The 144,179-nt window shown below is 38.3% G+C and overlaps 1 protein-coding gene across 1 annotated transcript; it reads left to right on the top strand.

Annotated features, from left to right (window-relative positions):
* Positions 1-49,853: 49,853 nt before the first annotated feature.
* LOC121969780 (TOM1-like protein 4) lies at positions 49,854-111,249 on the top strand. The gene is made up of 10 exons (XM_042520025.1): positions 49,854-50,118; positions 50,323-50,440; positions 51,359-51,437; positions 62,470-62,568; positions 62,662-62,775; positions 66,264-66,415; positions 78,188-78,269; positions 88,658-88,743; positions 88,850-89,035; positions 110,413-111,249. The coding sequence occupies exons 2-10, from the start codon at positions 50,331-50,333 to the stop codon at positions 111,044-111,046; spliced, it is 1,542 nt and encodes a 513-aa protein (XP_042375959.1). The 5' UTR covers positions 49,854-50,118; positions 50,323-50,330; the 3' UTR covers positions 111,047-111,249.
* The last annotated feature ends 32,930 nt before the right edge of the window (positions 111,250-144,179 follow it).

Genomic DNA, 144,179 nt, shown 5'->3' on the forward strand with positions numbered 1-144,179 from the left:
TCCATGGTCCCTCGGATGCTCCATCCTTCACCGGACCCGAAGCTGTCAACCTGAGTCACATGTGTCACCTGCAGTCCTGCACAACTCAAGTACACATATCAAATAACAAGGGTAAACCTAACTTAAACCCTTTGCCCAAACATCAAAACACATGGTCCCACGAACCATTGGGATTGCTCCAACAATCTCCCCCTTTTTGGTGTTTGGCAATACGTTTAAGTTAGGGAAAACAAATAGCAAATAAACATGCTAATACAATGGACTTACGATGCCAAGGCTACACACTTGGACTTACTCCGCCGAATGGACTTACATTGCCAAGGCTACATACTTGGCAACCGCCGAAACAAGATGCAAACATGCATTGGAACCTATCACAAGGCTCCCCCTACACCTACGCTCCCAATTGAGCTAGGATTTTATCACAGGGCTTTTTAAGAACCTATCCCAAGGCTCCCCCTACGCAAAGGCACTAAAGGTTTTCCCAACTAAACCTTAATTCTCCCCCTTTGCCTAACATCCAAAAAGTTCTCCAACAATATCCCAATTGTTGAAAACTTCTCATCCAAACTGACCCTAAACTCATGTATTAATCCCTCTTGGATCCCATACATCTAAGTGAGTTGACATGGTCAAGAACAGCGCTGAAAAACACTTTCAGGCTGGTACCAGTCGACTGCCCCAAGTGCCAGTCGACTGCCCCCTTCGACAGAACCTTACAGAAACATTCTGTAGTCGAAATTTACTGTTACCAGTCGACTGGTGTTGGTACCAGTCGACTGGTGTCGTCAAAATGAGCTTACAGAAACATTCTGTGCTCAAAAACACTGTTACCAGTCGACTGGTATCTGTACCAGTCGACTGGTACCCTATTTCTGAAAAAATCAGCCTTTTCAGGCCAACTTCAGAAATGCACCAGAAATTCCCTAGACCTCCAAAAATTCCCAAATTTTGTGGAGAGGTCTATTGTACCAGTGTCCACCTGGGAAAAATATATTACAAAATATATCTATCACCAATCCCAAGATTGACACAAAATCCAAAACTAGCTAAATGGTTCAATTGAACCTTGACCTAAAGTCCTAGTTTTGGCTTCCTTTTGATGTATTTGCCCATACCAACCCACAATGCATCCCTAGCATTGGTTTATATGGCATCTATACATCCAAAACCAATTATCATGCAATATGACCCCAATTGTCATATTTCTTGCATGAAACATAATCCATGTGTGCCAAATCCCTAGGTTTGAGACTCAAATCCGTCTCTAAACCATTTGGCACACTCCATGGCTCCTCTAGACTCCCAAGTAGAACCCACCTGAGATCCATTGGCCATGGGTCCCAAATTGACTCTTGGAGCTCCCCCTAGAGCTCTTAACCTTAGCCACCTCCCTAGGTGACTCATCTATTGTGGCTATACCACAATGATGTCCCTTAGAAGATCTCCTTATCTTCTTGACCTTGGATACATCATCCTTGCCATAATCATATGCAACCCTAGCATATTTCTTTTTATTGGCCTTGGATGACTCTCCCTTGCCCTTATCATGTGCCACCCTAGCACATGGTCTCCTTTTGACCTTGGAGGGACTAGATCGGTATCCCAAGCCCGATCTATCATTGTTGGGTTTTTGGCTACCCAACACCATACTTAATCCCTTAGATCCAATAGTGAATCTCTTAAGGAATTTCTCTAAACCATCAAGCTTTGCCTTCAAAGCTTGATTCTCCCTTTCTAGGTTCCTAAACCTAGAGTCAACATGTCCACCTTGGACATTCCTAGACCTACCCTTCCTAGGCATGTGTCTCCCCTTCTTGGGATTAATGCCTTGGTTCTCCATTACCTTCTTCTCCTTAGGTAATGAGAATTTAACGTGTCTAGGTCTATCATGTATAGGTCTCCTAGGGTTATGATCTACATTTACCCTATTTCTATCATGATATTTAAAACCAAAATTTTGCATGGGCATATAATGATTAACATTATTTTTCCTAGCATGCATGGAGGAGTTTAAATTTGACTTCAAATTTAAATTAGGGTTTACCTTACCCTTTACCTTTGGAGCTCCCCCTTGACATGAGCCTCCATTCTTCCTCCACTTCTTCTCCCACATCTTCAAATGCGCCAATTTCTTGAGCTCTCCCTTCCTTGGGCATTTGGTGTGGTAGTGCCCTATTTCACCACAAGTGAAGCATCTAATGTGCTTCTTCTCCTTCTTCTTCTTGGCACCATCATTTCTACAACCCACATTAGTATTCAAATCAACTTGAATGGGTTTAGAATTTACCTCTTTCTTACCCATAGGACATCTACTCTTGTAGTGCCCTTTTTCATTGCAACCGAAGCAAATGATATGGTCCTTTGACTTGACTTCGGTGGAGGTGCTTGCTATGTTGGCCACTTCCAAGACCTCTTCTTCATCCTCTTCACTTGTCTTGGATTTTTCTTCACTTCTTGAGGATGTTGATGATGCCTCATCTTCCTCATCCACACTTGTGGATGGCCTTTCTTCATCCTCCTTCTCCTTGGATGTGACCGAATTCACTTCCTCTTCCTCTTTTGATGTTGAATTGGTCTCCACATCCAAATGGTCATTCTTCTCCTCTTGGACCACTTCATCACTTTCTTCGGATTTTCTTTCTTCTAGTGTAGGCATGAATTCCTCCCATGGAAATTTCTTCACTTTGCTCCACAACTCATGGGCATTCTCATATTTACCTACACCACTTATCACATTAGGAGGCAATAAAGCAATTAAAATTGATATTACCTTTGAATTTGCCTTTGATCGTGTGGTTTGCTCCTCCGTCCAACGTCGTGATCGGAGCTTCTTTCCTTTCTTGTCCTTCGGGACTTCAAACGGTTTCTTGATCACCATCATGATATCCCAATCTGTGTTGAAGAAAACCTCCATCCTCGTCATCCAATACGTGATGTCCCCAAGGCTTCCTCCTTCAAATTTTGGAGGGACAATAAACCCGGCCATCTTGTGCTTCCTTGGCGGTTAGTCCAACGAAGAGCGTCCTCGCTCTGATACCACTTGTTGGAGGATCTTGCGGCCGGCTTGAAGGGGGGTTGGATAGACGGCGCCCCCAAATCGTTAGCTTCCTACATATTCGTTAGTGCGCAAGCGGAAATACAAATACTAAAGCAATGAATACGAAAGCCAAAGAAGGAAAAGAACTAGCAAACCAATACACGTCGATTTAACGTAGTTCAGAGATGATGCTCCTACTCCACGGCTGTCCGTAAGGTGGACGATCCCGATCCTTCGGTGGATTAGCCCCCGGAAACTCCGGCTATCTCAAGTCGCTCCTTGTGGGTGGAGAAACCTCACCACAACACACCAAGACCTCTTGGATTCCACAAACACTTGAGCACTTGTAGACTACTAATTAGACCTTAACCAAGTCTAATTTCGTCGCCTTGACCGACCATACCAAGCTCCTTCTTATAGAGCTTGGAACAAATCAGAACCTGATTTGTCCGTTACCAGTCGACTGGTCCTTGCACCAGTCGACTGATGCCAGCCCAACGGCTCTCTCAACGGCTATCTGCTACAGTGCATCAGTCGACTGGTGCAGATACCAGTCGACTGCTACAGTATGCTACAGTACTGCTATAGTGCGCTACAGTAACTGCTACAGTGCTGCTACAGTAAAATCCTAAAACTAGGATTTTACTCCGAGTACAATCTCTCATGCACTCGTACTCTCACGACTCATTTGACTCTTCTTTGCAGCTTTGACTTCTTGCCTTCAAGCCTACTTCCTTTGGCTCTCGTCCCTCGGATGCATCCAAGCCCGCGGCTTGTCTCCAATGCCATCCTTCGCGTATGCCTCGAAGTCGCTTCCCTCGGCCATTGTCCTTGCTGCCTTGTCCATGGTCCCTCGGATGCTCCATCCTTCACCGGACCCGAAGCTGTCAACCTGAGTCACATGTGTCACCTGCAGTCCTGCACAACTCAAGTACACATATCAAATAACAAGGGTAAACCTAACTTAAACCCTTTGCCCAAACATTAAAACACATGGTCCCACGAACCATTGGGATTGCTCCAACAGTTAAGGCTATGGGATTTAACCTTGTGAATATGAAGAGGTTAAGGCTATGAGATTTAGCCTTGGTATAAAGAAGAGGTTAAGGCTATGAGATTTATCCTAAGTTAGAGGAATTGTCAAACATCAAAAAGGGGGAGATTGTTGGGGCAATTTCCCTAAGTCAAGTTTGACTAGTTTGACTAAGTTTGAGTTGAGTCAAGCTTGAGTCGGGATTTGAGTTTTGATGTTTGACAATATAAGGAGTTTGACAATATATGGAGATTGCGGGAGCAATTGTCTGATTTTGGAGATAGTTAAGGGATTGACCAGGTTGATGAGAAGACAAGTCAAGTGGGTCAGTGTTGACCGGGGACTTGACCGGGTAAGTTCTGACTGGAGTTTAGGCAATGGGAAAGTCCTAATTGGAAATTAGGCAAACATAAGTCCAACAGGAAGGTTGGCAAGAGTGAAAATCCAAGTAGGTCAGTGTTGACCAGACTTGGTGATGGAAGTCCTGATAAGTGAGATCAGGCAATTGGAAAGTCCAAGTGTGATCTTGGTAAAGGAGGAAATCCTGGTGAGGAGCCAGACAATTGGGAAGTCCTAGTGAGGAGCCAGACAACGGAAAGTCCAAGTGTGATCTTGGCAAAGGCTGTAAGTCCAAGCATGTGGTCTTGGCAAGGTAAGTCCTAGTGTGTTTTGGCAAGGAGAACTCGATAACTAGGATGAGGCTGAAGGAAGCTCCTGAAGGCAAGGCGTGAAGGATGGGTAGATATCTGAGGGACGCAAGGCTGATGGAGGAGGCTAGAAGGCTAGTTCGAGTTTGATCGAGTGTGGTGTGTAAACCGACAACTAGGATGAGGCCGAAGGAAGCTCCTGAAGGCAAGGCGTGAAGGATGGGAGATATCCGAGGGACGCAAGGCTGATGGAGGAGGCTAGAAGGCTAATTCAAGGTTGGTCGAGTGTGGCCAAATGCTAGGCATGGAAACCCAACAGGTCACGGTTGACCGGGAGTTGGGGTGGAGACTTTGGACATGAGTTTGACTCAAGTCTAGGATGTTCAATCGATCGGGCGATCGATTGAATCAGGCTCCAATCGATCGGTCGATTGATTGGAGTGTGCTGCGAGTGTTGGATGGCTCCAATCGATCGGCTGATCGATTGCGAGCATTACTCGCAAGCACAGAAGCCATCCCAAATCAATCGGCCGATCGATTGGGAGCTAACAATCGATCGGTCGATCGATTGGGGAGGAGAAGCTCTCGCGCGAACGCGAGAGCATATAATGGTTCTGAATCAATCGATCGATTGATTCAGATGGTCCCAATTGATCGGTCGATCAATTGGGAAGTGACTGTTGCGCAGGTTGCAGGCGATGGACGGCTGGGATTGCTGGTGCTGACGTGGTAATCGATTGGGGATTATTTGGATCGATTGGGAGCACTGTTTAAAGCCTGGGCGGAGTGTTTTCTCCGTAGATCTTTGCGATCTTTTGCGCGACTCTTCTTCGACATTCACAGCGATCTTCTCCAAGCTTGTAACGCCAGTTCTTAAAGGTTCTTAGAGGCACGTTAAAGTTAAGAGGCGAGTTACAATAAGAAGAAGAAGCTAGGGTTAGGGTTTAGTGTACAAATCTTGTAAAATTTCCCTTGTATCTGCTTCTCTTTGTATTTGTGTTGTATTGTGAGCTTGTAAGGCTTCTCCGCCTTCGGTAGTTACCGTAAAGGAGTGATTTCATAGTGGGAGGATGCGTGAGTGTGTAGATCCTTGGACTAGTCACCTCTTCTTGAGGTGGATACCAAGTAAATCCCTAGAGTTAGCGGTGTTTGTGTTTGTATTGTATTTTCCGCTGCATATCAAGACGAAGCAAGCACAAGCTCGCGACGAGACGCTATTCACCCCCCCCCCCTCTAGTGGACATTTCGGTCCCAACACAAATCACACCGCTTCCATTGTCGACAAGACTATATAAGCCTAACCATATATCTTCTATTGTCGACAAGGTTACATAAGCATGCTTCTTGCTATTTCATGAGATGACACCACCATTTAGTAAGAAGGTATAGCCAGATGTAGATTTTCTATCATCAAGGTCTTCTGCCTAATCTGTATCTATATATCCCTTCAGGCTCATCATAGATCCTTAGAAATAGAAATAATAATCTGTTGTCCTTTTTGATGTATTTTAGTATCATTTTCACCGCTTTCCAGTGTCTTAATCCTGAGTTTAACTAGAAACGACTAACTAAGCTACTAACATAATTTATAGCAGGATGTGTACACAACATAGTGCATATCAATCTACCAATAACATCGGCATATGTTTTTTTTTCCCGGCTATTTCTTCAGGAGTCTTGGAATATAATGTTGCAATTCGACATATTAAAGTATTGTAGCATCTTAGTGATATAAGTATCTTGAGACAAACCCAAAAGTATTTTTGATCGATCTTTCATGATTTTCACTCCTAAGATATATTCATCTTCTTTTTAAAAATAATGCTCTTCATTTGGGTATATCCTTTTGCAATTAGTCAAGTTTTGTATCGATTAATCGATCCATCTACTTTTCTCTTGATTTTGAGAATTAATTTATTCACAAGAGCCCTTTGGTCCAGAGGAAGATCGACTAAATCCCAAACTTGATTCTTTCTCATTGACTTCATTTCCTCATCCATTGCAACTTACTTTTTTTTCTAACTGAGCATCTTAGTGCTTCCTCAATCATTCGAGGTTTATTGTGTCAACTGAGAGTGGTATTAATGTCTTATTCTGAATATCAAACTATTTCCAATGTTTAATCTTACGAACACTTCTTCATAAGTTGGGTTGTTGAAAAGTCAACTTATGACTTGGTAAATCACTCCCACTCGGTTGACAAGATTCGGACATCTCTTTTGACATCTCTCTTGTTGATAATATCTCATCCTCCTAAAAAATGAAACACTTTTATTAACATCGCCTCTAGTTAAGTTATATCTCTCGAATTTATTTCAGAGACGGTTCTATCTAATTACTCACCTATAGAAACATAACCTCTAGAGGTCTCATAATATCTAATAAAGATATATTTCTTACTCTTAGGTCTCAGTTTTTCATACTTGTGAGAACTATCATGAACATAAGCAGCTGACCCTCAGGTCTCATATTACTTAATCTATTTTTCTACCTGTCTAACATTCATATGGGATAGATGAAACTAATTTTGAAGACACTTTGTTAAATATATAGGCTGCAACTAACAATGCATCTCCCCAATAGATCGGTAAATTATCTTGTGCCATTATAGACTTAACCATATCTAGAAGAGTTATATTTATTCTTTTAGCAACCTCATTTTGCTGTGGAGTTCCTGGGATTAGTGGTTGTCTAATAATCCCATAATTATTACACATCGTCTTGAACTAATCAAACAAATATTCTCCTCCATGGTTAGTACATAACGTTTTAGTCTTATATTTCAATTGATTCTTAACTTCATTCAAATAACAATTAAAGCAATCTAATGCTTCTGATTTATGAGAATTCAAATACATATGATTAAAATGAGAGAAATCATCAATAAATGTAATGAAATAGGAAGCTCTATGTCTAGCCTTCACATTCATTGGACTCCAAATATCCGAATAAATTAATTACAATGATGATTCAGCTCTTATAGCCTTACCGATTGGTTTCCTAGTTATTTTTCTAGCAAGACAATGCTCATATATAGATAAGTGAATCTTAACCTGAGTGCCCAATAGACCCTCTCTAGCCAACCGATTCATACGTTCTTGTCCTATGCTTCCTAATCTAACATGTCAAACCTTATTAGTTATATCTGCATTACTAGTTAGAACAATGTTTAAAAAATAACCCTCAATAGCACAATTGACATCTAGTTCTACATCAAAAACCATAAAATCATTTGATAAAAAAAAAACATATCTGATTGACACTGAGCCAATCTTAAGTTCAATACTCAAGCTATAAAAATTAATACAATATCCTAAATCAAGAAGACCTGTAATAGAAATAAGATTTCATCAAATTTCAAGAGAATATAGGGTATCATGTAGAAACAAAACACTACCACCACAGAGGTTGAGTTTGCAAGTGCAGATTCCTTTGACTTCAACTCTTGCATTATTTTCTACATAGATCCATTTGTTGTTAGCTAGTACCCGTCGGTACTCTACAAATGTAACTCACTCCCAAGTTATATGGTTGGTTGCTCCCAAATCTATAATCCACAAAGGATAAGAATCAGCTAACAACACTGAACTAACAATAAAATGCTCAGGAAAAGAAGACACACTTGCATTGTTTTAATCTAATCTTCTTTCCTTTCTTCTTGATTGGACCTTATCCCATAACAGCAACTTCTTTCTTCTTTCCCTTCCCCTTCTTGAACCATTTATTTTCTTAGATCCAGATGATTCAACAGAACCAATAGTCACATAGGCTAGTCCAGAAATCCTTGTAGATTCAACTCTCTCCACCTTCAATTCTATATGGCATGAAATGTCAATGAAAGTCTTAATGTTCTCACTGTGAGTTAGGGTCTGCTTCATGGTCTCTCAAGAATTTGGAAGGGAATGAATAACTGCTTGAACCTTTTGTTCATCGATCAACTCATGACTAATAATTTTAAGTTCCTGAATCATGTTCGATATCTCCCTAAGGTGTTGAACCATTGAAAGATTCAGACACTTCTTGTAGTTGTCAAACTTAATCACTAGCAGTCGAAGCTTGCTCAGACTTACTCCACTATATTTCTCCTTAAGGGCTACCTAGACTGTATGAGTCGTAAATATGACTTATATTCAAAAACTAGGTCATCCACCATTAAACTAATTAATAATCTCTTAGTAGTGGAGTCCTTCTTCCATGCCTTATAGGCATCAAGATCTCGTTTGTTCTGTGCAGGGGGACCATCTACAGGTTCTTCCATAACCTGTTTTATAGCCTCAAGAACTTCTTTTTCCTCAAGAATATATTGTATCTTGAGCTGTCAGATTTTGCAGTTATCCTCATATAATTTTTCTTTGTTATTAAGTCTAGCTATGATGTTCTTATTTGTCATGATCTAAAATAAATAAACATATTATTTAGTATTCAGTGTAATTTATATGCATGCAATTTATGATTGACTCATTGTTAATTTAAGTTGGTTTACAAAATCAAATGATAATTACGTTTCCACTCATCATTTGTATGATCCAATCAAATCAACAATGATCAATATTATTACATACATCCCAATAAATAAATTAGTCATCAAATAAACAAATCATTAAAGTAAGCATGAACTAATCATGAAATGAACTAATCATTGAATTGAACATGAACTAATCATGATCAAGTTTGTTAACACATAACTTAACTTTTCATAAAATAATTCTGTTCGTATATAACGACAGAAATTATTACATGACTCAAAACTAAATGGGCTAGTACTGTTCATACAAAACAACAGTAATAATAAAATAACTCTAATAAACTAGATATGTCACCACTGTTAGAGTGTATACTAAAAGCCTAGCTTTTGTAAACATTTATTTTTTTAAAATAAAGAATCACATTAGTCAAAAATATCTACATTTATGTTAAGTGTAGTTGTTTAACTAATTTATATCGTAGATAACATGGTGTGTGGTGTCACACACAGAAGATTATGTTATCAGTTCTTTATAAATTATAAACAGTTGCTTACGACTAAGATGAAAATGAACAAATCATTGAAATAGTCATAATGTAATTAGGTATTAGTTTATCTTGACTAATAAATTATACTAGTACACTCTGAGTATATTGAGTAGGACCATTTAAGATAAGTTCTTTTTATACTGACTTAATAAAAGAATATGACCTTAGTTATTATGGAAGTGTGTGCTCTTAATCCTAATATAATAACAAGCACATATATTTAGTATTTACTTCTTTAACTTATCAAAGGGTGAGATTTAGCTCGATAAATCAATAGGCCCGATAAGTTGGGAAATGATATTACTTATAGTGTGTGTTGTTGATTATAGAAGAAAACTGTGTCCTAGTAATCTAAGTTGAGAATGTCCCCAAGAGGAACTCATAAGGATTGTCATGTCAAACCCTATAGGTGGACTTAGTCCGACATGACGATAAGGTTGAGTGGTACTACTCTTGGACTAGATGTTAATTAAATGAGTTGTCAGTAACTTATTAAATTAATGGACATTCGATATCTTAAACACAGGGAGATTAACACACTCATGATAAGAAGGAGCCCATAATGTAATTTGGGATTGGTGCGGTAGTGCAATAATAACTCTCTAGTAGAATGAGTTATTATTGATGAACTTGAGTTGTGTGTTCGGGGCGAACACGGGATACTCAAGCTCGTCGGAAGGCTAAAACCAATTTCTCCTCTAGGTCCCTGTCGTAGCCTCATTAATAGGGATGACAATGAGGCGGGGCGGGGGCGGGTTTGTCATTCCCATCCCCGCCCCGTTCTAATTTTTTCGGGTTCGGGGATTCCCCGAACTCGAACCCACGGGTTCAGGGATTCCCCATCCCCGCCCCATTTCTAAATTTAATTTATATTATTATTATTATTATTTAATAATAATTATTAATGATAATATTAATATTAATATCAATATCAATAATATTATTATTAATAATATTTTCAAAAATTTTAATATTAATATTAACACTATTATTAATATTTTTTAAAAAATCATATTATTATTTATTAATATTAATAATAATAATATTCGAGGCGGATTCGGGGATGGGGATAGTATTCCCATACCCGCCCCAAACCCACCCCATCCCCGAAAAATCGGAGATCTCCATCCCCATTTCGGGTTTTCCCCGCGGGGCCCCAAACCCGCGAGGAAAATTGCCATCCCTACTCATTAATGCCTCATATCCACCTATGTAAAGCCCATCTTGGTGTCCAAGAGGGGGTCGGCCCAAGGCTTAGTGACCAAGCCAAGGGTCGGCCACTATTCTTTCTAAGGGGGTCGACCACAATTAGTTTTGAGGGGTCGGCCACCATTATTCAAATTAGGAGGGGTGTTTTGAATTTTTAAAATCTTCTCTTTGTAGATATCTACAAGTTTTAAAAGAGAGATTTTAAATTATAAAACTTTTCTTATTTGAATTAGGCCACATGGTTTAAAAGAAAGTTTAAAAGTTTTAAAACTTTCCTTTTTTAACCATCCTCATGGTTGTTGGAAAAAAAGGAAGAGAATTTTAAATTTGAAACTTTCTAATTTTGTAACCATGTTAAAAAAAGGAAATTTTAGAAGAGAAGTTTTAAATTTTAAAACTTGGTTTTAATTTTTAAAACTTTCCTTTTTTAACATCCATATTAGGAAATTAAAAGAGAGCTTGTAAAACTTTATAAGAGTTTTCCTTCTTTGCTTATAAAATTTTTTACAAGATTATTTTCTTCCTTTAAAGGGTCGGCCACCCTTGCTTGGTGCCCAAGCAAGGGGTTGGCCAATCAATAATTGAATCAAACTATCAATTAAAGGAGAAAAGGAAAAATAAAAGGGGAAAAGGAAAAATAAGAGGAAGATTTTAATTTTTGTAAAAAGCATTCCTTATTTGTCTTGGGCAAGTATTATAAAATAAGGGGAGGAAAGACCTCATGACACATCAATTCTTATTCTCTAGTTGGTGCTCCTTCTTGTGGCGGGCCCTCTCCTTCTTCTTTTCCCCTTGCTCTCTTTTATTTTGTGGTGGTGGTGGCCGGATTTTAGATGTAACGCCCCGCCTTCTACTGGCTAAGCTGTAAGGTCAGGGGTTACATTATGTTGTTACTAAACTATTCTTAATGTGTGGAAAAGTGTACTGATTAAATTCTTACTCTATTAATGACTATTACGACCTGTAAGATTAGGTTCAAAGACCTCTCCGTTGACATATATATACTAGGGAAGGAACCCACACTTCTATTTGCTCAAAAGACTGAAATGAGACCCTTCCAACTGAAATCAGACACTTCAATCGATCGGCTGATCGATTGGAGTCATCTGATCGATCCACTGGTCGATTCAGCGTGCTATTGTGCACAGAAGAACTTATGGATCGATCGGCTGATCGATCCAGCTATTCCAATCGATCCAATGATCGATTCAGAAGCTCTCTGTTCACGAGAGCAATTTCCTGATCGATCGGTTGATCGATCCAGTCTGGTCAATAGATTCCAGAGCTCTCTATTCGCGACAGAACGCTACCGGATCGATCGGCTGATCGATCCAGGAGCTTACTGTTCGCAGAACAAGCTGCCCAATCGATCAGCTGATCGATTGAGGAGCCTCCAATCGATCGGCTGATCAATTGGGGTTTCTGATTTCGTATCAGAAGTCTGATTTCAGCACTGTTTCGTGCTCAAATCACATATATCAACTCTATAAGCAAAAACAAAGCTACTAGACCTATCATTACTCATGGCTAGCTAACTAAGATCATGACAATTAGTAATCTAAGCATAACTATCGCAATTCAAGACACTTAATTAACTAAAAGTGCAGAAAAGTAATACTACAAGAAATACTAAGTTCTTAAGTTGCTAGTTTCTCCAAAGATCTTTATTCCAAGTTCCTATCCACACACATCTTCATTGCATTGTCATCCAGCCTCCGCTAATCCATCTTTCCTTTACCTTTATCTGCAATATAAGGAAAAGAAGTATCTGTAAGCTTGGGAGCTTAGTAAGAAACCATCTACCTCACAAAACATGCATACGATGTAATTTATGCTTTTAAAACATGCTATTTGAAATATATACTAAACATGTTGGAGCATGGCATGGCATATTATCATACAAAACATAGAAATCAAAAGCTGATCATGGCAATATCTTCTAGTATCAACAAGATAGAACTAAACTGATACAATAACTAACTAAACTAATGCTAAACTGATACAAATTCTGAACTGTAATCACATAACTAAATTGTGAAGCTTTGAAAACTATTTATCATAAATAGATGAAAATACTAATCATGCTGCTGATGGGCCCGACAACTGTACTTACTGTGCGCGCATCCTTAACTAGACTCGGGGTTGCAAATCCCAATTCTAGTAGGGCTACTAGGTTATCTAAACTTAGGGACGACTGTGGGAGCCCAACCCAAGGACAACTGAAGTCCAGTATAGTACCACTGATAAAGTAAAATACTCTTTATAGCTAGTTTATCATATCTTGCTTTTTACTAGGTTATCTGAACCTAGAGCTAGATTATCTGAACCTAGAGGCTACTATGGGAGCCCACCCATGGGACCGTAGTCCCATATAAGTTGTAGCAAGGCTAAGTATGCTATAAAATGCTCCTATTGCATTTATCTAAGCTATTAAAAATGCCTATGTTGCATTTAACTGAGCTAAATATTTTATCAAACATTTGGTGTGCACTAATTCACACCCTATGTACTGAAAATCTGTATACAACTAAACTAAGGCATAAAATCGTGAAAAGAGCTACTTATACTGCAGGTGAGGGGTTTCTTACATCTTGCGCTAGATTTCCTTACGATCTGGTCGCTAGATTTCCGGTGGAGAAGATCCCTTCGTCGATCTCCTCGCGTCTACGTGCTCTTCTCTCGGAGAGGAGCGTTCTCATGCCGGAGTTGTCGCCGGGAGGTGTTCCTACGACCCTAGGGATGGAACCCTAGGTTCCTTGGAGGTTGAGGTGCCGTGAGGTTTGGAAGAAGAGAGGGGTTCGGCGGAATTAGGGTGAGGAGAGGAAAAGCTTCCGATGAAAACTAATAACTCCTCACTTAATTTTTCCTATTTATATTAAGTGGTTTATTCAGCCAACTTAAATATAAATATAATTGTTTCCCTCTTCTTTCAGCACACCCCTGCTGGGGCCTCCTGGTTACTAGAGTTGTCTATAAGACATAGGGTCTCATAGGTCTCGGGTTCAATTCTCACTTAGGCTATTTTACGTTTCTATTTATTTTTGCTACTTCCGCTACTCTAAAAATTCCATAAAAATATCCTAAAATTCTAGAAAAATAATAGAATATTTCTAAAAGTATTTTGAGAATTTTCGGGCGTTACAATCCCTCATACCTTATAAAAAATTCATCCTCGAACTTAGAATAACTCTGGGTATTTCTGCCTCCTACTAGCTTCTGTTTCCCAAGTTGCATCTTCTGTTGTGTGATTTTGCCAAATGACTTTTACTAATGGTACCTCCTTATTCCGTAATTTCTTAATTGCTCGGTCTATTATCTGAATAGGCCGACTGTCATAGCTGAGGTCTTCGCGGACTTGTACCGACTGGGGTTCAATCACCTGGGTGGCATCTGGGATATGCTTCTTCAGCATAGAGACATGGAATACATTATGAATAGCTGACATCTCCTGGGGTAGCTCTAGCTCATACGCTACTTTGCCAACTCTTCTGGTAATAAGGAATGGTCCCACATATCTGGGACTTAATTTGGCCTTCTTCCCAAAACGCATCACTCCCTTCATAGGAGCTACTCTGAGGAATATTATATCTCCAACTGAAAACTCTAAGGGTTGACGCCGTGTATCAGCATAGCTCTTCTGGCGGCTCTGAGCTGTCTCTATCCTCTAGCGGATCTGCTGTATAGCTGCAGTGGTATCTGCGACCAGATCTGTCTGAAGTTCTAGTTCTTTCTGTTCACCACTTTCATACCAGCAGATTGGAGATCTACACCTCCTCCCATAGAGAGCCTCGTAGGGTGCCATGCCGATAGTAGCCTGATAGCTATTGTTGTATGCAAATTCTGCTAAACACAAATATTTGCACCAACTTCCCTTAAAGTCTAGGGCACATGCTTGGAGCATATCTTCAAGTACTTGATTTACCCGCTCCGTTTGACCATCTATTTGAGGATGGAAAGCTGTGCTAAATTTCAACTTGGTGCCCAACGCTGACTGTACACACTCCCAGAAGTGTGACGTGAATCTACTGTCTCTGTCTGAAATGATAGTCCGTGGAACTCCATGCAGTCTGACGATCTCCTTGAGATACAACTGAGCTAGCTGCTCCATGGAGTAGGATATTCTGATAGCTAAGAAGTGGGTTGACTTAGTCAATATGTCGACTATTACCCAGATGGCATCAAAACCATTCGTGGTTCTGGGTAGTCCCACTACAAAATCCATAGAGATATCCTCCCACTTCCATTCTGGGATCTGAATAGGCTGCAAAACTCCTCCTAGTATATGATGTTCTGCCTTGACCCTTTGACAGGTCAGACAGGTACTGACATATCTAGCGATGTCTCTTTTCATCCCTGACCACCAAAAATGTTTCTTTAGGTCTTGGTACATCTTGGTGGAGCCAGGATGCATCGCATAAGGAGTCCTGTGAGCCTCGTCTAGGATTTTCCTCCGTAGTTCCTCCTGATCCGGAACACATAGTCTGTCACCAAAATATAGTACCCCGCTATCAGATACTCTGAACTCTCCACTTTCTGATTCTGCTAACCCTTGCTTGATTTTCTGAATTTCAGGGTCCTGCTCCTGAGCTGTCTGGATGTCACCAAGTAGGGTAGATGCCAATGTCATAGTAGAGAGTTGGCCAACTATAAGTTCGAGACCGAAATCTGTAATCTCCTTTTGTAGAGGCGGTGACATGGCTGATAGGGACAGTAAGGTAGCACTAGACTTCCTGCTAAGTGCGTCTGCCACCTTATTGACTTTTCCTGGATGGTAGAGGATGTCTACGTCATAATCTTTGACCAGTTCGAGCCATCTGCGCTGTCGCATATTCAGATCCTTCTGAGTGAAGAAATATTTCAGACTCTGATGATCTGTATACACTCTACACTGAGCTCCATACAAGTAATGTCTCCAAATTTTGAGAGCGAACACAACTGCTGCAAGCTCAAGGTCGTGAGTAGGGTAGTTCCTCTCATAGTCCTTGAGTTGTCTGGAGGCATAGGCGATCACCTTGCCATTTTGCATCAGTACCGCTCCTAGTCCCAAATTAGAGGCATCACTATAAATATCAAAGTTGTTTGTGTTTTCTGGCAGAGTCAGAATAGGAGCACTGATCAATCTTCTTTTTAGCTCAATGAAATTGCTCTCACAGTCCTCTGGCCACTGAAATTTTCTATTCTTTCTGGTGAGAGCTATCAGTGGGGAGGCTATCCTGGAGAAATCCTCTACAAATTTTCTGTAATAGCCTGCTAGTCCCAAAAAGCTTCTGATTTCACTGGCGTTCTTAGGTCTTTTCCAGTTACTCACAGCTTCTATCTTACTGGGGTCTACCATGATACCCTCCTTGGAGATGATGTGACCCAGAAAGGATACCTGATCTAGCCAGAATTCACATTTCGTGAACTTGGTGTACAGCTGGTTCTGCTGAAGGGTCTGCAGTACTATTTTTAGGTGCTCTGCATGTTCTTCCTGAGTTTTGGAATAAATAAGAATGTCGTCGATGAACACGATAACAAACTTATCTAAGTATTCTCTGAATACTCTGTTCATGAGATCCATGAAGGTAGCTGGAGCATTTGTCACGCCAAAGGGCATGACTACGAACTCATAATGTCCGTATCGGGTCCTGAAAGTCGTCTTGGGTATATCACCTGCTCTAACTCTCACTTGGTGATATCCCGATTTGAGATCTATTTTAGAGAACATCGCTGCTCCCTTTAGCTGATCAAACAGGTCATCTATCCTGGGAAGAGGATACCTGTTCTTAATCGTGACTTGGTTCAATGCTGGTAGTCTATACACAGGCGCATGCTCCCGTCCTTCTTCTTCACGAACAATACAGGCGCTCCCCATGGTGAGTGACTAGAGCGTATGAAGCCCTTGTTAAGTAGCTCCTGTAGTTGCTCCTGAAGTTCCTTCAGTTCTGTCGGAGCCATGCGGTAGGGTGCTTTGGAGATGGGATTCGTACCGGGAACAAGTTCTATCTCAAATTTGATCTCCCTATCTAGTGCTAGGCTTTGTAACTCCTCAGGGAAGACAGTTGGATAGTCACGTACGACTCAAACCTCCTCTAGCTTTTAGTCCTTGTCTTGGCTGGTACTGACTACGTGTGCTAGGAATCCCGTACCTCCCGAATCCAGTTGTTTATGTGCCTTCAGAGCTGAGAGAAACTTCTTGGCCTTTCTCTTTGGTTCTCCGCTGTACTCAAATTGTACTCCTGCTTCAGGTTGGAATATGACTTTCTGTTTACGGCACTCGATAGAGGCACCGTATCTGATCAGGAAGTCCATTCCAAAAATGACATCGTAGTCGGTCATATCTAATACTATCAAATCACCAAAAAGCTCTCTGTTTGCTATAATGACCGGCACCGCTCGGAGCCAGTGTGTGGATGCCATAATCTCTCCTGAAGGTAGCGTCGTCAAAAATTGACCACTGAGTACCTCTGGGGGTATTGCTAGCTTTTCAGTGAATGCCCTGGATACATAAGAATGGGTTGCCCCAGTATCGAATAAGACAATTGCACTTTGCTGTAAAATACTAATCTGACCTGTAACAACTGTCGAGGCGTTCGCTGCGTCCTCTCTGGTGAGTGAGTAGATCCTCGCATTCGTCATGGCTGAGGGGGCTTCTAGTCTGCCTTGACTGATGTGTGGTCCATCTATTGCAGCCTGCATCTGATGTAACTGGGCTGGTTTGTCTTCGTACTGTATCTGTTAGCTAGAGCCCTAGAGCCAATCATTTGATGATTGTATTTTGGACTTATTGTATCATATTTTATATAAATAAAGGCATTTGGTTTTTGGTTATTATATTTACTTGTATTGGTGCCAAATAAACTAAGTATAATAACGTCCTAGAGTAGAAGGTTCTTACCTATATCAATCGATTGGTTGAATCGATAGTGAGATGATATGGGGAACACTACTCTAAATCATTCCTAGTCGAGTATTAACATTCAGGGACAATGTTAATGCAATAAGACTAGCATGTAGGTCAACTCGATGACTTGATCTCACAAGTCATGGATATGGAGATATCAAGTTGACACATGGGTATGCATTAGAGAATGCATACTGAATGACCCGCCATGAGAAAGTATCATGGATCGTTATATGAGTGTCATATACTTTCTCATATGGCTATTAGTATGACTACTAGTCCTTAGACCTGAAGTCACCATAGATCCCTACATAAGGAGTTATGTACTTTAGTTTCGTCAAACGTCACCCGTAACTGGGTGGACTATAAAGGCGATTACTGGGTATGTAACGAATTATGCAGAGGGATGTGAGTGATGTAGATGGGATCTATCCCTCCTATATGACGGGAGAGACATCGATATTCTTGATAGAGTGAGACCACGAAGTGCATGGCCATGCCCAAATGAGTCAATATGAGATATTGAGCTCATTTGATTTAGTGAGTCTACTTGGAGTTCAAGATTTAGATTGATTAGAGGATGACACGGTCTATGCCTCACATTGATCAATCTAGATGTCTAGGATAGAAGGACACTTGTCATATATTGTGAGGAGTCACAATTAGTAGTCACAAAGTGATGTTGGATCTCAACATTCTTGTAACTTGGGTAGTAATGATGTGTTGCTAGATACCGCTCATTACTTATGCTTCTAAATGGGTTTAGGAGCATTGCCAACGTTACAAGAACCTATAGGGTCACACACAAAGGGAAATTAGATGGAGATTAGGTTCATTTGATGAACCTAAAGGATTAGGTTCATTTGATGAACCAAATTGGATAAGAGTAATCCAAGGTAGGCTAATTGAGTTGGACTCAATTTGGTTCATGTGTTAAGTGAGTCTAATTTGGACTTAGACTCATTTAATTAATTTAATTCAATGAATAGAGATTCATTAAATTAAAATTGACTTGAACCAATGGTTAGATTAGATCAACCAAGGGAGAGAAGTGGTCAAGTTTGACTTGACATAAGTAGGAAGATGAAGAGTCAAGTTTTGACTTGACTTTGACTTGACCAATGCCACATCATCAAGGCTTCTTCATTTGGTCAAGTTTGACTTGACCAAATGCCACCTCATGGGAGTTACCAAGAGTGGTGACTCTTGATATTCCAAGGGAGTTACAAGCCAAAAATGTGGCCGGCCAGTTTTATTCATGAAAAAGGAGTTTCATTTTTCATGTGTAACTCTATCTTCTTCTTCCTTGGTTCTCTTCTCTCCCTCTCCTCCTCCACTACTGATCTCTAAGGTTGCTAGCATATCCTTAGAGGTTTTTCTCCATCTCTTGCTTGTGTGGATACACATAGAGAAGTGTCTACTTTGACACTTTCGAGATCCGGCGAACCGAGGACGAGCGGGATTGCGAAGGGCTTTGCTACAAAGGTATAAAAGGTTTATCCTTATGTAGATCTACTGTAGATCAATGTTTAAACTCGTACTCATATTTTTCGAATGTTTTTCTTCGCACGAGATCTAGTGGCTAGGGTGATTCGGGGTTTCCGCGACGCGAAAAAGAAGTTTTCGCGGCCCGAAAAACCCAACAGTATCGGCTGTGGTGGAGGAAGACTGGTCTTGTTCGGGCATTGCTTAGCCATATTCCCTTCTTGGCCACATTCGAAGCATCCTCATGTGCCCTTGCGACAAATTCCGGGATGGAATTTCCCACAAGTAGAGTACTTGGGGTAGCTAGGCTGTTTACTAGCTGGTCCTCCTTTTGGGTAACTCCCTGGCTTACGTTGGTTATTGGAGTTCCCTTTCCAGTTAGAACTGTGGCCCTGGTGTTTCTGAGTATTTGAGCCTCCTTGACCTTTCGACTCTAAGAGGACTTGCTTCTGCTGCTTGATGTTGTTCTGGTAATGTTCGGTAGTCAGAGCACTACTCACTAGTTCTTCTGTAGTTTGCGGCCTACGGACACCGCTGGCCACATTCATTGTTATTTTCGGCCTTAACATTTTGAGCATCAACCGGACTCGTTCTCTTTCAGTGCTGACCAGTTCGGGGCATAGACGAGCCAGTCTGTTGAATTTCCTCACGGCCTCCTCAACTGAAAGGTTGCCCTGACGGAATTCACTGAACTCGTCGTAGTAGCGGTTTGTGACCCGCATGTGGAAGAACTCCTCAAAGAATTCTCTTTCGAAGTCGGCCCATGTCATCTGATTCACTGGGCGCTTCGTTTTTATTTTCTCCCACCACATACGTGCGTCTCCTGTCATGCAGAAAGAGGCGCATTTCACCTTTTCATGTTCTGGCCAGTCCAGAAGCTCCATCGTACTCTCTAGTGTTTTGAACCAGGCTTGAGCATCCCATGGTTCACCGGTGCCTGAGAAATTCTCTGGCTTGATCTTCTGCCACTGGATCAGATAGGCTTCCCTCATTGTCCCTGCTGCTGGGGCTACTGGTGCTGCAGGTTGGACTGGTGGAACCTCTATCACTACTGGGGTTGCTAAGTTAGGTTTTGGAGTGACAATAGGAGTGTTCTGCTAGTTAGCCCTTAAAGTGGCTATCTCCTGTTGCTGTTCAGCTAGTTGCTTCTGTAACTGAGTCACTACCTCTGCAAGGTCTGGAGGAGGCACTGAGCTGCCTGCCTCATGCTGAGGCTCAGTAGCTGGTGTCTTTCTAGCTGGGCGTCCTCGTACCATTCTCTAAAGAAATAGGGGACATACATTACTAATAGGATCATATTGCATAACCATTGTTATCATGTTAGGTACTATCATACCTATATAAGCATGCTTTAGTTATCTAGGAACATGAAAACAAACAAAACATAATAAGGTGAGAGATGTTCTTACTTGGAAGTTGCAGGTTCAATGCTGATGTGTGTGTGAGGAAGTATGAAACTTGCTCTAATACCACTCTGTAACACCCCGCCTTCTACTGGCTAAGCTGTAAGGCCGGGGGTTACATTATGCTGTTGCTAAACTATTCTTAATGTGCGGAAAAGTGTACTGATTAAATTCTTACTCTATTAATGACTATTACGACCTGTAAGATTAGGTTCAAAGACCTCTCCGTTGACATACATATACTAGGGAAGGAACCCACACTTCTATTTGCTACAAAGACTGAAATGAGACCCTTCTAGCTGAAATCAGACACTCCAATCGATCGACTGATCGATTGGAGTCATCTGATCGATCCACTGGCCGATTCAACGTGCTACTGTGCACAAAAGAACTTATGGATCGATTGGCTGATCGATCCAGCTATTTCAATCGATCCAATGATCGATTCAGAAGCTCTTTGTTCGCGAGAGCAATTTCCTGATCGATCGGCTGATCGATCCAGTCTAGCCAATCGATCCAGTGATCGATTCCAGAGCTCTCTGTTCGCGACAGAACGCTACCGGATTGATCGGCTGATCGATCCAGGAGCTTACTGTTCACAGAACAAGCTGCCCAATCGATCAGCTGATCGATTGAGGAGCCTCCAATCGATCGGCTGATCGATTGGGGTTTTTGATTTCGTATCAGAAGTCTGATTTCAGCACTGTTTCGTGCTCAAATCACATATATCAACTCTATAAGCAAAAACAAAGCTACTAGACCTATCATTACTCATGGCTAGCTAACTAAGATCATGACAATTAGTAATCTAAGCATAACTATCGCAATTCAAGACACTTAATTAACTAAAAGTGCAGAAAAGTAACACTACAAGAAATACGAAGTTCTTAAGTTGCTAGTTTCTCCAAAGATCTTTATTCCAAGTTCCTATCCACACACATCTTCATTGCATTATCCTCCAGCCTCCGCTAATCCATTTTTCCTTTACCTTTATCTGCAGTATAAGGAAAAGTAGTATCTGTAAGCTTGGGAGCTTAGTAAGAAACCATCTACCTCACAAAACATGCATACGATGCAATTTATGCTTTTAAAACATGCTATTTGAAATATATACTGAACATGTTGGAGCATGGCATGGCATACTATCATACAAAACATAGAAATCAAAAGCTGATCATGGCAATATCTTCTAGTATCAACAAGATAGAACTAAACTAATGCTAAACTGATACAAATTCTGAACTGTAATCACATAACTAAATTGTGAAGCTTTGAAAACTATTTATCATAAATAGATGAAAATACTAATCATGTTGTTGATGGGCCCGACAACTGTACTTACTGTGCACTAATTCACACCCTATGTACTGAAAATCTGTATACAACTAAACTAAGGCATAAAATCGTGAAAAGAGCTACTTATACTGCAGGTGAGGGGTTTCTTACATCCTGCGCTAGATTTCCTTACGATCTGGTCGCTAGATTTCCGGTGGAGAAGATCCCTTCGTCGATCTCCTCGCGTCTACGTGCTCTTCTCTCGGAGAGGAGCGTTCTCATGCCGGAGTTGTCGCCGGGAGGTGTTCCTACGACCCTAGGGATGGAACCCTAGGTTCCTTGGAGGTTGAGGTGCCGTGAGGTTTGGAAGAAGAGAGGGGTTCGGCGGAATTAGGGTGAGGAGAGGAAAAGCTTCCGATGAAAACTAATAACTCCTCACTTAATTTTTCCTATTTATATTAAGTGGTTTATTCGGCCAACTTAAATATAAATATAATTGTTTCCCTCTTCTTTCAGCACACCCCTGCTGGGGCCTCCTGGTTACTAGAGTTGTCTATAAGACATAGGGTCTCATAGGTCTCGGGTTCAATTCCCACTTAGGTTATTTTACGTTTCTATTTATTTTTGCTACTTCCGCTACTCTAAAAATTCCATAAAAATATCCTAAAATTCTTGAAAAATAATAGAATATTTCTAAATGTCTTTTGAGAATTTTCGGGCGTTACATTAGAAAAGGAGGAAGAAGCCTTTGGGTGGTGTTCATCTTGGAGGATCATCGCCCACACGACGTCCAAGAGGAGGCGAGGAATACGGCAGAAGATCTCAAGGTTATTAGCATACAAAGAAAAGGTATAACTAGTAATTTTCTTCCGCATCAGGCTAGTATTTTCTTTGTATGAATTCCAAACACAAGAGGCATTAGATTCTAGTTTTTTGAATTAGTAATTTGAGTTTGTGTTTTTTTTTTTTGTTTTTCAAATTTGTAATTCGATTGTTCTTTTTGGTTAAACCTAGAGTTATATAAGGAAATTAAATATTAGCTTTCCTTAAAAGGCTTTGTCTAGGAAGTGGTGGTTGCTCCCATATCCAAGAAGGTCTACTGCCTCGCCATGTTTAACCTGGAAGCTAATTTTGAAAATTAATATTTAATTGAATTTATAACATAGGTGGATTTGGATCAATAATGTTAAGCATCGTTTGTGATTCAAATCTAAATCATTAAGAATAGATAAGTTAAATTTAGAATCAATAATGTTAAGTTCCGTTTGCGATTCTTAATTTAATTTCTAAAGAACACAATAGGTTATTAGGAAAGGTTCGACACTTGTACAAAATTTTTGTACAGTGGAATCGGTATGATCTTCCTAGGACTAACCAACAATTGGTATCAAAGCTAGTGTTTGCCTCTGTGTGTTTTGGTTTTCAAATTAATTATGCACATGTCATACATAATTTAGGCAGGATAATAGTAGGATGTGCTAACTTTGTGGTTACAGACTCTAACTATTATGACATATAGATATTGTGTGTGATTCGACCCTTGGACATGTCAAGGGCATTATTTTTGTGTGTGCATGATTGTATGTAACTAATACAGCAGAAGCTATATTAGCCCTAGGATTTTAGAATTTTATTTTCGATCTAGATTGCATGTACATTCATTCGTGGAATATAAGATCAATGTATGTAAAATTCAATTTTTGTCGCGGATCGTATCCTTGCGAGGTGTGGTGCTACTGGAGGACTAGAGGTGCAGCGGAATAAGAAGCAAGATAGATGTGACGACTGGACTCGATGGTGGTGGCTAAAGATGGCAGCAGCTAGGGTTGGAGCACACGGAGGACAGTAATGGAAAAAACCATAATAGTTAGAAAATTAATTTCCAAATTTATTGCTTTATTTACTGTGATGTGTGTGTGTATGTGATGTATGCTTGCATAGGTTAAAATTCATCACCTTAAATAACTAAGTGGGAGAGGGATTTTTAAATAAATTCCACGGTCTCCATTACTAGTTTGTAAGTTATGCAAACAAACTTGCACGTTGGCTCTGAGTGCCTTCCTCCATATCGGATGAGTTTGTTTGCGGATCACTAGATCAAACTTTCATTTTGGATGATTATAGGAAATTAATTAAGAGCGTGTGATCTTCTCCATCGGAAGGGGCATAATCTTATTTAATGGACTAAGTATCAAGTAATGGTATACACTTAGGCATATTTAATAGTATCCTCCCCATCGGAGTCACTGCTATTATTTGTGTGACCGAAGGAAAATCAACTATTAATTTGTCACAAAGATAGGTTGACAAGATAATAAAATTAAAACCCCCTCTTACAAATGTTGAGTTTTTGTATACGTCCACACTATCGTGGCATACAAAATTCACGGTGTTTGAGGTAATTTTATTTGTCAGGTTGACAAGATAATAAAATTAATGGGTGAAACCCCTCTTACAAATGTTTGAATTTGTATATGTCCACACTATTATGACATACAATATTCACGGTGTTTGAGGTAATTTTATTTGTCATAAAGATAGGTTGACAAGGTTATTAATGGGTATAACCCTCCTCTTACAAATGTTCAAATTTTGTATACGTCCACACTATCATGGCATGCAAAATTCACGGTGTTTGAGGTGTTGGTGAATTTAAATGATATTGTTTTGAGGAATCAATATTATTTCAAATTCAAAGTTTTGACCAAATATTTGATCAAAGATAGACCAACTATTAATTTTATTTGTCATAAAGTAAGGATGACGAGATAATAAAATTAATGGATAAAATCTCCTCTTTGATTTTGTATACGTCCACACTATCGTGGCATACAAAATTTATGGGGATTTTAAGGTGTTGGTCTTGACCAAATAATTTTGTGATTCTTAGGATTTCATATATTTGTCAATCCCCTAGCTGTTATACTATAGAATAGACTTAGTAGTCCCATTTAAGATTGGAAACAAAACTTAGACTCTAACATGAACTGTCCTTTCAGAACCAAGAACAATATATGTGTATTTTATTCATTAGTTGTTGAAACATGTTTAGTGGTGTTATCTACCGGTACCTAGTGTGTAGATACGGGAGCTACTGATCATGTCTGTAATTCATTGCAGGGGTTCCAGGAAATCCGACAACTATATGAAGAGAAAATTACCATGGGCACTGCTGCAAAAGTAGCAACTGTTGCAGTGGGAGATGTTTATCCTCCGATAGGAATAAAACATGAATTTTGAAAAATTACCTTTACGTACCAAGTTTAAAAAGACTAGATTCTAAACTATTCAAATAACTTGATATTCTGCCTCTTTTAATAACAAAGTTGTTATCAAGAAAAAGAGGGAAGTTATCTGTTCTGGTACGTTGGTTGACAATTTAAAATCCAATAACTCCCATGATGCAACAAATGGAAATTAATAACATATCTTCTAACTCTAATAAGAGAAAGCAACCTTCGAAAATGAACCAATCATATCTTTGGCATATAAGGCTAGGTTATATTAACTTGAGTAGGATTCAAAGGAGAATAGCCGATGAACTTTTGGGTTCATTGGTAGTGGAAATTTTTCCAACCTGCGAGTCTTACTTGGAAGGAAGAATAACCAAGAAGATTTTTAAGTCTAAGGGGTATAGAGCCAAAGATGTGTTGGAATTGGTTTATTCTGATTTGTGTGGATCTATGACTATCTAGGAAAGAGGTGATTTTGAATATTTCATCTATTTTATAGATAACTATTCAAAATATAGGTACATTTACTTAATGCGCCGCAAGTCTAAGTGTTTTGATAAGTTCAAAGAGTACTAGGCTGATGTGGAGTAACGTCAAGGTAAAAGTATCAAGACACTACGCTGAGATCGTAGTGGTGAGTACCTCTTGGGAGAGTTTAGGAGTCACTTATCAGAAGTCGGGATTCAATCCCAACTAACTGTACCTAGTACACCCCGACAGAATGGTGTAGTAGAAAGAAGGTATAGGACTCTGATGGAAATGATTAAATTGATGATGAGTTATTCAGAAAATTACCAAATTTGTTTTGAACATATACTCTGAAAATGGAAGTGAACATAGTATCTTCTAAGTCAGAACTCTCTACTCACATAGAAATGCAGAATAGGCGTAAGCTTAATCTGAAGCATATTCTGTTAGTGCAGTAAGCATCCGACGATCGAACCTCAATTTTGATAATGGCAAAGGGATTCAAAGTTAAGATTCCTTGTTATCTAACGTGGTTAAATAAGGTTTCAGGAAAGTCCTAACTAACCGTTAGGCAGGGGAAAATCCTAAGGGGGGGTAACCTTAGGTCCTAGGGGGTGGTAACCCTAGGTGAAGGAAAATCCTAAGGGGGTGTAACCTTAGGTCCTAGGGGGCGGTAACCCTAGGTGAAGGAAAATCCTAAGAGGGGCAACCTTAAGTCCTAGGGGGCGGTAACCCTAGGTGGAGGAAAACCCTAAGGCGCGACAACCTTAGGTCCTAGGGGCCGGTAACCCTAGGTGGAAGAAAACCCTAAGGGCGCGGCAACCTTAGGTCCTAGGGGTTGGTAACCCTAGGTGGAGAAAAACCCTAGGGGGCGGTAACCCTAGGTCCTAGGGGGTGGTAACCCTAGGCGGAAAGTCCAGTCGATGTGGAGGACCGGACTGGCATCAGGTAAATCTCCTGAGTGGAGTAAGTGAGGACGCGTTCCCCGCAGAGGGAACAGTAGGCGTCGGGTCGACTTAGGGTTTCCGGTTGGAAACCTGAAGTCAGACTCGGACAGTCCGGAGACTGTCATTATCACTTCTATTATGTTTTATGTGCTAACTTTGTGTTGCAGGGTATATTTGGGATTAATGTATCTTGCAGGGACCAAAGTGCAAAGATTAACCTCGGATGAACAGTGTCTGAGGCGCCTTCATGGAGCTTGGAGGCGCCTCGGGTGCAAAACCTGAGCTGGCTGCGAAGCAAGCTTCAAGGCGCCTTAGAGAGGCTGAAGGCGCCTTGAACAAGTTGATGAAGGCGCCTTGGAGAGGTTGAAGGCGCCTTGAACAAGATAAAGTTCGACCAGGTCAGTTCTGATCCACGCGGGTGACGCGGCCAGCCTGGAGGCGCCTTGGAGGGGTTTAAGGCGCCTTGAACACCCTTTATAAGAGGGGTTCGAGCAGCAGCAAAATATAATGAAAGAAAAAGCTTCCTCGTGCTGTGTTCTGTTCAAGTATTGATTCCGAAGTGCTGCTGCAACATTCCGACGACCCGGAGCTCAGATTTGTCTACCACTGTTGTCGGTATAACTTTAATTATAGTTACATTTGTAATTAGTTTGTAATAATTATACGAGCTTATAGTTGTTGCCCAAGGAAAGCGATCAAGGATCGCGGGCCTTCGAGTAGGAGTCGCCTTAGGCTCCGAACGAAGTAATATTCTGTGTTTGTGTTTCTTTATTTTATTCCGCTGCGTTTTAATTACTCCGATAGTTTTGCGATTTCGATAATCAAACAAATTAGCCGCGAGTACTATTCACCCCCCCTCTAGCGCGTCTCGATCCAACAATTGGTATCAGAGCGGGGTCGCTTCGAATAGGTGAAACCACCATTCAAGCATTTCTTTTGTGGCTTTTTCGTCTATATAGGTTAAAAATAAAACGCCTTTCGTTTTTTCCCTCCAAAACTGCTTTTGAAAAATTAATTTTCATCTTTTCACCATTGGTTGGAATTAGCGAAATATTACGTTTTCAAAAATTTGTGGTAATAATTTTTTATATTATTTTAATAATATTTTATTATTTTTTTCGAAATTCCTGGATTACTATCTTTATTTCTCTCCCGCACTACTAATCCAAGACTAAGTCTTGGAACAAGTTTTATTGTGTTTATTTTACGAGATTCCTTCTAATGGCCTACGAAGATGGGTACAACTCCACATGCCTACCACTGCTGTCTGACGAGAACTTCAGATACTGGAAAGACCAGGTGGAGCATCAATTAAAGACCAAAGCAAAAATATGGACCACAGTCCATATTGGATTCACTCTCCCCACCAAAGAAGGTGTACTTATCACCTGTGACAAGTGGGATGCACAAACAATAAGGCCATTCGAGGCAAATGCAAAAGCAACTTACATTCTCCTATGCGGACTAACAAATTCAAATCTTGATCGAGTTGGAAAGTTCAACAATGCTAAGGAGCTTTGGGAGAAAGTGCTCAAGCTTTATGAGATCCCTTCAGAGTTAGAAGATCGAATAGAACCTGAGTCCGAATTTGAAATTGAATCCTCAGAGTCAACCTTCGAACCAGACTCAGAAGAATCAGAGCAAACCGATATCATAACACTGATGGCCAAAGACGAGATATCTGAATCTGAGTTAGAATTTGAAATGGCAACAGTCAAGGGGGAGGATCCTATCACGGATCTAAAAGGTAAAATTGTAAATTCAAATTGTAAATCTCTCATAATCTGTTTTAAGTGTAGGGAGAGAGGGCACTATAGAAACGAATGCCCCACTCGTAAGACTCGACCGACACAATCGGAGGAGAAGGAGAAAATGATCAGGAGAGGGAAGAAATACATCAAATGCTCCAAATGCAAACAATGGGTCACTGCAAAAGACAATGCCTAGAAAGAAGACCCAAGAATCCAAAGGGAGAAATCAAGGTTAGTACATTTACATTATATGAAAATCCAGTTTTTGCAACACATGATCGCACTAGCTTAACTAATCCTGCTTGCTCTAGTATAGATTTCTCTTCAAAATTAGATATGCATGCTAATAATGTAATGAACAAAATTAATTCAAATAAAAATAAGAAATTAACTCTTAGCAAAGTAGAAATACAAAATAATATTTTAAAAAATAAAATTGATAAATTAGAGAAGATTGTTAATAATTTAGTCAAATCACGAAATCTAGACTTGGGTTATAAATCTAAAGTAAAACTTAAACAGTACAAACCAAGTTATAATCAAGTACCTTTTATTTACTTAACTTGATAAAACATAAATCAATAACATAGGAGAAGGCTCCAGAATAGCTGGCACCTCCGAAATTAATCCACCCAATAAGGGTAAACAAGAGTAGATTACCCGGCAGGGTAATTAAGGTTACATTAAAATGGGTTAGGTTTAACTTAACCAATGGTACTGGTGAAGTTTTTGGATGATAGTACGTTAGGGAAGCTTGGGCATCGCATGTCTAGGAAGATATGGCTTCGACCTGGTGCATTTAGCCAAGTGGAACTGACCGAAGCTACCCTTAAATGGATCCTAACTAGTTAGACCAAAGTTTAGTATTAAGTTCAATGGGTAGGACTATTTGGAAAACCTCGAAGGCATGGTTACTTTAATGAGTTCCTTGTGACTCACCATAGCCCAGAAGTTTATCCAAAGAATGCTTACTTGTTGAACCCAAAACTAAACCTGAATCAAACACAAAATTAAAACAAAACCCTTAAATTGAACCTCAATACATCTCACAAAAATGATAGGATTCCCTAATTAAAAATTTAGATGGTGAGATGACTAAGAAATTTAAAAAATTCAAACTGATAGTTATTTAATAAAAAAAAATTCTAAAACTTAATTTCAAAATCTTTTTAAAAACTTAATTTCAAAATTCTTCTAAAATTTATTTGAAAAATATTTTCAAAATCATTTCAAAATCTTTAAAACTTAATTTCAAAATTCTTTTAAAAATTTTTTTGAAAAATATTTTCAAAATCATTTCAAAATCTTTAAAACCTAATTTCAAAATTCTTTTAAAATTTATTTGAAAAATCTTTTCAAAATCATTTCAAAATCTTTAAAACTTAATTTCAAAATTATTTTAAAAATTTATTTAAAAAATCTTTTCAAAATCATTTCAAAATCTTTAAAACCTAATTTCAAAATTCTTTTAAAATTTATTTGAAAAATCTTTTCAAAATCATTTCAAATTTCAAAATTCTTGTAACGCCCGAAAATTCTCGAAACTGCATTATAAATATTCTACGATTTTTCTGGAAATTTTAGATATTTTTCTGAAATTTTTCGAGTAGCGGGAGCAGCAAAAATAAATAGAACCGCAAAATAGCTTAGGTGGGAATCGAACCCGAGACCTATGGTTTAGGGATAATGTTGGTAACCGGTTGAACCCAGCAGGGCCGTGCTAAAGGAGAAGGGAAACATTTATATTTATATTTAAGTTGGGCCTAGTTATCCACTTAATATAAATTAAGAACTTAAGTTGGTTTGGTTATTTTGGTTGTGTTGGTTCGGCAACTTTCCCTCACCCTAACCTCACCGACACCACCTCTCCCTCTCCTCCTTCTCTCGGCGCCACAACAAGGGAAAGCCTAGGATCCTTTCTCTAGGGCCCCAAGGACACTTTCCGGCGACGACACCAACACGAAAGAGGTTCGTCTCCGCGAGAGGAACGCGAAGACGTGAGCGGATCGTCGAGAAGGTCATCTCCACCGGAATTCTAACGAATAGAATCGTAAGAAATTACGAACCGGAGGTAAGAAACCCCTCACCTGCAGTATAATAGCTTCCGTTTGAGTTTTTATGCTTTAGTTAGGGTGTATGCAGATTTTTATCGATATATAGGGTGTATTTAACTCTCTTCGCAGATTAGGGATTTAGTTGAGCACCTCTAGATGGGCCGGACACGTTTTCCCTCTTCAGATAGGAGGTTAGACGTTGTCGGGTGCCTAGAGGTGGTCTGCCTAATAGGGAGAAGAGTTAGGGCATCCTAGGTGCTCGATTAAAAGTCTAACTCAGTAATAGACAGCTTAATTAACTTATTAAATGCACTAGAAGCATTTAAAACAGCAAATTAGTTTTATTTCAGCTTATGTAGGACTACAGTCCCATGGGTGGGCTCCCATAGTAGCCTCTAGGTTTAGACAACCTAGTTCTAGGTTCAGATAACCTAGATTCAGCAAAATAAGTATATAGCATTCAGTATTTTATTTTCAGTGGCACTGTACTGGATCAGATATCCATGGGTTGGACTCCCACAGTCGTCCCTAGGTTTAGATAACCTAGTTAACCCTACTAAATTCGAGACTTGCAAACCCGGGTCTAGTTAGGGATGCACGCACAGCAAGTACAGTTGTCGGGCCCAAACAGCATGATTATGTATTTTCACTTATTATGAATTAGTTTTCAAAACTCAGAATTAGTTATGTTAGTTGAGTTTGAATTCAGTATCAGTGTAGCTTATTATATGTTCGGTCAGTTTATCTTTATTGATTCATATGATTAGTTGCTATGCCATGCTTCAGTTTATATGTTCAGTTATTTCAGTTATGCTTGCAACCATAGTATGCCATGCCAGTACATGTTTTCAAATAGCATTCTTTAAAAGCATGTTGGTATCGTTGCATGTTTTAGTGAGGTAGATGGTTTCTTACTAAGCTTTTTAGCTTATAGATACTATTTTCCTTATACTGCAGATACAGGAAAAAGGAAAGTGGACTAGCCGTGGAGGCTGGGGGTCAATGCAGATCAAGATGTGGGTGGAAGGAACTGGAATAAAAGACCCTCTGGGGATTTAGCATTTACTTTAGCACTTTACAGTTATTAGTTTCAGTTTTCATGTCTTATGCACTTTTGAACATTAGCAAATTTAAACAATTAGAACTTTTAGAATTTATACCTTCATGCACTTTAAGTTGTTAAAATGCCATGAGCCTATAAACCTTGCTTAAGCTTAAGTTTAGAATTGTTACTACATGTTATTAGAATAGTTATTATGCATTAGATAGTTGTGTGTGAGGTTTTGGCACGAAGCAGTGCTGATATCAGAGTTTCAGATACGAAATCAGAAACCCCTGATCGGTCAGCAGATCGATCAGGGGGTCTCGGATCGGTAGGTAGACCGATCAGGGAGCTGGTTTCGGCAGTCTTAACTCTCTGTTCAGCAGATCGATCCAGCCGCGAACAGGATCGGTAGCGCGATCCAGCTGCACCCAACGCATCAGACGCACGGAGGCTCACTGGATCGGTCAGTCCGACCGATCAGTGAGGTCCTGGATCGGTCGGCAAACCGATCCAGGTGCGTACAGAAACTCTAGTGAATCATGGATCGGTCAGCCGACCGATCCAAAGGTTCTTCCCCGTGTCAGTGTCAGTGGACCGGTCCGTGGACCGATCAGAAGTCTGGTATCAGTGGTAAATACCTCCCCTAGCATGTGTACAACTATTAGGTACATGTAGACATTCAGTTTCAGCGTTCCCAGTAATTAGATTAGCAAAATTTTAGTTAGCCCAGCTTTCCGCACAGCATTTAGCACGGCATAATGTAGCGATCGGCCTTACAGCTTAGTAGTAGAAGGCGGGTCGTTACAGAGTGGTATCAGAGCAGTGTTCCATACTTCCTACACACACATCAGCATGGACCTGCAGCTTCCAAGTAAGAATACCTCTACTCTCTTTATTGTTCTTGCTTTCTGATTACAGTTCATGTTTATATGCCTATTGCTTGTTAGTATGTAATAGTTTTAAACATGATATCAGTAGTTATATAACTGTGATTACATTAGTTATGTTATGTTCTCTATGTCTTTAGAAATGGCACGAGGACGCCCAGCTAGAAGGGCACTAACTACTGAGCCCCAGCAAGAGGCAAGCAGTTCAGTGCCTCCTCCAGACCTTACAACATTAGTGGCTCAGTTACAACAGGAAATAGCCACCTTAAAGGCTAATCAGCAGAATACCCCCACAGTCACCCCGGAACCGAATTTGACAACTCCGGTAGTCTTAGAGGTTCCACCAGCTCAGCGTACAGCACCAGCACCAGCACCAGTAGTCCCAGCAGCTGAGCCAAGAAAGGAAGCCTATCTGATCCAGTGGCAGCGGGTCAAGCGAGAGAACTTCTCAGGCACTAGTGAACCATGGGATGCACAAGCCTGGTTCAAAACACTGGAGAGCACGATGGAGCTTCTGGACTAGCCAGAACACGAGAAGGTGAAGTGTGCCTCCTTCTGCCTGACAGGAGACGCATGCATGTGGTGGGAAAGAATCAGAACGAAGCACCCAGTGAACCAGATGTCATGGGCTAACTTCGAGAAAGAATTCTTTGAGGAGTTCTTCCACATACGGGTTACGAACCGCCACTACGACGAGTTCACTGAGTTTCGTCAGGGCAACCTTTCAGTTGAGGAAGCCGTGAAGAAATTCAACAGGTTGGCTCGTCTGTGCCCAGAGCTAGTCAGCACAGAGAAGGAACGAATCCGGTTGATGCTCAAGATGCTGAGGCCAGAGATAGCAGTGAACGTGGCTGGTGGCATACATAGGCCACAAACCACAGAGGAGCTAGTGAGCAGTACCTTGACCACAGAGCATTACCAGAACAGCATAAAGCAGCAAAAGCAAGCCTCCTCAGAGTCCAAAGGCCAAGGAAACTCTCACACTCAAAAACAGCAAGGCCACAGCTCTAACTGGAAAGGGAACTCCAACAGCAAGCGCAAATCAGGGAGTGACCCAAAAGGAGGACCATCTAGCAAGCGACCTAGTTATCCAAAGTGTGCTACTTGTGGGAAATTCCACCCAGGGGTTTGTCGCAAGGGCACACGAGGATGTTTTGAATGTGGACAAGAAGGGCACATGGCTAAGCAGTGCCTGAACAAGACCGGTCTTCCTCACCACACAGATTCAAGATGCAGCCACCATATCGATGCGTGCTCTAAAGGTCCACTTATCGGCCAGGCGATTAGAAGCCCTCCAACTATGGCGAATGATCTACTCACTCACCAGAGAGGACGTAGCTAATGCCTCGACAGTTATTACAGGTCAGCTTAGCATTTTTCAGCAAGTAGCAACTGTATTATTTGATACTGGGGCAACCCATTCTTATATAGCTAGGGCGTTCGCCGCAAAGTCAACAATAGCTCCAGAGGTACTCAGTGGTCAGTTTCTGACGACACTACCGCTCAGAGCAGTGCCAGTCATTATAGCAGAAGGGAACTCTTTTGTGATCTGATCCTGCTAGAAATGATCGACTACGACGTCATCCTTGGAATGGATTTCCTGATCTACGGTGCTTCCATAGAGTGCAGTAAACAGAAAGAGAAACACAGTTTGAGTACATCGGAGAACCAAAGAGAAAGCTAATTTCTCTCACTATGAAGGCACGAAGTTGATGGATTCGGGATGTATGGGGTACCTAGCACATGTAGTCAATACCAGCCATGACGAGGACCAACAGCTAGCAGAGGTCCGAGTTGTATGTGACTACCCAGCAGTCTTCCCTGAAGAGTTACCAGGCCTAGCACCAGTCAGGGAGATTGAATTTGAGATAGAGCTCTTCCCCGGCACCAATCCTATTTCCAAAGCGCCTTACCGCATGGCTCTAGCCGAGCTGAAGGAACTTCATGAGCAATTACAGGAGCTACTTGACAAGGGCTTCATACGCCCTAGTCACTCACCATGGGGAGCGCCTGTACTGTTCGTGAAGAAGAAGGATGGAAGCATGCGGCTATGCATAGACTACAGAGCACTGAATCAGGTCACGATCAAGAACAGGTACCCTCTTCCCAGGATAGATGACCTGTTCGACCAGTTAAAGGGAGCAGCAGTGTTCTCTAAGATCGACCTCAGATCAGGATATCACCAAGTCAGAGTCAAGGAAGGTGATATACCGAAGACAGCATTCAGGACCAGATACGGACATTACGAGTTCGTAGTCATGCCTTTTGGCGTGACAAATGCTCCAGCTACATTCATGGATCTCATGAACAGAGTATTCAGAGAGTACTTAGATAAGTTTGTTATCGTGTTCATCGATGACATCCTTATCTACTCAGGAACTCAGGAAGAACATGAAGAGCACCTGAAGACAGTACTACAGACACTTCAGCAGAATCAGCTATATGCCAAGTTCACGAAATGTGAATTCTGGCTTGATCAGGTGTCCTTCCTGGGTCACATCATCTCAAAGGATGGTGTCATGGTAGACCCCAGCAAAATAGAAGCAGTAAGTAATTGGAAAAGACCGAAGAATGCCAATGAAATCAGAAGTTTTCTGGGATTAGCAGGTTATTACAGAAAGTTTGTAGAGGACTTCTCCAGGATAGCCTCCCCACTGACAGCTCTCACCAGAAAGAATAGAAAATTTCAGTGGACAGAGGACTGTGAGAACAGCTTCAGCGAGCTCAAAAGGAGATTGACCAGTACTCCTATCTTAGCCTTACCAGGAAATACAGATAGCTTCGACATTTACAGTGATGCCTCTAAATTGGGATTAGGAGCAGTGCTGATGCAAGACGGAAAGGTGATTGCCTATGCCTCCAGACAACTCAAGGATTATGAGAAGAATTACCCTACTCATGACCTTGAGCTTGCAGCAGTAGTGTTCGCTCTCAAGATTTGGAGACATTACTTGTATGGAGCCCAGTGTAGAGTATATACAGATCATCAGAGTCTGAAGTACTTCTTCACTCAGAAGGATCTGAATATGCGACAGCGCAGATGGCTAGAGCTGGTCAAAGACTATGATATTGATATCCTCTACCATCCCAGAAAAGCCAATAAGGTAGCATACGCACTCAGCAGAAAGTCCAGTGCTACCTTATTATCTCTTACAGCCATGTCACCGCCCCTACAGAAGGAGATCGTAGATTTCGGTCTCGAACTCATCGTTGGACAGCTCTCTACTATGACCTTAGAGTCTACCTTGCTTGGTGATATTCAGTCAGCTCAGGATTAGGACCCTGAAATTCAGAAAATCAAGCAAGGGCTAACAGAATCAGAATGTAGAGAATTCAGAGTGTCCGATAGCGGGATGTTGTATTTTGGTGACAAACTCTGTGTTCCAGATCAGGAGGAGCTACGGAGACAGATTTTAGATGAGGCTCACAGGACTCCCTATGCAATGCATCCAGGTTCCACCAAAATATATCAAGACCTGAAGAAACGCTTTTGGTGGCCCGGGATGAAGCGAGACATCGCCAGATATGTTAGCATCTGCCTCACCTGTCAGAGGGTCAAGGCAGAACATCAGCGACCAGGAGGAGTTCTGCAGCCTATACAGATTCCAGAATGGAAGTGGGAGGATATCTCTATGGACTTCATAGTGGGATTACCCAGAACCACGAATGGTTTTGACGCCATCTGGGTAATAGTCGACAGGTTGACTAAATCAGCCCACTTCTTAGCGATCAGGATATCCTACTCCATGGAGAAGTTGGCTCAGTTGTATCTTCAGGAGATCGTCAGATTACATGGAGTCCCACGAACCATCATTTCGCAGAGACAAGATTCACATCACACTTCGGGAGTGTACAGCTTAGCATTGGGCACGGTTAAAGTTCAAAGACAGATTCCATCCTCATGCATGGTCGACGGAGCGAGTAAATCTGTACTCAAGATATGCTCCGGCGTGTGCCCTAGACTTCAAAGGAAGTTGGTGCAAATATCCGAGTCTAGCAGAGTTTGCATACAACAACAGCTATCGTGCCACTATCGGCATGGCACCTTACGAGGCTCTCTGTGGCGGAGGTGTAGATCTCCAATTTGTTGGTATGAGAGTGGTGAAGAGAAAGAACTAGAGCTTCAGACGGATCTAGTAGCAGATACCACGCCAGATCCGCCAGAGGATAGAGACATTCGAGCCGCCAAGAGCTATGCTTGATACACAAGCAAACCCTTAGAGTTTTCAATGGGATTCAGTTCCTCGAGTAGCTCCCATGAAGGAGTAATGCGCTTGGGAAGAAGGGCAAGCTAAGTCCCAGATATGTGGGACCATACCTTATCAGCAGAAGAGTGGGCAAGGTAGCATATGAGCTAGAGCTACCCCAGGAAATGTCAGCTGTCCACAACGTATTTCATGTCTCTATGCTGAAGAAGCATACCTCAGATGCCACCCAGGTGATTGAGCCCCAGTCGGTACAGATCCGCGAAGACCTAAGCTATGATAGTCGGCCTATTCAGATAATAGACCGAGTAGTTAAGAAATTGCGGAACAAGGAAGTGCCATTAGTCAAAGTTATTTGGCACAGTCACACAGCAGAGGAGGCAACTTGGGAGACCGAGGCCAGCATGAGACAGAAGTACCCAGAGTTGTTCTAAGTTCGAGGATGAACTTTTTATAAGGTATGGGAAATTGTAACGCCCGAAAATTCTCGAAACTGCATTATAAATATTCTACGATTTTTCTGGAAATTTTAGATATTTTTCTGGAATTTTCCGAGTAGCGGAAGCAGCAAAAATAAATAGAACCGCAAAATAGCTTAGGCGGGAATCGAACCCGAGACCTATGGTTTAGGGATAATGTTAGTAACCGGTTGAACCCAGCAGGGCCGTGCTAAAGGAGAAGGGAAACATTTATATTTATATTTAAGTTGGGCCTAGTTATCCACTTAATATAAATTAAGAACTTAAGTTGGTTTGGTTATTTTGGTTGTGTTGGTTCAGCAACTTTCCCTCACCCTAACCTCACCGACACCACCTCTCCCTCTCCTCCTTCTCTCGGCGCCACAACAAGGGAAAGCCTAGGGTTCTTTCTCTAGGGCCCCAAGGACACTTTCCGGCGACGACACCAACACGAAAGAGGTTCGTCTCCGTGAGAGGAACGCGAAGACGTGAGCGGATCGTCGAGAAGGTCATCTCCACCGGAATTCTAGCGAATAGAATCGTAAGAAATTACGAACCGGAGGTAAGAAACCCCTCACCTGCAGTATAATAGCTTCCGTTTGAGTTTTTATGCTTTAGTTAGGGTGTATGCAGATTTTTATCGATATCTAGGGTGTATTTAACTCTCTTCGCAGATTAAGGATTTAGTTGAGCACCTCTAGATGGGCCGGACACGTTTTCCCTCTTCAGATAGGAGGTTAGACGTTGTCGAGTGCCTAGAGGTGGTCTCCCTAATAGGGAGAAGAGTTAGGGCATCCTAGGTGCTCGATTAAAAGTCTAACTCAGTAATAGACAGCTTAATTAACTTATTAAATGCACTAGAAGCATTTAAAACAGCAAATTAGTTTTATTTCATCTTATGTAGGACTATAGTCCCATGGGTGGGATCCCATAGTAGCCTCTAGGTTCAGACAACCTAGTTCTAGGTTCAGATAACCTAGATTCAGCAAAATAAGTATATAGCATTCAGTATTTTATTTTCAGTGGCACTGTACTGGATCAGATATCCATGGGTTGGACTCCCACAGTCGTCCCTAGGTTTAGATAACCTAGTTAACCCTACTAAATTCGGGACTTGCAAACCCGGGTCTAGTTAGGGATGCACAGTTGCCGGGCCCAAACGGCATGATTATGTATTTTCACTTATTATGAATTAGTTTTCAAAACTCAGAATTAGTTATGTTAGTTGAGTTTGAATTCAGTATCAGTGTAGCTTATTATATGTTCGGTCAGTTTATTTTTATTGATTCATATGATTAGTTGCTATGCCATGCTTCAGTTTACATGTTCAGTTATTTCAGTTATGCTTGCAACCATAGTATGTCATGCCAGTACATGTTTTCAAATAGCATTCTTTAAAAGCATGTTGGTATCGTTGCATGTTTTAGTGAGGTAGATGGTTTCTTACTAAGCTTTTTTACTTACAGATACTATTTTCCTTATACTGCAGATACAGGAAAAAGGAAAGTGGACTAGCTGTGGAGGCTGGGGGTCAATGCAGATCAAGATGTGGGTGGAAGGAACTGGAATAAAAGACCCTCTGGGGATTTAGCATTTACTTTAGCACTTTACAGTTATTAGTTTCAGTTTTCATGTCTTATGCACTTTTGAACATTAGCAAATTTAAATAATTAGAACTTTTAGAATTTATACCTTCATGCACTTTAAGTTGTTAAAATGCCATGAGCCTGTAAACCTTGCTTAAGCTTAAGTTTAGAATTGTTACTACATGTTATTAGAATAGTTATTATGCATTAGATAGTTGTGTGTGAGGTTTTGGCACGAAGCAGTGCTGATATCAGAGTTTCGGATACGAAATCAGAAACCCCTGATCGGTCAGCAGATCGATCAGGGGGTCTCGGATCGGTCGGTAGACCGATCAGGGAGCGGGTTTCGGCAGTCCTAACTCTCTGCTCGCAGCTGGATCATTCGGCAGATCGATCCAGCCGCGAACAGAAAGGATCCCGATAGTGGGATCGCGAACAGCACACCACTGATTGGTCAGCTGACCGATCACCGATCAGTGAGGTCCTGGATCGGTCGGCAAACCGATCCAGGTGCGTACAGAAACTCTAGTGAATCATGGATCGGTCAGCCGACCGATCCAAAGGTTCTTCCCCGTGTCAGTGTCAGTGGACCGGTCCGTGGACCGATCAGAAGTCTGGTATCAGTGGTAAATACCTCCCCTAGCATGTGTACAACTATTAGGTACATGTAGACATTCAGTTTCAGCGTTCCCAGTAATTAGATTAGCAAAATTTTAGTTAGCCCAGCTTTCCGCACAGTATTTAGCACAGCATAATGTAGCGATCGGCCTTACAGCTTAGTAGTAGAAGGCGGGTCGTTACAATTCTTTTAAAAATTTATTTGAAAAATCTTTTCAAAATCATTTCAAAATCTTTAAAACCTATTTCAAAATTCTTTTAAAATTTATTTGAAAAATCTTTTCAAAATCATTTCAAATTTCAAAATTCTTTTAAAAATTTATTTGAAAAATCTTTTAAAAAATCATTTAAAAATTATTAGAAAAATCTTTGAAAAATTATTTTAAAAATCCTTTAAAACTTAATTATTTGAAGAATCTTTTAAAAATCATTTAAAAAATCTTTTAAAACTTAAAAGTTATTTGTAAAATCATTTGAAAAATGATCATTTCAAAATCATTTGAAAAAACTCTTAAAAAATTAATTTCAAAACTACTTAAAAAATTATTTGAAAAATAATTTGAAATATCCTCTGAAAAATTAATTTCAAAACTCTTTTCAGAAGTTATTAAATTCTAAACTCAATTAATTCTTAAATCTTCAAAATAATGGTCACTTATTTGGAATTCTAACTGATATTTTCAATATTATAAATTAAAGTAAACTCCATCTCACACTCACTCATATGCTAAACATGCTTGTTAATCTAGAATGAGTGAGATGGAAAATTAGGAAAATAATTTTTTAACCTCTCATGCTTGAACTCCTGAACTCAAAAATTTATTAAGGCATTAATTAAGGGGGAGTGATTTTGAGTCGGTTTTAAAATTAGTTTTTCTTTAAAAATTTTGACTTGACCTTAAAATTAAAAACTATTTTTGGCATATCTTCGAAAATTCAAGCTATTTTTAACTTAGCTTTAAAATTAAAATTATTTATGACCTGACTTTTAAATTATAACTCCTCTATAAGCTAAATGTTTTCAAAGCTAAGTATTTAATTAAGTTTTCTCTAACTAAACTTAGTTAAATTATTTTCTAAACTTAGCTACTTGGCAAGATATTTTCTCAACGCAATCATTTTTAAGCTGAAAACATAACTAAGTATTTTCAAATTTAGCTAAATATTTTTTTCCAAAAACATTTAGATAAGTACTTTTTAAAGTGTTTAAAGACAAAATAACTTTATCTCAGCTAAAAGTATCTCTCAAACTAAAGGAAGAATTTTGCTTTCAAAATTTTGATTTCACCTAGCTAAAAGTCTTACAAGAAAAACTAAGTGTTTATCAAAAGTATGCTTAACCCTCTATTTTTCTCTTTGAAAGATAAGATTGAAAATTATCTTTGAAAGTTAAGCTAAAGCCTAGATTTTCTTCACTCTCTTGGGTATTTTTGATATATGGCAAAGGGGGAGAGTAGGAAGAAATTCAAAGAAAATTAAAACGAAAGAAAATTAAAACGAAAATTTTGTTGTGAATGTGCCTATGCTTTATTTATGCCTGTGCTTATTTATGCGTATCTTTATTGCATTTTACTTAACTTTGAATTTCGGTTGTCATAATCAAAAAGGGGGAGATTGTTGGTGCAGTAAGCATCCGACGATCGAACCTCAGTTTTGATAATGACAAAGGGATTCAAAGTTAAGATTCCTTGTTATCTAACGTGGTTAAATAAGGTTTCAGGAAAGTCCTAATTGTGGTTAGGCAGGGGAAAATCCTAAGGGGGGTAATCTTAGGTCCTAGGGGGCGGTAACTTTAGGTGAAGGAAAATCCTAAGGGGGGGGTAACCTTAGGTCCTAGGAGGCGGTAACCCTAGGTGGAGGAAAACCCTAAGGGGCGGCAACCTTAGGTCCTAGGGGCCGGTAACCCTAGGTGGAGGAAAACCCTAAGGGGCGGCAATCTTATGTCCTAGGGGTTGGTAACCCTAGGTGGAGAAAAACCCTAGGGGGCGGTAACCCTAGGTCCTAGGGGGTGGTAACCCTAGGCGAAAAGTCCAGTCGGTCTGGAGGATCGGACTGGCATCAGGTAAATCTCCTGAGTGGAGTAGGTGAGGACGCGTTCCCCGCAGAGGGAACAGTAGGCGTCGGGTCGACCTAGGGTTTCCGGTTGGAAATCTGAAGTCAGACTCGGACAGTCCGGAGACTGTCATTATCACTTCTATTATGTTTTATGTGCTAACTTTGTGCTGTAGGGTATATTTGGGATTAATGTATCTTGCAGGGACCAAAGTGCAAAGATTAACCTCGGATGAACAGTGTCCGAGGCGCCTTCATGGAGCTTGGAGGCGCCTCGGGTGCAAAACCTGAGCTGGCTACGAAGCAAGCTTCAAGGCGTCTTGGAGAGGCTGAAGGCGCCTTGAACAAGTTGATGAAGGCGCCTTGGAGAGGTTGAAGGCGCCTTGAACAAGATAAAGTTCGACCAGGTCAGTTCTGATCCACGCGGGTGACGCGGCCAGCCTGGAGGGGTTTAAGGCGCCTTGAACACCCTTTATAAGAGGGGTTCGAGCAGCAGCAAAATATAATGAAAGAAAAAGCTTCCTCGTGCTGTGTTCTGTTCAAGTATTGATTCCGAAGTGCTGCCGCAACATTCCGACGACCCGGAGCTCAGATTTGTCTACCACTATTGTCGGTATAACTTTAATTACAGTTACATTTGTAATTAGTTTGTAATAATTATACGAGCTTATAGTTGTTTCCCACGGAAAGCGATCAAGGATCGCGGGCCTTCGAGTAGGAGTCGCCTTAGGCTCCGAACGAAGTAAATATTCTGTGTTTGTGTTTCTTTATTTTATTCCGCTGCGTTTTAATTACTCCGATAGTTTTGCGATTTCGATAATCGAACGAATTAGCCGCAAGCGCTATTCACCCCCCCCCCCCCCTCTAACGCGTCTCGATCCAACATATTCAGATTTGGGGTAGGCCAGCACATGTGCTGAAGGGAGACACTGAGAAGTAGGAGAAGAGTTCACTTGTTTGTGGGTTATCCTAGAGAAACGAAAGGAGGTTTATAGTCCTTAAAAATCGGAAGGTCATTGTAAGCACCAATGACCGATTTTTAGAAAAAGACTATGTAATGAACCACAAGCCCATAAGTAAATTTGTTCTTAAGGAAATAATAAAGGACACATCTAATCTAGTACCAACTGTACAAGATGAAATATCACAAGAAACTGCAACACGTATCACAAATAATACACAGACAGTGTCTCGTCATAGTGGGAGGGTTGTCAGGCAACCTAAAAGATTCATGTTTTAGGAGAGTTTTTGGACTTGATCCCAAGTGAACATGAACCTGATCCCTAGACATATGACGAAGCACTCCAAAATAAAGATGCAGCATCTTGGCAAAGAGCAATGAATACAGAATTAGAATATATGTATTATAATAAAGTCTGAGAGATTGTAGAATTATCAAATGGTGTAAAAGCTATTGAGTGAAAATAGGTCTACTATAGGAAAAGAGGGATAGACAGGAAGGTGGAAACTTTCAAAGCAATGCTTGTTGAAAAAGGAAACTTTTTCACCGGTAGCCATGCTTAAGTCTATCCGGATTCTTTTATCTATTACTGTTCATATGGACTATGAGATTTGACAAGTGGATGTCAAGACAGCTTTCCTTAATAGAAGTCTTGAAGAAAACTTCCATATAAAGTAACCAGAAGGATTCATTACAAAGGGCAAAGAGCATCTTGTGTGCAAGCTCAATCAGTCTATGGACTGAAGCAAAGCTTCAAGGTCTTGGAACATCTGGTTTAATGAAGTAATCCAGTCAAAAGGATTTATTCAGTGTCCGGATGAGTCTTGTGTATACAAGTAGTGTGATGGAAGTGTGGTGGTATTTTATGTACTATACGTAGATGACATTTTTGATAGTTGGAAACAATATCAAAGTGTTGTCAGAAGTAAGGGTATGGTTGTCCAAACAATTAGATATGAAGGACTTGGGAGAATGCACATATTCTTGTGATCAAAGTAATAAGGGATCGCAAGAAAATAATATTATGTATATCCTAAGCTTCATATATCGATACAATTCTTGCTCGTTTTAGCATGCAAGACTCTAAGAAAGGTTTTCTACCTTTTAGGCCTGGAGTAGCTTTATCTAAAGAGATGACTCCGAAGACATCAAAGGAGATAAAAGACATGAAGGTAATTCCTTATGCTTCGGTTGTCGGAAGCCTAATGTATGTTATGCTATGTACGAGATCGGATATCTGTTTTGCCAAGGGCATGATTAGCAGATATCAAAGTAACCCTGGACAGGGACATTGGACTGTGGTAAAGTATATATTGAAGTACCTTAGAGGGACTAGAGATTATATGCTAGTATACAAGGAAAATGATTTGATCCTGTGGGTTACACAGATTTTGACTTCCAATCAGATAGGGACAATAGTAAGACGACCTTGGAGTTTTTGTGTTTACTTTAGGAGGTGAAGCCATAACTATAGAGGAGTGTTAAGCATAGGTGCTTTTCCGCACTTCACCATAAAAGCTGAGTATGTGGCAACCTCTGAGGCAGCCATAGAAGTTATATGGCTCAGAAACTTCATGATAGACTTAGACATGATTTCTGGTTTGTCCAAAAATTATTATAATTTTTTTTAATAATAGTGGTGCAGTAGCAAACTCGAAGGAACCATAAGTCCATAAGGCAAGTAAACACAATAGAACGCAAGTACCACCCAATACGAGACATCGTATAACGAGAAGTACCACCCAATACAAGACATCGTATAACGAGAAGAAGTTGTTGCCGCCTAGATTGCATCAGATAATAGCCTGAGAGATCCTTTCACTAAGGCACTTAAGGCAAGAGCTTTTGATGGGCATGTTGAAGGGTTGAGATTCAGATGTATGACAGCAGATATGACAGCTTAGTCTTTTAGTATAAGTGGGAGATTGTTAGAGTGTATATTAAAAGCCTAGCTTTTGTAAACATTTATTTTTTTGAAATAAAGAATCACATTGGTCAAAAATATCTACATTTATGTTAAGTGTAGTTGTTCAATTAATTTCGTAGATAACATGGTGTGTGGTGTCACACACAGAAGATCATGTTATCAGTTCTTTATAAATTATAAACAGTTTCTCACGACTAAGATGGAAAGGAATAAACCGTTGGAATAGTCGTAGTGTAATTAGGTATTAGTTTATCTTGACTAATAAATTATACTAGTACACTCTGAGTGTATTGAGTAAGACAATTTAAGGTAAGTTCTTTTTATACTGACTTAATAAAAGAACAAAACCTTAGTTATTATGGAAGTGTGTGCTCTTAATCCTAATATAATAACAAGCACATATATTTAGTATTTATTTCTTTAACTTATCAAAGGGTGAGATTTAGCTTGATAAATCAATAGGCCCGATAAGTTAGGAAATGATATTACTTATAGTGTGTGTTGTTGATTATAGAAGAAAACTGTGTCCTAGTAATCTAGGTTGAGAATGTCTTAAGAGGAGCTCATAAGGATTGTCATGTTAAACCTTGCAGGTGGACTTAGTCCGACATGACGATAAGGTTGAGTGGTACTACTCTTGGACTAGATGTTAATTAAATGAGTTGTCAGTAACTTATTAAATTAATGGACATTCGATATCTTAAACACAGGGAGATTAACACACTCATGATAAGAAGGAGCTCATAATGTAATTTGGGGTTGGTGCGGTAGTGCAATAATAACTCTCTAGTGGAATGAGTTATTATTGATGAACTTGAGTTGTGTGTTCGGGGCGAACACGAGATACTCAAGCTCGTCGGAAGGGCAAAATCAATTTCTCCTATAGGTCCCTGTCGTAACCTCATTAATGTCTCATATCCACCCATGTAAAGCCCATCTTGGTGTCCAAGAGGGGGTCGGCCCAAGGCTTGGTGACCAAGCCAAGGGCCGACCACTATTCTTTCTAAGGGGGCCGACCACAATTAGTTTTAAGGGGCCGACCACCATTATTCAAATTAGGAGAGGTGTTTTAAAATTTTAAAATCTTCTCTTTGTAGATATCTACAAGTTTTAAAAAAGAGATTTTAAATTATAAAACTTCCCTTATTTGAATTAGGCCACATGGTTTAAAAGAAAGTTTAAAAGTTTTAAAACTTTTCTTTTTTAACCATCCTCATGGTTATTGGAAAAAAAGGAAGAGAATTTTAAATTTGAAACTTTCTAATTTTGTAACCATGTTAAAAAATGAAATTTTAAAAGAGAAATTTTAAATTTTAAAACTTGGTTTTAATTTTTAAAACTTTCCTTTTTTAACATCCACATTAGGAAATTAAAAGAGAGCTTGTAAAACTTTATAAGAGCTTTCGTTCTTTGCTTATAAAATTTTTTACAAGATTATTTTTTTCCTTTAAAGGGTCGACCACCCTTGTTTGGTGCCCAAGTAAGGGGCCACCCAATCAATGATTGAATCAAACTATCAATTAAAGGAGAAAAGGAAAAATAAAAGGGGAAAAGGAAAAATAAGAGGAAGATTTTAATTTTTGTAAAAATCATTCCTTATTTGCCTTGGGCAAGTATTATAAAATAAGGGGAGGAAAGGCCTCATGACACATCAATTCTTATTTTCTAGTTGGTGCTCCTTCTTGTGGCAGGCCCTCCCCTTCTTCTTTTCCCCTTGCTCTCTTTTATTTTGTGATGGTGGTGGTCGGATTTTAGAGGAGGAAGAAGCCTTTGGGTGGTGTTCATCTTGGAGGATCGTCGCCCACACGACGTCTAAGAGGAGGCGAGGAATACGGCAGAAGATCTCGAGGTTATTAGCATACAAAGAAAATGTATAACTAATAATTTTCTTCTGCATCATGCTAGTATTTTCTTTGTATGAATTCCAAACACAAGAGGCATTATATTCTAATTTTTCGAATTAGTAATTCGAGTTTGTGTTTTTTTTTTTATTTTTCGAATTTGTGATTCGATTGTTCTTTTTGGTTAAACCTAGAGTTATATAAGGAAATTAAATATTAGCTTTCCTTAAAAGACTTTGTCTAAGAAGTGGTGGTTGCTCCCATATCCAAGAAGGCCTAGTGTCTCGCCATGTTGGACCTGGAAGCTAATTTGGGAAATTAATATTTAATTGAATTTATAACATAGGTGGATTTGGATCAATAATGTTAAGTATCGTTTACGATCTAAATCTAAACCATTAAGAATAAATAAGTTAAATTTAGAATCAATAATGTTAAGTTCCGTTTGCGATTCCTAATTTAATTTCTAAAGAACACAATAGGTTATTAGGAAAGGTTCGACATTTATACAAAATTTTTGTACAGTAGAATCGGTATGATCTTCCTAAGACTGACCAACAACCACCACTCCCACTAGGACAAATACCAGTGCAGTGTTCAACTCAATCCCCTTGAACCTGGACTCATTTGAGGCAATCTCCGGTAGACTAACTTCAGAATTCTCTATTGGATCTGCATTCAGATCCTCTTGTGGATCCTCCTCAAACTCTTTAGGATTCTCTTGATCCACATGGTGAAGTAGCTCTACACACAACTGTGCATATGAGATTCACCCTATACATAGTCTGTTTTCACCTTAGGATACTCCGACAATGAACACATCAAAGCCCAGATCCTATAATTGTCTAGGACTGAAAACATTTCTCGCTCAAGTTTCCATAACAATTGATCAAGCCTTTCAATGTGTCTGTTGACTCGATAAACTGGGTTATATTTAATCTCCTAAATTTCCTCTCTCAGCTGGTTCCATCGTACTTTGCGACGAGTCAAGGTGGTAATAGTCCGTGCCATCTATAAATTAAATAAGTCAATACAAAACTAATTTACCAGTATAAAACCGACTTAATTCAATTTATGCATGCATAGAACTAACATTATTAATCAAGAAAAATAAATTTTCTCGATTTTTAGGAGTCTAAGTCAACTGACCCATTAGACCGGTCGATTAGGAAACCAGATTCTGAACTTTGTCCATTATCCTCTTTCGAACTAATCTAATTGGATTAGGATGTCTTACCTTTATTTTGTTAATCTAAGCCTATTTAAGTCAATCTTAGACTTATTGATTAAACTCAGATTTATTTGATCAAACCAATGTCTATTGGATTAAGTTTGACCCATTAATATAAATCTAATTAGTTTAGTTAAACCACCTAATGATTTAAATCACAGACCGGGTCAGATTGGACCAAACTAATTTGCCAAATTAGTCGGTTTAAAACAACTAATGATTTGAACCAGCTCTTGGTCTGATCGGATCAAATTGATCTGGTTGAACCAACCAATGATTTAAACTAGAACTAAGTCTTATTGAACCAAAACTGATATGATTAAATCAACTAATGATTTAAACTAGACTTAGGTTAAAAACCAGATCTGACGAACTAATTTGGATCAAAAACAAATCTGGTTCAATCAACCATTAAATAATATGTATCATATATTATTTCACTTTTCTATTTTCTTACGTTTTGATTTTATAAAGAAAATGAGCTTTTCAATTTTTTATTATAAATAAATTTTCATTATTGTGCATGCACGCAGTAACTGTTCATCTTCTTCATCGTTTTTGCCGCACACCTTCAGCCTCACGAAATGCGACAAACACAGTCATCGCCAACAACCGCCAACCGCCGACATCCTGGGGTAGTTGCCGACCCTTTTAGATGTCGAACACCGATCGCTCTTGGTCCAACGTAGTTGTCGGAGTATGCTTGCACAGAAACAACGAGAAGCAACCCACAGCTGCATCGGTAGCCACAGGCGCATCCCCGGCCAACTCGAATGTTCTCACCTATCCTGGAAAATACATCACCAACGACCTTCCACCATGCGAAGCCCAACTTCGATGGAAATCGTGACGCTGTCGTATTTTTTTTGACCCGACGCAGCACTATTCACAACAACAATGTTTCTACCAACGAGCAGCGCTGTCGTTGACAACATCCCTCTTTCAAGATGTTGTCACTGGCAAGCAATGATCTCTCGATATAGGGGTAAGTTTTATGAATTTTTAGAACTAATGCTCTGATACCATTGTTGATAGTTTTAAAGTATGAAAAATACATTAATACAAAAATTGTAGTAGATCTTGATCTTCGTTTTTCGTACAAAATGAAAAAACTCATAGTGATACTCAAAGAAGAAGATCGGAGAAGATATCGAAAAATAATTTGCTATAGGAAGAACAACCACGAATGAATTAGAAAGCTCTTCATGATTCCATGAACCAAATCTCAAGCCTCGGATGTTCTTCTTCTCTATAAGACACACAATCTCGATAGAATTCTGACAGCATTCCTGTTGTGCTTCGATCTCATCTACGTACACAACGTAGTAACATTTTCTTAATGCATTGCTTATTTTGAGTGAATAGGAAGAGATGGAAAACAGAAGACACTAAAAGCTAAGTCTCTTAAATAAAAATTTAATTTCAAACTAATTTTTACTGCATGATAACAAATTACAGATATAAGTATGAGGAAAAATAAGAAAAATAATAAACACATATCTATCTGTATTTGTTCCCTTCTCCAATAATAACTTGTAATTAATTGTATTACAAACCTATCCTAGTCAAATCCAACATGATTCTCTATATATCAACAGAACGTTGACGAATTCAATGATTACTTCATCGTAATTACTAGATGAAACCTTAAAAATAGATGGCAGAAACGGCCATGTTTGTCTACTACACTTGACTAAGTCATCTATGTTTTTTTTTTTTTAAATTTGTTCATAAACAGATATCTGAAAACAGTTCGTTTGGGATAGTTACACTATAAAGTGCACATTTAACTTTTTAGATCTTTAATTATATATCTTGTTCCTGAGTCTTTGTCTGCGTGTCGGCATTTAAAACAATTGCTAGCTGTTTAGATTGTCACGCAATGTTTTTTAAATGAAATAACTTTCATTTAAACATTGGCTGAAGTGACACGTAAACGTGCCATTTTCCAACAACAGATGAGCTAATTAACTTTCCCGACAAGTTGTTAGCTTTATCCTCAAGTCAGACGGAAGGGTCAATGCTGATGATCCGCCGCTGTCAATGACTTGGTTCGCTCAAAGCTACTCTGCCGAACCCGAATTCGAATCCGAATTCCAGCATTTCAAATCCGAAATGGAGTTCACTAAACCGACAGTGTCGCAGAAAATTAAAAGAACGTTTTCTTTAATTTATATCGCAGAAAATAATATATTAAAAAAATATTTTTAAGTCCATTTTAATATTGTTTTATTTAAAATACTATTATCTTAGAAATATTTTCTAAAATATATATATTAATTTTTAAACTGTGTTTTATAAAATAATATCATTTTAAATCTATTTTATATAAAATAATATCATTTAATTTTTGATAATTTAAATATTTTAATTAATCTATGGCAGAGTTATTACGGTTAGATTGACTGAAAATAATAAAATATTTTAGGTATAAAATAAGGGATAAAGTGGATAAAAAAAAAAACTTAACTATTAGAAACCAGTTGAGAAAGTTTTTTCAAAGCGGTCCAGTCGGATCCTAAATCCGAAAACTAATCTGTGGATCCGATCCATTGAGCTGGGTTTCACATTAAATTTAACGCGTTGGACTTCGTGGTGGAGAATTTTGAGTATAAAATCTAGTACGCAGCCGGAATGGAAACGAAGTAGATGTTTGCTGTCTTGTTCCTCTCTTGGTCTCTCTCGATCGGCATCCGTTCAACCGTCGAGCTCCTTCCTTCTTCTTCTTCATCTTCTTCTTCGTTGTTTTTCTTCTTTAAATCGAAATCTGGCTACTTGATTTTGACGAACTAATCTGCTTAATTATTCCTTAAGATAAGAATTTGTTGCGGAAAGGGATTTTTCATCGCTTCTCGCTGGCGTTAAGGTAATGACTTTGGCATCCTCCGTTTTATTTTTCTTTTTTTTTACTTTGTCATGGACTCTCACACTCATGATCGATTGCTTAGCTCTTGCATTGCCATGAATCTGTGGTGTTTTCCCTTTTCTTCCTTATCTTTTGTAGATTTTGAAATTTGATATTATGCTAACTTGTGTTTGGTGCATTGCTTTTTTTCCCCTTACGTGGCAGATTTGTTGATGATGGCTACGGCGGCGGTGTGCGCGGAACGGGCTACGAGCGATTCGTTAACCGACCCGGACTGGGCGATCAACATCGAGTTGTGCGACATTATTAATATGGATCCTGGGTACCTTTCGCTGCCTGCTCGTTCCCTTTAGCAGATCTCGATTTGTTGTAGCATTTTCATTTGGTTTTACTTGGCATTTTGTTTTGTGTTGGGGGAAGTTACTGAATGGACGAGCCACTTGGTGACATTGGGATTGTTCCATAAGCTTGGATGCTGCCTTTTTCCACCTTACCGCATCTAGTTTCTTTGACTATCCAAAAGATATTGTTGATAGATTTGAACCTTTTGATGGCTGGATAAGCTTGGCTTCATATATATACTTAATATAGCTAATCAGATGTCAGACATTTTCTTTTTCTTCAGCATCTTAAACTTTCAAAGTGTGGATTTTCTCGTGAATGATTAGAGAAATTTAATGTGAAGCGTACTTATAAATTGCTTGACTTGATGCTAATAGTATATGTATACATTTGATATATTGAACCTACATTTTAGTCTATTAATATAAGCTAGTTTTGAGAACATTACATCTATGGATTTAGATAGGTCAGCATATATTTTATTGATGTATACAACCAATATGGAAAATTATTATTCATGGTGGCACAAGACGAATACGCTCGCTCCCAGCGCCCCCGCTAACCCGTCCCAGGGCCAACACGGAGGAGGTAAATCACGGACGGCTACTAGCCTTTGGAATAGTGACTAGCATATAAGGAAGACATTTACCTCGGCTTTGTCGAGATTTGAATCCCAGACCTCGTGATGGCAACATCTCATATGCTAACCACTAGACCGTCCCGAGGGGTCTGGAAAATTATTATCCATGGAGTATGGTTAACTGGCTTGCTATGTTATTTGTTTAACTAATCTGCTTAATATTTAATTTTATTGAGATGTTTTATCCTCATATTAATTTTTTATTTTATATATATATATATTGACATCTCTTTTTACTAATCCTTTCTTTTTGAGTAGACAAGCAAAGGATGCACTGAAAATACTTAAGAAGCGCCTTGGAAGTAAGAACCCAAAAATTCAACTTCTGGCACTAGTTGTAAGTACTTGCTTCTCTTTTCTTGTAATTTAAAAAGTGTATATTTTAAAAATTATATATATTGAAAAGTCTAATCCAAATTCCTGATATTTAACAATGAAATCATTCATGACCTATTTACAGATTGTTTGGTTTACTCTTCTTCTGAACTAATGCAGCAATATGCTTTTTTTGGACAATAATAGGGTCTAACTGCTAAATTTCTCTACTATATAATCTCTTAACCTGATGTTGTCAACTGTAATAATAAAAAATAACTTGAGCCATTATCTTGGCATGTTTATACAATATACACTCTAGAATCTTATCTTAAATTAGCTTACAAACAAAAATTCTTGTGTCCACAAAAATTCTTTTGCCCTACCCATGAATTTACTACATATTCATTAGCAAGTATTTCTACTAAGTATATGTTGTATTCAAGATTTCACATTATAAGCACACTTAACAAAAAACTTGCACAATGGGATTATATTTTTTATGCTTTCTGATACAAGTTGCCATGTCCTATTTACAATATCCTGCATGAAAATATTCCTGCACCTTCATAGACCATAGTAGTTGTTCATAACATTGCTTAAAAATTCTTGGTTCCTACTGAATTGTGTGAATTCTAGGCAAGTCATTAAATATCATTAAGAGACAATAAAGGGCTTTCTATCATCATCTCAGAATAATTCTAATTCAGGTTTGTCCTAAGAGTCTTTATCTTACAATGATATACACCCTCATAGTATATGCATTGACCATATTTTCATATCATCCTCCAATTCACCTTTAGTCTTTACTGTGAGGCTTCAAGTTGAGTTTACTCAATATCCTTGTTTCACAAATACAAGAGTAAGATGGGATTAAAATGATTCTTATTGACTACAAAAAAATTAGCAATATGATAGGTTGTGTAAAAGAGAAAGAGATAATATATTTCTCCTACCAATAATTCGCTTACATGTAGATATTTATATACATAAAAGGGGAAAAATGATCCTATAATTTTGGTATGTCTATCAATCATTAATTACAATTCTATAATCAAGCTAATCTAAATCAATCATAATCCCTACAATTAAGGGAATCTTCTGAAATATTCAACACTTTCTCTCAAGCTGAATCATATAGTCAATCATATCCAGTTTGTCACAAAGTTCGAGAATTATTTTCCTCCAATGCTTTTGTGAAGACATCGACAACTTGGTTGGATGATGATGTGAATAGAGTAACAATTTTTTAGCTCATTACACACTCGCCAATAAAGTGACAATCAACCTCAATATGCTTAGTCCTCTCATGAAAAATTGGGTTACTTGCAATGTGAATAGCTGCTTGGTTATCACAGTACATTGGCAGTGGTTCATTGTACGTGAACCATAATTCTTCAAGAAAAATTTTCAACCATAACATCTCGATTACACTGTGAGCCATGGCTTTGTACTCAGCTTCGACAGTCGACCTAGCAACAACAGTTTGTTTCTTACTTCGCCATGCTGCTAGATTTCCCCCTACATAAATGCAATACTTAGAAGTGGACCGTTTATCGGTCTTAGATTCAGCATAGTCGGCATTAGAATAAGCTTCGATCTTTAGGTGCCCATTTCTCTTAAATGACAACACTTAAGAATCCTGATAGCGGCATCCCAGTGAATTTGCTTCAGTTTATCCATAAAATGATGGACTATTTCAAGTGCAAAAGAGATGTTAGGTCTCGTTACTATTAAGTTGATGAGTTTCCCAACAAGTCATTTATATTTTACCTTATCCTCAAATAACTCTCCAGTATCATCCCAAACACTTGAATTGATATCTATAGGCATATCAACTAACTTCGTTCCAAGCAATCCAGTTTCTTTGAGTAAATCTGTAGTATACCTTCGTTGGCATAATGAAACTCAAGATTTATTGTGAGCAATTTCAGTTACCAAGAAATACTTAGGACATCCCATATCCCTTGTCACAAAGTATTGCTACAAATACTTCTTAGTTTCTTTATCCCACATATATCACTGCTGGATATTAGGATGTTATCAACATAAACAATAAGAATGATAATCCCATTTGTGCTCTATCGTACAAACAAAAAATGATTCGATTTGCACTATTTGAAGCCAACCACAATGATTATATTACTGAATTTATCAAACTTGGCTCTGAGGCTTTGTTTAAGATCATAAATAGCCATTTTAAGTCTGCAAACTACAGTAGCATTATCCTCCTGAGCAACATACCTGGAGGTTGCTCCATAAACATTGTCTCGTGGAAATCGCCATAAAGAAAGACATTCTTCACATCTAGCTGATACATTGACCAAGATTGATTGACAGCCAAGGAGAACAGAACTCTAATAAAATTCAGACGAGCAATAGGAGAGAACGTCTCAAAGTAATCAACATCATAAGTCTATTTAAATTCTTTGGCCACCAGACGAGCTTTGTATTGATTAATAGTACTGTTAGCTTTAAATTTTAAAGTAAATACCCAATGACAAGCAACAATATCAACAGAAGGTGATACAGCCAATAGCTCCCAAGTACCACAAGAGATAAGGCCATACATTTCTTCATCCATTGTAGTTTGCCAAGTCAAGTGTTGATAAGTCTTAGAGTAGGAAGCTGGTGTTGGAACCCCAAGGTTGTTTTGGTGTGATCAACAAGTTAAGTTAGGTCCTGTGTGTTTTTAACCTTGTGTCTAAGTGTGCAGGAGCTTAGGAGCACAGTTAGTCGAGCGGAAGACGCAGCTAGTGAGAAGGACGGCACGCGGTGCGTCCGAGGGACGAGACGCTATGGAAGAGTACACCGGCTGACTAGAAGGAAGCGTGCGGTGGTTCCGAGGGACGAGAAGCCGGAGCGGAAGACTGCTCGAGGAGCAAGAGACGCAGCTAGCGAGAAGGTCGACACGGGGTGCGACCGAGGGACGAAGACTGAGGATGAGTACGTTGGCGGACAAGAAGGAAGCACGCGGCGATTCCGAGGGACAAGAAGCCGGAGTGGAAGCCTGCTCGAGAAGATCGGAAATTGGGTTCGGGTGAGCCCTATTCCGGATGGCAGAGATCACCCAAGCGAGCGGAAGACTCGGTCTGAGGCGAACTGAGCCGGAGCAGAAGACCCAGGTTGAAAAAAGTCAACGGGGTTGACTTTCCCAGCCAGGGCGCCCGGAACTGTCTGGGTGGTTGGAACAGTCCGGGGCGCCCGGAATTGTCCGAGGCGCCCCGAACCCTTCCGGGTGCCCGGAGTTAACTTTTTGACCAGATCACGTCAATCGCGATCTGAACGTTGGGGGATAAAGTTTTATCCCTCAGGGCGTCCAGAATCCCTTCGGGGCGCCCGGAATCCCTTCGGGGCACCCCGACCAAGGCAATAAATACACCCTTGGTCCAGAAGCTTTCAATCAACTCAAGCAATTCACTTCCAACACTTGTACGCTCAATTTCTAGTTAGCTTCTTTATTCTGCGCTTCATCGTTGTAAGAGGCTTCTCCGCCTGAAGGAGTTTTTAGTGCGATCATCTTCCTTGGATTAACAACCTTCCCGGTTGTAACCAAGTTAAATCCGGTGCCTCTTCTTTTTGTTATTTTCTGTTTAGCTAATTTATGCAAGTGTCAGTTTAAGAAAGTTCGAGAAAGGGTGTGTTTTTTATTTTCAGGTATTCAACCCCTCTTCTAGCCGGTCGCCGCGATCCAACAAGTGGTATCAGAGCCAAGGCGCTTCAGGAGGACTAACCGTCGAACGAAGCAACGATATAATGGTCGGACCAAGCATCTACCCGCCGAAGTTCGAAGGAGAATTCTCTAGCTGAAAAAAGTGAATGCAAGTATTCTTTAAAACTGATTTTGACTTAATGTTAATTATGGAATTCGATTTTACAGCACCGGAAGGTAAGGAGAAATACGGACGAAAAAGGAGCAGGCCGACTACGTGACAAACGGCAAAGCTGAGTACCATCTACTAATCGTTTTTCCGCCACAAGAAGTCAATCGGATCGGCAACTATGACTCCGCGAAGGAACTTTGGGAGAAGTTTCTTGAACTGCACGAAGGAACGTCCGAAGCAAAGCTCGCAAAACGGGATTTACTCCGCAACTAGCTTACCAGCCTGCGACTTGGAGAAGATCAGATAGTTGCGCATCTACACTCAAGGATAAAGGAAACCATCACTGGACTATCGAATCTCGGAGAAAAGGTAAGTAACCGAGATTCGCTAAGGTACGTGTTAAATTCTTTTCCGAGAAATTCAAACTGGGCGTCACTAGTAGATGCCTTTTATATTTCAAAAGACTTAGAAAAAATTTCATTAGAAGAATTCTTTTCTATATTTGAAGTGTACGAATCAAGATGTGCAGATACGAAGGAGCCCAAGAACAACGTCGCCCTTAAAGCATCGAGAGACGAACCTGAGTCGGAGTCTTCTCTCGACGACGAGGAAATGGTAATGATGGTAAGACAGTTTAAAAAACTTTGTAAATCTAGAACCTCTAACCATCCGCAGGGTAAAAAGACAAGGATGATCCGCTGCTACACTGCGACGAAGAAGAACACGTCAAGGATAACTACCCCAAGCTAAAGAACAAGGACAAGGATAAAGGTAAGAAACCTGTCCAAAAGCGCAAGGTCCTAAAGGCGACGTGGGACGATACGTCATCCGAATCAGAAGTCGAGGCGTTCTCCGGGCTCGCATTAATGGCGAGTCATCAAGACCACGACTGCGATTCATGTTCTTCCGAGATGAGCATCGATAAAGGAGGAGCTACGTCGGAAGAAAGCAGCAGTTCAGGGGGAGAAACAGACAACTAGATCGACAAGGTAAGTCAGGTACGATCTCTTCCTCCCGACATACTCTTTAAATTCGTTAAATTATTAACAAAAGATTGCTGCAAATTAGAAAAAGAAAATAAAAATTTTAAAATAATACTAGCTAAATCTTGCCCTTTAGAAGATTTAGACAAATCAAAATTAGAAAATGAAAAATTGAAATAAGAAAATAATAATTTGAAAATGCAAATAGATAGTCTAAAAAATCATACATGTTCAAATAAAACATATTTTAGAAAATACAATAATTTAAATTGGTATTTTCGATATCATAAGGGACATATTAGAAAATTTTCAAAGAAAAATGTCCCTAAAAAATTCCTAGTTAATCCAGTAGGCTGGAACCTATATTGGGTTCCAAAGTCATGTCTGACTTGAACTTGAACTAATTAGATTTAGAGCTTTCAACGAGAAAATTAGACATTAAAATTTCTTTATGAGGCTTTGTCTAAGGAAGTGGTTGTTGCTCCAATAACCAAGAAAGCCTAGTGCCTTGCTACGACTTAGAAGCCAAAATATTGAAATAAAAATGTTTAATTAACTTTCTAATAAAAACATTAAGGTGGAAATTTAATAATGCTTTAAAAAGTTTTTTTTTAACATTTTTTATTTTTCAATTTTTTTTAATTTTCTTTTTGTATAAAATTAAAAATTGCCTAAATTAAAAGTTCATCTGAAATTAGATATTTATGCTTAAATCTTTACTTAGAAAATTTTTCAAAAATATTTTTGCAAAATTTCTTAAATCAGATTATTTTTTAAAATTTTCTTTTTAAAGTTTTTAACTTAGAATATTTTTTTTGCTGAAAATTATTGCAAATTCTCTAACTTAGAATTTATTTAACTTAGAATTTTTTTAAAAAAGCTAGAAATATTTTTTAACCCTTAGATTTTTTTCGGAATCCCAATTTTTTATGTGATCAAAAGAGGAGAAGGAAAAGTATAAGTCTAGGGGGAGGTAGACCCAACTTTAAATTTTCTATCTTTTTGCACTTAATTGCAAATTTAGTTAGTTTATTTTTATGTCTACTTTTTCCCTAACTTAACTTGGGTTGCTAACATAAAAAAGGGGGAGATTGTTGGAACCCCAAGGTTGTTTTGATGTGATCAACAAGTTAAGTTAGATCTTGTGTGTTTTTAACCTTGTGCCTAAGTGTGTAGGAGCTTAGGAGCACAGGTAGTCGAGCGGAAGACGCAGCTAGTGAGAAAGACGACACGTGGTGCGTCCGAGGGACGAGGCGCTGCGGAAGAGTACACCGGCGGACGAGAAGGAAGCGTGCGGTGGTTCCGAGGGACGAGAAGCCGGAGTGGACGAGAAGCCGGAGCGGAAGACTGCTCGAGGAGCAAGAGACGCAGTTAGCGAGAAGGTCGGCACGGGGTGTGACCGAGGGACGAAGACTGCGGATGAGTAAGCTGGCAGACGAGAAGGAAGCACGTGGCGATTCCGAGGGACGAGAAGCTGGAGCGGAAGCCTGCTCGAGAAGACCGAAAGTTGGGTTCGGGTGAGCCCTATTCCGGATAGCAGAGATCACTCAAGTGAGCGGAAGACTCGGTCTGAGGCGAACGGAGCCGGAGCAGAAGACTCGGGCTGAAAAAAGTCAATGGGGTTGGCTTTCCCAGCCGGGGCGCCCGGAACAGGCCGGGGCATCCGGAACGGTCCGGGGCGCCCGGAACCCTTCCGGGCGCCCGGAGTTGACTTTTTGACCAGATCACGTCAATCGCGATCTGAATGTTGGGGGATAAAGTTTTATCCCCCAGGGCGCCCCGACCAAGGTTATAAATACACCCTTGATCTAGAAGTTTTCAATCAACTCAAGCAATTCACTTCCAACACTTGTACGCTCAATTTCTAGTTAGCTTCTTTATTCTGCGCTTCATCGTTGTAAGAGGCTTCTCCGCCTGAAGGAGTTTTTAGTGCGATCTTCTTCTTTGGATTAACAACCTTCCCGGTTATAACCAAGTCAAATCCGGTGTCTCTTCTTTTTATTATTTTCTGTTTAGCTAATTTATGCAAGTGTTAGTTTAAGAAAGTTCGGGAAAGGTTGTGTTTTTTATTTTCAGGCTATTCAACCCCCCTTCTAGCCAGCCGTCGCGATCCAATAGCTGGAACTTCTATATATGATAGAGAAACAGTAAAAGCGCGGACTACAAGACCAAGGTAATCAAATGAAATATGATTAGATAAAGGATGAGTAGTGCACGACCGAATACCTTTACAAAGAGCAATAGGCAGATCATTATCGGAGGATCGAAGAGGAGGTGAGGGACATGAATTTGGTTTTGGCTGAGCACACCTCATGTACACCTGCAATGGTTTAGGGGACGGAGCATCTGTAGTGGGAGACATGGATGGTGGGATAGGTAATGGAGGATATGCTAATGTATCATGTGATTGAGCTACGCGGAGAAAAGTATGGTTGAGACTCAAAAACGTAACATTTGTACAGGTGTAATTACATTTTGTGAGTGGGTTAAGACAACGATATCCTTTTTATGTCTGAGAATATCCAAGCAGGATGCATTTAATAGAGAGAGGAGACAATTTATCCAAGCCAGGAGAAAAATTATGAACAAAACAGACATAACCAAATATGCGAGGAGACATAGAGAAAAGAGATTTGTTAGGATGAAGACAAGAGAAGGGGATATCCCCATGTAACACTAGAAGACATCCTATTTATGAGAAAGCAAGCTGTGAGTATAGCATCACCCCCACAAAAACTTAGGAACATACATGTGACAAAGAAAAGTATGAGTTACGTCTAAAATATGACGGTGTTTGCGTTCAGCAACTTCATTTTGTTGAGAAGTGTATGAATAAGAGGGTTGATGAATTATGCCATGAGAATTACAGAATGTAGACACTGTCTTCAGAGTGAACTCAAGTGCATTATCGGTACGAAGAAAACGCAAGGCAATAGAATATTGAGTTTTTATTTCGTTATAAAATGATGTTAACACCTTAGGAACCTCACTCCTATTTTAAATAAATATAACCAAGTCATGCGAGAATAATCATCAACAAAAATTATAAAATACTGAAAACCTCCGCTCGGCTCAACTCTACTAGGTCCCCAAACATCATAATGAACAAGTTCAAAAGCAAAAGAACTATGTTTATCAACTCTAGAAGGAAAAGAAGTATGATGGTGTTTGCCGAACTCACAGGACATAGACGGAACGAGAACTAAACTTTTCAGAGTGGAAGAAGATGGGTGACCTAGACGATAATGCCACTGATAAGGAGACATAACCTGTGAACTTACAGGTGTAACCGAATCCAGATTGTATAGGCCATCACTCTCATGTCCTCCAATTATCCTTATTGTGTACAGGTCCTGAATAATATAATAGGATGGATAAAAAGATACAGAATAGTTGTGAGCTTTTGTTAGCTAGCTTATGGACAATAAACTAATAGGAAATTTACATGCAAAGAGAACATTATCAAGAATAATATTTGGCCTGATAATACCTCTTCCCATAATCAGAGAATAGATACCATTGGCTAGACGGATAGGGGATAAAGATGAGGAAACAAAAGAGAAAAAGAACACACTTGTTACTAGTAATATGAGCAGACGCACCGGAATCTAGCATCCAAGACTTATCACAAGACTCAACAAACGCACCTGGAGAGGATGAGGTAGTAGTGATAGAGGGAATGGTAGCAGAAGAGCGAAGTAATTTCTCATAATCAGTATGAAAAATAGAGACTATATCATCATGACCGTTAGTGTTTGGTGATGGAGTTGATAGTTTGGTAGATGCATTATTAGCTCAGTTAGGCTTACCAAATTCGTCCAACACTTCTCGGAGGCATGGTTGGAACAACTATAGTGAACAAACAAATGACTACTCCTGGTGGTATCAGTTCCATGACCATGACTACTATTACGACCTCGAAAGAACCCACAACCGCGAGCAACCATAGCTGAAGTGTCGAAAGATGAGGAAAAATTTGTGTCAGGACGACCCGTGGTCACACAAAGAATGTGAGGTAGAAAAGGATGTCGGCGCAGAAATCAACAGCACAAGGCATCAGCACTGAAATCGACAGAAAAGGACATCGGTGCAGAAATCGATAGAAAAGGACATCGGCGCTGAAATCAACAGTAGGAGGTAGTGGTGGCAACAGAAGGCAGCAGTGGTAATAGGAAGCAGCAATAGGAGCGGTAGAAAAATTATGTCAAAGAAGGAAAACATGACTCTAATACCTTGTAAAAGAGAAAGAGACAATATATTTTTCCCACCAATAATTTGCTTGCATATAGGTATTTATATACATAAGGAGGGAAAAATCCTATAATTATGGTCTGTCTATCAATCATTAATTACAATCTCTATAATCAAACTAATCTAAATCAATCATAATCCCTACAATTAAGAGAATCTTCGGAAGTATTCAACAAAATGCTTTTAGGTGAAACAAAATATGTAGGAATTGATGCCATTGATCATAGTATCTCACATTTTCAAATTTAAACTCATATCATATAAAATTAAATTAATCGCTCATGGTCAATCTATTATGTAGTTTGTATAAAATATTTACTCTCGCAGATATCATGTTTAACCATATCCATTCCACAATCGTTCTTAGCATATGTAATGTGTGTTGCGTCAATATGCATGTGCAATAAAACTATTATAGCTCATATATTACAATTTGTTTGTCTTGTCCAAAAACATGAATTGCATATAAGCATGCCCTTCTTTGGGCACATCACATAAGTGTGTATGTAATATAATGTTTGTTTACAGGAAGCACATATATTTGTAGTACCACTACCGGTTTCAAACTAAAAGGATCTTGTTCCATAGTGTGGAAGAAATCATTACTAGAATTAATTGATCTTTTGGTTGGTCAAGCTCTATCTTGTGGGGATAATTGAACTTGCTACTATACTTTACAATTTTACTTTTAAAATCATTTTTTGAAGTCGTTTGATAGTATTATTCCATCTAGATCTAGATTTGGTTCATACCACTGTAGATATTGTTGGAATCACATCCATCAGTTTTGTCCAAGTTAACTAAACAAAGATTTGGTTCACTGATAGTGTCTTCTGCTCGTATCGTGAGCCAATAATCCGAGTGTTGTAAATATGTGCATTGATGCATTACTTAAATACCAATGCAACTTGTGTTTGAAAACCTTTGTACTCTTGGTCTACCTAGCATGCTTTCATCTCAACTTTCCAATGGATACATCATCCATGTATCAAGTGGATAAAAATAAAGGAACGAATTGTTTGTTGGATGACTTTGAAATATCTATCATAATGGAACAAGGAAGGAGGGAAAAAAAGACAAGACAATTGTTCATATCCTGATGCATAAGAAGGGCAAGTTTACACTGACAGTATTATGAATGATTTTCATAAAAAAAAATATTACTTTTTATGCAGAGGATGTGTGATATTTCCAAAATAGGAAAAAAATTAGTATCAACACAATATATATATATATATATATATATATAATGTGTTGATACATATGGAGAAGGGGAGCCTTGGCGCAACGGTAAAGTTGTTGCCATGTGACTAAAAAGTCACAGGTTTGAATCCTGGAAACAACCTCTTGCAAAAAGCAAGGTAAGACTGCGTACAATAGATCCTTCTCCGGGACCCCGCATGGCGGGAGCTTCGTGCACCGAGTTTTTTTTTTTTTAATATATATTTGATATGGAAAAATTTTCCAAGAGAAGTATAGGCTGAATTTGTTTCTGATTTCTTCTCCAAATAACTAGAGGAGAGGGCATGCAGTTTAACAATTTGAGCTCAATTGGGTCAAAAGACTCAACCATCTAGCTTATTTCAGATAACCCGTTTCAACTATTTTAAGCGCAATTCTATTAGCTAGTGTAAGTTAATCTAATTACAACTTAATATCAATATGATTGATTCAAGTCAAGAAAACTAAAGTTGGTTGTTGAAATTAGACTAGTACACTAATTCATGAAACTGATGTCTCCCAGTGCCGCGCAATTCTATTAGCTAGTGTAAGTTAATCTAATTACAACTTAATATCAGTATGATTGATTCAAGCCAAGAAAACTGAAGTTGGTTGGTGAAATTAGACTATTACACTAATTCATGAAACTGATGTCTCCCAGTGCCATCCTTCTACTTTTGGTTTATTTGGTTTTTGCCTTAGAACTTTATTATATCTATTATTTTTGTTCCTCATTAGATTCCATTAGTGATACTATTTCTGGGAAACTTACTAGGTGCTAGAAACTCTGAGCAAAAATTGTGGGGACAATGTTCACCAACTAATTGTTGAGCGAGATATTTTACATGAAATGGTCAAAATAGTGAAGAAAAAAGTAAGTGTTACTTCTAGTGATGATGTGAATTGCTATTGTTAGCACCTTTCATACCTTTCATACCATTGAATTATTTATTAATTATGTTTGCAGCCAGATTTAAATGTCAGAGAAAAGATACTAGTTCTAATTGATGCATGGCAAGAAGCTTTCGGAGGAGCTGGAGGAAAATATCCCCAATATCATGGTGCATACAGAGAACTTAGAGTATGCATTTGTCCTGGCACCTTTATTCTTTTTATTCCTAGTTAATACCTTATGGATTCATGAATTTTTTCCCCAATCCATCTTCCTGAGTTTGATAAACCATTTAACTAAATCAGTAATTTATACGCTTAGTGAAATTGATTAATCATTCATAACAGACTTCTCAATCTGAATTTTGTCTAATAGAATCTTAATATGTTGTGGGGAAAACCTCAACACAGTTTTTGGTTTCCTTTTAATTTTTCCTACAACATGAACTCAACATTTTATTATGATTAATTATCTAGATGCAACAATTTCAAGCTTTTATTTTAGCCTCAGGGAATGTTGGCATGCATTTTGTCTCTGAAGTAATTAATATAATGTTTTGTATGTCTTAATTCACCCTTATTCTGTACTTTGTGGATGATATGAGCATGTTCGATAATTGAATGATTCTATAATTTAACTAGTTGAACTAATTAGGGTTGGAGTGAGGCATAAGGTGAGTGCAAGTAAACTCAATGAGAAGTGATCTAAATACTTTGTGAATTGCTAGCAACAGAGACATACATAGAAATTAATGATCATTGAAAGTCAACCATCTTTTCCCTTCCAGTTCCTCAATGGACAACCTCCTTAGTTAATGTAATATTCTTATATTCACAAATCACAATTATATTTTGAAGCTTGATGATCACTGAAAATAGACAATACTTTCCATGTAATAAGAATTCAATTTCATGAAAAATCATTTTAACTTGAATAGAAGAATACTTTTCACCTTCCCTTTGTCATCTAGCTTAAAGAAGTTACTAACTGGCTAACTACTATGTAAAATGTCCCTTCAGCAATTATATTCCATTATTCATACTTTATATATTTCTTATACGAATAATTTTAATATGCTTCATGTTAGTAAATGTTAACTGGTGTAGAATTTGAAATGCTCTTATTACTTATAGATATCATAAATTGATACATACTATAAATTCATTGTCTTAAAAGGCGCGCAATCACCTACACACTTTCACAAGGCACTTATTAAAGGCAGTCTTTGTTAGGTGACCTTTTAAAAAGCAACATATGTGGACCAACTAGGCGGCCTAAGTGAAAAAATTAGACAATTTTTTTAATAAGGTATTGTATCATTTGATATTAGAAAGTAATTTAATTATCTCCATTAGCCCACCTGATATTCCTTGTCTACCCAAGCCTCCGACTCCATAAAATTTTCACCTCCACCTTTTCTTCTGATTTCGATAGCCTACACTAATTTGACAATCTTTTTTTTTTTCCTTCTTTTCCTTAATTGTGTTCTCTTGATTCTCTTGCAATTTATTTAATTTTTTTCATTTAATCTCAGTACATCTAGAATGATATTTTTTTTTGGATTTTATGAATGTTATTCTTAGTGGCAAGTCAAATATAAAATAATATAAGATAGAATTGCATCAAGGATCAATTCTAAATTTATATTTTTTACATTAATCGTAGATGAATTCACTGGACATATCCACGACATGTTACCATGATGCGTTACCATGATGGATGTTTGCATATGACATTTTTTAGTTGATGAGTCACGTGAAGGAGAAAATACTAAGATTGAACTTTGGTAGGAAATGTAGGAACTAAAATATATTAGGCTTAGTAAAAATAGAATTTATAGAATTTAAGTTTAGTAGCATTTGACATAGTAAGATAATTGTTAAGATAGTAAATGACGAATTATATATAATCGGGAGTTTTAAAGTATTTAGGATCATTTTTGCAAAAGGATCATTAAAGAGATGTTGTACATATGATATAAGTAGAATGATTGAAATGAAGAAGGGTGTCAGGTATTCTTTATGATCATAAGATACCTCTAAAGCATATAGGGAAGTTTTATAAAACGATGGTTAGATCTGCTATGTTATATGGAGCTGAATTTTAGTTATGAATCAAACACACTAGCAGAATACGAGAGTCACAAAGATGAGGATGTTAAGGTGGATGCGTAGACATATGATGAATTGATAAGAAATGAGAATATTAGAGAGAAGGTTTAGGTTGCGCCTATTGAGGGTAAACTCTGATAGACGCATTTAAGATGATATGGATATGTACCTTGACTACCAATAAATATCCAAATTAATTGATGTGAGACCAGGATAAATATGCACATTAATTGAGAAAGAGAGAACTAAAGAAATTTTGGTTAGCAATGATAAAACATGATAAAATTCATTTAAATATAGATGAGGATGAAAGGGATCGAGTCTAATAGCGTATGAGGATCTATATAGCTGACCTCATTTAGTTGGATGAAGACTTGATTGCTATTATTGTTATATTAATTACAACTTTTGACATATGAATTGTAAAGTTATTTTGATTGATTAAAAATATAATTGTCACATATAATGCATTAATGTTAGTCTTTTTTAATTCAGTGCACTTTTCTTTTCTATTTTAGTGTTGGTTGTCTAAGCTTTTGCCTATTACCCAGGTGCTAAGCAGTGCACCTATCGCATGGAATTGTCTTTTAATAGTCTAAATGCATGATATAAATTTAGAAGATAAACACTTCTAAGTTTTAGGGCCATATGGTTCTAGGACCGAATCCTCTGAAGAGTATTTTTAGGTAGGACTGATCTTGACAACTTGCTTTAAAAGTTTTGAACTATGATTTGTTTTATCAATTCTTTTGCTAAAGTCAAATAAGTGTCTTTTCTATTGTATTATTCCTTTTGCATATTAGGTTTTTTCCCCCATATTTCTCCCCTTCTTAAATATTAACCCTACATTTTTTTCCAAAATAATTCTAGTCTCCCCTTCTTATTGATATTTATTTCCAATTCAAATAGCATTCAAAAATTTTAAAAAAAAACCAGAAAATTTATATAATTGAAGAATACTAATTGCCTTGTCGCAACTTAGGTAATTTACTAGTCCACTATACATGAATTTTAGTTAATTAATTTAACATACTTCATGGAAAAAGTAATAAAAATTAAAATCTACAAAATCTAAAAACAATTTTTTTATTTTTAAAACATTTAATGTATTTTATTAGTAAATAATATCTTTTCATTTCTTATTTCAATTTCATGATATGCAACTATTTTTTATTATATTAACTAATTTATTATCTGAAGTCAATTTTTTAATACTTTATGTGTCGTTTTAATTATTAATTTTATGATTTTAATGATCATATATAACGATATAATTAAATTTAAATAACATATCAAAAATTTAAAAATAATTAATAGGAAGGAAGGGATGGGGTGTGATTATGCTATTTAGAAGTGTTCTTTTCATTGGGGTTGGGGTGTGGGGGTGAGATGCTCTCTTTTGCTCATATCTATTTGACCTAGAGAACCAACAGATATTTATTACGTAACTGAGCTTTTACTTTCTTGGATTTTTACATTGCTGGGTCACTAGTGTTGCTCTTGTTGATTGTGCTGTATTTTCTATGAGGATTGACTTTCACATAATTTGTAATTATGTTTCCTTAGGCTGCTGGAATTGAGTTCCCACCACATACTGAGAACTCTGTCCCATTATTTACCTCTCCACAAAACCATCCTATCTCATATCAGCCTGCTGCATCAGTATATGAAAATGCTGCTGCAGAAGCTTCCCTTCAGTCTGATTTTTCTGCACTCAGGTACTTTGACCTCTTTAGTTTTGAAAATGATCTTGATTTAATCATTCATTGTCTTGAACTTCTAGTTTATTGGATATTATCAATTAACTTTTAACCTTTGCTATTAAATTTTCTTGTTCAATATTAGGTGATTTTCTTTGCTCTTAATTTGAAAATTTGTTACCAAATGAGACTGAATTCAGAATGTATCTTTGCAACCAAGGTTTACATATTTCTCATACTGAATTAGACTGACAGAATGTATTTGTCTTACCTTGAAAATATAGGGAATCTGATTGTGATCATGTATTACTAGTGGATAAGTCACTCTTGACAAACGACATGCTGAGCCCTATATTTTTTATTAGTTGTCTATTAAATAAATAATTATATATAGTTGACATAAATGATATGTATCCAAATTGATTCTTAATATTTATCTTATGTCTTATTGTTATTTCAATAACTCATTCCTAAAATTTCACACCATGGCTCATTATCTTGGTTCCTTTATAGTTAGAACAACATTGTATATCATCTTTGTTCATTTAAATAAATGTTTAGTTTGCCAACTTTGTTCATTTAAATAAAGGACAATCCGGTGCACGAAGCTCTCATCAATGCAAGATCCCTAGGAAGAGCCCAACCATATTAGGTCTATTGTATGCAACCTTACTTGCATTGCATGAGGTTGTTTTCACAACTCGAACCCATGACTGTTAGGTCACACGACATCAACTTAACCGTTGTGCCAAGACTCCTATTCATCTTTGTTCATTTAAAATAAGTACATACAAAATTCTCCACCATTCCTCATGCAAGTTGTTAGTTTCAAAATTTTATTAAACTTGGTTAGCCAAATTATACGTTGATATTCTAAACTCTTCAAAGCACCAACGGCAATATCATCCAAATTCACAATTTAGTTACTTTTAGTGACATTTTCTTTAATGCTTTCTTTAGCCTCACTTGATCCAATTTGATTTTTTGTCTAAAATCAAATTATCTACAATTGTTCATTGAATAGTTTATAAAATTTCTTTTTCCATATTTTTTTTTAAATTTCGTTATCATCAACAAGTTCTTTCTTTACTTTTGGAAGTTGATAAATATCATTTCCCCCATTCTTAGTTCCCAGATGATCAAAGAATTTATCATGTGCTTTAAACTTCTGTGTTTATAACTTTTTACTACAATTTTAATTACTTTATAAATGCACATATTCAAATGATGTTCATTTTTTCTCAAGTTTGCCAATTTCTAAAACATGTTTTCTGCAAGTCTGTGCGTTTGTTACACTACCACAATCTCTCTATATTTTATCTATACCTTTAGATTCCAATAATTAATATCATCATGTTCTTGATCTTTTTCCCATTGTATATAAATCATTATTATTATTATTATCAAATTTTGATTCCAAACTCCTTTTATTATTCTATCTTTGAGAAGTTTATTTCCTCAAAATTTTAACAGTTCTAAAAATTAGAAAGATATTTGTTTCCTTACATTTTCCAAGACCAATATGTAACACAATTAGTCAATGTTGATTAGTTAAGTATTCCTTAAATATTACGTTACTAATCCTATATATATAAATTGATCTAAACTTCTTAGAAAAGAAAAATATATTTGATTATGATTATTATCACTTTTATATGCTAAATGCTCACCTCTCTTCTTAATGCAAGTATTACATCATAAGATGTAAACCTTTTATTGCTTGGAAACTTTCAATGATTACTTTACTCAGGTAAAAAGCTAGGAGGGAGAGAAAATGAACTAAAAATATACATAAGTAATCCAGCTTTTTAGGCAATTTGTGAGCTTTCTCTCTCTCCCCTCTTCCCCTCCTTTTCACCCAAGTAAAACTAGCCCACATGTCTATTTAAATCTCCTATAAGTTTTCAGTCATGTATACCATGAAAACTTTCATCCAACTTCTCTCAAAATTCTCTTTTGACTTGATAACTCCATTCTATTTTACGGCTGTCAACACTTATAAGATTTAAAATCTCATTTCCTAAAATTTACTTTATTATATTCTATCTACAAATGTTTCATTTTTTTGACAAATTTATCCTTACAATTCTTATCTAACATAACACCTTGTATGGAGCTTAACATAGGGATACAGTTCATATTGCTCACTTTTGTTGGGACAAACATGGCTTGACGATAAGAAGAATTTTAATCAAATATCATTGACGTAATACCAAAATCAAACAATTAAATCACCTAGGAATTTAGACAATATTGATGAAACTAAGGGGATAAATATCTCAAATAAAAAATAAAATCTCACCGATAGGAAACCTAGACGAAAAAATGTCACAGAAAAGGAACGCATCAACAAAATAAAAAGGGAAACTGTATTAATTCAAAAATTTGTGTAATATATGGGGAGCTTAACTTATTTATAGATTGACAATAAAACATTATTTGTAAAATAAAGACTAAATTTATCCCAATAAAAGCACTATCTTAATAAAGACTCGAGTTCTAAACCTAAACCACCTTTCACAAATTCTCCTTTTATTTTATAAGAAATACAACAGACCATAAAAATTTAATGATTTAAATTGTTTTGAACTTTTCAACAATATTTTAAATAGGATTTAAGATCTTGACTATGTTATTCTCCTAATCCTCCTAATTCAGAAGAATTCGATTCCAAACGAGTTGTTAGCCCCTCTTAGTTTGTCTCTTCCAAGCATAAGGAAGAATTATTCCATTAACTCTGGTTTGTATTAAAATTATAGGACATGGAAGCAAAAATGGTAAGGACGAATTTGCATTTCCTGCAACAAAGTCAACAATGAAGATATTTGAATTTTTCTCAGCAAATTAATATATCCTCCAATTTAAAAATTGAATTTGTATATAAATAAGTTAGAAAGTTAAATGTGGTTGTACAAAGTAAAACCTAAAATCTCGTGTATTTAGGAACCACGAGTTAGGCCTTTATATAGAAAAGAAGAATGAACCAAAAGACCAAACTACCCCTATACTTATTCTAACACTCCCCCTCAAGCTTGAGAATATAGATCATATACGCCAAGCTTGTTACATATGTAGTCAATCCGAGGACCTCCAAGTGATTTAGTGAATATATCTGCTAGCTGATCATTTGAGTTGACAAAACTAGTAGATATTTCTCCAGATATGACTTTCTCTCTGACAAAGTGACAGTCAACTTCAATATGCTTTGTTCTCTCATGGAAGACTGGATTTGAGGCAATATGCATAGCGGCCTGGTTGTCACATATGAGTGACATTTGTGTAACCTCTCCAAACCTTAGTTCCTGAAGCAACTGTTTTAACCATATAAGTTCTTGACTAGCAATAGCCATAGCTCGATATTCTGCCTCTGCACTGGATCTTGCCACAACATTCTGTTTTTTGCTTTTCCAAGAAACAAGGTTACCTCCGACAAATATACAAAATCCAGAAGTGGATCTTCTATCAGAGGGAGATCCTGCCCAATCTGCATCAGAATATCCCACGACTTGAGTATGTCCTTTGTCTTCATATAGAAGACCCTTTCCTGGTGCACCCCTGATATATCGAACAATGCGAGTCACTGCATCCCAATGTTCTTTGCATGGAGAGCTAAGAAACTGACTTACTACACTCACTGCAAATGAGATATCCGGACGAGTGACAATAAGATAACTTAGTTTCCCTACCAATCGCCTGTATCGTTCAGGATCTGAAAGAGGCTCCCCCTGATTTGGTAGGAGCTTGATATTAGGATCCATGGGATTGTCGACTGTCTTTGAGTTTAACATTCCTGTTTCTTCCAGAATATCCATTGCATACTTCCTTTGAGATATAATGATCCCATCTTTAGACTGTGCCACTTCTATCCCTAGAAAATATTTGAGTTTGCCGAGATCCTTTGTCTGGAAATGTTTAAAAAGGTGTTGTTTTACTTGTGAAATCCCAAGATGATCATTACCTGTGATGACAATATCATCAACATAAACCACTACATAGATGCAACTAGTAGATGAGTGGCGATAAAAGACAGAATGATCGGCTTCGCTTCAAGTCATGCCAAACTGTTGAATTACGGTACTAAATCTACTGAACCATGCTCTGGGTGACTGCTTGAGACCATATAAAGATTTCCGCAAGCGACATAGAAGACCAGAAAACTCCCCCTGAGCAACCAAACACGAAGGTTGCTCCATGTAGACTCCCTCGAGCAGGTCACCATGTAAGAATGCATTTTTGATGTCCAATTGATGAAGGGGCCAATGGCAAATTGCAACAATAGACAGGAAAAGACGCACAGAAGACATCTTGGCAACAAGAGAAAAGGTGTCTCCATAATCCAATCCAAATACCTGAGTATAGTCTTTAGCGATAAGGCGAGCCTTAAGCCGATCAACCGTGCCGTCTACACCAACTTTCATCGTAAACACCCATCGACAACCAACCACTGACTTCCCAGGAGGTAGAGGAACGAGGTCCCAAGTCCCACTACTCTGTAAAGCACTCATTTCATCAAGCATAGCTTGTTTCCATCCTAGATGGGCAAAGGCATCACCTGCAGTCTTTGGAAGAGAAACAGACGACAAGGAAGACAGACAATAATAATAGGATGGAGAAAGACGATGATAGCTCAAAGAAGCATAGTGAGGAGAAGGATTACAGTGGAGCATACCCTTCAGTGCGATAGGAACATCGAGTCGGAGATGGGACCGGAGGAAGCGACGAGGACTTGGCTCCAATGTGCCCGATGTCGGTGTTGGTGGTGAGCGAGCGAGGGGCGGCGATAAACTGCGAAGGAGGAGGCGAGGCGGCGGTGATGGGCGCCTCGGAGGTAAAGATAGTCAGCAGTGCGGTGGAGAGGAGAAACACAGCGGAAGGACGAAAAAGGAAACCGACTCGAAAGAATGTGACGTCGTGAGAGATGAAGTATCGGCGAAGAGTAGGGAATAACACTTGTACCCTTTACGGATCGTGGGTACCCAAGGAAGACACACTTATGAGGCCGGGAGAGAGTTTGTCGATGCCGGGATCAAGGCATGAGCAAAACAAATAGAACCAAAGACCAAGGTGGTAGAGGATGAAGGGATTGATGTGGATAAAGTACACGATGAGGTATTTTACCTGGAGAGTGGATGAAGGCATGTGATTGATGAGATAACACGCGATAAGTACCGCGTCCCCAAAGCGATGAGGGACATGAGAATGGAGAAGAAGAGTCCGAGTGGTTTCGAGGAGATAACGATTCTTGCGTTCTGCAACCCCATTCTGTTGAGGGGTATGAGGCGAGGCGTGCGATCGACACCGTGAGATGTCGAGAAGGTGCAGGCGGTGACAAATACTCGCGTGCATTATCACTTTGTAAAGTTCGAAGGGAAGTACCAAATTGAGTTTTATTTTCAAAGAAAAATGATTCAAAAATAGAAAACAATTCTGAACGATCCTTCATTAGATATAACCATGTACAACGGGAAAAATCGTCTATAAAAGTAACAAAATACCTTGCCCCCATTGTAGAAGAAACTCGATTCGGACCCCAAACATCAGAATGAACCAAAGCAAAAGGAGACATAGCCCGACTTTCAATACGAGGAGAAAAAGAACTACGAACATGCTTGCCTAATTGACACGACGCACAAGATAAAGACTCTAAGTGAGAAAGACTAGGATGTAACTGTTTCAACTTATTAAGACCTGGATGTCCCAACTGAGCATGAATAAGAAGTGGAGATGCCGCCGCCGAACCAACAAAAGAGGGTTGTTGAAGCCGATATAGGCCATGAGATTCACATCCGAAGCCAATCATCCTCCCCGTACTCCGGTCCTGTAAGGAAACAGACGTGGTAGTAAAAGAAATGACACAATCAAGAGATCGAGTAAGTTGACTTATCGACAATAGATTAAAAGGAGCGCCGGGAACATAAAGAACATTATGAATTGAAAGAGATGAAGAAGGATGAACAATACCAATACCCTGGGATTGAGTTTGGGAACCATTGGCCATGGTGACCATTGGTAAATTACCAGAAGTAGTGAGAGAGGAAAAAAGGGATTTATTACCAGTGATATGATCGGTGGCCCCAGAATCAAGAACCCAAGGACCTGAAGAATGAGATATGCCAGCAAAGGAAGTACCAGCGTCTGCAATGGTAGCAGTGGAACCCGAAGCCTGTCGATCCTCAAACCATTTCAGAAAGTCAGTATAAGAAGGTGTTGAAGTCGAATCAGGTGTTAACTGTGAAGTGGAGGCTGAAGGAGCAACAGAACTCTGAACAATCTGAGCAGCACGAGGAGGACGACCATGTAAACTCCAGCATTTATCAATCGTGTGTCCCGGTCGGTGGCAATGATCACACCAAGGGCGTCCTTTGCCACCCTTGCGAGGTGGAGGTCCTTTGTGTCGAGAGACCAAAGCTGACGAGTCAACAGGAACAGAAGAAGGCATCGTCAAGACTTTGGCCGGGACACGGAGAAGAGTCGCCCAGGTATTTTCCATGGTAGCTTCTGTGGGGCTGCCCAGGATCTGGTCACGGACATGAGAATAATCTGTGGGCAGACCATATAAAGCCAAAGACATAAAAAATTTCTTCCGATTTTCAAGCTCTTCAACAGGATCGGCCGCAGGTGGGAGCAGTTCATTGAAGTCACAAAGAAGGCTAGAAACTGAACCCAGATAAGTTGACATTGAATCCTTAATCTGATTGGCGTTGAGGATAGTCATGAGATCTTCACAAACTTGATAGAGTCGCCGAGAAGTGTTTGTAAAGAGTTGTTGAGCTTGTGTCCAAACAGCTTTACAGGTTTTGTGAGTACGGAAGACATTCCTAAGAGATGAATGGATGGTGGCTCGGATAATACAACACAACTGAGCGTCAACCTTCTTCCACAGAGGACGATCGGCGTCTTGAACATCTTCTTCAGTTTGAGTGAGATGTGTCTCATACCCCTGTCCAACAAGCCAAAGTTCAATGTGAGATGCCCAGGAGATATAATTTTTACCATCCAACTGCTCGGAAGAGAGGGGTGCAGTAATATGGTTGGTAAAGATTGAGGTATCTGGCTTTGGAAGCCAGATGTAGCCATGAATAGAGCTATGAACCAGACTGCGCTTGCTTGAACTCTCAAATCGGAAACAACAACCGGAAGGAGCTCCACCTCAATCAGAAAGGGCAAGGGCTGCTTATGACAGAGATGCTGCTGGTGGAGGTTCTTGGCTGCTGATGACAGAGATGCTGCTGGATAAAGGCTGTTTGCTTGATCTTGGCGATCTCATAGACGTGGCGGAGGGTGAGGGAGGACGCGACCAACTCGAGGCCCTATGATGGACTTGCAGATGGCCTCGATGGAGAGATGCTTGCAAGAGACGTCTGCTGGAGAGGCCACGGCAGACGAAGACAGCGCCATTGGAGAACTCGCGCGGCAGAAGGAGACGGGCTCACTGCTGGAGAGTTTGCAGCAGAGAAAGAGAAGGCGCTCGTTGCTGGAGAACTCGCGCAGCAGAAAAAGAGAAGGCGCGCGGCAGCGAGGACGGAGGCGACGCGGAAAGAGGCCGCGCGAGGCGACGTAGGCGGCGGCGCGTCGTCGACCGTCCAGGATCGTTCAGGATTGTTTTCTATTTTTGAATCCTTTTTCTTTGAAATAAAAACTCAATTTGGTACTTCCCTTCGAACTTTACAAAGTGATAATGCACGCGAGTATTTGTCTACTCAGTTTCGTACCTTCTTGACATCTCATGGTGTGCTGCATCGTACGTCTTGCCCTCATACCCCTCAACAGAATGGGGTTGCAGAACGCAAGAATCGTTCAGGAGAGGCGGAAGCCGCGGAAGAGTCACCGACCGCGCCGCGTTGCCCTTGTCGAGGAAGAAGATGCTCGCGGCGGCGAGAGAGAGAGACGCGGTGAGAGAGAGAAGCGGCGCTGAGAAAAGAGAATTAGGTTTAGGGTTTTAACCTTGCTCTGATACCATGTACAAAGTAAAACCTAAAATCTCGTGTATTTAGGAACCACGAGTTAGGCCTTTATATAGAAAAGAAGAATGAACCAAAAGACCAAACTACCCCTATACTTATTCTAACAGTGGTGAATTGAAAGTGGAAAGAGGAAGGAAATGAAGAAGAAAAACAAGAAGAGATTATAATTATATACCCAAGTTTCAGACTTTGTGTGCTATATGAAATAATACAATTTTGATATTATGTTGTGTAAACACAAGTTATAAAATTTGAATTCGTCTTGATGTGTGTTGTAGCATGACTGGGGATGTTCAGTGTCAACATGATACGATACTCATCTACATGATTGACACAATGACATAGGTAACAACGACATAGAGAGATTATTTTTGCAGAATAGTATAGGTTTCAGTAATTTATCAAAATGTTACATTTCAACCGTGCTGCTCGACATAGTAGATTTCAAACCATGCTTTATAATAGTCATTACTCAATAGTATTTCATTCTTAGACTCGGTATGTATGACTCTCATATGCAATGTGGAGCTCTCATTTTGATATAAAAACAAATACACAAACTAACTCAGCAATTTGATGAGCATTAATATTATAAGTAACTATGGAAGGAAATCATGCCAAGTGATTAATAAATTTTTAGGTTGGTATTTTGCATTACTAATTCATGATGCTTGTTTTGTTTCTTCTTTGGCTTTTCTGGATTATGCAAATAAGTAATATCTGATTACTTTCTGAAAGGATCAAATCAATAAAGTGTTCTTCTGAAATAATATCATTTAGATGTTTATCTAAAATGCCATTAGAAGATTCTTCTATGTTCTTTAAAGATACGATTCATTTATAGTGTAATGAGAGAGGGTGCTCTTCTAAAATGTTATTTAAGGACTTGTCTAGGGTCAAGTTATTAGGAGGTTTATTTGAGCACAACTATTTCAGTTTAGCTAAACTTCCAAGCAAACTAAGGTCTTGAGGTGTTATTGAGTTTAGTTTTGTTAAGAGAGAGTGTTTTCCTTTTACATATTTTTATGTAGTTGTCTTTTAAAATTTGGTGGAATATACCTTTTTATTTCATGTCAATTTGTGGTTCATCTTGGTATCTAATTGGCGGGATATGTTGTAGATAAATTGTTGATATTTTTTTAACTGTCTGCTAAATGCAAATTTAGCAAATCATACTCGCCCAACCATGGAATTCATTACATTTCATTCTACCACTAAAAAGAAGCATCTGTTCTAACAATCATAAATGTACAACAATTTTTTTTTTCATAAAAAATTTAATTCTTCTAGTATAGTTTTGTTGATATTTCTCACTGCTAAGATATATCTCGTATTTATTGATAATTAATTTGGTTCTTATTTATTGGTAATTAGTTTGATTCTTATGCTTTTAGTGGTACTTATTTTGGTTGGCATCTTTCACTTCTACAATCTAGATCTCTTATGTATTTGGTGCTGATGTATTAAGTATATTGACAAGCAATAAAGATAATAAAATAAAGTAATATGCTAAATATAATCCATTAAAATATAATGGATGATAAATAAATTAAAATGCAAGTAAAACAGGATGCTGCTGATGATATGCTTTTTTTGCTGTTGCAAGATAACTAATCTAAATAGGAATATGGTGCTACCATTTTTTTAAATAGTATGTGATTGTTTGTAGAAAATAATATCATACTTTTTGTGAATGATATATAATGGTAGTAGAAATTAAATGCAAGTAATTTAAAATTAATAATTAATCTAATTTGCAAAGAGAAAGGTTGCAATTATATCAAGATGATGTAAACTTTAGTCACTGTGAGATTTGAGTTTGAGCAATGGGTGAAGATATAATTTTACTGGATCTCAAAAATACTTTTTTTGGAAGAGGCACTATTTGGAGGGTGCTACGGTCATCGATGATGACAAAGCAAATAGTGGAGATTAGGTGTGTACAACTAGCAACCAGAGCACGACATAATTTTCTTTTGCTAACAATTTTCTCTCCTTTTTTTTAAAAAAATTTATCTCTTTCTTTATTCTCATGGATAACTTTCTCATTTTTTAACAACGTTATCTCTCTCTCTCTCTCTCTCTCTCTCGACAAGTTTCTCTCTCTCTCTCTATTTAACAACTCTATCTCTTTCTTTTGTTAAACAATTTTTTCTCTTTTTGGTAGTCGTCTTTTTTGTCAACCATGCTTTTTAACTTTTTTTAAATCAATTTTCTGTTTCATTTTTTAGTTGTCTCCAATTGTTTTTTTTTTTTGTAGCACAACAACATATGTTAACGTCAATTGATCAATCTTCTTTTGAGTACATACCCAATTTCTCATTTGGAAAAATCTTCTCTCTATATATTTCAGTTACTATGTTTTATGGATAGGGGCCCACAATTAGAATTAATTGAATAACGAAATTATAGAATATGTTCCTTTTTTTTGCACAAATAGGAGTAGCTAGCATCGTTTCTCAGACGATCACTATTGATGGCTACAAATAGTAGCATCCTTAGAAGGTTGATCAGTTTACTAGACAATGAGGAGGCCGGTCAAATCCAAAGATGAGGAGAGGGGATAAGAGATTGGTTGGTACTCGATTGAAGGAGGATATTGAGGGAAAATTATGAATTAGGGTGGGTTTTGAATATCGAGGATGACAGAGAATGGAGGGTTGACTAGTATCAAAATCAAATTACCAAAGTTTGATTTTGATACCAATTGAAGCAGCACAAAATTGAATCACTGAATCACCTAGGAACTTGGATGATATTGATGAAGCAAAGTGAATAAATATATGAAAGAGAAAATAACATCACCCAGAGGAAAAAAATCTTACACTGGAAAGAAACTCTCATTGTGAGAATTAAAAGGAAAATTGTGTTAATTCAAAAGTTGACATCCTCTTATAGAGTTGCAATAAGGATTATTCATAAAATAAAGTTTTAGATTATCCTAATAAAAATTTTAATTGATTTTTTTTAAAAAATAACCATAAAAATTTTAAAATTTCAATAATATTGTAAATAAGATTTAAAATCCTGAATATTAATCATTAACATGACATGAGTTTAGTTAACACTAAGGGTATTTATAAAAAATTTATAGAGAAGGATGTATAAAGAAAGTATTAAATTCTTTGATGGTAACAGTTTTGAAATGATAAATAAGTATTTGCCTTATCTAAAATAAGCATCAGAATAATCTGATTCCCACCCACTCTCTCCATCTTTCCTATCACAAAAGAGTCAATTGAAATATTCCCTCATGTTAGTTGTGTATATTAGATAAGGTAGAATAACCCAGCCTGCATTAGTGAGACAGATATACCAGAGAAAAATATAACTTGTTTTAGAAACAGTTATAGAAGTTTAATATATGCACAAGCAGCTATTAGGTGAATTTATGCATATTGGTTGGTTCAAGAGAGCTACAGAGTATAAAGATGGTTAGAAAGAATGTTAGGAAAAAAATATGGCATAATCATACCCACAATGTAGCAATATTTTTGACTGGACATGGTTCGTAAACCAATCCCCTGACTAGTGGGAGATATGGCTATGTTGTGAAAGTGGTACAGCAATTGCAAGTGAAAGTAGTCCTTCCCTTTTTTCTGTATGTACACTTTGTATGTTTGGGTAGATACATGCTCCAATTAATTACCGAATGGGCAATGATCTGATAATCAAATGCCCTTGATCTGTTATGTTGTTCTAGTCAAAAAGGATTTGGGGAAGTCAATTGGCTTGTGAAGTAGTATATTTTTGAAATCTTTGGTAATATACAGTTTAAGAAAAAATAAGAAAAAGGATTAACATGTTAAACCAATGCTTGATGCAGCTTGGAGGAAATTCAGAATGCTCAAGGAGTAGCAAATGTGTTATCTGATATGCTTAATGCATTAGATCCAAAGAACAGAGAGGTACATTTTAGAAAGATGACTTTATGATCATGCTACTTACATTTTCTCAACTGATTTATTTCATGAATTGTTTTGATTATCTTTATGATTGTTTTATTATGTATCTTCATAGGTTCTCTTAATTCATAATTCAAATTGTGAAACTTGCACCTTGGTTCTTTTTTGAAAATGTTGTCTCATAATCTAATATCATATTTGTGTGCCCCTTTAGTATAAAACTGCTGTATGACCTATTGTTCTTTATGAATAGTAGTGTTCGACTATTACAAAGCAACATGTACAAAAACCAATTATTGGAGAATATGGTAATCTTAATCTCTGTACCTATCTGATGGGTTCAATCTGAAACCAATTCGACTTCAACTAGATGACTAAATTCCATTTTTAATGGTTTGGTTCAATTTATTTTGCCAGATTATTTTTTTAAAAAAAATTAACACACTAAAAAATAATATTTATCACCCTTCCCTCCTAAAAGAAATTTGGTTCCTAAATTTAAGTACTTGAAGAGAATAAGTGAAGGTATCTAATGTGCACTCCCAAGTAGCTTCCTAATTAGAGTGGCGTTGCCACCCAACCTTCACAAGGTGGATGCACTTGTTCTGCAATTGATTTTCCTTGTGATTCAGAATACTAATTGAGAATTCCTTGTAGGTCACATCAGGATGGAATGGTGAATGGTATGTGAGATTCTTCAAAACACAGGTCAAATTTGGAACATACTTTTGTAGCATAGAAACGTGGAAGATGTTATGAACTCTTGTCAAGACTGGGGTAAAAGCAAGTTGATTAGCTATCGCACCAAAGCGTTCTAGAATTTGAAAGATCCAACAAATCTAAAAGCCAACCTTCCTTTTAGACCAAACCTCTTTACCTCTTCAATAGGTGAAATATGGAGAAAAACATCATCATCCATTGTGAACTCCAACATTTTTCATCTACAGTCCGCATAGCTTTTCTATTGACTTTGATTAGTTAAGAGTCTTGCCACTGTCTAGTGATAGATACTCCACACAAATTTCGCATCTTGCTGAATGCATGCTTAATAGTTAACGCTCTCTAACCTCGTCCCAAAGCATAGGAGATCTACAGGCTTCTTCATAAATTACTTCAAAGGGTATCATCCGAATAACAGAATGCTAAGAGTTAATTGTTGTTATAGGCAAACTCTACCAAATGCAAGTGGTTCTCTTAACTAACATCAAAATCTAATACATATGCCTACATGAGATCCTTTAGAGTCTGAATAGTGTGCTCTTATTGCCCATTAGTCTGAAGATGAAAATTAGCCTTAAAGTGGAGCTTAGTACCCAATGTATTCTAGAAACTCTACTAGAATCTCGACGTAAAGTGTGCATTTTGGCCATAAATGATACTTAGGGGAATGCCATGGAGTTTGGTGATCTCTTTACAATATAAGTCTACTAAACGATCCAAAGAATCTCTTTTACAAGTAGGTAGGAAATGAACTAATTTGGTGAATCTATTAATCACCCAAATTGAATCATGACCCTTTTGAATCTTGGGTTACCCCATGATAAAGCCCATAGTAACATGCTCTCACTTTCATTTTGGCATTGCTATTCTTCTGAATCAACCTAGATATGAATTGATCAAATGTTTCACATATTGTTTCTTAAATGTCTCTCTCTCAATAATTGGCAAGAGATAATTTTATTTCTAAAGACGTCTTTTGCATCTTCTACCAAATAACAGCCTATCCTCGAAAATGATAGGTAGCTAATTTTTGCTTCTCTATATGTGAACAAGACATATAAAGTGCATTAATATCCTCCAATCATATGTGTGCTTCACAAGGGGTGCCTCCAGGGAAGAATGTAAAATGATTGTTTACTAATTTAGCTAGCAGAGGATGCAAGCCTTGTTCACAATTATATCTGTATTAGGGGTAGCTGGGTCGACTATAGGTGCTCCCCAAAGATCTCTCTTAGGGCCTACTTTAGGCTTCCCGCTTGACTAACTAGCAGCTTCGGGAGTAGAATGAGGTTCTGATAATGTCTATGAGATGGAGATAGCCACTTGGCGACAATGTTGTAAAAGGGAACCAAGAGCCATACAAACAATTACTAACTTTGGATAACCATGAAACCTAACAAAATATGTATTTTATCTACAAATAAAATAAAATTATATAAAATAAAAGCGAACAAAAATACATCAAAATAAAACCAAAGTAAAAATCAACAAATCAAGATCCCTGAGCTAACTCGCTGAACTAGCTGAAACCAACTTATGATAATCAAAGGATGTCTTTGCTTGCAAAGCTCTAGGCCAAGGAAAATATAAAGTAATCATAAATTTGAAAGTGGGTATATATGTGCATCAATTTAATTTTTATTAAAAGGTTTAAAAATAAATCAAGCCACCATTTCTTATTATAACTTTTAAACTTTTTTGAGTTCATATATATTTATAGTTATCCACTATTCTTGTTTTGGTTGCTTATCAATATTTAGAGTTATTATTCTAAATCAAGGTTTAAATTTTAAGTCATGTCAGAGTTCGGTTTACGAAGAAGGGGAGCCTTAGTGCAATGGTAAAGTTGTTGCCATGTGACCAAAAGGTCATGGGTTCAAATCCTAGAAACAGTCTCTTGCAAAAAACAGGGTAAAGCTACGTACAATGGATCCTTCCCCGGGACCCCACATGGCGGAGCTTCGTGCACCGAGCTGTCCTTTTTTTTTATTGTGCCGTACCGAGATGGTTTCGATACTTTTTTCAATATAAAATATATTAATTTAAAATACTTTTATTAATATTTGATTACTATGGATGCTTACTTTTGAGTTAGATTTGATATTATCTTATAAAATATTTGATCCTTATTCAGTAAAAGTTGATTTAGGGTTAATTGAAGTTCACCAAGTTAGCATGGCATGATCAAGTAGGTTTAAAGTGGATTTAGTTTTGATTTATTATGATCAATTTAAAATTAAAATTATATATAAAATAATTTAATTCATTAATAATAGTATATTTTATAAGATTAGAAAACACATTATATTTTTATCTTCTCTAATAATTTGTATTCTTCATCTTCAAGTAGGTCTAATGATTCACTGTTTACCTCATGGAACCACGAAGGGAAAAAAGTAACCATAGATGGATGGAAGAAAAAATTTAATAGAGGGAAAGTAATTTTCGATGGAAAAAAATAAAAACAATACAGAAATAGGGGAAAATGAAAAAAAAAGAAAGGAAAAAAGAATTAAAAAAAGAAAGGAAAAAATGGAAAAGAAAAATTCAAAAAAGAATTTTTGATTGCCCATCTTCGAATATTAATTTTTCTTCCAATGTGTTTGAAAGTTCTTTTATCGTGATTGTGTGTGTGTGCATATCAAACAAATCATGTGACATCATGTTGAGGTTGTGGCTGTAACTCTTCCATTTGCTTTGTGCTTGGGTTAACTCTTAAGTTTTCTCGTCATTAGGCTTAGGAGAGTTGAAGACATAAACCACCTTTAATGTTTCGCCACTTGAAATTGGAGTCATATAATCTCTCCAATTTGGTGAGAACTCTCATCTTCTTGATTGTCGAACAAGCCATCTTGAACAACAAAATTTAATCCCTAAGATTGTTGAAAATTGGTTGTTATTGGATCGGAATGATGGCTCATTAAGACATAACAAATGTCAGTCATGTCGTTGCCAAATGGGATTGGATCAATTTCCTAGACACAAGATTAGTCCCTTTAGGACATGTGTTGTCGAGGAAGAGTTCATGGTTATTACTTTAGGAGAGGGAGAATATATTGGGATATGCCCGATAAAGTGTGTGCTAAAACACGTTTCGTAAACATGCACAGCGAAAAACTATCTAATTTATTAAAACACACACCACACACATGTTAGATACAATTGCACTGGGCAAGATCATAAAATAAAACGAAAATGAATAATAATTATTTTAGGTATATCTTACGGATGACTTATAACGAGAAGGGCATCAAGTGTAGCGATGTTGTCGAACCTCACCTCTGTTCGTATCAATGCCGAGCTCCTCAAGACAACTCCATGAGTACAATCCTCTCCTTTGGAAGTTACTAGCTATGAGCGGAGGAGAGGGATCAAGAGGAAGAAGCGAAACAACGAAGGAATACTTCCTTGCTTGGTCACGACAACGAGAAAACTTTCTCCTTGTTGTGGTGGGTGGCGGCAACGAAAGAGGGAGAGAGAGAGGAGAGGAAGATTTGGTTTTTAAAAACCCAATCCACCAAATAATGAAAATTGTGCCTATATATACTCCTCTTTAATGAGTTGGATTAGAAAGCCCAAATCCAACCCATTATCCCTTAACAAAATAAATTAGTCCATTAACCCCTTGGTTTGGTTTACAACTAAATCAAATTGGTTCATGACTAATCCAAATAGGGTCTAACTCTTCCATAAGATATGTGGCCTATCCGCGTTTCCGATTCGACAAATTTTTTCATATTTGTTTTATGTATGGTCTAACCAAATATTTATCTCTTGATCTAAAAATCCTATTATTTAACTTATCTTACGTCTTTTAGAGACTCGTAGTGTGTGACCCAATAGGTTCCCGGTTTATCTTGGCCATTTATAATTAACAACTTAATTATGGAACAATCATGAGTGACATCTAGTAGTACATCATAATCCCCAATTAGCCAAAGCATCATTCCTTTCGCTCATCTTATACCCATTTGGTTCAGGACATCGTCTATGTGTCAGTCCCCACTAGGCTGACAACATCACACCTAGCCTAAGTAATACTTCCTCGTTCTGCGGATTCAAAATACTTGTACATGTGTCTAAGAGTCTCGTACTCTTAACATATGATGCTTTGGCTAAAGACTTTGAGTAATAATCCTAACAAGTGGCCATAAGTTATATATCTCCTTGCAAGGAGCGGTGAATCCTCTGTAGGCTATTCAAACACCTTCGGGCACTTCAACTTATACCCAAACATACTGGGTCCATACCTTGATGAGATGCTTATTTAAGATATCAAAGTATAAGTTTCCATGACCAAGATGACTTGTATAGCTCAAGTCGAAGGAAACTTGCACTCGAGCTACAGTAAGAGCTTCACAGATATATCCATATATGTAGATAACAATATGAAGTCTTCCAGTGAGTCATTCTAATGAACTAGTTGTTGGTGCGGTTAGCACTAATGGTCTAACCCAGGTTTTGATGAATGACAAAATAGGTTAAGTTAATTTTGTTGTTGATCTAACACTCTGACCGAGTGTGCAGGAAAAGTCCAGACAGGTCGACGGGCTGACCTGATGTCTGGCACGAAGCCCAGCTAGGTCGACGGGCTGACCGGATAGCTGGCACGAAGTCCAAACGGGTCTACGGGCTGACCGGACGTTTGACACGAAGTCCAGCTAGGTCGACGGACTGACCAAATAATTGGCATGAAGTCCAGACGGGTCGAAGGGCTGACCTGATGTTTGGCAGGTAAGTAAAGGTAAGTCACTAGAGGAGAGTGACTGTGAGGACGCATTCCCGGGAAGGGAACTTAGGCGCCGATCTGACTTAGAACCATTTCGGAACTCTAAGTCGAGATCTTGACTAGATTCCGGTCTCGGAGAGACGGAATCTAATTAATACTATTTCTGTTTATTATAACTGTGCTAATAATCTGTTTTGCAGGAGATATAAGTGCCTCGGACTAACGTTTTCTTGCAGGTAGGAAACCGTTGGAAAACAGGGTCCGGGTGCCTGGAGGCAAAAATATATCCACTTCGCGGCGTCGACACGTGGAGTTCGCTGGTTGGCTCGGCTACGTCACAACCAGGGCGCCCTAAAGGCTCCAGGCGCCCCGAACTTCATATATAAGGAGGGTCAAGGCTGGAGTTAGAACAACAATTCAGAATCCGCTCTCCTGTGCTCCTGCGACGCTGCGAAACTCCGACAACATGCTGCTCTTTTAGTTTCTTCCTTTGTCGGTATTGTTTTGTTTTTTCATTGGCATTCATGTACTTAGTTTGTAATAATTTCCGAATTGCTAGTGAATTGCCCATCGAAAGCACCCTTGTGTGCGGGCCTTAGAGTAGGAGTCGCCAAAGACTCCGAACCAAGTAAAAAGGTTCTTGTGTTAGCATTGTTTTGATTTCGTCTTTTTCCGCTGCGTACTCTCGACCTTTTTAAATCGCTATTCACCCCCCTCTAGCGAAACTCACGATCCAACACTAGTTACCATAACTAGCATCCATGTTTAACTCTCGACATCCCAATGTCTCCAGTTAATGAGAAAACAACTATTTGGCGAATCAAGGAGTATAACCCGTGCTAGTCTTATAAAATTGATGATGTCCAAATGCATCAATTCGACGACTAGGGAAATCTAATACGCTCATAATTGCACATGTAGAGATAATCACAAGGTGTGATCCAATCACAAATTCTCTCATGCTATGAATTGTATTGTGGACATTCAGTAAATGAGTTTAAGACCATCAAACATATAATATACACTTAAATAGTGAATCTATATTTATCAAATAAATAATAAAACCATAAGACGATTGCCTTAGGACATCCGTCAAAATCTAACATAATAGACTCTCTATTTGCTACTTAATCGCTTATGCTTTGAAGCATAAACTGTGCCGACAAAGTGCACTACATCTTATTGCACCATGTGAGCCTTGTGTGTCCATGTATGCCATGTCAGTTTATCACGTGTGCATATATTCTGCCTGTGCATTCCAACATGGCAAAGCAACAAGTAGGTTGAACACTTTAACTTGTAAACATAATTTGAAAACAAGTATTAAATATTTAATTTCATTTATTTTCTTAAAACGCCTCCTACTATAGTTTAAAAATTTGTACTATGTTGGGAGAAACAGGTGAAATTTACTGTTCCGCCCACCGCATGCTGCCCTTCGCTCGGTCCCCGTCACCCAACACCGCTAACACCACGGGGTCGCCGTGGCCTCCGCGAGAGGCCGCGGAGGCTATTGCGATCCTATGGCAACCTGTCACGGAGGTTGCCGCGACTTCCCGTGGGGTCGAGGGTGGGAGATTAAACTTTAACTTAGGTTTTAATAATTAAATTATATATATAATAATTTATTTTAATTTAAAAATATATAATAAATTATTTATTTATTTTTTTACCATATAGGAGTGCCCTGATCCCATATATTTTTTTTATAAAAAAACTAATATTTTTAATTTTTTAATATTTAGGTTAATTTTAATTTTTAATTAATATATATTATATGTAAAAAATACTGAAACCATATTGGCACGACACTATACGATACCAAAATCATATTGTTCCAATCATAAACCAAAACTCCAATACGGTTCGAGATTTTAAACCATGTCCTCATCTTTATTTAAATGAATATTATTTTATTTTCTCATTGCTAAATCTTCCAAGTTTTCTTTCTAAAAACTAGATGTGGGACTAGAGTGAGCTTCCATTATCTCTTAAGAGTTCTCTTCTTCTTCATTTTCCATGATTTTGAAAACTCTTTTTCAAAATTTTATTTTAAAAAATTACAACTTCCACCACTTCTCATGTATTTGTGGGCTTCAATCTCAAGCTTTGCACTGCCATTGATACTTCCTGGTCAGTGGCCTCCTACAACTTGTAGCCCTTGCGCCACCCAAAGCTCATTGTGGAACTCTTTCTCTCTTTCACTAGTCAATTGCCAAGAGGAGGTGCTTGGCCATGTAGTTGTGTTCCACTTCCTATTTGTGATGCAGATTTCATGCGAAGTAAATAGACAAATATTCTAAACTTAGTTCTGAAAATGGTGGTAGTTGATAGGGGAAAATGATGAACCTAGTAGAAGGTGTTGATGCAGGAAGCACATGATCGAACTCAAGTTTTGATAATGACAAAGGGTTCAAAGTTAAGAGTTATTGTGGTTCTAATAAATCTGACTGAGTGTGTAGGAAAGTCCTAAGTGAGTTTAGGTAAGTTAAAAGTTTTAGTGAATACTAGACAAGTGGAAAACCCTAGTTGTGGCTAGGCAAGAATGTCCTGGTTTGAGAGACTGGAGGGAACTCTTAGTAGGTTGAGGACATCGGGCGGAAAATCTTACGGGACGAGGATAGTAGGTGAAAGTCCTGAAGGTCGCGGACACTAGGCGAAAGATTGGACGGATCGGGGATTAGACGCCCAGTGGAAAGTCCTGAAGTCTCAGATGCTGAGCAAAAGTCCAAACGATCTAGAGGACCGGTTTGACATTAGGTATACTCTTCTGAGAGGAGAAGGTGAGGATGCATTTCCTGTTGAGATAACTATAGGCATTGGTCCGGCCTATGGTTTTAGCGAAACTCAAAGTCAGGACCGGACAGTCCGGAAACTATCCAATATTTTATTACTCTTCTTTCCATATTATTACTTGTTGTGATAACCTTGTGATGTAGGAAATTATGTGGCTGAAAAAGGGTGTCCAGGCGCTCGAAGGTTCGGGAACCCGGAGTTGGTCCAGGCGCCCGTGAAGGTGTCGAATGGGCGACTAGCAGGAACTGAGGTGGCTCACGCTCATACGTCATAGTCTAGGCGCTTGGACAGGTTCAGGCACTCGGAGTTAGATAAATTTTCAAAGATAAGCTTTCTCTGAGGTGCAACCACGTCAGCTTGATGGGGGCGCCCAGAACCGGTTCAGGCTCCCGGACAAGGCTATAAAAGGAGGGTTCGACCAGCAACTCAAGGACACCAATTCCAATGACTTACTCTCTTGCGCGCTACTCCAAAGATGACTCTACGACGCTATAACGTTGTTCCGATGATCGAAAGCACGAATCTTCGGATATTTTATTTGTTGGTTTAATTTCTTGTATAGCACTTAAACTATTGTCACTTTATACTTGTACTTATTCGAAATTATTAGTGGATTGCTCATCGAAAGCAATCGATGATCGTGGGCCTTGAAGTAGGAGTCGTCACAGGCTTCGAATCAAGTAAAAAACTACGTGTTAGTATTGTCTTTTTTGTTCTTCGTGTAACTCTTTCTTTTAGTTGCAATTCTTCAATAGTTTTAATAGAAAAAGGTGAAAAAGCCACGAACGCTATTTACCACCCCCAACCGCTTTCGATGCTACAGAAGGGAGAGAAGAAAGACTTGACGGAGAACAATGTTTTAATGCACATGATGAAGCCATACAAGAGATTTCATGGGGGCAAATAACAATTGTTTCACAGGCAAACATTTGAAACTTCATGTTTCAATTTAAAGCAAGTTCAGCATTTATCTTACATATGAAAAATGGCTGTGTTCAAGAACTAATTAACTAACCCTTCATGAAATTTGACTCTGCAAAGTTGGAAATCTGTATCATGAATTCATGATTAAGTAAAATGATTCTCTTAAAAGCTTCATGTGAGTCATTGCTATTTCTTTTTGATTATTTGAATGGTTGGATCAAGGTTGAATTTTGAATTGGTTATGGTAGTGTCAGAAATTAATGTGATCAATTCAAAAATGATAATAGGAATCATAATAGATGCCTTATTTGGTTAGTTTAATATATATATAATGTTGAAAATTGAAATATTTAGTTAATTTTTTGACACAACTTCCTCTCTAGATTAATACTGTAGTATGTCAATTAAAGGTTTTGTGGTTCTTGTTAAAGCTCAAGAGAGTTCAATAAGGTTCTTGAGTTCAATCCATTCAAAAGTTCCAAGGCACTTAGGATCTGTTTGGTAGGCATCCCATTCCATTTAATTCATATTTGGATGAACAATTTGTAGTGGAATGATTTCTAGTAATGTTCCCTTCCATTCCACTCATTCCATAACTATTCTATAGTTTAAATGGTAGAATGGTACATTCGACCTCTGATAAATATAATGTTATGTATCATTTCAAATATAAAATGGGCACAAATAAGGATGGATCAAATAAGTTGGGTGGGTCTGATAGAATGGACAACTCAGGAAAGTTGGTCAAACCTAGTTTCTTGAGTGGAACAAGAAAGCTAGATGAGTATGAAGAACCAGGTGGGGTCAGACACTAGGGATTGAAGGGTTCGACATATGAAGGGTGTTGAAGTTGTTTTATATAGCAAGGGATGACTGACCAGGTTGTTATATAGGCTAAATGGGTTGGTCGAAGTGGGCGGGCATGATGTAATAGTCTGCATTTTTTCCTTATGTATTTCATCTTGAATATGCTCAATTTCCTTACTCTTGTTATGTCCATCTCTATGCTCTTAAAACTGGCATGCACAGCTTTCCTGATTCTTGTGGCATATGATTGTCTAGATAAGGTCTACACTACAATATCATAGGTTAAACACGGTTGCTTTCCTTGTTATAATTTGTGTCTAGCTCTACAAAAAATTTCACAGAAGTCAGGATCACTGGACAATGCATTTTTTTTTACATTTTTTACTATGACAATTAATCATTCTGCATATGACAGGAGTTAAAGCAAGAAGTTATAGTCGACCTTGTTGAGCAATGCCATTCTTATCAAAAGCGTTTAATGGTTCTTGTGAATAATACAGGGTATACTCCCAAAACTTTTTCTATTCTTACTCTTGAGATAATGAGTTGAGATCTTATACACTTAATACTTTAAAAGTATAAAGAGTTGGACTTTTGTATGTTCCAGAGATGAAGAGCTTCTTTGTCAGGGTCTGGCACTGAATGATGAACTTCAGCATGTATTTCAAAGATATAATGATATCTTGAAGGGTTCTGCTCTTAGTGGTGTACCAATTGCTGTAGCTGCACCTATTGTCAATGTGAACCATGAGGATGAGGAGCTAGAGGATGATTTCTCTCAGCTGTCTCTCAGGTACTGGAATATGAAGATTCTCTATCCCTTTCTTATGCCCACCTTTCTGAATGAATTCTTAAATAAATTTGTAAAGAAGTATCGAATATACTGTAGGCCATCACTTTTTTGGGATAAATAAAAGTGGTATATCATGTATCCAAAATGTACAAAATGAGGTTTTAGGGTCTGTTGTGAGAAGCAAGGGTAGATAGGTCTTTTTATCTTTTGTTGATTTTTAGGGTTGTATGGCTATATAAACATATGTAATTCGACTGGAAAGGAATGAATCTTGAGACTCTTTTATTACAACATGGTATCAGAGCAACCCTAACCCTAGTGCCGCCGCACCCTCTTTCTCTTGACGCCGCCTCATCTTCTTTCTCGGGTATCGAGTTCTTCCCATCGAACACCACCTCCTGCTCGCGACTTCTTCCCGAGCTCATTTCCTCTTCTGCTCGCGACTTAACCCATAGGCCCGACGCTCCTCCTGCTCGCGAGGACTTCTTCCAGCGGCGTCTAGGGCACAGCGGCGTTCCCTCGCCCCTTCTACTGCTCGCGATTTCTTCCAGCGGAGTCTTCTACTGCTCGCGATTTCTTCCAGCGACGTCTAGGGCACAGCGGCGGCGTTTTTCCTTTCTCTTCATCTCGCGACGCAGCCCAATCTCTTCATCTCGCACCTCCTTCGCCGATCTCTGCTTTTTCCTTTCTTCCCCGACGCCGCCACCTTCTTTCTTGTGCAGTGCCGGCGGCAGTTCCTCTTCTGATCTCCTTGTGTGGCGCAGGCGGAAGTTCCTCTTCTGATCTAGCGCAGGCTGGCAGTTCCTCTTCTCTAGCATCTGTTTTAATAAGTCTCTTGCTGTTTTGTTGTTTTGTCGTGATTTCTCTAGCGTTTTTTTTTAATGTAATGGCGGATAACGCTAGTGAAACCTCGGGGATTTCTGCGAATCCTATGACGTCTTCAGGACAGGTACAACCATTTTTCACAATGGCAGGCACAGGAGGGTCCGGTCTTCAGATGGTATCAGAAAAATTGTCCGAGACAAATTATGCATCTTGGGCAGTTGCTATTGAACTTTATGTCGAAGGATATGATAAACTTGATATTCTTCACGGTTCTAAAGTAAAACCAGATGAAAAGGATCCTAGCTTTCGCACTTGGCGGCGTGACAATATTCAATTAATGACTTGGATACTTAACTCTGTTAGTTCTGGCATCAAACAAGTCATTCTTCATAACAAAACAGCATATGACATGTGGAAGACACTGGAGCAGATGTATGGACGTCGACATGATATGCTGCGTACTTATCAGCTCAGCAGTCAAATTTTCAAACTTGAACAAAGTTCTATGTCAGTCACCAATTATTTTGCTACTCTGAAGGGGCTGTGGGATGAGTTTGACTACTACCGGATGGAAAATTGGAGTTCCACTGATGATCATCAGAGATATTTAAAGCTTTTGGAAAAAGACAGAATTATTAAATTTTTGGATGGACTTAATGCAGAGTTTGAAAATTTAAAAGGGCAAATCCTTGGTCTTGATCCTACTCCCTCTCTAGAACAAGTTTACTACAAAATTCTTAGTGAAGAAGGTAGAAGAAGGACGATGAACAACAAGGGGATTTCCACTATAAGCCCTCCGATTGGGGAGACCTCTGTCTTTATTGGTTCTGCAAACAAGTTCCGACCTGGGGGAACTAAAGGACGAGGAGACAGATTTTGTCGGCACTGCAAGAGGACTAATCATGATTCAGATTTCTGTTGGGAAAAATATCCAGAAAAGAAACCTGAAAAATTTAAACATAATGCTAAGAAGGCTCCTAATAGTGGTAATATTGTTATCCAAAAGTTAGAAAATGAAGAGATTATTGGTTCCTCTGTGCCTTCTACCACTGGATTGTCTTCTACTGATATTGTTAACCTCCAGCATCTTCTCTCTCGGCTTCAGGCTTCATCTTCTGTCTCTACTCCAGCTCAAGCGCACACAGGTATTCGTAGCTTGGGATTAAGTGTTACTGGTCCCAGCTTTTACAGTCCCTGGGTCATTGATTCAGGAGCTACAGATCACATGACAAATGCTGCTAACTCCTTTATTTCTTACTCTTTATCCTCTGGGCAGGAGAAAGTGATCATTGCAGGTGGAACCAAAGCCACTGTTGCTGGCAAAGGTTCCATAAAACTTACAGATCATTTTTTCCTATCCTCTGCACTTCATGTTCCTTCTGTTTCTATTAATTTACTTTCTGTTAGTAGCATTACTAAACAACTACACTGCTCCGTAACCTTTTTCCCTGATCTCGAGACCAAGCAGACGATTGGGACTGGCCGTGAAGTAGGGGGTCTTTATTATTATCAGCTTGAAACAACATCTGCTCTAAATTCTGCAGCCAAGTGTTTGGAAAATAAGCATCAAGAAATTCTTTTATGGCATTCTCGGTTGGGACATTTGTCTTTTCAGTCTTTAAAAATTTTATTTCCTAGTCTCTTCTTTTCTGTTTCTCTTCAGTCATTTCAATGTGAAATCTGTCAGTTGTCCAAACATTGTAGAACCCATTTTTCCGAGTCTATAAAGAAGAGTTTGTCTCCATTTGATCTTGTTCATTCGGATGTGTGGGGGCCCTCTCCTGTGACTTCTTTGGATGGCTATCGATATTTTCTTTCTTTTATTGATGACTACACCCACTGTACATGGCTTTATTTGTTGAAATCTAGGGAAGAAGTTCCTCGTCTCATTCAAAATTTTTGTAAAATGGTTGAAACCCAATTTGGCTCAAAGGTGAAGACTCTTCGTTCTGACAATGCCCGTGAGTACTTTGCACAGTCTCTAAATACTTTTCTTGAGGATTCAGGAATTCTTCATGAGTCATCCTGTCCCTACACACCACAACAAAATGGGGTGGCCGAAAGAAAGAATCGTCATATCCTTGAAACAGCCCGTGCCCTATTATTTCAACGTCACTTACCCAAATATTTCTGGGCTGATGCTGTCCTTGCAGCTGCTTATCTCATCAATCGATTGCCATCCAAAGGTCTCGGGAACCGGTGTCCTCTCACTATTCTTAATCCTGACGTAGAGTTGTTCTCCCTTACACCTCGGGTTTTTGGTTCTCTTTGTTTTATTCATGTTCTTGGTCCCAAGTCCTCTAAACTTGATCCTCGTTCTATACGAGGAGTTTTTATAGGGTATTCCACTTGCCAGAAAGGCTACAAGTGCTTTGATCCTACTACTAGGACAAGATATATCTTGAAGGATGTTACCTTTTTTGAGTCCGAGTCCTATTATTCTCCTCAGTCTCGTCCTCAGGGGGAGAATACTACCTCTTCCTTTGTACCTCAAGTGGTTCCTCATGTGATTCCTTCTCCTATTTCACTGGATGTCATGGAAAATGGAAAAGATGCTCCATCACTAGGCTCACAGTCTTCACCAGATATTATTACTTACAAACGACGACGACACAAGCAAGGACCTACTGATGATCGGCTAGTTGAATCGGATGCTCCGGCTCCTGATCCTGTGAAGCAGTTATCCTCATCAGTTGAGCCAACCGCACCTCGAAATATGGATGAGCTGAACCTTCCTATTGCTGTTAGGAAGGGCATCAGGTCATGTACTCATCATCCTATCTCCAACCACATTTCATATTCTCGTTTGTCTCCTTCATATCATGCATTTGTTTCACAGTTATCAAATCACGATATACCTTCTTCCTATTATGAAGCTGTAAGGGATTCAAGGTGGCAGGAAGCAATGAATGAAGAAATGGAGGCTCTCAACAGAAATGGTACTTGGGAATTAGTTGATCCCCCAAAGGGGAAGAACTTGGTTGGTTCTAAATGGGTCTATGCTATCAAGTATAACTCAGAGGGTGAAGTGATAAGATATAAAGCCAGATTTGTTGCCAAGGGATTCACCCAAACATATGGGGTGGATTACTTGGAAACTTTCGCACCAGTTGCAAAGCTGAACTCGGTCAGGGTAATTCTTTCTCTTGCTGCTCAATATGATTGGCCTCTGTTTCAGTTAGATGTTAAAAATGTCTTCTTAAATGGTGACCTTTATGAAGAAGTATACATGTTACCACCTCCTGGAATTGAAACAAAAGGAAAGGTTTGCAAGCTAAGAAAAGCTTTGTATGGGCTTAAACAATCTCCCAGAGCATGGTTTGATAGGTTTTGCAAAGTCATGATATTGTTTGGCTTTAAACAAGGGAATGCTGATCATACACTCTTTATAAAAAGGAAAGGAGACAGCACTACCATTCTTTTGGTTTATGTTGATGATATGATAGTTACAGGTGATGATGAGGGAGAAATCCAGGCTCTTAAGTCCAAGTTAACATCAGAATTTGAAATTAAAGATCTTGGATCATTGAGGTACTTCCTGGGCATTGAAGTCGCTCGATCAAAAAAAGGAATCTATGTATGTCAGAGAAAATATGTGTTGGATTTACTCAAGGAGACAGGGAAGCTGGGTTCTCGGCCAGCGTTTACTCCTATAGAAGTAAATCATGATCTTACTAGTTCTAGTGGGGAGGATCTTACAAATCTGGAAAAGGGAACATATCAGAGGTTGGTTGGAAAATTACTCTATTTATCTATGACTAGGCCTGACATCACCTATGCTGTTAGTGTAGTAAGTCAGTACATGCATGCTCCTAAGACTATTCACATGAAGGCTGTTGACAGGATTTTAAGGTACTTGAAATCATGTCCTGGAAAAGGCTTGCTGTTTAAAGGAGGTGGTGATATGAAGGTGGAATGCTATTCTGATGCAGACTGGGCTGGTTCTCGAGATGATAGAAGATCCACTTCTGGCTATTGCACTTTTTTGGGAGGAAACTTGGTAACGTAGAGGAGTAAGAAACAAAATGTTTGTGCACGGTCTAGTGCTGAAGCAGAATATCGAGCCATGGCACATGGTCTTGCAGAGATGTTGTGGTTGAGTTTTCTGTTGACAGACATGGGATTAAAGGCTGAATTACCTCTCAGGTTGTATTGTGACAACAAGGCAGCAATCAATATTGCAAATAATCCGGTACAACATGACCGGACTAAACACATTGAGATTGATCGTCACTTTATTCGGGAGAGACTTGATTCTGGAGAGCTATGTCTGCCTTATGTTAAGTCTGAGGACCAACTTGCTGATATGTTTACAAAAGCTATACCCCAAGCTGTGTTCAACTCTTCTCTTAGCAAGTTGAACATGTTTGATATATATGTTCAACTTGAGGGGGAGTGTTGTGAGAAGCAAGGGTAGATAGGTCTTTTTATCTTTTGTTGATTTTTAGGGTTGTATGGCTATATAAACATATGTAATTCGACTGGAAAGGAATGAATCTTGAGACTCTTTTATTACAACAGGGTCTATTCATATTTGATGTAGTATCAGATCTGAATAGATACCTAAAGACTTATATACATGTAGTTGCACGCTCCAGACATATTTGTTAATATCCTCTCAGCATTTAACTGACTCTTATAAAAAAAAAATTATGATTTCGAGTCCACACATAATGTATCAGTGATGACAAAGCCAAATGATGAGCCTTTATCACCACCCAACTCCCTCTATAATATTGTCTGAAGATAGATTGTCTTTCGATAGGTGGTCATCTCTGGACGCAAATGAAGCCAGTCTTGAATCCTCCGCCATAGGCCCACAATAGGAGGGCACTAGAAGAACAGATGCTCCTGTGTCTCCAGCACTCTCCTGATGCTCCTGTCGGTCTCTGATGTGGAGCCTTTGCTGTGCCAACATCCTCTACAGCACCCTCCTGATACTCATGTATCCAATATGATGCAGAGATTCCTTACAATCCAAACCACAAACCGAATTGAGAATTTCCTATATATGGGAAAATGTATGAAGGCTCCGATTGAAGGCATAGGGACTTATGGTTTGGTCTTAGATTTTAGCTCTCATTTAGACCTATTAGAGACTCTTTATGTACCTTCAATTTCTAGGAACCTTATTTCTCTTTCAAAACATGATGTTTGTGGTTTTGGTTTTAATTTTAGAAAAGCTTGTTTTAATTTATATAAGAATTCAAGACTTATTGTTCTAGAATTCTTACTAATGGTTTATATAAACTAAAACTTGATAATAAATTTGTTGAATCCTTTCTGTGCATTAAAGTATTGGAATTAAGCGAACTATGCTTAGTGAATGTTCCGCTTTCTTGTGACATAAGCGTTTGGGTCATATATCCAAAGAAAGATTAGAAAGATCGATAAAGAATGAGATTCTACAAAATTTAGATTTTACTGATCTTGATTTATATGTGAATTGTATTAAGGGAAAACAAATCAGACATAATAAGAAAGGAGCCATAAGAAGCACTCAATTTCTTGAAATAATGCACATTGATGTACGTGGACCTTTTGATACTTCATCTTTTGGTGGAGAAAAGTATTTTATCACCTTTATCGATGATTTTTCACAGTTATAAATATGTCTATTTGCTTAAAAAAATCTCAAGCAGATGCTTTTGAAATTTACATTAATAAAATTGAAAGACAATTAGACAAGAAAGTGAAAATTGTAAGTTTTGATAGAGGAGGTGAATACTATGGGAAATACGATGAAACCGGACAACATTCGGGTCCATTTGCAAAACTTCTTGAAAAACATGGCATATGTATACAATATACTATGCCACACACACCTCAACAAAATGGTGTGGTAGAAAGGCATAACCGCACATTAATGGATATGATTAGAAGTATGAGCAATTCATCATTACCCAAATCATTGTGGATGTATTCTTTAAAAACATCAATGTACTTGCTTAATAGAGTTCCTAGTAAGACAGTTCCAAAGACTCCTTTTGAGTTATGGACAAATAGGGAAACCTAGCTTTAGACACTTGCATGTTAGGGGTTGCAGAAGCAAGAGTTTCTAATCCATGTGAAAGAAAGTTAGATTCTTGAATAATTAGTGGTTTTATTGGTTACCCATAGAAATCTAAAGGATATATATTTTATTGTCCTAATCATAATCTAAGAATAGTAAAAACTGGTAATGCAAAATTCTTTGAGAATGGTGAAGTTAGTGAGAGCGATGAACAACAAAATGTGAATATAAAGGAAGTTAAGGTAAATATTCCTTTATCAAAAAGTATTCCTTCATCCAATGTTGTTCCCAAAGTGTTCCCGTTATTAACACTGAACAACATGATGAAATATCCTTTGAAGAAACTAACTCACAAAGATTTGATGCAAATGAGTCGCAAGAAATAACATTGAGAAGATCTCAAAAAATAAGAAAAATTGCTATTTCAAATGTTTATGAAACTTATTTGCAAGAATTAGATTATGGAATTTATGAAGATTCAGTTTCATTTTCACAAGCTATAGAAATTAGAGTCAGATAAATGGGTCAATGCAATGAAAGAAGAGTTGCAATCCATATATGAACATGATGTTTGGGATATCATTGAATTGCTAGAAGATTCTAAATAAGTTGGATGTAAATGGGTCTTTAAACCAAACGTGACTTGAATGGTAATATTAAGCGATATAAAGGTTGACTTGTTGCTAAGGGATATACACAACAAGATGATATTGATTATAAAGAAACATTTTCACCTGTCTTAAAGAAAGACTCATTACGTATTATCATGATACCAGTAGCTCATTATGATTTAGAGTTATACCAAATGGATCTAAAAACAACTTTTCTTAATGGAAATCTTGAAGAAATATATATAGACCAACCTGAAGGTTTTTCAATTGAAGAAAAAGATCATCTTGTGTGTAAACTTAAGAAATCAATATATGAACGTAAACAAGCTTCTGGACAATGGTATATTAAGTTTAATAATACCATCACATCTTTTGGTTTTGAAGAAAATATTGTCGATCATTGCATATATCGACAGATCAGTGGGAGCAAAATTGTATTTTTAGTCCTATATGTTGATAAAATCTTGCTTGCTACTAATGATTTGGACATGTTGCATAAGACAAAAGACTCTAAGAATTTTGAAATGAAAGATATGAGCGAGACATCCTGTGTGATCGGAATTGAAATGTTTTGTGGGATTGTCTAAAAAACCTTATATTGAAAGAATTCTAGAGAGATTTAATATGGAAAAATGTTCTGCTGGAATTTCTCCAATTTAGAAGGGGACAAATTTAGTCTTATGCAATGTCCAAAGAATGACATAGAATGAAAACAAATGGATTCAATTCCATATGCTTCTGTTGTAGGAAGTATGTACAAACCTGTACAAGACCGGATATTAGTTTTGCGGTTGGACTAAGTAATCCTAGAATTGATCATTAGAAAACTGCTAAGAAAGTTTTAAGATATCTTCAAGGCACTAAGAATTACATGCTCATGTATAGAAAAGCGAATCACTTGGAAGTGGTTGATTACTCAGATTCAGATTTTGTCGGATGCATTGAGAGTAGAAAGTCCACTTTTGGTTATTTGTTTCTTCTTGGAGGAGCAATATTATTGAAAAGTGCTAAACTGATGTAAGAGGACCCATAGATTTTTATTATTATTTTTGGTAATTTTTACTTTTTTTTTGATATGTAAGATATTTTTGATATTTCAAGTATTTTTGGTAATTTCTGTATTTTATATTTGCGTATTTTGAGTCTGTTAAGAGATTTTAGGATTATGAGTCCATTAGGAAATGTTTTTCCTTGTTTTATAGAATTTGTTTCCTTTCTTTATATGATAGGAATTATATATCATATATAGGGATTTTTTTCCTTTCTTTCTGTGTTGTTAAAGGTGCGCCCGAGGCGTCACGCGCACAAGGTGCTGGGAAAAACGCCTCTTCCCACGCAAGGCGGGCGCTGTTCGTCAGGCGCGCGCTTGGGCACGCCTCGTGCGCCTTTGCACCTTAACGAAGGCGCGATCGAGGCGCGATCGAGGCGCGATCGTGAACAAATCTAGATTTTAAACCAAAAAAACATTCCAAACCAACTTTGTTTGGAATTAAGGCACGGGAAATAGGAGAAGAAAAGAACGCAGGAAGGGAAGAAAAGAACGCAAGAAGAAGAAGAAAAGGATAAAAGGGAAGAAGAAAAGAACGCAAGAAGAAGAGGAACCCATTCCCGTCCGCCGCCGCCATCGCTGAATCGCGCCATCACTGAGCCACGCCATCGCTGAGTTGCGTCGTCGCCCAAGTATGTTTTCCTTCTTTTTTTTGTTTTTCTATTCTTCACTTCTTCTTCTCTTTTTTTTCGTCTGTTATCATCTTCTTCTTCTCTTCGCTTCTTCTGTTATTTCTTTTCTTCTTCTTTTTTTCTTCTTTGTTTTCACTTTTCAGTTTTTCTTCGTTTCTTCTTCTTCTTTTCATATCTTTGTTCTGTATCTTCTTTTCTTCTGCTCGTTCTTTTTTTTTCTTTGAGTTGCTGGTTCGTGTTCTTGCTGTGCTGCTGTCCGGTTTTGTTTTGTTTTGTTTTTCCTGTTTTTTCATTTTTGCAGGTTGTGTTTTTGCTTCCTACTGGTTCGTATTGGTGTTGCCGTCCGATATTTCATTTTTTTTACTGTTTTTCCATTTTTGTTTGTCTTGTTTTGCTTTTTGTTTTTTACTATTTTGCTATTGCTGGTACAGTGGTACCGTATTGATTTTATTTTTTTTTTTTTAAATTTCAGACTATTTTCTTGTTCATTATCATGGAAGGTAGTAGTGATACTCCAACATATATATCAAAAGATCCGGGAATGAATTATTTTCAAAGAATTAATCCGGATAATAAAAATGATTTAATTTGTAACTTTTTGTCAAAAAATTACAAAAGAGGTATCTATCGTGCAAAACAACATCTTGTTGGGGGGTTTCAAAATACTACAACTTGTAAAAAATGTCCGCCTCATGTACGTGAAGAAATTAAAAATTTCATGGAGAAAAAGACTGAGAAAAGTAATCTTTCTAAACTTGCGACATTAGACTTTGAGGATGTAGACGCTTTTGGTGATGACATTGATATAGATGATATTGGAGCTAAAGTTGTGCCGCCTATAAGTACAAGTAAAGTTCTAGATCAGTGAATATGCAAAAAAGACCCAGACAAATAGGTCGAATGATACATATTTTGCTCCTAGTGTACAAAAAAAAATGTTGAAAGTAGAAAGGGTAAAGAAAGGCAAATTACAATAAATGAGGCATACAAGAAAGAATTGAGGGAAAAAGCTTGTATGACCATAACTGAGTGGATGTATGATGCGGCAATTCCTTTTAATGTCGTTAACTATTCAAGCTTTCAAAGAATGTTGGACTTGGTTGGCCAATATAGTATAGGTCTAAAAGGACCTAGTTATCATAAGGTGCGGGTTCCTTTTCTATAAAAGGTTGTTGATAGTATGACAAATGATTACATTAAGTCATGTGAAATAGAATGAGCCAAGTATGATTGTAGTTTGATGGCAGATGGGTGGACAGACAAAAGGCAGAGAACATTGATTAATTTTTTTAGTGAATTCTCCTAAAGGTTCAATTTTCATCGAATCGGTTGATGCTTCTGATTATGCAACTTGATCGATTTGTGGAGCATGTAGGAGAAGTAAATGTTGTTCAAGTTGTTACGGATAGTGCAAGTAACAATGTGCTTGCTGGTAAGAATCTATTTAATTCTTTCTTATCAATATGCTTTTTCTTATATATGTTAAACTTATCTACTTTTCTAACTTCTTTTGTAGGAAAATTATTAGAAGCAAAAAGGTCACACTTGTATTGGACTCCTTGTGTTGCTCACTGCGTCAACTTAATCTTATTGGGAAATTGCCTGATTTTAAAGCAACATTAAAGAAAACAATGAGTGTGAATGCTTACATTTATGTTCACCCCGACATGGTAAATATGTTAAGGCAATTCACAAGATAAAAAGAGCTTTGTCGAACGAGTGTCACAAGATTTGCTACTGCTTTTCTCACTCTTGAAAGGATGCACGAAGCAAAATTTAAGAAAAATATTCATTTCAAAGGATTGGACAGAGAGTAAATGGGCAAAAGAAGCGGCGGGGAAGAAGGTAGCTAAAATCATCATGACACTTAGATTTTGGAGCAGTATTGTGCATATTTTAAAGATATATGACCCTTTAGTCCGTGTACTAGTTGATGGCGAAAGAAAACTTGCAATGGGCTATATTTATGAGGCTATGGATAGGGCAAAAGAAATAATTATGAAGACTTTGGAGAAAGAAGATAAATACAAAGAAGTATTTGAGATCATTGATACGAGATGAGAATGTCAACTTCATCGACCTTTACATGCTGCAGGGCATTATTTGAATCCAGCATATTTTTATTCATACACAGATTCAAATATCTGTGGAGAAGTGGTGAATGGTTTGCTTGAAACTATGGAGAGATTGGTTTCAAGCGCTGCCGAGCAAGATAAAATCACTACCCGGCTCTCTATATATCGAAAGGCAGAAGGGCTATTTGGGAGGAATGTGGCAATTAGACATAGAAGAACATTATCTCCAACAGAATGAGGGGAATGCTATGGAGCAAATACCCCAGAATTCTAAAAGTTTGCTACTAAAGTGCTTAGCCTCACTTGTAGTACTTCTAGTTATGAGCGCAATTGGAGTGTATTTGAGCAGGTATGTAATAAATATAAATGTTACTATTAGTATGTTACTTTTATAAGTAAAAAATATTCTTTGATATTTTATTATATTTATTGTGATTTTTAACATTTTGTAGATTCACGACAAAAAAAGGAATAGGCTAGCTCAACAACGCTTAAATAATTTGGTATTTGTGAAATACAATCGTGCCTTAAAACTTCGGTATGATGCACGTGATAAGATTGACCCCATCTCTTTGACAGATATTGATGATAATAATGAATGGCTGATGGGTAGAATGGATGGAGAAAGTGATAATGAAGAAGATGAGTTGGTTTTTGAAGGTGATGACTTAACATGGGATGTCGTTGCTAGGGCTAGTGGAGTTGAAGAGCCTGAATATTGTACTAGAGAAAAAAATATTGCATCCATGACCTCTAATTCACATGCTAGGCCTAAACAAGTAGAGAAAGGAAATACATCTTCCTCTATGAAACGCTCATCTCAAGACTTAGAGATGAAGAAGAAGAAGAAGAAATTGAATTTGAAGAAGATGAAGATAAAGAAAAAGATGAATACAATGAGGATGATCTTGAGCTTGATGATTAATTTGACTTATTACGCTTGTTTTGATGAACTTTGTTAGTTTAAATTAGAAAGTTGAAACTTGAAAGTTTGAAACTTTTATTAATTTTATCATGGTGGTGTTTTGCTTGTCATATTTGATATTGATGTGCGTGGAATATTAATAGTTATCATATTTGACATATTATATGAGTGTGTCAATAGTTTAGTAGTCATCAACCTTATGTTCAAGAGGCGTGCGCCTCGGGCACGCCTTGCGCCTCGAGCGCGCCTCGCACCTCGGGCTCGAGCCCTTTGCGCCTCGATGCGCCTTTCGCCTCTAACAACAAAGCTTTCTTTGAGTCCTAGGGAGAGTCTATATATACATTTATGTATAGCTAGTTGTGGAATTAATCCTTCGATATTATTTACATTTCCATTTCTTTGGAAAAATCTAGACGCTGCTTGTCTTTTTTTGCTTTCTCCTCAATTTCCCTCTTCTCGTTAGCCCGTAGGATAATTGTTATCCTACCCAATGTTAGTTGATTTCATTGCTGACAGTGTCCGATTGAGGAAGATGAGTGTTAGATCCCAAGGGAGGACGTTGTAGTTGTGGTTGTAGTAGGCAGGTTTCGATGGAGGAAGCCAAGCACCGTGAAAGACTGAAACATCCTAAAATCCTTTACATACTTTTCACCAAACATGCATTACCAATATTAAAGAGATCCGAATTAAACAACCCAACTCCAAAGATTATGCATTACAAACTGGTTCAACATGAAATCAAAAATAATTTGTGTTTGAACATCATAAGTAAATAAATTCTTCATGAGAGTAGAAAGTGCAACTAACTAGTGAAAGAGACTTAATCCAACTATCAATCATATAACTCGACTCCAATGGAAGGATCTAACATCCTAATGCATGTAGAAACTTAAACAAATAAAAGAGGCGCTCGGGTGTGCACTGCTAGGTATAAGAAAGCTCATCCGTCAAGTCCTTCCGTCTCATTACCTATGGATCTAGTGAGTCTAAAAACAAAGCAAGTTCAACCTTTTATAGAAATAACGTCCGTTTGCATTTAAGAGGAATATTTTGATAAATTAACCGAAAGACATTAATTCCATGAATTTCCACTACAAAGATTACAAGAATTCAGTTCATCAAATGTAGTTACTTTGTACTTTAACCTCTAATCGTTTGGCCAAACTTTTATCCTAGTACTAGGTTGGTAAGGTTCACCGGACCCTTCTTAAATCGGATTCCCAAATCCCTCTGCTTTGGTAAGGTTCGTCGGACCCTTCTTAAGCTGGATTCCCAAACCTCTTTTATTTTAGTAAAGTTCACTGGACCTTCTTATGCCGGATTCCCCTAACCTTTTTTGTTTTGATATGGTTCACCGGACCCTTCTTAAGTCGAATTCTCTTACCCTTCACATTGTCATATACAGCTCACATTATTAAATAAAATTTTATTACTTTTCATGCATAGAAAGATATTGCTAAATAAATAAAATAGTTTACTTTACATGCTAAAACAAACAATTATCTTGCGTGCATCAACATCCTACTAACAGTTATGATAATAGAGTTCAAGGTGCTAATATATGGGAGGTAAATAAAAATAGAAATGTTGTGCTAAGGATCCTGCCCCATGTTTTCCCATCCATCCTTCTCTAGACACTAAACCTTACCTCGCAACACCTACTTCGACCCCTTCCTTTTTCACCTAATCAACCCAGCAAAGGCCCCAACCCCACCGATCTTTCTCCCACACCTGAACAACCCAAAAAAATCCTAGCCTACCAGTCTTGCTCCCTCACCAGAACAGGCCCAAATCGGCAGCCTCCAATGGCAACATCTTCAATCCCTACAACCCCCGCTCTCTCCTACTACGTATCATCACCTTTTCAATCCCTCGAATACTCTCCCAACACATGGACCATACCTTGGAGTAAGCCCTTGACGACCCAAAACACCTCTGCTCCAAACGCAAGGCCTCTCCATCACATAAGTCACACTCGACGAAATTCTAGATCGAACACAACTTCCAGCCCTTTGACCTCCCATCCCAGGTCTTCTAACCCACGAATTCACATCCGAACATCACCTAGACATCATCCCGAAGAGCCCTAAACGCAGCAACACCCGAAATTTCGAGCATCAAAACTCAACAAGAACAATCAAGAAATTTTCAAGAAATCATCAAAAGCTTTAAGAAAATGTAACATAAAATTTGTAAAATGTAGTCATAAATCTTTTTCATGCATAAAATCATTAAACATACATAATATGATCTGAATGGTGCTTCCAGAAAGATTTAAAACATGCAACATACATCAAAATATCATACTATGATCCATATAGTGCAATAATTGCAAAAACAAAAGAACCTTGCCTTGGTGTTTTGTATACGGAAGATAAGTAGCGAGACGTAGAGAAAAATGACTTTGAGCGTTCCGACGAAGTTCTTCCTCTATCTCCTCCTCGGTTGGGAATGTAGGGAGGCCGGCGGCTTCAAGGGTTAGGGGAGAGAGAAAAAATATAAGGCATGTGTATTTAAAAGGGTAAGTCGGGTCAGGTTGCTAGCAAATCGGGTCGGGTTTGTTAACATATTAACATATTAATTACTTAAACCCTATAGTATCAATCCATAATATAACTCTTGGTTTATTTAAGTGAATCTTTTTTTTTTATTTTTGCACTACAAAGACAGTTGAGGATTTACAGAGGCAAGTCGCAGATTTAACCTAACGTATGGTGGTGGTGACTCGAAATTATGAAGATCGTGAGGTACGTGGTCGAGAGGATCGACATGGAGACCTCAAATTTGGAGTTGATCTACCCGAATTTTATGGTAAGTCACATATATAGAATATTGTTGATTGGATCAATAGTGGAGTGGTTCTTCTTCTATGAGAAAGTATTGGAACAGATGAAGGTGAAGTTGATTGCAATTATACTCAAGGGGCTGACATTGCATAGTGGGAGCACTTATGGTGCTTACGAGACAAACAAGGTAAAACTAAAATCCAGGATTGGGAGAAGATAAAGAAAAAGATGAAAAATCACTTTTTTCCTTTTGATTACACTCAAACTCCGTTCAGGGGACGATTATGTCTTGCTATGGAGAACGATAGCTTTGACGCCCGATATGATATGGACGGATTCGAAGATGATTTGGAGAAAGAATTTGATCCAGATGATTATGACCAAGATACCGGTGATAGTTTATCAAAAGTTGCGTCAAACTTTGGTAATCCAAAAATTGACATGGGTACAACATCCTCTCATCGGGATCGTGATAATGTTGATGGTAATTCTATGCATGTCAATCGGGAAAATACAAAGTTAACTTCATTAAACAATTCTTGCAAATCAAAACTTGACACATTCATTATTGGTAGAAGTGACTTTTCCAAGTTGCCTTTGCCCTTTCTCAACTCCTCTTTTAATCCTTGAGATATGAAGCTAGCATATGAAGGAAAAGAATTTGAAGGAAAGGAGGATGTCCACCATCGCACCTTTTCGTTCCACACCGTTTAGGACTCCCACCGCTCCTCACCTGACTCCGAATTCACCAGCAGCTACTCACCCAAGCCGGAGTGGATGGAGCTCAACTTCGATGATTCCGTCTTCTCCGACTTCGACCTCAGGATTTCGTCTGGTTTCTGCAAAGCCCTAAATCAATCCCCAAAGAGGGAAACGGAGGAGGAAGAAGACAAGAAGAAGCCCTCTCTCAGCGTTGTACAATGACGATCAATGAGTTCCAACAAAGATCTATGCGGGCAAGGCAGCCGACGGATACCTCATTGCTGCAGAGGTGGCATAGAAGCATCTCCACTTAGGTCCATGGCATGAAGTCGTCTCGGCTTAGCGAGATGTATATGCAATGCCCTGCTTCCATGTGGCGGAGCTTCGAGCCGACGCTGGCAACCGACGGGAAGCCCTTCATGCCCGTGCCTTTGACATGGGTCTTATTATGGGCGGCCTGCGCCTCCGTCGGGACCTTGACACAGCTATGGAGAAGATCATGGTGGAGAAGGGAGTGGAGGGCGGCCATAGATGATGGTTGTGCTGACACAAGATTAAAGGGAATTTCCGCAAACCGAGACCTGGCGGAGGCTAGATCTTGGGTTCATTGGAGCTAAAGGACTTGGGCACATGGGAGGACGACCTGCAGTAGACGATGGAGTGGTACATCAGCAACCCTCAATGGTGGGGTGATGTCTCCGGCGCATTGGTGTTGCATATCTGGATGCTGATGATCCCCGGAATCACCAGGCAAGAAGCCTCCGAGGATAAGAATTCGCAAACCAGCATCAAATTTAATCAAACAGGAATGTTGGTCCCTGCTCCCAAGAACGCTAAACTTTCTCTCAAGTTCCTGATATATGTTAGGACAGGGTGGATCGGTGGCCTGCTTGGGAAGATTTGTGAGAAGAATGGCATACCTTTCAAGTATGGAAAAGGCGCAATCTTTAGGACCAGATTCATAGCTTCCAACGCCCTTGCTGCTGCCATTGCTGACCCTTTCCTCCGGCACGGAAAGGAGATACATTGCCACATAGTTCGAATGGGCTTTGACTTGGACGTGACCGTTTGGAGTGCACCTTCGGATATGTATGCCAAATATGGATGTATTAATGATGCATGATATGTGTTCAATCGGATTGCTGATAAGGATGTTGTTTCTTGAACAACTATGATTGGGAGGTATTTCGATAGTGGACAGAGGATGGAGTGGTTTGATCTGTTTTCGTAGATGTTAAGATCAGGCGTCTAGCCAAATGAGTTCACTTTTGCTGGAGTTTTGGATGCTTGCTCGCATTTAGTTATGGAAGGCTTAGGAAGGCAGGCCAATGGGTACATGACAAGAATTGGATATAATCCATTGTCATTTTCGGTGAGTGCTCTTGTGCACATGTACTCAAAATATAGAAATATTGAGAAGGTCAGTGTTGTCTTCAAAGGGATGTCTTGGCCAGACTTGGTCTCATGGACTCCAATAATTTGTGGATGTGCTTAAAATGGCCACTCAGAGGAGGCAATTACCTTCTTTGATTTATTGTTACAATCAGGTACCAAACAAGACCAAGTAGTATTCATTGGAGTACTTTCAGCTTGTGCTCATGCAGGGTTTATTGATAAAGGTCTAAGAATATTTCATTCCATAAAAGATTATTATGCTTGTGTTGATCTTCTCAGCCGAGCTGGCCGATCCGAGGAAGCTGAGGAGATTATAGAGAAGATGCCAACGAAGCCTGATAAATTCCTCTAGGCCTCGTTGCTTGGTGGTTGTAGGCTTCATAAGAATCTTAGATTGGGAAAACAGGTTCGAAGTATTTTTTTGACTTAGAATATGAGAATGTAGCAAGTTATACACTAACATTTACGAAGCTACTGGTCTGAACATGGTGGTTCATAAGTGCAAGGGAGTTCAGTACCTTAATGAGACCAAGGATTCTGTTGTATCTGGCTTTCAGTTGGCTTTCAAGGAAGGAGGATTAGAAGGAAAAAAATTGTAATTACAGCAGTTGAGGAGTTTGTACTTTGTCTTCAACTTACACAAGGAGCCCAGAAACCTGAATCAGAAGATGTTTTTATGTATGATGACAGATTTTCCTAAGATGGAATTGATGTCTGTGAAATTGATTTTTAGCTTCCCAAAGTCTGATAGCTGGTAGTATATTTTGCGAATTTGGTGCCTGATGACCTTCCTCCAGGCTACCACCTGAAGCTACTTTAAACTCGCGGATGAGTCCTTTCTATTTGAGGTGACTGATGCATGAGGATCCATAGATTTTTATTATTATTTTTGATAATTTTTATTTTTTTTATTATTTAAGGTATTTTTAGTATTTTAGGTATTTTTGATAATTTATGTATTTTATATTTTTGTATTTTGAGTCCGCTTAGAGATTTTAAGATTACGAGTTTGTTAAGAATTTGTTTCCTTGTGTTAAATAATTCTTTCTTTTCTTTATAAGATAGGAATTATATTCCATATATAGGAATTTCTTTCCTTCCTTTGAGTCCTAGGAAGAGTGTGTGTGTGTGTGTGTATATATATATATATATATATATATATATATATATATATATATATATATATGGTCGACGAATTAATTCTCTGCTATTATATAACATTTCCTTTTCTATGGAAAAATCTAGAGGACGATAGTTATCTCTTCTTTCTTTCTCCTCAATTCCTCTTTTTTCGTCAGCCGACAGGATAATCGTTATCCTACTTGGCATCATAAACAATCTGTCATTGCCTTATCCACAATGGAAACAGAGTTTGTGGTATGTTTTGAAGCCACAATTCATGCATTATGGTTGCGGTTGTGTTGCCTACACTATTGCCAAGCCGCTAAAAATTTATTGTGATAATTCTGCAACAATATTCTTCTCAAAAAATGATAAATACTCAAGAGGTGCCAAGCATATAGAATTAAAATATTTTATTGTTAAAGAAGTTCAGAAACAAAGAGTTTATTGATTATATTAGAACATATCTCATGATTGCAGATCCGTTAACTAAAGGTTTTCAACAAAAAATATTTAAGGAACATGTACATCGAATGAGTCTTGGTTGTCCTTTTGAATGATTTATTAAGTTAACTAAACGGATGTAAATAATAATAATTTATTATAACCGATGCATGATGGATGCATGGAAATAAAGATGTTATATATATATATATATATATTGGTCCTCTCTCTACCTATAAATAAGAAAGCATAATAACGTTCTCTCATATCATGAGTTGAATGCTTTTATAAAGAAAGGAAAGAAGAGAAATCATATATGCAAAATAATTACATTTCAATAACTTCTTTATCAAGCTCAAGTATGTAAAATATATAGATTTCAAGATCCGTTTCATAAAATAAATACAGTGATCATGTAAAACAACAAAAGTTGTTGCCGTGTGACCATGTGGTCATAGGTTTGAGTCAGAAACAACCTCTTGCAATAAAAGATAAGATTGCATATAATAGACCTAATATGGTTCAACCCTTCCCTGAGACCCCACTCTTTTTCTTCCACCACCATGTCCATCCATTGTTAGTGTTCACCATGTTCGGTTCCCTCTCCACAAAATTGTTGTTCCTTTTTCTCTCCTATTGTTCACCACCCCACCTCTTTCACTCGTTTGGTGTAGCCCCTTTGAATCCACTGCTAGTGTCTTCACCAGAGTCATAGACGCTGCTAATCCTTCTCCCCTCAAATTAATATATTTTACAATTGAGCATTTTTGTAATATATTTTACAACTGAGCTTTATTTTATGTACAATTTGGTCATCAACAGATCCTTGTTTTGTTTACAGAATTTAATCTCCCTAGAGCAACATAACTTGGAGGATTCTTTATTTAGACCTCCAAATAAAGGTCTCATGTAGAAAGAAATTTTTGATATTCATCTAAAATATTTGCAAAGGGAGCCTTGCATAATATTAAAGTTGTTGTTATGTGGCCATGTGGTTATGGGTTAGTGTTACAGAAACAATCTCTTGTAATAAAGGATAGACCGGTTCAACCCTTCCTTGGGATCCTACATTTGCGGGAGCTTCGTATATCGGACTGCCCATCTAAAATATTTGCAAATTCTAATAAAAAAACAACCAAGGAAAAGAAATGCGAATTAAGACAAGTGACTAGTAAAATGTCTCAGTTCTATTTACAAATTTTAGTGGGCCTCGGGCTATGGTGCAGTGGAAGGGTGCCCAGTTGTCACCCAGATATCCACGGTTCGATTCCTAACTATGGCGCATTTGTAGGATTTTTTCCTTCAAATGGGATGTGTAACCACTGGATGCTGGGCTTTTGGGCTGCCCATCGCAAGCACTTCCCGATTTACTTTGACGGCCAGTGGGAAATTTTCTGGGGCCAAGTCCGCTCAGGTTCGACGTTACCTGACCTGGTTAATCATTTTTATATACAAATTTCAGTGTATTCATGAAAAGAAAGGTTGAATGTCATGTTATAGAGAAACAGGCTTCTGTGTTCCATGTGAAAGAATAACAAATATCTCATTCATGGCTTATTTCCAATGGAGTTCACCAGTAACATCATGGTGCATTATGAGAAGATTTCTCTTGCAGGACATAGACAAAACAAACTAGTGAAAAAATCTCAAAAGTGTGAGAGCAATGGAATTCGTAATGGGCTGTGTATTAATGGATATATCCCTAGTTTTACAAATAATATGTGGCAGGTGGGTCATGCTCTGTTGTCAGGATTTGTGCACAAACTCTGTTGGTGGTTGAGAGTTTGATGAAAGTATTTTTCTCTCATTGATACGCATGTGGATGAGTAGTGAAGTTTTGACATACTCTAGTAGAGAGATGAGGGGAGGGGAGCTTTGTCATATACTTAAGTCAAAACTTAGAGTAGTTGTATATAGTCAACAAGAGATTATAATCCATCTATGCATAACACGCATTCCATAAAATACATTAGGAACTAGTAGTAGTTATCTAATTTCATTATTTCTGAAAGAAGACCAATGAAAAACGTTGCTGTTGAGTTTTCCTGCTCATTTGACTGATATTTGGATTGAGTTGTTTGGTGACGAGTTAAATTTTCTCGGATAGTCAAATTTAGTGAAATGACAAAAAAAATTATTATAGAGTAGCTATAAGTAACCTTATTGCACTTTCTTTGTTTGAGATTCTTGTACTATAATATCCTACTTAATCCATTGATAATATCCATCATCCAGAATACTAGGGACTCTCCTAGTAGTGATGAAAGTCTTAACTGAATCGTGAATTATTGAATTGCTTCTTTATGTTCCTAAAATTCTGAAATACCATAACTTGAATTTCAGATGCTTGCAAATGTATCCTAACCAAGATTAGATTCCAAGAGTGAATGACTCATGCAGTTTTTCTACTTTTTTACATTTTTTTTCATTAATTTATGATTTTTTTTACTTTGTTCTATGATGATACCTTCTTAAACAGATGGATATTTTTTTGTTTCCTAGCATTCAACTTGTCCATGTACTGACATTCAGTATTGCAATTGATTTTGCATTATTTCTCAAGACCTTTCTGAATTGAATAGAAATATCATTGTGCCATTACAGATCTAAGATCTGTCTGGCATTGTTTCTTTATCCAAAGTCAAAATTCATTTCAGTTGAAATTATAAATTATTTTATTAGCATACACGGGTATTTTATCTATGCCCTTTGATCAATCATGAGCTCTAGCTACTTAATAGAAACATTTTTTCTTAAATAGATACCTAACAATTGAAAAACATTCGGTAATTGCTTCAGGACTTCCAGAGATAGTGCAGTATGGCAGAGCAAGAATTCGAGTGTTGGAAATCCAATCACCCTAAAACCTCCTTCCCAACCCTCAAAGCCAGTCAGCGGAGAAGCAAACTCAATTGACTATCTCAATGATGATGTTTCCAGATCAGCACCACCAGTGGCTGCTCATCCTAACCCACCTTTGCCACCTATTGTATCTCATTCTCTGCTAGCTTCCGATACAGCCTCAATGCTGGAGTCAGATGGTCCATCTAGGTTTGATGAGCCCATTCAAGCAACAAAATCCAGTGTGGAGCCACTTCCAAAGTTGCAACGGGTGACCCAGGGTACTGCTCTACTTCCACCTCCCCCTTCAAAATATGACCAAAGGCAGCAATTCTTTGAGCAACAGAAGAATACCCTATTGGGTGGGGACACAGTTCATGATGGATCACTTTCTCAAACTAAGAACTCTTCTCATCAGGGAAATACCAGCCTAGGTCCACTTCATCCACATCATTTGGGAGGAGTAGACTCATCACCACCAGCAAAAGAATCCAAACCTCCTGAGGATGCACTCTTCAAAGATTTGGTTGATTTTACCAAGTCAAAATCATCTTCGTCATTAAAGCCACCCACCAGTCGCAGATCTCGCTGAGTAATGTGCTTGAGCATGCCCCATGTAGTTTTCCATGCTAATGGTTTGGTTATCAAGTTAAGTTGAGCTAACTTGTTAAATAAAAGAGGGTGTTTGGTGTATATGATATTCTGAGAAGACCATTGGCAGATGCATCCTGCTCTACCTTAGGTCACTTGTATGTACAAAAGAAATAATCCTTTATACATCGTTAAGTTATGCCATTTTGCTTGTGACTTGTCATGGTGTGCAAGAGACAAGATCTCTTAATGATCCCTTTGATGAAGTGCCAATGCATTTTGTAGTACTAAAACCTTTGTGATCTTTTTGCTGGGCAAATTGCCAAGAGATTCTCCATCAAACTAGTTGATACTATTGTCAATTTAATTTTCAATGTTGCTTCACATTCATGGAAAGTTTTAAACATGGTGAGATATTGAAGTTTTGATGAGAATTAAGATCCTTGAGGTGTTCGGTTAAGAATCAAGAACACTCATGATTATTGAAGCCTTCAATATTATCGAATCACCCTGATCTCACATTATTGAAGCTACTTTGTTGCAACCATTACTGAAATTATTTTGATTATTTTAATATTTTTTGGTAATTTATTGAACCTCGTACTTGGGTTTCAAAAATATTCAAACTGCACATCTAACTAAATAACTAAATCACATACTGGGTTTCTAAAATATTGCTCAAACTGTTTATTGTTCACACACATTTATCTAAGCCACAAACACTTTTGAATTTTCAAATGCTTCCTTTAACTGTTCTCTTCCAGGATGACCTCCATTATTTGAAAGGGAGGTCAATCATGGAAGACTTTTTCCAACTATAATAGAATATTTAAAAAGGAGGTGAGATAATCAACGAGATTTCACACCTACTGAATATTGACCCCAAGCCACACTTAGTGGTTAGGGACACCAATTGCATTTGAGGATTTTATGTCCATCAATATTTTTTTTTTTTGTCTAAACTTGATTGATGGATCTAAAGCCCTCGGATTGAATCTTATCATGTATCTTTACATTCCCGTCATTTTCAATTGCATTTGAGGATTTTATGTCCATCAATATTTTTTTGTCTAAACTTGATTGACGGATTTAAAGCTCTCGGATTGAATCCTATCAGGTATCTTTGCATTCCTGTCATTTTTTTTATGTCCAAATTGTATGCATTTGAGGTCTTTATATCAATTAATAATTTTATACTAAACAGTCATTAATGAATTTGGAGATCTCTAGAAACTTTTATTTTCCTTGTAGACCCGGAGGTTTCAAATTGAGTGCTACTGATCATCTCTACATTCCTTGCATTCTTCTTAGACCCAAATTTTCTAGTTTTGAGACCTTTATCATTTATGATCCCTCCCGGACATCCATGTGCAAGCGAGAGTTTGAGGCCTTTATATTTATTAATGGCTCTCGGGTCTATGTTATAATAGACGAATATTAAGTTATTATCCGGATATTTACGGTTCAATCCTTAGTTATGACACATTTGTAGAGAATTTTCCTTTAGATGCTGGGTTTTTGGGACGTCGTCCATCATGAGTACTTTTCAATTTATCGTGATAGTCGATAAAAAATTTCTATAAAATCGGATTGATCATCCCAAATTTAATATTATCTAATTCATCTTTTTTTTATATTCATTAATGACTTTTTGCAAAAAAAAAAAAAAAAAAAAAAAAAAAAAAAATCATTGGAGATCTCAAATTATGTCCTATTGGGCATCTTTGCATTTCTTACATTCCCCTTAGTTTTCTAATGCCCATTTTCCCTGTATTTAAGGTGTTTATGTCTATCAATCATTTTACAAAAAATCCATTAATTGATAGGGTCTCAAATTGAGTTCTATTGTGCACCTTCGTACTTGCATTCATCTTTCTTTCATGCCCTAATTCCTTGGTTTTATGCCTTTTCTCATCAACGACTTGTTACCTAAAAAAAAATGTCACTAGTGGACCTAAATGTTGCAATTAATGCATGAACAGTTGCTTTGTAGAATTCAAAATGAAAAAAGATAAACTTGTCGTTACTATAAACATCCCCATTAGTCACGAGCCAAATTTCTCCTATTTTCATTTATTTTCCTCCTTGGACATATTTTTAATATTGGAAAAAAAACTGCTTCCACTAATGCGAAGTTATGCAATTGCAACGTGCAGTTGTCATGCAAATGAATGGTGCAGATATTCTTTTCACTGACATCCTTCACTTGTATGTAATGGAAGATAAATTGGAGATATTAATACAATTATACGGACCAATTAATACTACAAAAATTGTCACATCTTATATATCCTCTCTTCAAGATAAATTATAAATATTAGTATAATTTTATATTTTTTAATAGACAAGACTTTAATATTTTTATAATTTTATATATTTTTAAAATACTTATAAAATAAAAAAAATTAAGATGAAGCAACTACCCCATCAAAACTATACATGACTCCATCCAATTTAATTATTTATATCAGATATTAAATTGATAAAAATAAATACTATATTTAATCTTAACCAAAAGGCCATCAGACCCATGTTAACGGACTCCCCTTATAAAAATTAATTTAATATCATATTTGATCTTAGTTAAAATTTTGAAAAAATATATACTTTTTAACATCACCAATCCAAGATAAAATTCTCAATAATACGCCACAACTGAGTCTCGAACTCTAGATATTGATTAATGAGAAAAATTTCTAATAATACGTTGCAGCTGAGTCTCAAACTTTAGATCACTGATTGATTAATGAGAAAAAATTATAATAATACACGTAGTCTTGAACTCTAGATCCTTGATTGATGCATTTGTAGAAATTACTAATAAACCTTGAAATTATTTCCGATAAAAAAAAGGATAATAATGTTGATGTAATTTGTACTAACGGTCTAATTCAAGTTTTGATAAATTACAAGTGAGTTAAGTTAGGTATTTTTGTGATCTAATTGCTTTACCAAGTGTGCAAGAGTTGACGGGTCTGAAGGACCTAACACCAGGCTGAAATATAGTTAGGTCCATGGGACCCGATAGTTGGTATGAAGACCAGATAGGTCAAAGGGCTAACTTAATATATGGCAAGAAGTCCAGTTGGGTCCGTGGGGCCTGACAGTTAGCAGAAGTCTAATTGTATTTACAGACCTGACAACTGGCATGAAGACTTGATGAGCCAAAAGGCTAGTCGATAGACTGCAAAGTCGTAAGTGAAGGTAAGTCACTGGAGGAGAGTGACTCAATGAAGACGCATCTCAGTTGAGGGACAATAAGTGTCGGTCCAGTTTAGGTCCATTTTGGATCCTTAATATGAGACCTTGACTAGTTCCTGATCCCGTAAGGATAATAACTAATTATTACTACTTATTATTACTTTGCTAACTTTGTTTTGCAGATTAAATATTTTAATTTTGAACTAACATATATTGTAAGGTAAAAAGAGCGCAAATGACCTCGGGTGAACAGTGCCCGAGACGCCTTCCATGGTATGGAAGGCGTTTTCGCACTGTTCATGGAAGACGTCTTCAAGACTATGAAAGGCACATTCCGCAAGATAAAATTCAGACTTTGTCGTAGATAGGGATTGAGCTGTTCAGGATCAAACTTCTTAGGTTGGAGTCTCCTTCAAGGCTATGGAAGGCACCTTCCACATCCTTTATAAGGGCATTTCGACCAAGCTTCAAGACACAACTAATATACAAGCTTCTACATGTCCAATTGAGGTTTCAACTACTCTGACTTCCTACTGTGACTATGATATAATGTTGCTATGCTCGTCTACTGCTAAGAAGCCGTCCAAACACCGAGCTCGAGCTGATCGTCTAAGAAAAAGTGTTTGGTAACATTAATTTTTGTACTAAATTATTGCAAAAGGGCAAATGTAGTGTGTTAAACTTGTTCTGACTTTCTTTGTACTCGATCCCTTCTTCCCACGGTTCTAGAAGAGGTATTTACTGAATTACCCATCGATAGGTCCGTGAGACCTGGGTCTTGGAGTAAAAATTGTCGGAGACTTCGAACCAAGTAAATCCTTGTGTTCGTGTCTAATTTTGTCTTCTTACTTGCTTTCAATTTTTGTATTCTTTTCACTGCATTTACTTTGATTTAAAAACAATGAAAAAAAATAAGGGTGTGTTTGGTTTGCCCCATTTTCATTTTCATTTTCTGAAAAATGTGCGTTTTTCATTTTTTAGAAAATGACTTTTCCGCATTTTTCGTTTTCTTAGAAAACGCTCTCTCATTTTCTTAAAAATGAACGTGGAAAACGCAGACCAAACGCGTTTTCCATTTTCTCAGAAAATGAAAATAGAAAACAGCGTGGAAAACACAAACCAAACACCCCCTAAACTTTTGAAAATCACGTGATTCACCCCTCCCCTCTCTCACATGCGTCTCGATCTAACAAGTGGTATTAGAGTAAGGTTCTACTCTAAATTGGTGCAACCACCAATCAAGCCGGGGGAATTTTTTTTTTTCGTGTCTTATCTGAATTGATAAAACTTACCTATTCAAATAATTATTTCCCGTTCAGTTTAACTCGAAGTTAGTACAACACCACTTGAGCTCTTTGCCATTTTTATTTTTTCAAATTCTGCTAATCCAAGACCAAGTCTTGGTATCTCCTTTTAGTTCTCTATTTTAGTGACCATTCATCCTCCGCTATTCAGTGGGGATGATTTCCTATATTAGAAGAAGAGGATGGAAGTATACCTAAAGACCGACTTTGACCAGTGGTTCAGAATCACCAAAGGATATAAGGCGTTAGTTGACCACAACATCGGAATTCCAATGGACCCAAAAAATTAGAATCTAGAGATAAAGAAGAAGGCACATCCTCAACACAATCCAGTGTAGACTAACAAAGGAAGAATTAAACTGCATTGACCCACACAAAAATGCAAAGGAGCTATAGGACAAGTTCATAGAACTACATGAGGGAACCAATGGCACAAAGGTAGCTAAAAGGGACTTGCTCTTAAATAGATTATTTAACATCAGAATACAGGAAGGAGAATCTACCAGTCAATTGCACACGAGGATAAAAGACATCCTCAACAGACTCCACATAATTGGCCATCAAATGGAGAATTGAGATCTAATAAGGTATGCTCTAAACACATTTCCTCGAAATACACTATGGGCATCCTTCGTGGATGCCTACAAAATCTCAAGGAATTTATCTAAATTAAAATTAGATAAATTCTTTTGTAAATTAGAGCTGCATGAATAAACTAACATCAAACTTGAGAAAGGTATTGATCTTGTTGTAGGATCATCAAAAGAAAAATCCATACCTAAACTAGAACCGAAGATGTGTTAGACCCAGACTCAGACGATGAAGAACACCTAGTGAACCTGGTAAGAAAGATATTCACTAGAAGAAAGAAAGGTTTCACCGAAAGGGATCTGCAGAAGATCAAGACTACTCCCACCAACAACAAGATGAATGTCACATGCTTTAGATGTAACAAGAAGGGACATTATAAGAATGACTGCTCAAATCTCAAGAAGAACAAAACTCTCAAGGCAACTTGGGATGAATTGCCCGCAGAGGAATCAGACAGCGACGAACTAAAGCACACCAACTACCTCGCATTGATGGCATACGGACCAGAATCAAAAAGTGAATCAGAAGACGGGTCCAAACTTGAATCGAGCCACGAGTCTGCACTTATTTCCGAAGGTTTCGATGAGGTACAATCTATTTTAAGCAAAAAGTTTTCTAAAATAATTGCATGTTTACATAAAAAATTAACTATGTCTGAAAATCAAATAAATGAACTAAGTTTAGAAAATAAAATACTTAACGAACAATTAAAATTAATCTCAACGAGCAAGCTGATTCAAGTTGAATCTCAGCCCAAGTTGCAAAACTTGAAGAGGATAATTTCATATTGGAAGGCGAAGTAGTTGAACTAAAACAACTACTAGAAAAATTCACAACTAGATCTATATACCTTAATATGATACTTGGATCACAAAAAACTATGTATAATAAGTTCAGACTTGGATACAAATCCAGCTCAACTAACAAAACCTTTATATCATAGTCAATTAAAATCAAATCAAGGCTTGGGTTCTGAAAGCATGTCTAACCACACGAGTAGGAATTAATCAATACTACGTACCTAAAAATAAAATAAACTATCTAAAACTAAATAACTCAACCTTAATCTTAAAAATTAAACCATCTAACCTAAATTCAGTAAAGTCAAACAAAGAAATAATTAAACCTAAATTAAATAAAAATAAAACTAATCTAAACTCAAATTATAACCAAGTCTATTATAATTATAAAGTACATCGACATAAACCCAAAACCTAATACCCAAGTCCAATAATTCAAGGGAGGCTCCATGTTGGACCCCGTGGTAGTTTTGATGTGATCAACCAAGTTGGTTAGGTCCTGTTGTGTTTGATCCCTGTGTCTGAGTGTGCAGGAGCTTAGGAACACAAGAAATCAAGCAGAAGAAGCAGCTAGCGAGAAGGACGGCACGGGAAGGGAGCCGACGGGCTCGGTGCGTCCGAAGGACGAGAGAGCTGCGGAAGAGTACTCCGGTGGGCGTGAAGAGCGTGTGCGGCGTTCGAGGGACGTTAAGCCGGACGGAAGGCTGCTCGAGGAGAAGGCCGGGAATTGGGTTCAGGTGAGCCCTATTCCAGTTGGCCGCAATCACCCAAAAGAACGGAGCGTCGGAAGCTGGAAAAACCAAGCTGGAATCTGTGCTGCCAGCTTGGAGGCGCCTCCAGCAGGATTGGAGGCGCCCTTGAAGGCGCCCTTGAAGGCGCCTTCAACCCTGTTGAAGGCGCCCTCAACAGGTCAGAATTGATCGTTTGCGTGCGGATAAAGTTTTATCCGCTGACCGAGCTAGAGGCGCCTTGAACCTTGTTGGAGGCGCCTTGGACCCTCGGGATAGACTTTCCAGGAGCTATATAAAGGCCCCTGGAGCTAGGAATTCAACAACAACTCAAGCAATCAATCTGTAAGCAATTCCTAGCAGTAGTTCTGAGCAATTAGAGTGTAAAAGGCTTCTCCGCCTTCAGAGAAGGAGAATTTTCTTAGTGCGCTTTTCACTGCCCTGGATTAACAACCTCCTTGGTTGTAACTAGGTTAAATTCCTGTTTCTATTTTTAATTTTCTGTCTTTATTATTTTACTACTGCGTTTATTTTGAGTTGAAATCTGAGGAGGGTATTTTTATTTTTGTTTTCAGCAATTCACCTCCTCTTGCCGGTCTCCGCTGCATCAACAAGTGGTATCAGAGTCTGATCGCCTCAGAAGGACTAATCGCCAACTGAAGCACTACGATCAAACCGATGGCTGGAGCAAACATCCATCCCCCGAAGTTCGACGGAGACTTCGCGACGTGGAAGCGCAAAATGGAGGTATTTTTTAAAACCGAATTTGACATTCTTTTAATAATGAAATATGGCTATGCAGTTCCGAAAGATAAGGAGGAAAATACCTGGACGAAAAAGGAGTAAGCAGACTTCGTCGCTAACGGAAAGGCTGAGTTCCACCTACTCAGCATTCTACCGCCGCAGGAGGTAAATCGGATCGGAAGCTACGACTCCGCGAAAGATCTCTGGGAAAAATTCCTGGAGCTTCACGAAGGTACTTCTGAAGCGAAGCTGGCGAAGCGCGATATACTCCGGAACTAGTTAACGAACCTCCGGATAAACCAAGGCGAGAAGGTAGCGCAACTCCAAGCGAGAAGCAAGGAGCTGATAACGCAACTAACGAACCTTGGAGAAGAGGTAACCAACCGGGATTCCATCCGATACACGCTCAATGTCTTCCCAAGAACTCCATAGTGGGCCTCCTTAGTAGATGCGTATTACATCTCTAAGGACCTCGAGGTAAGTACTTTAGAACAATTATTTTCCACTTTTGAACTTCACGAATCTCGAGTTTCAGAACCCAACGGAGCAGAGAAGATAAGTCAGAACATTGCCTTAAAGGAAAAGATGAACAGTTCTGACTCCGAAGCCTCAGTCGACGAATCCGAAGCGGCACTACTGGTAAGACGCTTCAATAAATTTTTTAGTACTAACAAATTTAAATCGCAGAGGCATCATCGAAAGAAGAGGACGGTTCGTTGCTACAACTGCAACGAAGAGGGGCACATCAAAGATGACTGCCCAAAGCTAAAGAGAAAGGAGAAAGAAAGGGTAAAGTACAAGAAGCCAGAACCCTCCAAACACAAGAACCTAAAGGCCACGTGGGATGATTCGTCATCCTCCGAATCGAAAGTCGAAGAATTCTCGGGACTAGCACTGATGGCCAACCATCAGCTTGAAGAAACGTCCAGCTCAGAGATAAGCATCGACGAAGGGGGAGGAACGTCAGAAGAAAGCTGTAGTGAAGGAGGAGCGTCACTAAATCAGGTAAGTAAGGTATGCAATCTAACCCCGAATCAATCTTTTAGATTTATTAAACCTCTTTCTAGAGAATTAGATAAATTAGAAAAAGAAAATGAAAATTTGAAATCAGAAAATGAAAATTTAAAATTAGAAATTGAAAATTTGAAAAATGATGCATGCTTTAAGAAATTTCCAAAATCAAAATTAAGAACTTATGGAAAATTAAACTGGTACATTAGAAACCATCAGGGTCAACTTAGAAAAGTGCCCAAAATTTATGTACCCCCTAGATTTTTGAATAATCCTGTAGGAAGGAACCTCTATTGGGTTCCAAAATCTGTGCTTAATTAATTTTTCAAAAATTAAAAGCTTACAGTGAGAAAATTAAACATTGAAATTCTTTATGGAAGCTTTGTCTAAGGAAGTGGTTGTTGCTCCAATAACCAAGAAGGCCTAGTGCCTCGCCACGACCTGGAAGCTAAAATATTGAAAGAAAATGTTTAATTAACTTTCTGAAAAAGTATTAAACAAGAATTAAATAATGCTTTGAAAGTTTATCAAATATTTATTAAAATAAACAAAAATTCCTTAATTTTTTTTTTAAATTCTAACTTAGAAATTATTTTATTCTTATAAATTTTTCAGTTTAGACTTAGAAATTTGTTTTAATTCAATTTAACTTGTTTTTTTTTAAAAAAAATCATTTTTACTTAGAAATTGTTTAATGATTTAATCTTACTTGAAAATATTTTACTTAAGACCCCATTTTTGCTATGATCAAAGGGGGAGAGAAAAGTACAAGTTTAGGGGAAGTTAGAAAAATTTCTGTTATTATTTTTATGAAAAGTGTTGTAATTTTACTAATTGCAAAAATTATTCTTAACTTGTTAGTTTAGTAATTTTTTCTTTAAAATTACTGTTTATGTCTATTTTTACCCTAACTTGAACTTGGGTTGATGCACATCAAAAAGGGGGAGATTGTTGGACCCTGTGGTAGTTTTGATGTGATCAACCAAGTTGGTTAGGTCCTGTTGTGTTTGATCCCCGTGTCTTAGTGTGCAGGAGCTTAGGAACACAGGAAGTCAAGCAGAAGACGCAGCTAGCGAGAAGGACGGCACGGGAAGGGAGCCGACAGGCTCGGTGCGTCCGAAGGATGAGAGAGCTGCGGAAGAGTACTCCGGTGGGCGTGAAGAGCGTGTGCGGCGTTTGAGGGACGTTAAGCCGGACGGAAGGCTGCTCGAGGAGAAGGCCGGGAATTGGGTTCGGGTGAGCCCTATTCCAGTTGGCCGCAATCACCCAAAAGAACGGAGCGTCGGAAGCTGGAAAAACCAAGCTGGAATCTGTGCTGCCAGCTTGGAGGCGCCTCCAGCAGGATTGGAGGCGCCCTTGAAGGCTCCTTCAACCCTGTTGAAGGCGCCCTCAATGTAACGACCACCCTTCTTACTACTACTGCTCTCTAAGGATGACCGTTACTTAACTACTAACTCTACTTAACCGGTATGATTAAAAATCACATGGAAACCCTACCGAAAAATTTCGGCAGAGTCTCTCCTGTACCGGTGACCTTAAACTGACATACATAACATAATATACACAGCCACAGGCGGCTGGAACACATATCAAACACACAAAATGAATAACATCACAACGCAGTTTAATGAAATCAAATCATGCAGGTAATGAATAGCAGAAACAAAATAAAAACATACAATTAACTAACAGCGGAAGACTAAATGACTCATCTAATACATTCTTAATAAATGGCAATCTTAATAAATTCTTAAACTAAGTCCCAAGGCTTCCATAGTCCTGGCATCACACACCATCCGCGCCACCTTGTCGCCTTCCTTTCTATATCTTTTCCTTTCCTGTATCTGCAGTAAGAGGAAGTGTAGTCTATAAGCAAAATTTGCTTAGTAAGCGCTATCTAACTCACAAAAACTCGATATGCATGTATATAAATAAAAACATGCTAAAACTGAATGCTAACATGTAAAGCTACTCATGCTCATAAATAGCAAATAACAGTAAGCTAACTCATGCTCTTCTAATAGTAAAGAAACATACTGAAAGGCTAAACATGTAAGACAAGTCTATACTATCATGCTAGCATAAAGAATTTAACTTTCTGAATTCTAAACACTTTCTGATTCTTATTAAACTTACTTAAAAACTTATTCTTTTATTTCACTTATTTAAACTTATTCTTTAATACTTGTAAACTTTTGTAAACACATTGTTTTATTAGTTCAAAAGCTTATACTTATAATACTTCAAAATAATAATCAACTTCTTCTTGGGCCCAGGCGTAGTACCATCTTATGCGCGTTCCCTAATAGGTTGGGGTAGCGAGCCACCAATCCTAAAAGAGCAGACCTCGGTCTACCAGGGCCAAGACCTCGGAATTGGACACCTGGATTTGTTTAACGACAACCTCGGAAGTCGGGTACTAGCCTCTTCTTAAAAGTAAAATACTTATAATCTTAATTACTTCTTCTTTAAATGCCTTGGCATTTTAATAGGCACCTTGTGTGCCAAAAATCCCTAAAGTCTCGACTTTGGGATCTACTTAAGGCCTCGGCCTTTTCTTTCTTTTCTTTATCTTCCTTATACTTTTCTTATAAAAGAATGCTTCTTACAAAACTGAAATGTTTAACCAAACTCTAACACTGCAATGATTAAACAAAATCTGCATACAAGTTTAAACAGAAATATGCATATTAAGCTCAACTAAAATCTGCACTAATGCTTAACAGAAATCTGCATACTAGCTTAATAAAAATCTACATAATAGCTTAACAGAAAATCTAAATTGCATACTTTAAAAATGAGGACTGTTCTTGCCCAATGCATAGCGTAAAAAGATCTAACTAGCAAGCTTAAGGCAAGGTTGTTCCAACTAATTAAGAAAGCATCAGATCTAAATCTGAAACTAAAATCTAATCTAATCCACATTGCACTGAATCTATAAAGCCAGCCCTGAACACAATCTTTTCATTGCTAATCTACACAACTTAAACGAAAGTTAAAGCTGCGGTTAGGGAATAAGTGATAAAATGGCTAACAACATACCAATGAATTGATAACAAATCAAAACTGCACTGTGGTAATTGTTCCTCATGCTATGTGCCACGGCAACAAAAGAAAAACACAAGATTGCAAGCTTCCCTTCAACCCGGACATTCTCATCAAGTCACAACCAATAAATCTAATGAAAATTGCTATTGTAACCTCCAGACCATACTTGTTCTACATGCTATGTGCCACGGCAATAAAAGAAAAACACAAGATGGCAAGCTTCCCTTCAACCCGGACATTCTCATCAAGTCACAACCAACAAATCTTACAACATGCTGCGAATTCAAGGAAAACAAGAAAACATCCAAACAAAATCTCTTTCCCTTTTCCTTAACATCTCACGGCAGTAAGCCCTAAACCACATTCTTCACAAGAAATTCGAAACACAAGGAAAAGAACACCAAAACGAATCGAAATCTGGAACTATCCTACTGCAGGTGAGTAGCGACTTACCTTGGGTTTCTTGGACTTACAACCGAGAAGGAGGCATCTAGGGCTTTCGGCGAGCTCGAAATCCCGACTCTTCTTCGTGCTCTCGACTCCTCCTCGTCGAGAAGAGCTTAAGGAGATGGAGAAACCCCTCGGAGAACCTTGGCCGGCCGTCGGAAGAAGCCCTAGCTTTCTGCCGTTCTGCCCGGATTCTGTTGTCGCGAGCGAGAAGGAGAAAAGAGGGAAAACTAGGTTACGGCAAATCCAACATTAACTCCTCCCTTTTATAATCCAATATTCTGTTATCTTCCTTAAGAAATTTTCCTACCTTTTCTAAACAAAACCGACCGCTGGATCAGCTGGTCAGCCGCTCCGCTTAAATCCCGGGTTGAGCCGGAGATCGCCGTATCGAGCCTCGGCTCGGCCACTTTTCGAAACCTTTTTATTATCAAATATACCTTAAATATATTTCTCTGCATATTTGCTCAGCACCGACTGCTAGCCCACTTGGTCAACCGGCTTTTAACCAAACCCAAGGTCCGGGCTTCGATTCCTCAGCCGCGCCCCTTTTATTTAATTTATTTTAAATGTTCCCAACTATTCTTTAAATACCATTTGTTCAATATATTTAACAAAACTTGCTTAGCTCAGTTGGTTGGCTGACTTATGTTAAGACTCGGGTCAAGCCCGAGGTCTTGGGTTTAAAACCCAACTTCAACATTTTTCTTTCTTCTTTTTTTTTAAACTTCTTCCTCTTGGTAAAAATACCAAACGAACTCCAAAAATTGCATAAAAATACTCTATAAATTCCTAAAAATCTCTAGAATTTTTCTAAAACATTTCAAGATTTTAATAAGGTCTTTTAGAACTCTAAATCATGAAATTTGGGGTGTTACACTCAACAGGTCAGAATTGACCGTTTGCGTGCGGATAAAGTTTTATTTGCTGACCGAGCTGGAGACGCCTTGAACCTTGTTGGAGGCGCCTTGGACCCTCGGGATAGACTTTCCAGGAGCTATATAAAGGCCCCTGGAGCTAGGAATTCAACAACAACTCAAGCAATCAATCTGTAAGCAATTCCTAGCAGTAGTTCTGAGCAATTAGAGTGTAAAAGGCTTCTCCGCCTTCAGAGAAGGAGAATTTTCTTAGTGCGCTTTTCACTGCCCTAGATTAACAACCTCCTTGGTTGTAACCAGGTTAAATTCCTGTTTCTGTTTTTAATTTTCTGTCTTTATTATTTTGCTACTGCGTTTATTTTGAGTTGAAATTCGAGGAGGGTATTTTTATTTTTGTTTTCAGCAATTCACCCCCTCTTGCCGGTCTCCGCTGCACCAACACTCCAAACTAATTGGCACCTCTAAAAATAATAATTTACCCGATTGGGTAATTAAGACTAGATTAAATAGGGACAACAGTTTAACTTTATAAATGGTACTGGTGAAGTCTTGAGTAAGTTAGGGAAGCTCTGCCTATGCATGTCTAGGAAGATATAGCTTCGACCTGGTGCATTTGGCTTAATGGAAATAACTGAAGCTACCTCTTATAATTCAGTAGATAGGACTATTTGAAAATTTTTAAAAGTGTGGTTACTCTAATGATGTTTAGGTGACTCACCATAGCTTAGAAGTTTATCCAGAAAATGCTTGTTTGTTGAACCCAAACCTAAACTTCAATCTAACATAAAGTTATACCAAATCCTGAATTTCAATTTAACTCATCTTATAAAATCATAGGATTCCCTGATTGAAAATATAGATCAGGTGAGATGACGAAGAATTAAAATTCAAATTCAGAATTTAAATTAAAAATTTAAAACAAAAAGTCAAATTCAAATTAAAACATTAAAAAAATTTAAATGTAAAATACAAATTCAAAATTAAAAACTAAAATTTAAATTCAAAATTTAAATTAAAAAATAAAAAAACCGAAGCGCTACCGAAGGCGCCTCCTAGACAATCGGAGGCACCCTCAAAAGGGTGGGAAAAATTCCGCCCTAACTGACTGTAGATGCCTTTAGTCGGTTGAACACACCTTCCATAGCATATGGAAGGCGTCTTCCATCAGGCTAAAGGCGCCTTCAATGCCAATTTTTCTAACGAATAGAGCTTAGCTCTGTTTGTGATTTTACTCACAACAAGGCACCTAATTCGCGATTGATTTCCATGATTTCCCAAGTTTTCTACCTCCAAGCCTAAACAACTCCTCCTATATATATTCTAACTTAATATATCTAATTCAGATTTGGCTATTTGTATGTTTTCCTTGTAAAATCTGTGTATGCATACGATACTTGCTACTTTAGAAAATAATGAAATATTGCTTCTACCTCAGGCAACACCCCATATACTGATGCTAGATTTCCCACTGAGCGACTTAGGCTAGACTTTCTACAGCATCCATATATCACACTTAAATCTAGATTTTTTAGTAGATCCTTTTCCACCATATGTTATGCACCTATCATTGAGGTCATTGACTATTACCAGTTAGATAGGCTAGTTTACTGTAGTCATTTAGTAAACCTAGACCTGTGTGCATAGTTTTACAATAACCTAGCTAAGATCGACGATCTGATATACTCCACTAGAGTTGGTGGGAAGGACTTTAGCTTCTCACCCACTCTCTTATATGATAGCTTAGGACTTAGGTGGTCTATCTGCTTGTTTTTATGTTACCCTAGTAGAGAGTTGCCATTTAACGAATCCTACTCCCACATTACATTGGATACTATCCATATGTATCTTTTTGGTGAGGAAAGATTACCTACTGTGACTGACTTTAAGTCACTCTCCCTCAGGGTCCAGGACTATATCCTGTATTGAATCCTGACCACCTATATTCTACTGATCACATCTCGTGACTTTGCAATGATGCGGTTATCCCACTCCTTCTTTCTATATACAATATGATAGCATTTAGACATTGACATTGCATTGTACATGTTTCAGAATGTCATCCATGCATCCAGTCTATTTACTAAGAGGCAGGTTCATATGCCATATTGTTACATTTTGATATATATATTCTCGACCATAGGGGTAGATATAACCCAGGGTATGCCCACCTTGTTAGCTAGAGCCCTAGAGCCAATCATTTGATGATTGTATTTTTTGGACTTGTTGTATCATATTCTATATATATAAATAAAGGCATTTGGTTTTTGGTTGTTATACTTACTTGTATTGGTGCCAAATAAACTAAGTATAATAACGTCCTTGAGTAGAAGGTTCTTACCTATATCAATTGGTTAGCTGAACCGATAGTGAGATGATATAGGGAACACTACTCTTAATCATTCCTAGTCGAGTATTAACATTTAGGGACAATGTTAATGCAATAAGACTAGCATGTAGGTCAACTCGATGACTTGATCTCACAAGTCATGGATATGGAGATATAAAGTTGACACATGGGTATGCATTGGAGAATGTATACTGAATGACCCGCCATGAGAAAGTATCATGGATCGTTATATGAGTGTCATATACTTTCTCATGTGGCTATTAGTATGACTACTAGTCCTTAGACCTGAAGTTACCATGGTTCCCTACATAAGGAGTTATGTACTTTGGTTTCGTCAAACGTCACCCGTAACTGGGTGGACTATAAAGGCGATTACTGGGTATGTAATAAATTATGCGGAGGGATGTGAGTGATGTAGATGGGATCTATCCCTCCTATATGACGGGAGAGACATCAGTATTCTTGATAGAGTGAGACCACGAAGTGCATGGCCATGTCCAAATGAGTCAATGTAGGATATTGAGCTCATTTGATTTAGTGAGTCTACTTGGAGTTCAAGATTTAGATTGATTAGAGGATGACACGGTCTATGCCACACATTGATCAATCTAGATGTCTAGGATAGAAGGACAATATCATATATTGTGAGGAGTCACAATTAGTAGTCACAGGGTGATGTTGGATCTCAACATTCTTGTAACTTGGGTAGTAATGATGTGTTGCTAGATACCGCTCATTACTTATGCTCCTAAATGGGTTTAGGGGCATTGTCAACGTTACAAGAACCTATAGGGTCACACACTAAGGGCAATTAGATGGAGACTAGGTTCATTTGATGAACCTAAATGATTAGGTTCATATGATGAACCAAATTGGATTAAGAGTAATCCAAAGTAGGTTAATTGAGTTGGACTCAAGTTGGTTCATGTGTTAAGTGAGTCTAATTTGGACTTAGACTCATTTAATTAATTTAATTCAATGAATAGAGATTCATTAAATTAAAATTGACTTGAACCAATGGTTAGATTAGATCAACCAAGGGATAGAAGTGGTCAAGTTTGACTTGACTTAAGTAGGAAGATGAAGAGTCAAGTTTTTGACTTGACTTTGACTTGACCAATGCCACATCATCAAGGCCTCTTCATTTGGTCAAGTTTGACTTGACCAAATGCCACCTCATGGGAGTTACCAAGAGTTGTGACTCTTGATATTCCATGGGGGTTACAAGTCTTAATGTGGCCGACCACTTTTAGTGTGGATGAAAATTTTTATTTTCATTCAAGGCTAATTGATTTCATCTTCTTCCTCTTGCTCACAATTCTTATCTCCCTCTCCTCCTTCTTGCCGAGACCTTGCTTGAGTGCTAGCACACTCTAAAGGTTTCTTCTCCATCTCTTGCTTGTGTGGATACACATAGAGAAGTGTCTACTTTGACACTTTCGAGATCCGGCGAACCGAGGACAAGCGGGATTGCGAAGGGCTTCGCTACAAAGGTATAAAAAGGTTTATCCTTATGTAGATCTACTGTAGATCAACGTTTAAACTCGTACTCGTATTTTTTGAATGTTTTTCTTCGCACGAGATCCCGTGGCTAGGGGGTTTCGGGGTTTCCGCGATGCGAAAAAGCGGTTTTCGCGGCCCGAAAAATCCAACAGTGGTATCAGAGCCACGTGCAAGGCTTGTACGAGTTTAATTTTTTGGTTTTATGAAAACTAACCTTCTGTGATTTTCTGTAAAATTTAGTTTTTTATGTTTTTATGGGTAATTTTTTCGTAGAAGCGAAGCATAAGTATCTCGGCACTTGTAGGCTTCGGCTACCGGGAAGTTTTTCCTTAAACGGCTTCGTTTTGCCCCAAATTCGTTTGGGACAGCGGGCTTGGGTGCCATTAGATCGCAAAGGAGCAACTCACGATGGTTAGATCGTGGGTAGGGGTACTGCCCCTAACCCCACAAGGGGATTTGCTCCGCGATTGCACCCGAAATCGCTAAAAACGAACCTGCCGGGAAGATTTTTCCGAAACGGCAATGTCTCGACCCAAATCATTTTGGGACAGCGAGTTTAGGCGCTGTTGGATCACAAAGGAACCCTCGCGATGGTTAGATCGCGGGTAGGAGCGCTGCCCCTGGCCCCGCAAGGGGATCCGTTCCGCGATTGCGCCCGAAACTGCTAAACGGGACCGCCGAGAAATTTTACTCGTAAAAATTGTAAAAAAATTAATTTTAAAATTAAATAAAATTATGAAAATATATAATTTTGAATTATATATTAATTTTGTGATAGTCATGGCCCAAAAACCCAATATGATTGGATTGTGTTATAATTCATAATACGGCATGCGTGCCATTATGTGTTTGCGCGTGTTGTATGTTTTTATTTTTCCGCGACCTGCGCGTCGTGCCTTTCTCATATATTCTGGTTGTAAATTAGATTTAGACTCGAATGTAACTCGAGTTTCAAATTGTAATGTACAAATTGGAGCGGTGGAGGGTCCACACGAGACGGAGTTCCGAGGCGGGCACGAGCAACACAAGGTGGTCAAAGGGAGGAGCTTGGAGAAGCTGTTGACCCTAGGTTGACCATTCGATCTTCTCATTGGCTTGAGAAGATCATAGTGGGGCCATGACTAAATCACAAATAGATTAATTAGTTAATTGCTTATGTATATGATGCATGTTTAATAAGTAATTAATTAATTAGTGCCTTACGATTAGATTAGATCTAAGTCGTGCACATGATGCACCCTTGCGATTAGATTAGATCTAAGTCGTGCACAAGATGCATCCTTTTCGATTAGATTAGATCTCGATCGAACCAACTCTAAATGCCTAACCGTGCCGTGATACCTATCACTACCTCGATCACATGTATTGTTGAATCTGCCAAAGCAGAGTAATACATATTATCTTGGTAGGGTACGGAGGGACAATCTTGGTCCCTCATATCAATGCATGGGTAAATACAAACTCAATTAGATTGAGTATTCCTAGTTGCTCGGTTAGATCGAGTCAACTATAGGCATTCTTCCAACGGTTGGAAAAGATAGGTCAAAATCACATCTATATTAACTCTCGGGCGTATTAGCCAAAGCTAACTCGAGTTTTAATATAAATGCGGATATTGATTTTATAAACAAGAGTTGCATAGAGATGTAATTGGTAATAGTTACCTACCGATCATACTAAGCCTTGGGCGTATTAGCCAAAGCTAACTCAAGGGTTAGTATGATGTGGATCTTATCCCACAAGAATTATAGAATTCAGTGGGAGCATCATTTAATTAAAGGCCTAATTAAATGATTTTTAAAGAATATGATATTTATTTCTGCATTTATTTCTGTTGTAGAATATCTATGACGTCGAATACGAACACTTTCTCTCTGCGATCTGTCCTTAAGAAGGACAAGCTCAACGGAGCAAATTTCCTGGACTGGTACAGGAACCTGAGAATAGTAAACTGTACGTTCTGGAGCAGCCCATTCCGGAGGCTCCTCCTGCCACTGCCACGCGAGCTGACCGGGATGCTTACAAGAAGCATCAAGATGACGCATTAGATGTGTCCTGTCTAATGCTCGCAACCATGAACTTTGAGCTTCAGAAGCAACATGAGTTGATGTGTGCTTACGATATGGTTGAACATCTTCGTCAACTATATCAAGGACAAGCAGGGCACTGGAAGAGGAACTTCACATGATACCTGGAAGATCTTAACAAGAAGAGAAATAAGATTTCTACTTCAGGTATAAATGTTATAGAAGTCAACCTCTCTATTTCTTCGTCGTGGGTATTAGATACCGGATGTGCTTCGCACATTTGTACTAATGTACAAGCACTGAGAAATAGCAGAGCATTGACAAAGGGCGAGATAGACCTACGAGTAGGCAATGGAGCACGGGTTGCTGCTGTTGCTGTAGGGACTTATTTTCTGTCTCTGCCCTCTGGGCTTATACTAAAGTTAGACGATTGTTGTTATGTTCCTGCATTGACTAAGAACATTATATCAGTTTCTTGTTTGGACAAGAAAGGATTCTCGTTTATAATAAAGAACAAATGTTGTTCTGTCTATTTAAACGATATGTTCTATTGTACTGCGCCTCTGATGAACGGACTCTATATTCTAGACCTTGAGAGCTCTATCTATAACGTTAGTACCAAGAGGATCAAATCGAACGATATGAACCACACCTATCTTTGGCACTGTCGCTTAGGTCATATAAATGACAAGCGCTTATCCCAGCTCCATAAGGATGGTTTGCTGGACTCATTTGATTTTGAATCATATAAGATATGCGAGTCATGCCTACGAGGCAAGATGACCAAGACTCCCTTTAGTGGGCACAGCGAGAGAGCGACTGATTTGTTAGGACTCATACATAGTGAAGTATGTGACCCTTTCAATGTCGCTGCTAGAGGCGGTTATAGATACTTCATCACATTTACTGATGACTTCATTAGATATGGATATGTGTACTTGATGACACATAAGTCCGAATCCTTTGAAAAGTTTAAAGAATTCAAGAATGAAGTACAGAACCAGCTTGGCAAGAGTATTAAAATACTTCGATCAGATCGAGGTGGTGAATACTTAAGCCATGAGTTTCGTGACTATTTAGCTGAGTGTGGGATTCTATCCCAACTCACTCCTCCTGGAACACCACAGTGGAATGGTGTATCCGAAAGGAGGAATCGTACCCTATTAGATATGGTACGATCTATGATGAGTCACACAGATCTTCCGACATACCTTTGGGGCTATGCTCTAGACATGGCAGCTTTCATTCTCAACTGAGTTCCATCCAAGGCCGTGATAAAGACACCATATAGGATATGGACTGGGAGAGATGCCCAGGTGTCTTTCATGAGAATTTGGGGTTGTGAGGCTTACGTATGACGTCAAGTCTCAGACAAATTAGGACTCAAATCCAACAAGTGCTATTTCATCGGATATCCCAAGGAAACTAAGGGATATTACTTCTACATTCCCAGCACAAGGTAGTTGTGGCAAAGACTGGGGTCTTTCTAGAAAGGGACTTTGTTTCTAGAAAGACTAGTGGGAGCACGTTCGATCTTGAAGAAGTTCAAGATACGAATACTAGCACTGAAGCCTCGATGGAAGTTGAACTGGAACCACAAAGTGTTGTGGATGATGTTCCACAAGGAGTTGAGGAACAACAACCAGTTCAAGTAGATATACCTCTTCGCAGGTCTGATAGGGTGCGTCGTCAGCCTGAGAGATACTCGTTTCTCTTGTCTAAGCATGATGACGTTGTGCTCATAGAGGATGAGCCTACCACCTATCAGGAAGTTGTGATGAGACCAGATTCCAAGAAATGGCTAGAGGCCATGAGATCCGAGATGGAATCCATGTACACCAACCAAGTATGGACTTTGGTTGATCCACCTGAAGGGGTAAAACCCATTGGGTGCAAGTGGGTCTTTAAGAGAAAGACTGACATGGATGGACTTATCTATAAGGGTCGCTTGGTAGCTAAAGGTTTCAAGCAGATTCATGGTATTGACTATGATGAAACCTTTTCTCCAGTAGCGATGTTTAAGTCCATTCGGATCATGCTTGCTATTGCAGCCTACCATGACTATGAGATATGGCAGATGGATGTCAAAACCGTGTTTCTGAATGGAAACCTACTCGAGGATGTGTACATGACACAACCTGAGGGTTTTGTAGATCCACAGCATACTAGTAGAGTATGCAAGCTGCATAGGTTCATATATGGACTAAAGCAAGCATCTCGGAGCTGGAATCTTCGATTCGATGATGCAATCAAACAGTTTGGATTCATCAAGAATGAAGATGAGCCTTGTGTCTACAAGAAGGTTATAGAGAACATAGTTGTCTTCCTCATATTGTATGTGGATGACATACTACTTATTGGGAAGGACATCCCTATGCTTCAGTCTGTCAAGACCTGGCTAGGGAGTTGCTTCTCAATGAAGGATTTAGGTGAGGCATCCCGCATTCTAGGGATACAGATCTATAGAGATAGATCTAAGAGATTGCTTGGCCTAAGTCAAAGTACATATATTGACAAGGTACTCCTTCGGTTTGCCATGCAGAACTCCAAGAAGGGATTTCTGCCGATGTCACATGGCGTGAGTCTTTCGAAGACTCAAGGTCCCTCTTCTAGAGAGGAGAGAGACTGCATGGATCAGATCCCTTATGCCTCAGCCATAGGATCGATCATGTACGCCATGCTATGTACTCGACCTGATGTCTCGTATGCTTTGAGCATAACGAGCAGATACCAGTCAGATCCAGGTGAAAGTCACTAGATAGCGGTCAAGAATATTCTTAAGTACTTAAGAAGGACTAAAGAATATTTATTGATATATGGAGGCGATAATGAGCTAGCTGTAAAGGGTTACAGTGATGCTAGCTTCCAGACCGACCAGGATGACTATAGATCGCAGTCGGGGTTCGTATTTTGCATTAATGGTGGTGCTGTCAGCTGGAAGAGTTCGAAGCAGGATACAATAGCTGATTCTACAACAGAAGCCGAGTACATTACTGCATCAGAGGTAGCAAAGGAGGCAGTTTGGATCCGCAAGTTCATCACTGAACTTGGGGTGGTTCCTAGCATTCCTGACCCTATTGAGCTCTATTGTGACAACAATGGAGCTATAGCACAGGCGAAGGAACCTCGCTCACACCAGCGGACCAAACACATACTACGGCGCTTCCATCTCATTCGAGAGATCATCGAGAGAGGAGATGTGAAGATTTGCAGAGTACCTACAGAGGCTAACATCGCAGATCCCTTGACCAAGGCTTTGGCACAGAGGAAGCATGATGGTCACACTAGGTCATTGGGGCTTAGAGCCTACACTGATTTGCACTAGTGCTAGTGGGGGATTGTTAGCTAGAACTCTAGAGTCAATCATTTGATGATTATATTTTTTGGACTTGTTGTATCATATTCTATATATATAAATAAAGGCATTTGGTTTTTGGTTGTTATACTTACTTGTATTGGTGCCAAATAAACTAAGTATAATAACGTCCTTGAGTAGAAGGTTCTTACCTATATCAATTGGTTAGCTGAACCGATAGTGAGATGATATAGGGAACACTACTCTTAATCATTCCTAGTCGAGTATTAACATTCAGGGACAATGTTAATGCAATAAGACTAGCATGTAGGTCAACTCGATGACTTGATCTCACAAGTCATGGATATGGAGATATAAAGTTGACACATGGGTATGCATTGGAGAATGTATACTGAATGACCCGCCATGAGAAAGTATCATGGATCGTTATATGAGTGTCATATACTTTCTCATGTGGCTATTAGTATGACTACTAGTCCTTAGACCTGAAGTCACCATGGTTCCCTACATAAGGAGTTATGTACTTTGGTTTCGTCAAACGTCACCCGTAACTGGGTGGACTATAAAGGCGATTACTGGGTATGTAATAAATTATACGGAGGGATGTGAGTGATGTAGATGGGATCTATCCCTCCTATATGATGGGAGAGACATCGGTATTCTTGATAGAGTGAGATCACGAAGTGCATGGCCATGAGTCAATATAGGATATTGAGCTCATTTGATTTAGTGAGTCTACTTGGAGTTCAAGATTTAGATTGATTAGAGGATGACATGGTCTATGCCTCACATTGATCAATCTAGATGTCTAGGATAGAAGGACAATGCCATATATTGTGAGGAGTCACAATTAGTAGTCACAGGGTGATGTTGGATCTCAACATTCTTGTAACTTGGGTAGTAATGATGTGTTGCTAGATACCGCTCATTACTTATGCTCCTAAATGGGTTTAGGGGCATTGCCAACATTACAAGAACCTATAGGGTCACACACTAAGGGCAATTAGATGGAGACTAGGTTCATTTGATGAACCTAAATGATTAGGTTCATATGATGAACCAAATTGGATTAAGAGTAATCCAAAGTAGGTTAATTGAGTTGGACTCAAGTTGGTTCATGTGTTAAGTGAGTCTAATTTGGACTTAGACTCATTTAATTAATTTAATTCAATGAATAGAGATTCATTAAATTAAAATTGGCTTGAACCAATGGTTAGATTAGATCAACCAAGGGATAGAAGTGGTCAAGTTTGACTTGACTTAAGTAGAAAGATGAAGAGTCAAGTTTTTGACTTGACTTTGACTTGACCAATGCCACATCATCAAGGCCTCTTCATTTGGTCAAGTTTGACCTGACCAAATGCCACCTCATGGGAGTTACCAAGAGTTGTGACTCTTGATATTCCATGGGGGTTACAAGTCTTAATGTGGCCGGCCACTTTTAGTGTGGATGAAAATTTTTATTTTCATTGAAGGCTAATTGATTTCATCTTCTTCCTCTTGCTCACAATTCTTCTCTCCCTCTCCTCCTTCTTGCCGAGACCTTGCTTGAGTGCTAGCACACTCTAAAGGTTTCTTCTCCATCTCTTGCTTGTGTGGATACACATAGAGAAGTGTCTACTTTGACACTTTCGAGATCCGGCGAACCGAGGACAAGCGGGATTGCGAAGGGCTTCGCTACAAAGGTATAAAAAGGTTTATCCTTATGTAGATCTACTGTAGATCAATGTTTAAACTCGTACTCGTATTTTTTGAATGTTTTTCTTTGCACGAGATCCAGTGGCTAGGGGGTTTCGGGGTTTCCGCGACGCGAAAAAGCGGTTTTCGCGGCCCGAAAAACCCAACACACCTCCCTCAGCTTGTATGATGAGATTGGTCAACGTTAGCTTTTATTAGTACATATAGCCATCACCGCTCAGGGGGACTAGCTTAGAGAGCAGGATCACAACTAGATGCTCTAGGCGAGGCTAAGGATGATTTTCCACCTATTATTCCGGCCGAGGGAGAGGAGATGCCAATATTTTTGGCTGAGGAGCTCTTTGGACCTTCTCCGACCCACCCCCTCGACTTCATTATCCATAGAGGATCATCTTACTCGACTTGAGGAGTCTTTTACTCAGATTCGGCGGTCAGTCATAGATGGATTCAACACTATTCAGGGAGAGATGACCACTAGATTCTCATCTCTCCAGGAGGAGATGACTACCAAATTTCAGTAGATTCTTTAGGCTTTGAGAGTGCTTGAGCAGCCCCCACCTCCTCCAGCTGATGATGACTAGACCTTACTACTTTTTGTTATCTTATTATACAGTGCATATTTGGATAACTTGATCTATACAGCTTACCGCTCTTCACCATTGTTGTTTGATTAATCTAGGAATGTGCTTCATAGACTAGGAATGCTACTTTCAAAATAATTTTAGATGGTTTGTAGATTCTAGGAAAAAGTCTTTACTTTTATTTTCTAAAATTCCCATTTTCGTAAACTTTCAAAATCAATTTTAGCCTTAGTCTAGATCAAATCCATAGAAAGTATGTTCCTATAGATCTAGGACTTGACATCTCACAAACACAATAGGTCTACCTTGGGTATATATTCAAAAACTTAGAACGGTTGAGATGCATAGGCAAATTACCTGGACTTATGATGCTTATATTAGTGCAACAACACAAGTCTAGGAGAGAAATACCAACCTACAATGATCAAGTTAAATAATTCATCTTAGTCAAACACTAACTGGATACATTAACTTAATTTGACTAATCAAGTGAACACTGTTATTTTCTGATAGTCAGTTAGTAACAAACGGTTAGAAATTTTAAGGATAATTTCTAGATGAATAATACATCAGGTTTAGGGGGGAGGATATTTTAAAAATAATTTCAAAAATATTTTTTGAAAAATAATTTTAATTTGAAAATTGTCTTTGGAATTCTTTTTACTTAGTAATTTTTAAAATCTTGTTCAAAGTATTTTGAAAAATATTTCTAAGGTCTTGTTCAGAGTTTTTTGGAAAATATTTCTAAGTTCAAAATCTTGTTTAAAATATTTTGAAAAATATTTCTAAGTTCAAAATCTTGTTGAAAGTTCTTTTTGGAAAATATTTCTAAGTTCAAAATCTTGTTCAAAGTTTTTTGGAAAATATTTCTATGTTAATTTTTTTTTGGAATTTTTTTGTACTTTGCCAACCACTCATAAATTATATTGATAAGTACTTAGCAAACCACTCTTACAATATTTTGAAAAGCTAGTATATTTAAAAATAACTTTAAAAATACCTTGGAAACTACTTAAACTTTAAACCTTAAAAGTTATTTTACAAATGTTAGCTTTCAAAACCTATTATAAACTTTGGAAACTTCCTTCCTCCAATAATCCTGAAAGTTTTGTAATTGCCTTGCCAAAATTTTATTACTTTCCATATTTACTTTACAAGACTTACTACATCTTTTCATTCCTCTGCGTATTTTTTTGATGAATGTCAAAAAGGGAGGGGGAGGGTTTAAGTTAGAAAATCAACAAAGAAGAACCTAACCAAAGAACAAAACTAACTGTCTTATTCTTGACTTCTCCTAAAATCCTTTTTTTATATATATACATTTTTTTCTAACTTTAACCCAAGTTGTCATTGCATCAAAAAGGGAGAGATTGTTGATGCAATTTGCACTAACAGTCTAACTCAGGTTTTGATGAATGACAAGTGAGTTAAGTTTGGTATTTTTGTGGTCTAATTATTTTATCAAGTGTGCAGGAGTTGATAGATCTAGAGAACTTAACATTAGGCTAAAATTCAGCTAGGTCTGTGGGACCCGGTAGTTAGTATGAAGACCAGATAGGTTAAAAGGCTGACCTGATATATGGTAGGAAGTCTATGTTGATGCATTCGACCTAGGTTTGATCGGTACGATCATGATTTTGATGTGTGTATCAAAGAGTTTAAGTTAGGCTTTCATATGTGCTTGATATGTGTGTTTGAGTCTTGTAGGACTTGGTGAAACACACATGAGAAGCTTGGTGTAGTTAAGCTTGGGAAGCTCATCCTAGGGCTTAGATCCTTGAGTCGGTGAAGGATGGTATGGAAGATATCCGAGGGATCGTCGGATGAGGAGCAACGGAGTGGAGCCGAGGGAAGCGGACTTCAAGACAACGTGAAGGATGGCAAGGAGAGGAGCTGTGGGCTCGGGTGCATCTGAGGGACGAAGGCCGAGGAAGAGGACTTCAAGGGTGACTCCGGAGAGGATGAGTGTGAGTGTGTGACCAGGTGCAGTCGACTGCACCAGTCGACTACTAGTTTTAGCAGTCGACTGGCAGCGAACAGAAGTATTCTGTTCACTCAACCAACAGCGACCAATCGACTGATAGTTTTACCAGTCGATTAGTAAATGACCGTTGGCAAACCGTTAGTGCTGCGAAGTAGCCGTTGGCTACCTCCAACGGTAGCACTAGTCGACTGATGGTTTTGCCAGTCGACTGGTGCCGAAATGAGTTGATATGTTGATTAACTCTCTTCTCTTATTTAAAGGAAGCTTTGGGGCATGAGGGAGGTTAACTCATGCCTATTGAATAACTCCTAGTCTTTTCCCAAAGCTTCCAAGTCTACTCTCTTCCTCCCAAACCTAAACTTCATCATTGTAAAGAGGAAGAGATCCTTTGTGAGAGGTTCGCTCCACCGAGAAGGAGAAAGCTCTAGCCGAAGATTGCCGGGAATTGATCCACCGAAGGATCAAGGGTTCGTCCACCTCAAGGACACGTCGTGGAGTAGGAGCAAGCAATCTCTGAACCATGTTATATCGAGCTTGTTAGCGATTTGGTATTCTTTCTTTATTGTTTTCATTAATTAATTATATTTCCTCTTGTGCACTAACTTTGTAGGAGAAGCAATCGATTTGGGGGTGACCTAACTATCCAACCCCCATTTAAGCCGACCACCGATCCCCTACAAGTGGTATCAGAGCAAGGATGGCCATCAATGGACTAATCGTCGAGAAGAGCACTTATCAAAATGGCCGGCTCAAGCATTCATCCATTCAAATTCGAAGGAGACTTCTTTTGGTGGAAGAAGGAGATAGAGGTATTCTTCGAAACCGATTTCGATATAACGCTAATTATAGAAAATGGTTTTGAGATGCCTAGGGACCAAGACAATAAGTTAATTGAGAAAGTAAGGTGGAGCAAGAAGCAAAAGGAAGAGCATGTAGCAAACTCAAGAGCAATGCATCACCTCCTAAGTGTTCACCCCCAATAAGAGGTGACTAGGATTGGAAATTACACAAGCACCAAAGACTTGTGGGAAAAGCTAATGGAGCTTCATGAAGGGACATCGGAAGCAAAATTAGCAAGAAGAGATCTCTTTCAAACTCAACTCACCAATATCAAGCTTGAAAAAGGAGAAAAGGTATCAATTTTATATTCTAGAATTAAGAAAATTTTAAATGGACTGACAAGTGTAGGTGAGACACTTACAAAATGAGACATCATAACGAAAGCCATCAATGCTTTCCCAAGAAACTCAACATGGAGCTCAATTGTAGATTCGTTCTACATTTCGAAGGATCTAGAGAAACTCTCTAGATGAGTTCTTCTCAACAATGGAGCTCCACGAAACTAGAGTTGAAGGGCTAGATGGAGAAGCCCATAGATCAAGAGGAGTAGCCCTTGTGGCAAACAAGGAAAAGGATAAGAAAAAGAAATCTTCATCCCCACTATCCTCCGACTCCGAAGAATCAAGCACCTCAATGGATAGCGATCAAGAGGTGTATATGATAAGGAAAATGAGAAGGACATTTAAAAAGTTTTCAACTAACAAATCTCATGCTAGGAAATGCTCAAGAAACAAAAATAGAACAAGGAAGGTCATTTGCTACAATTGCCAAGGAGAAGGACACATAAGAGATAATTGCCCTCTCTTAAAGAAGAAGGAAAGAAAGAAGGAGGAGGAGAAAAAGACAAAAGAAAAGGGGAAGAAAGTCAAAAATCTAAAGGCAACATGGAATGATCCATCTTCATTGGAGGAAGAAGAGCACCATGTGTCCCATTCGCTCTAATGGGAATTGATGACATTGCCTCCACCTCATCCGAACCAAAAGAAGGAAGAAGCTCAAGTGAAGATGAAGAAGGGAGCTCAAGTGAAGGGGGAGGTCAAACATCGGACTCGGACGTCTCAATAAGTGAGGTATACAATCTTCTTCCTCATGTTTTAATTAAGATTATTAAAAGTACAAATGAGAATTTGTTCAAGCCAAAAAGGAAAAAATAAAACCTTGAAAATTGATATTATTTATCTTGAAGAAAAATTAGAATCCATGTGTACTAAGGACAATGATATGCATGCTTCTTCTATAAATTTAAATGATTCATGTTTAGAAGAAGAAAATAAGGCTTTAAAGGAAAAGGTAAAATACCTTACCAATGCCCTTAGAAAATTTTAAATTGGTTCTAAATCCCTAAACATGATTATTGAGAGCCAAAGGGCAAGTTTTAAGAAAAATGGGTTAGGATACAATGAACCCAACAATGAAAAGCCCTACCATTGTCTACTTGCTAGGAGACAATCAAAAACTAAGACCATAGATAGAAAATGGATTCCCAAGGAATATTTGGTTAACCCAATTAGAAATAATTTCTATTGGGTACCAAAATCAATCCTCAAGGGTTAAAGGATTTTAGGGTTAGTCAATCATTGAAATCATAATTCAAATTTTTTAAAAATGGTTGACTTGAGACCTTAAGGGGGAGTACTTAGACTTGATAGAAATTTATGATAAGGAGGGCTAAGTAGAGGTTACCTTATTTCATCTCACAATGACTTTTATTATTTTCTAAACATAGATGTTAGATGATATGATGATACAAATAATTCACTTATGCTTATGGTATTTTAATGAGTTATGAAATGTATCAATTCTTAGTGATCATAGGCCAACAATGGGGAAAGCAAATGTTTAATTAATGGGCATTGTGCCCATAGATCATAGTTAGATATTTTAAATATTTTGAAAATAATTCTATGTTTTACTTACTGGGGTATAGTTATTTTGAAATATATGATTGCAAAACTAAGGCTCAAATTAATACAAACTTGAGTGATTTTTGAGGTGTTTGAGTTTTTATCAAAACTTCAAAAATATGATGAATTTTCATGGAAGTATATTTTTCCTTGTTAAATAACATTATAATAAATATATTTTCAAAATTTCATGATTTTTTGAATTTTCTAGAATTTTTTATGCATTTCTGAAGTTAGCTTCGGAAGGTTGAAATTTAGATTGGTAATGTGCCAGTCGACTGCAACAAATGGCAGTCGACTAGTACCTGTTTTCCAACACTTTCAAGAGTTGGTTTTGGATAATTTTAAGTCCACATTGATACCTTGGTATATGTCCATATTTGGTACAATTTTTGATGGTGTCAAAGGGGGAGAAATGGGAAGGTTTAAGTTAGAAACCTAATTATGTGCAAAACTTGAAACTTAAGGTTAAAGAGCATATGTTAAGGGGGAGCTTGGGAATTATGCTTCATGTTTACATATTACTTTTAATTTTTCATGTTGTTATTAATGTCTAAATTAAACATATTGTCACACATCAAAAAGGGGGAGATTGTTGATGCAATCGACCTAGGTTTGATCGGTACGATCATGATTTTGATGTGTGTGTCAAAGAGTTTAAGTTAGGCTTTCATATATGTTTGATATGTGTGTTTGAGTCTTGCAGGACTTGGTGAAACACACATGAGAAGCTTGGTGCATGTAGTTAAGCTTGGGAAGCTCATCCTAGGGCTCGGATCCTTGAGTCGGTGAAGGATGGTGTGGAAGACATCCGAGTGACAGCCGGACGAGGAGCAATGGAGTGGAGCCAAGGGAAGCGGACTTCAAGACAATGTGAAGGATGGCATGGAGAGGAGCCACGGGCTCGGGTGCATCTGAGGGACGAAGGCTGAGGAAGAGGACTTTAAGGGCGACTCCGGAGAGGATGAGTGTGAGTGTGTAACCAGGTGCAGTCGACTGCACCAGTCGACTACTAGTTTTAGCAGTAGACTGGCAGCGAACAGAAGCATTCTGTTAGCTCAGCCAGCAGCGATCAGTCGACTGATAGTTTTACTAGTCGACTGGTAAATGACCATTGCTAAACCGTTGGTGTTGTGAAGTAGTCGTTGGCTACCTCCAACGGTAGCAACAGTAGACTAATGATTTTGCCAGTCGACTGGTGCTGAGATGAGTTGATATGTTGATCAACTCTCTCCTCTTATTTAAGGGAAGCTTTGGGGCATGAGAGAGATTAACTCATGCCTATTGAATAACTCCTAGTCTTTGCCCAAAGCTTCTAAGTCTACTCTCTTCCTCCCAAACCTAAACTTCATCATTGTAAAGAGGAAGAGATCCTTTGTGAGAGGTTCGCTTTACCGAGAAGGAGAAAACTCTAGCCGGAGATTGCCAGGGATTGATCCACCGAAGGATCAAGGATTCGTCCACCTCAAGGACACGTCGTGGAGTAGGAGCAAGCAATCTCTGAACCATGTTACATCGAGCTTGTTAGAGATTTGGTATTCTTTCTTTATTGTTTTCATTAGTTAGTTGTATTTCTACTTGCACACTAAATTTATAGGAGAAGCAATCGATTTGGGGGTGACCTAGCTATCCAACCCTCCTTCAAGCTGGCCACCGATCCCCTACAGTCTAGTTGGGTCTGTGGGGCCTGACAGTTGGCAAAAGTTTAACTAGATCTGCGGACTTGACAACTGGCATAAAGACCTGGTGGGTCAAAAGGCTAGTCAATAGACTGTAAAGTAGTAAGTGAAGGTAAGTTACTAGAGGAGAGTGACTCAGTAAGAACTCATTCTGGTTGAGGGACAGTAGGTGTTGGTCCAGTTTAGGTCTATTTTAGATCCCTAATTTGATACCTTGACTAGTTCCTAATCCTAAAAGGATAGAAACTAATTATTACTACTTATTATTACTGTGCTAACTTTGTTTTGTAAGTTAAATGTTTTAATTTTGGACTAACATATTTTACAAGATAAAAAGGGCATAAATGGCCTCGGGTAAATAGTGCCTGAGGTACCTTCTATGGTATAGAAGGTGCCTTCGCATTGTTCATGGAAGGCGTCTTAAGGATATGGAAGGCACCTTCTGCAGGATAAAATTTAGGCTTTGTTGCAGATAATGACCAAGCTATTCGGGATCAAACTTTTCAGGTTAGAGGCGCCTTCAAGGCTATGGAAGGCGCCTTCCACACCCTTTATAAGGGAATTTCAACCAAGATTAAGACAACTAATATACAAGCTTCTACATTTTTTATTGAAGTTATGACTACTCCGGCTTCCTTCTACAACTTTGCTACGACGCTGCTACGCCCATCTACCACTGAGAAGCCACCCAAACAACGAGCTTGAGCCGACCGTCTCTAAAAAAGTGTTTGGTAATATTAATTTTTGTACTTAATTATTGCAAAAAATGTAGTGTGTTACACTTGTTTCAACTTTCTATGAAGGATCGATAGAAAGTGATAGAGGGTGAATATCGCATGTTAAAAACTCTTTCTTTTTGTAAAGTAAAAAATAAGAGCAGTGCAGTGGAAAATGAAATACACGTTTTGGTTACTTGGTTTGGAGCCTAGGTCGACTCCTACTCTAAGATCCACTATCCTTGATTGCATCGTTGGGCAATTCACTATAATCCTTCTTTCCAAAACTTTCATAAAGAAGCAATTTGTACAATGAAAGATATAATAGTAACAACCTACTATCTTACTAGAAAATAAGTACAATGCAAGCTAATAAAAATTATACCGACAGAAGAATAAGGATGCAGCTTGTTGGCACTTCTTAGAGCAGTAGCTTGCATATGAAGATGTAGTAGTAGCACGAACAGTAGCTTTGTACATGAATTAACAGTAAATAGATATTCAACCTCAGACCTTAAGCTCCACTTTTATAAAAATAGTTACAGTTTGGTCAATCAATTCTCAGGTTCGATCAACTGAACCTGTTTCCTTCCTTCTTCACCGAGATATGATCTTCGGGCATTGATGACATTTAATGGTTTCGTCGACCGATCACCTTGTTCGGTCACTCGAACGGTGAACTTCCTCATTCATCGAGATTCTTCATTAATGAGCCTTTAATGTGATGATTGTTCGGTCGACTGATCCCCTGGTTTAGTCGACTGATTAGCCAGACTTCCATCTTTGCTTCTAATAGATCTGATCTGTGCCACATCATCAAGGTTCAGTCGACCGATCTTCTAGTTCGATCAACCGATCAGGCTTCGATCGAACTTTGCTCTACTTTGGTCTGAACTAGTCTCTGGTCTGAGTTAACCTTGTTTGGTCGATCGATCTCTATGTTCGATCGACTGATCAAGTTGCTCCCTGCAAAATAGAGTTAGATAATTCCTTGCAAAATAGAGTTAGATAATTCCCTGCAAAACCAAGGTTAACACAGTAATAAGATGCATGAGTAGTAATAGACAGTAACACTATCTTGATCTTAATTTAGAAACCTTCTTGGTTTCTTCAGTTGAATCAGCGATGTAGGGTTTGTTCCTTTCTGGAGCATGATCTCACTATCGCTCCCTCTAGTTGCTTACCTCAACCTACCTGCCAAACATTGGTCCTCTAGACCTGTTTGGACTTTACCACTTAGCATAAGATCGACACACCAAGACTTCCCTTCAATCTATAGTCCTTTAGACCTATCGAGCTTCCCTGCCAAGTGTTGGGTCCTCTCGACCCACTTGGGCTTCATACCTAGCTTCCACGATCTACTAAGACTTTCCTCGGGTTGAGTAAATAGCATACACACTCAGTTAACTTGTTAAATCATAATAAGACTTAACTTGAACCTTTGACAATATCAAACTCATGTTCTATTCTAGTGCACCCTACACTAACAATCTCTCCTTTTTTAATGTTTGACAATCAAGGTTCAAAGTTAAGTTAATATATGTAAACATATAAGTAAACAAATATTTTTAATTTAACTCTTCCCCTGAGTTAAATAACTCCTCCTGAATTTACTATCTCTCCCCCCTTTGACACGTATCAAAAATAAGAGAAACACATAAACAAGTGTCAAACATAAGAAGTGGAGCTTAGCTAAAAATTTAAAATTGAAATTTTCAAAAGATAAGTGGATTAAAAATCTTTGATAGTTTTCAAAAGATAAGGTTTGAAGAAGTTTAAAAGCATAA

The sequence above is a fragment of the Zingiber officinale genome, chromosome 4A (genome assembly GCF_018446385.1).
Source record: "Zingiber officinale cultivar Zhangliang chromosome 4A, Zo_v1.1, whole genome shotgun sequence".
Classification (NCBI taxonomy): Eukaryota; Viridiplantae; Streptophyta; class Magnoliopsida; order Zingiberales; family Zingiberaceae; genus Zingiber; species Zingiber officinale.

What these genes read in the sequence shown, in the direction of transcription:
- LOC121969780 (XM_042520025.1), top strand. Translation starts at nt 50,331, where the DNA reads ATGATGGCTACGGCGGCGGTGTGCGCGGAACGGGCTACGAGCGATTCG. An exon ending in TCTGATTTTTCTGCACTCAG is followed by an intron (nt 66,416 to 78,187) that starts GTACTTTGACCT and finishes TGCTTGATGCAG; the next exon opens with CTTGGAGGAAATTCAGAATG. An exon ending in GTTCTTGTGAATAATACAGG is followed by an intron (nt 88,744 to 88,849) that starts GTATACTCCCAA and finishes TGTATGTTCCAG; the next exon opens with AGATGAAGAGCTTCTTTGTC.